This window comes from Gambusia affinis, linkage group LG01 (genome assembly GCF_019740435.1).
Source record: "Gambusia affinis linkage group LG01, SWU_Gaff_1.0, whole genome shotgun sequence".
In the NCBI taxonomy this organism is placed as follows: domain Eukaryota; kingdom Metazoa; phylum Chordata; class Actinopteri; order Cyprinodontiformes; family Poeciliidae; genus Gambusia; species Gambusia affinis.
Window position 1 is genome coordinate 24,309,267 of NC_057868.1, and position 109,511 is coordinate 24,418,777.

Below are 109,511 nucleotides of genomic sequence, written 5' to 3' on the forward strand. Positions count from 1 at the left end.
TAAATAAATAATCAATATTTGCGGGTCTCAAGGTCTGACAGAAGAGTAGAGATACAGAGAATCCCAGCTGTTTGTATCACTAGACCTATACAGTAAGTTACTGCATGGTTCTTTTGCTGCTTTAATAGCTAAACTATATTGCGCTGTGTGCAATAAATCCATCTTTTTGACGACATCCTAATTAAAGGAGATTTACTTGTATTTGTAACATTTTGACACTTTTGAGGCAGCAAATGTTCTGGACCTTCCGTGGCTACAGTTGGGAAAAAAACATCCGACTCGCAGGCTCTGTCCTCTGCAGATATGGTATCATTTCCCTTACTGGAAGTTATACAGCACACAGTGACTCAACAGTACTCCGCCTACGAGCGGTTCTGTGGAAGTCTACAAACCAAACCCTCTTTAAACAGTTTCTGTTTCAACGGGGACATTTATTTAATCCCTACTGCACTTCATGTCCTGTTTACTTTCTTTTTTTTTGTGACTCATTAAATCAGAGGTGAGGTTTGTTGTTTAAAAGAGGCGGCAGGTGGACACCGCTATAAACTAAGCTGTAAGATCTCGAAGTGTCTCTTAACGGATTCTTTACGTTGCTTCACAACAGATGGGATGTTTGTAATGACAAGACGTTCAAGTGAGGGCTTGCTTTGAACGTGAAGGCAGGAAATAACGCACGCAGCCCCGCTCAATGGCACAATGTGCGCAATAGGGAAGTGAACCTCGGCTGCTTTTCTGCACTGCTGAAAGTTCTCTACCCTGTTCTCGAAGTCAACTTTCTCTACGTCAGAAATAAAGAAAGAAGAAAACCCACTTTTTACAGAAGGAAACGACGTCGGATCTTAAAGCGAGTTCTTGATGCAGAAGTACTAGAAAAGGAGGATGGTCGGCGTGTAGGAGATTTTTTGAGAAGGGAGAGAAGGAAAAGGCGACGACGAAAACTGTTTCTACACGTAAGCTTTATAAAAGGTAAGCTCAAATGCGGAGAGGATGTGTTGTACCTGTGGCATTTGTGCGTTAAAACGCGGGGCCTCGTAAGGTGCGGGGGGCTCGTTATGTATGTGTGCTAAGCGTAATGAGGGACGCTGGCTGCGTCCGTGCCATGTTGTGGTTGCAAAACAACTACTTGTTGCAACAAGAACCTAATAAACAAAGTGTCAGCGTGAAATACCTCTTTATCTCCTTCGCATCTAATCAACTTCCCTCCCTTTAAACATGACCAAGTGTTGTCTTTTCACAAATAAGTTCCTATGGCTAATTCAAGTTACGCTTCACTTCCACCCGTGCCTTGCTCCTGGTCGCGTTGGATTCTGCTGCTCCACAGCTTAGCGATGTTTATGTAGCCGTAACACTGACATTAACCAGATTCGCTGCTAATGCACTTCATATCATACCATAGCAGGTCTGTTGTAATCCTGAGTAAACAACCGCTCACTATGAGCGCAGCTGCTCTAAATATGCGGAGTTATGAAACGAAGGCAGCCACCAGCTTGTTAGTCTGTCAAACTTGAATATAGTGTTTGCCTAATAAAACCAAGTCAAGCTGTAAAGCCACGTAAACATGATGGCGGACATTAGCGCCTCTTACTGAGGCACTAAAATGTTTCACAGTCCTGGATGAATCTGGTGGGCTCCCCCCACAGCTGTTCCTGCTCTGCACCGCAGCAAAGAGGAAGACGGAAGTCTCTTGTTTTCTCTTTCAAATTTAATAAAATCACAATTTTTGACTGATCTGGATTATCACTGTTGGCTCTGCTGATATTTAAATTCAGAAAGCACGTCCAAGCGCTATCATTTTTAGTCCCTTATATCTATCTAACAGAAGCCTCTATATAGGCCTATGTAAATGGTGTTTTTATTTATTTATTTGCTTTATTTATCTCAGGAGATAAATAAAGCTTCTGAGATAAATTGTTGTACAACAACAGTGTTGTACAATGAGAACATGTTGTTCATTGTAGGACATTGACTCCCTGCATAAAAATATCACACAATGGGTAATTAGAACCATAATACCCATTTGTAACATGGATCTAATTACCTGTTAGATCATTCATTTTATATTTATGAACAGAGAGTGTGAATAGAAATGTGGAATAAAAACATGATTGGTGCTTATTGGGCTGATTAATGCAACCTTTGTTGTTTAGTCCAATAAAACAACTCAGTTTCTCATATTTGTAAGTGAGATACATCGGAATGTAAAGCAGCCTGCTGACTAGGAGTGTGCAGCAACATGTAAGAGAGAGGACGAACTGTTCTTGTGCTATGCTTCATACATTCAGTGGCAAGTGGTGGTTTGTTAAATGGGCCATATGGCTCTCCACCCAGGGCGCCAGGGTGTCAACTGCATCAAGTTTACTGTTGCCAGATGACCAAAACTGAAAAGGTATAAAAAGCCAAAGAGCCAACCAGTTGAGAGAACAACAAGGGTTGAATCCGTCAGGTTTGTTGACCACATGGCCTTTCAGATTGGCCTATGCATTTTGTGATGGCCAATTCATTCACTTTATTTCCTTAAGTCCACTAGTTTGGTAATATACTCAGGGTTACTACCCATTTGCAACCAAGTTGTAACTTCCTGGCTTATGTCTGGAGATGTTGTGTCAATATATCCGAAGATTGTTATTTTGCTATTTTGTGATTTGCACCAGCTCCTCCTGTATGAAAACCCTCATCCACTCCCTCAGCACCATGCTGTGAGAGTGGATGCTTCTCATACTTTATAGTTGAGAGGGTGTTCTTACAAGCTTCCTTTGTTCTTACCATATGTAAAAATGGTCATCATGACCAAACACTTTTACTTTGTAATTGGACCACAGGATATGTTTTAAGTGTGTTTAAGGTGTTGCCTCAACACACTCCTGAACCTCTACAGTTTGATAATCACAAGTTACAGCAAGCAGTCTTTATTCATATTTATCCATTTCTTAATAGATCTCACACAATGAATTATTATTAAATCTCCTGTTTCAGAGACATGAGAGTTTAAAGAACAGCCTCAGCCCATATGTTACGAAACTGTTAATTTAGTTACAAACGATTTAACTGCAAGTGGAAATTAAATTGTGTTATAGCTTATATTATCTAGGTTTCTTCAGAGTTGCAAAGGATTCTGATGGCTGTGGGCAGGAAGGATCTTTCATGGTGGAGTTACAGCGGCTCTGAGGACGCTTCTGATTAAAGACACTGTTGTTGTATAAAGTCTGATGAAGAGGAAGTACACAGTTCATTTGATGAAGAATCCTTCTGCCAGGGCAGTCCCCAAAACAGAGTCAACCTAATTATTTTCATGTTTACAAAACTCTGGATTTCAATGTGAAAAGTATTTCTAAAACAAAATATAGAAAAACTGTGTGCAATTTGTAGAATAAATGATGTCCTGAGCATCCAACTTTTTGTTTTCAGGAATAGCTGAAGCTACATGTAACTGAATAATGAAAAAAAAAAACAACAACAATAAAATCTGATAAATTACTAAAAGCCCCAAACTAATGTGACATTCATGTCCGTCTTATATAAATGCATGTACATTTGACCTAAAGTGTAATCCAGGAGGAGGAAGAAAAACACGACTGACTTTGTTGTTGCTGTTGAACACCGTGTAGGATGTGGTTTTGTTTTTTTTAAATTGTATAATGAACAATTTTTTTCTTGGCAGAACTTTTCTGAGACGCAAAAACCTGTCTGGGCAGTTTTAGGAGCAGCACTTTTCATGTACTAACCTATTTTTAGTTCAAGTACAGACAGCTCTTTATACATTTAAAGTGATTATATAAGTTCTGCAAAGCAACAGAGACCATTTTTATGTTTGTTTCACCCTTTTAATTTATGTATGCAAAGCTGCATTGGTATGTCTAACACGTTTAACACCTTTGTGGAGAAAGCCGTATGTTTCTGGCAATACATTCTGCTGGTTCAGTTTTACACTTTAGTATATATATATATATATATATATATATATATATATATATATATATATATATATATATATATATATTTGACCTAAAGTGTAATCCACTTTAGGTGGATTACACTAAAGTGGATATATATATATATATATATATATATATATATATATATATATATATATATATATAAATAAGAGAAAGAACAGCTCACAAAATGTACACTTTAGCTTGTTTTAGTTTGCTCATGCATTTACTTTAAAACAACTTTCAGGACACTCAAGGTCGCTGTGCGGTTAAAAACCAACATGCAAGAACAACAACTGGAACAAGAAGTGCAATAAAGACTAGAAAACATAAAATAAGATAGAAAAATAACAAAGCAATATCAGATATCGCATGTCATGTAACAATGTTCAAACTGAGTGATGGAGATAATTTGGCATTATGTACGTCAGCGTGACATATGAGGTGAAATGTGTTTTTTATTCATCAATATGCTTTACCTGAATTTGACAAAATGCAGGTTTGAAATATTTCCTTAAACAGAGGACAGGAAACTGGTATAGAGTAGACTAACATTTTTAAAAGTTATAATACATCAGTAATTTTCTGCACTGCTGTTGCTGTAATTCAAAGTCTTATCAGTCAAAATGCTGAGGTGTCCAGATTCTCCTCCATCTCTACACCGTAGAGCTGCGAGTTAGTCATAATCTAATTCATGCTGATGTTCAAAGTCCAACAGATGACAGTGCAGTTGGCATTGCACTTTTGCTATTTAGTTTTTTTCAGCTGTTAATTCCATAAGAACCTCATTCATTCCCAATACATTTGAAAATATATATATGCCTGAGGTACTGAGGTGTATACGTCTGTTTGCCAGGTAGTTATGAAAGCCGTCTGAGTTATTTGCTCTTTAAGGCAACACCTGTGAGTCTGTTGAATGACGCAGACGCTCATGGAGACATCTGTCAGAACTGAGAACAACAGACAGGACAGGAATGTATTTTTCAGTGAAACAATATCTTAAAACAACTGTATCTTTATTTCTCAAGTGTCACTTTCATCTATCGTCAAAGTGAGTAATTCAAATGCCACCCTTCTTTGATTCTGCTCTCTGCACTGGTGTTTTCAGTGTAACCAGCAAGCTTTCACAACTCACTGGCTTTGTGGGAGATAAGGTGCACCTGGAAAGTATTTAAAACGCTTCTCTTTTTCCACCTATTACGCTACAGCCTTATTCAGTGAACCATCAAAATCAGAAATCCTCTGTGAAAATACTTTATTGAGCCCAAAGGGAAATTAAATAATGCAACTGGCCTGGAGGATACCAGAAAAGTCCCAGGACTTTAAGTCCATAAAAAATCTTCAGCTGGAATTTTATAAAAGGTGTTTGCATCATGGATTATTAAGGAACTTAAGGTATTTGCCCATAAGGAGAGGGACTGAGATTCCTGCGTAATGCTGCTAGTTGCTACCTGTCATGTTTTCAGCAAGTCATGACATCAAAGGAACTTCCTCCTCTTCTACTCTTTCCTCACATCTACTCAGAAGCTTATCTGAAATGGTTTTGACACTCCTGTAAATGCAACATTTTGTGTTTAACATGGGGAAACTATGTTCAAAAGGGAAATTAGTAAAATCTGCCTTTCTAAGCTTTTCTAAGTTCTCTGCGAGTATGGGGTACCCAAGATAGTGCTGAACGGACCATGAGTAAGCAACCAACACAACCCGTCAACAGTGATGAGCTGAGAGATGGTCAAAGCCTCTGTTGTACTTACTATTGTAGCCAAATGCACAAACACAACCCATGTTTACATCTGGTGCTTATTAAAGTTAGGGGGTGAAATTATCTCACTGCATTTTTGTTAATCTGAAGCAACTCTAAACCCCCCTTTGAGTGGGCACTATATTAAAATATGATCTCATTATTACTATTTTTTTAATTTATTTAATGGATCCTGATTCAAAATGTTTGAAACATGTTTTAGAAAGTGATTGTTTTGCACAAGTAGTGTGGTGCGTGTAAATATTTTAGAGCTGGACAATACACCACATTGCAGTTGTCGTCGCAGTTTTTGCTTGGATGCAACTTATAGTAAAATGTTTTATTTTGCATTCACTCTCTGGCTAGGAATAATATACTTGGCCAGTTGGGTGATCTAAGACTGCTTTTGTTGCCCACATCAGATTTATATTTTTTAGTAGCTGAGTTGCTAAGCCTCATTTTGGAAAAAGAGAGATAAATATCCGTAAAATTTAGGTTAAACATTGTGGCTGTAGTGCAGCTAGTGTTGGACAATATGGCTGAAAATCTTATCACAATATAAGCGTTTCATATCAGTCAATATCAATAATTGTCGATAGCTAAATAATTACTGATTAGTTTTTACTTGTCAATATCTGGAATACTGCCAAAATAGTGATGTAATTTTTCCTCTTTTAGTTTTCACTCCATTTCACTGTTGTTTATTTTTAAGGAGTTGCTGTGCAAGTTACTTGGCAACAGATTGTTGCTAGGTAACCAAAGACTGAGGCAGTTAGTTGATGCCACCCACCCTGCCAGAGGCTGAGCAGCAAAAGCCTGCCATCTGCGTATATCTCCCAAAATGCTCCCAAAGTGCAATTCCGCACTGGAGTTAAGTCTATATTCTACATATTGAATTTTGAATATTCTGCTAGATCTATTATTTATTGATCTTGATTACATTCTCTAGCCATATGTGCAATATTCAGCAAAAGAGGCAAAATGTTAAATACTCAGAGATTTGCTTTAATCTATAATTTTCATCCTGTTAGTCTATACACTGTGAGTGGAGAGTCTAATTTAACATAAGGATGTGTGTTTTGTTCAGCTGAAGGGGATTCACCCTATGCAAGATATAAAGCTCATCAGGAAATCTAAGATTTTCATCATTTTTGATAAGGAATTGTTTATAAATAAGTATAACTTGGTCAGACCACCAAAGTATTAATGCTAATATTGGGCTCTGCTGAAGGAGGTTGTTCACATTATATTTACAGAATTCAAACAACTTCCACATCCTGAAAGCGGCGCCACCTGCTTTGTGAACATTTTGTGAGTTATTCTACCTTCCTGCCCCATTTGGATCCACTTTCTCTTTATTTGGCACTTTGCTTAGTGAATATTAGATTATTTTGATGTGACACCTTCAAATTGAGGACACATTGTTTTAGTACCGTAGTGTTGGTGCTGAGTGATATATGGTTGATTCTCTCGGTTTATCTGCCAGACCTATTCACCCCAGTGACACAGAACAATGAAGCATTTTAGTCGGTGAAAAACAAGCAAAAAAAAAAACAAAAACATGGCGCCAGAACTTGATTTGGAGTTGGTCCAGTTAAAACACAAGGACAAAGAAAAAGGTCTACATTCCAACCTGTGGTATTTCTACTCTCCTCGAGATCCGCCTTAACTTTGAACCAGATGTTATGTTGCTGTATTGAGAGTGCAATATGGTACTGGTAGTGGCCCACCTGAAAAGTATCAATCACAACAGAGAACTACACTAAAATGTTGCAGAACTGTAATTTTTGAAGTTGTACTTGTTAACATAGAAGAGGTTACATATCGAGATCTTTTGTAGCAATGCAAATAAATATTTCACCCCTTACGATTCTTCTGCTTTTGAAATTTTAGGGGTTTTTATTCAACTGTAAATTGACGTGTTATGAGGCACTTATTAGTAAGCAGTAAAACTGAGAACTATTTGGCTGGCATTGTCCTGTTGATCTGGTGCTCTCAGCCATTCTTAGCCAGACCGACTTATTGTTGCACAACAACTCGAACTGCAGTTGGCAAATTAGCTCCGACTTCCGCTCTCTACCGCTAATGAGTTTCCTTCTCAGTGGAGCAGTTAACGTGGCATTACTGATGCTTGGGATGATTTTCATTCTGAGTTCAACACAGAAAAACCTATGATGAAACATATAAAGTTAAAGATTTGCATGAGTGATTGGGCTAACTGGATGTATGTTGATAGCCAGATTTTCCTACTGTATGTGGAAAAATATTCTTACACGTCTGAGGATATCCTGAAGTTCCGTATGTAGTTAATTGCGCAACCAACAGGATAATGTTATAAATACTGTCATCACCCTTCATTGTGTTGTGGAACGTTACCCAGAATGTTGTAATACCATGTAATTGAATTATCGTCTACATGGGAAAACGGTCAGAGCAGTTGGAAGATAAAGAAAGCAGTCAGTGCTTTTTATTACGTGTAATAACTCAACCAAATTCTAAACGACCAAGCAACTTACAGCTTCTGCTCTAGTTTAAACTTGCATTATAATGTCACATATGCTTTGCACTTTAAACACCAGCTTACGTCACAATACCAGGCTCTGTTTGGTCGAAAATAACTAATCGTGTTTCATACAGCCAGAAGAGGATGGAGCTTGTTTATTTCTTGTTATTTCGTGTCGTGTGAAACTGACATGCTTAGAAGTGGATAAAGTTAGTCCAAGCATAAAACCTTGCAAAAGCAACAGCGTTCCTGAAAACGTACAACATTTTTTATACATGACACTAATTTGTTTTATTGGGATTTTAAGTCATAGACCAGCACAAAGTAGTTTGCGATTGTAGTAGTTTCCCTTTATATGTATATATATATACATATATAGTTTAAAATCAGCACCTCTCTTTGCCAAAAGATGATTTAGGCAAAAAAGAAAATTGCTTTTGGAAAAATAATTACTTATAAGTCATTATTTTAAGAAGGTGATGATATGAAATCTGAAAAGTGCGTCACTGATTTGTAGTCAGTGAGTACTGAGTCAATACAAAATCACAGGCTTGTCATTTATCATCGCACAAATCTTTTTCCATTCAATGTAAAACAGGTCAACTTAGTCAGACTGGATTCTGTTCAAGTCTTATCACCGATCCTCAATTATTTTAAATACTAAATATTGTCTTTGTACCTGCTGTGTTTCTTGGCTTCATGAGACACTGAAGTCACCCACAGGTTCATTTAAAAATTAGGTGATTTCCAAATGTAATTTGTTACACTGGATGCTATCTACTGGTGTCAGATTGCAGTTATTTGCCAGTGTCTGAAATCAATGCATGCTGGAGTCATATTTCTATGATGTTGTTGCTTGTAAAGGCACTTGATGTGAGAGTATTTCCTCATTTAGCTTAACCAGAAATATACAAACTGAGTAATATTTCATAGAAGACTTAGATTCTCACAACATTCTAAGTTGAAAAGAATGACAATGTGCTTATTCATTTACTCTGACTCAACACAAGCTGCATATCAGATGCCTTGACAGCAGTGTTGGCTTTACTCCTATCCTTAAATCCTAGAATTTTAAGAATAGGAGTTTTAATAATTACTCAGAATCGAGCATGTTTACCTTAAAAATAGAAAGGGATTGTTAATAGGATATTAACAATCCTATCAGAATCATGACTTCACCCTGTGTTATCATAAATGTTTGTTAATAGGACGCCTTAAAGCAAAGAGGTGACAGAGCAGTTCCCCCCTCTTTCTTCAAAGCTGATAAAGCTTACAGGATGTTCTGCACTGACATGTTGCCAGCAACAGATTGGCAACATCAGTGACTACATCTGCAATGGAATGAGCATCATGTTTTTCAGATGTTAGTTTGGGATACATACAAATTCACAGCCCAAAAAATTAGCAAAATACTCATTAAACTAGTTTAATTGTAAAAAATGTTCCACTTTTGTCTGTCTATAGCTAATTTTCCCAAACATTTTGGTGTGCAACAACACGTTTTTGTTTATAGGAAATGTGAATTGAATCTTGGTGCTTTTTTTCCTCAGAGGCTATTTTTCCCCCGGTCTGTTATTTATTGTTGAATGATGAACTCTGATTATAATTTAGGCAAATGAAAGCTGTAATGCTTTGGATTTTGTTCTGCGTTCTTCTTTGGCCTCCTGGTTGAGTTACTGTTGTGCTCTTGGGGTAATTTTTGCAGACAGGCCACTCTGTGGTAGATTTTCCACTGTTTTTTCCGTTAGTGGATAATTGCTCTCACACCCTTAGAAATGTCTCTTCTATCCTTTTCAAGACTGATTTATGACAGTGAATTTGTTTCTTAATTGTTCTTAAATGTATTTAGATCGGAGCAAGATGTCGTGCTATTTGATATATTTTTACTTCATGTTGTCAGATTCTGCTATAGGTTAGATTTGATTTCATGAGCCCAATGGTCTGGCAGTAATTATCCCTGTGTGGTGAAACTAAAGATGACTTTCAGAAATGTGGCTAATCTTTGTTTTGTTTTGAGTCATTTATTGGTGATTTCTTCCCTGTACATCCACCCACAGTTACTTGTCTCAGTTTTTTCTGTAACTTCGGTTCTTTTTATTTATTAAATACCGTTTTGACTCTACCTATTGCTTGTGGCTTGCAGTGGGTCCCTCACAAAACAAAAGAACAAAAAATATGAACAGATCTGTTCATAAGGTGAAAATATTTTCATAGGGAGGTAGTAGAAATAGATTTCTTTGTCTTATCGTCCTTCTAAGGAGGCTTCAAATTGTTTAAGGGAGGAGTGGAAAATGGAGTCATTTAAGTATCTTCTGTGGGTAGCATTTCTGCGTTGCAGCAATTTTATCACCTCTGAAGTTTTTTGTTTATATCTTAAAACTAACTTTTTGCTCCAGGTGAACCATCTAATCACATACTTATATGTGATTAACATTTAAGAGGTGACTAAACATATAACACTTAATTTTGTTATATTCTGTTTTCCAGAACTGCCTAATTATGGCTCAGTGGTTGGAGATGAGTTACGTCCTGACTAACATGGACGATGAGCGAATCAACTCGCTCTATCCGCCAGACACCTTCCCGATTGAAATCAGGCATTATCTTTGCCAATGGATGGAAGAAAAAGATTGGTAAGACACTGATGCAGAGATGCATGCTCATAACAGCATATACAGTATGTACAGTATCTTACAAAAGTACAACCTCTTGGGCTTTCCACATTTAACAGCCATAAAACTTCAATATATTTTTTTAGAGTCAACCTGTGTGTTTATTTTAATCTAAGTGCATCTGTTTTGTGAAGGCTTCAGAAGTTTCTTCAGAGAATATCAATGAAGACCAAGGACAGCACCATACAGATCAGGGATAAAGTTACAGAGACGCTTAAAAAAAAAAAAAACCCAAAAAAAACAGTAATCCAGATCCTGATTTTCTCACTGAGTGCCATAATCTGAGTATAGGAAGAGAGTGGCACCACAGCAAATCGAAAAAGACATGACTATCTACCTTAACTTATTGGCATGGCAAGTAGTTACAGAAATTATAGTGAAGTCCTGTTAAGTTTAAAAAGGGCGTTTACTATGACAACAGGGAAATACGGCAGAAAATAAAAAAACTTGAGTTAGAAAATCTAGAGGGTGATGAAAGAGAAACATTAGCTTCTCCAGAGTTAGCTGATTTTCACTTCATTGTTATGCACTACATTTTGTTGGTGCATCAAAATATCTAAAGAACAAAACACAATGAAATTCATGGTTGACAAAATGTGAAACAGTTACAGGGGAAGGAATGCTTTTACAAGGAGCCGTAGTGCAGTTTGCTTGTTGTCTGTGATAATGGATCCATTAGTGTGTGCTTACATTTTCTATCTGTATGTGTGTGGTTGCGTCCTCACAGGGAAGGCTTCAGCCCAGACCAGCCGGACAAAGAGCCGCTCGCGCAGGCTTTACTGAACGACGCTGTCCTCCTTTTAGAATCGGTTGCTGAGCAGCAGAATATAGTGGAGAGGATGAAGCTGTTGCAGATAACAAAGATTTTGGTGGGTGGATAATCAGATTCTTTCTGTTAAAAAAAACCCCAAAACTGAGCAAAAAAAGTGAAACATTTGATAAAAAAAAACAGTGGTAAGAAAAATATTCTCATGTGATTTTCATACAGAAGGGTTAAATTAGACATTGCTGGATATGTCTGTAAACATTTCAGCAAAATGCTTAAAGACATGCGCCACAAATATCAGGTAGACCTGATACATTGCATATTGAAAATCAGAGCTGCATTTACAGATGACTCGGCCAGCTATGGAGTTTGCTGTGAAGATAAGAAACATTCTCAGGCAGGAGAAGATGATACTCTGTGAGGTAAGAGACCTTTTATATTTCTTGTTTAGAATAGTTGTGATGATCCTTAAGATGATGCAAAATATCCCCCACTTTCCTTACAGTTTTTAATAATTCATTGAACAGTTCTCAACCTAATTTTAGTATTTTCTGTATTCTCATTTTCTTTGGCTAAGCAGTGTATGTTCTCAAGTACAAATCAAATCACCAGAAGCTGCCTGTTATTTGTCAAAGAAATTGACTTGCAAGTTACCGTATTTTCCGGACTATAGAGCGCACCATATTATAAGCCGCAACTACAAATAAAAAAACCCAAAAAAACTGGAAACGTACGTATATATATATATATATATATATATATATATATATATATATATATATATATAGACCATGGTTTCGTTCACGCGGAGCTTACGTGCAGCGGCTCTATTTCCCTCCTGTACTACCAGATCGATAGCCTTCAACTTAAAAGCTGCATCATATGAGTTTGAAGAAATTTATCCATCATGCCTGCTGCTAGCACGTGCTTATTCTAAATTAAAATTAGCGCTTTCTTCTGATTGATTTCCAATTTTGTCTTCCAATGATTCTCTTCCTGCTAAAGAGCCCCCTAGTGGTTAAAGAAAAATCCACAGAAAAGCTGCATGATTCAAAGTGTAGGAAAAAAGGAGTGGCATATAGTCCGAAAAATACAGTGCTTTTGATGCTCTCCAGTTCTCTGCAAGTTAAAATAACAATGTTCTGTGTTAGAGGGTCGGTCAAAAAGGGACAGAATTAAGGACTCCTAACTTTGAGGATTTGAGTTTCATGAAGAATACAGTGCTTCAGCTCCAGGACCGCAGAAAAAAAATTCACAGCTGTAAAGAGGACATCAACTGGGAGATGGTAAACTACGAAGCTATGCAAGGTAAGTACTATTTGCTTTTCAGCTGTGTTGGTGTATAATTCACCGAAGCACTGGGATTTTGTATTTTCAGCAGTTTTCTCAAAAACGTTGTATGAATCACTTTAATATCCTCATTATATCTACATAAAAAGTGTAATTAACAAATTCATGAAGCATATCAAGTATTATAAGCCACATATATTAACAGTTATATTTGTGTGCCTTTCCATTTGCCCCTTTGATCTGCTTGAATCCAGTGTGCCAAAGTTTTCCCACATTCCAGTCAATAATGTTAACGCTAAAAAGCAAAAACAGGAGAAGTGCTCAGGGTCTTGCTTTTATTTTTATCCAAAAATGTTATCTTGACACCTACGTAAAGGGCACTGAAATGTATTTGTCGGAAATGCAGCGGTATTGTGTGTTCAGTGTGTCACACATGCTAATGCTAATTGTTTGCATGCACAGCCATTCATGCAAAGACTCCATCAGAACATTCACTCAGAGAACTACAGAAGATCTCGAAGAAAATCCAGCAGCTCAAGATAACTCAAAGCAGTCAAATCCGGGTGAGACAACATTAACGGTCCTATTGAGTCACTATATATGGTATTTAGTTTAACATTGTTTGACTATCCTTGTGCATTCTGTCCTTCTGTTATGCACATCTTCATAAATTTACAGTACACACAGAGAAGATGTAGCTATCTGGTGGAGACAGCTACAGCTCTCTTATTATAGGGATGGGTTTTACGGTAAAGAGCCCTGCATTTGCAAGGAAGTTCAACAGATCTTTGGTTCATAGAACACTGTCCCAGGAAGGTTTATAACATTTCACCTTTTTCTGTAACTCAGTGATGATTACACACTAAATTATAATCTTTCAATTTAATGAATGATTCAAATTCATATGCCACATTCCATGCAAAGGTTCTCATTTACAAAACACATACTTGATACTTGTATACTCACACCAATTCATATACTCATACTATATGCTCTTGCTTTGGAAACAGGCAAAATGACACATTCATATGACTCTCTTTTAACAGTGGCTTTCTTCTTGCCCCAATAAAGACCAGATTTATTAAAAACATGAATAAAAGTATTTCTGTTGGCAGAGTTTCCCAGCTAAACTGTGGATAATCTCAAATTATTGCTGTTTCTTCTTAGTGTAGGTAGACATCGATGTCCGGTAGGTTTACAGTTGTGATGTACTCTTTCCATTTTCAGGTGACAAACTGAACTGTGCTCTGGTAGATGTTCAAAGTTTTGGATATTTGTTTTACAACACAACCCTTCTCCACAAATGCATCTCTGCTGTGTTTCTTGGTCTTCATGATGCTGTTTGTTTAGTAATGTTTTTTTAACAAACCTTTGAAAAATAGATGGATTTTGTATGCTTAAATATGGCTTGCCTTCCACATCACAATTATACACTACCTGCTGCTGATATATTCATCTATCCATATACAAATTTACTTTTCTGCTGTAAAGTCTGTTAGCATATTTGTCTAGTTTTATGACCTTTCCATGACTGAGCAGTATTTGGATTTTGGGTGTTAGTGTCAATATATTCATTTGGTTGTTTGCAGGAATGTTTGGGGATGTTCACAGAGACTCTGACCAAGCTGAAACAGTGTCAGGATAATTTCATCATAAAGATGAATGTATGGCGGTGGGAGCAGCACAAATCCGTTATAGGATATCCTTTCAATGATGACCTGACCCTTCTGCAGAACTGGTGAGACGTTCCCCTTTCTACTTGTGCCTTTGTGCTTTGCGCTATGCTGACTCTTTCTCTTATCAAAGTGAAAAGCATGACATTACGTAACAATATCAGATTCTAGCTCAATAATGCCATGTATAGTTCCTGGTTTCTAAAAAGGCATTTAGAAACCTCTAAACACCTTTAGAAAAGTGAATGTTTTTTTTCTCCAAAAGCAGACTGACTGGAGTTCGACACCCTATGTGATTGTATTTGTGTTAATGCGAGACTGGTGACCTGAGCTGGATGGATGAACATCTCACACATTGTCATGACCCTTTTTGAGATTAGGATTTAAAAAAAAACAAAAAACATTTTTATTCTATCTTCATCCTGTTTGTAAGGTCCGAACAGCTGTTTGCGGTGAACAACAACCTTAGACAGGAGTGGCTGCTGATCCCGGATCTTCCAAAGGAAATCGGAGAAAAACTGACAGTTCTTCTTCAGGAACTGATTCAAAGGTACACACCTGTCACACTCTCATATTCTCTGATATAGGATCAAGTATTCAGCTCAGCACCCCCTAAACCTAAACCCTAACTCTACAACACCACTTCTTCTTATAGGCCCCACACTTTGGGTCTCATTAGGTCCCACTGCTCCTTATAAAAAACAGGAGGTGGTTTGGTTTAGTTAAAATTGGCTAATCTTTCTTGAGTGGTCTGTTTTTGTGCAGAGTAGAAATATTGTTTAGCGAACCATTGGCAAGTTTGCTGCAGACTAACAGTGACGGTGTGTTGAAAGCATTTTTCATTTTTTCAGTGTAAGTAACCTATACCAGTTCATAAAAATTAACAACAGATTCAATAAAACAACTACAAAACATTCTTATAAAGCTACTGTCCTTAATAAAATTCCTTCATTTCTGTTTAGAGTGCATACATTGGTAAGCTTTCTTGCATATAGTGTCTACACCTGCTTGCTAAAAGCACGTGGACACAGAGGGAGATGGCATTGATTATTTTCCAGTCAAAGTCTGGTGCTGATCCATGATCAGGGTCGTCTGACTTTGAAAGAGACACAATAGCAATAATCCCCAAATGTGAACATATGTGTGGCTTTGACATGTTTGCGTATAAGACAAATAAAGGGAGTAAAGAAAACCCAGCCGTTTGGTGAACCAGTGGAGGAGAGCAGAGCAAAAGATTAAAAACATCATTGGCCCTGGTAGTTAAAAACTTCATCAACCAGCACATAATAGATACATATAGGTTTTAATTTGAGACATAAAGGGCATTATTATTATTATTATTATTATTATTATTATTATTATTATTATTATTATTATTATTATTATTATTATTATTATTATTATTATTATTATTATTTCTAATACCAGAATAAATAAATCAATGAGCAGTAAAGTGCGTATGGCATCATCCACTCCTCTACACACATTTTTGCTAGATACACTTTGTAAAGAAGACATGTTTTGTTTGTTTGGTTTTTTTTGTCATTGATTACATTTCTGTCTTTTAGCTCTTTCGTTGTGGAAAAACAACCCCCTCAGGTCATTAAAACTCAGTCAAAGTTCTCAGCAGTTGTGAGATATCTGCTGGGGGAATCATTGGTGTCTGGGCAGCCTGTGACGATGAAGGCACAAATTATTAATGAACTCCAAGCCAGAAACGTGAACCTTGCATTGTGGTGAGTATCATACAAAGCTGCACTAGATGGTTTTTTTTTTAATTATTGTTTCTCTTCTCTCTAATGTTTTTGTAATGAAGCAAACATATAAAATTGTGTCATTTGGGTTGTATGTCATTAAAACATACACTTAAAATTATGCCAAGAAAACTGAATGTGAATCAGAGCAATAACCTTAAAATCATGCTGTTCCCACTGACACCCAGCTTTCCAGAAAAACCTTCATTTGAGCAGGACATTTAACGGGAGCTATCCCCTGTTCTTCGTTTAAATATTTTAATTTGTTCAAACTATGCAGTAAATAGTGCTTGTTTCTATTGGTGATTTGAAATTAAATGAAAAAAAAAAGAAGGTCTAATTAAAGTTTAGGTCTCCAGATTCATTTGGAAATGGTAATCACCATACGCTGCATTTGGGAGGGAATAACCTGAAATCTGTTATACACAGTGACAATGTCGGAGAACTCATAAACCACACAGCAATCCTGGATAGAAACACAGCCACAAAGACCACAAACGCCAACTTCAGACACATGGTATTTAACATTCCTCATTCAGCGTGTCACGTATTTGTCAGATTTTCCGCCTTAAATGGTTGATCTTTTTCTTCAACAGTCCATTAAAAAAATAAAGCGAGCGGACCGAAAGGGAGCTGAATCTGTGACAGAGGAGAAGTTTGCGCTGATGTTTCTTGCAGAAATTTTCATCACAGGTCATGAGACTCCTTTCAAGATACATGTACGTATAGGTTGTTTCAGCAAACATTCAATCTAATATTGAAGGTGCACTTTTTTTTTTTAATTACTGCAACACAATAATGAAAAAAAAAGGAGTTAAAATTTTTAAAAGCCCACATTTAAGATGACATTTAGGGTCATAAGCAAGTTGTGCAAATCCAGAACTGCAACTGTTTCTATCTTAACTGTTACACTGAAAATGCTTACATGTTAACTAATGAGTCCATTAGAAAACCAGTGTCCTCATGACAGTTAAGGCGTAAACTCTCCCTGAAGTAAAAAACTATACACACTAAACTTCATAAACATTACTGCCATAAACATTACAACTTTGTAACTATACATCATCTATTATCTGTTGTTACAGATAAACTCTCAGCCTGTGGTCGTCATTGTTCACGGCAGTCAGGACATCAACGCAGTGGCCACCATCATCTGGGATTGTGCGTTTGCTGAACCAGTAGGTGTCAAGTTGTGATTGGGTTTCCATTATTCCTTCATGTTTCTATTTCTCAACTCTTCTGGTCCATAAAAATGGTCACTCTGAATGTTCATCATAAGTTGCATGAAACTTAAGCATGTTTGGTGTCTTGCTTCTGACAATTGCCTCAGGGAACGATCCACCCAGAAATGATAATTAGTTACCCAGGAAGGCAAGCAGGAACCAAATATTCAAAATATTAAATTCCGTTTCTGTGCATGTTTTTTTTTATCTCTATGAATGGACTGTAATGTCTACTTTTTAATCTAGTTTTTAACTCTTTTTATGTGATCATCCATGAAAAAATAAAAACACTTTCTTTACAGTATGCTCAGTGAACTCTGTTGGGAGATACTGTAGTTCCATACAATTTACAGTGAACTATAGCATTGTAGTTCTAACCTGTTTGGTTCCCCGGGCAAACAACCTCTCCAAATGCCCCGACCTCACCAATGAGGGGTGCAGACATGCTCCATCGTGACACACCTTTTTAAATCACCTTGAAATCCTTTGAGTCTGATTCAAAAATCTTTTTAATTTTTAATGTGGATAAACATGAAGCAAACTAGAATAATACTACAACCTTCCATTCCCATTCATGGTATATGAAGCCCAATGCTTTATATACCATGAAGCTAAAAGTATACAATACAAATACAAAATAAACAGTGTAGAAAAAACAATTAAAGATTTAACTCATAGTCAACATTTATGAAATTATTTGTACTACCATTGCATTTTGAGGAATTCATACCGCCTAAAAATCTAGGCTGATCTTTGCCCAAATCGTTCATATCAGAAATCACTTCTGCCTTGGCTTGCTGCTCAAAGGGGCAGCAGCCTCCAGAAGGTCTACATACTCTTGTCATATCATGTCTTATTTTCTGTTTCTGTCTTAAGGACCGAGTGCCCTTTGTCGTCCCGGACCGTGTGACTTGGAAGATGATGGTTGAAACGCTGAATGTTAAATTTTGCTCAGAGGTCGGGACAAATCACAACCTGAACCCCTACAACAAGCACTTCTTAGCTCAGAAGATCTTTGACCAGCCTGAATATGCGAGTGACTTAAGTGATTCTGTGGTTACTTGGTGCCAGTTTAATAAAGTAAGCAGTGGTGTGTAACTTTTTTTTCACAGACATCAGCTGGCGTACAAGTCTAAATGCTGTTTTTTACCTTAACAGGAGGTCCTCGCGGGTCGAAATTTCACTTTCTGGCAGTGGTTTGAGGGAGCAATGGATCTAACCAAGAAACATCTGAAGCCCTACTGGAGTGATGGGTGAGAAGATGCTTATTGTCTTTCAGTCAATAATGAAGGAATCCCATAATATTCAGTCACGATGACCATTGTTTGGTCCTCTAGGCTGATTTTTGGTTTCATTGGGAAGCAACATGTCCACCTGATTCTCAAAGAGTCTCCCAGCGGGACTTTCCTCCTTCGCTTCAGTGACTCAGAAATCGGAGGCATCACCATCGCTTATGTAGCTCATGAGAGTAAGTGTTGGCTTGACAGCTTTAATTATGTTTATTTTGAACCATGTGTATCATTTGATTAAACAGTTTACTGACATGTTGTAATTTCAAAAGAAAAAAAAAGTTAATTAGATCACAATTTGGTCTTGAATAGCAAAAGAAATACCTTAATACCAATATACCGTAATATCCAGACAGTATTGGAAATGTCTGTTGATGTTGCATGTTTATGCTTTCAATTTTTTTTTTTTAAAAGCCATAATTGTTTTGCTAAATTATTGAAGCAGAGGCTTGTCCTTCTAATGTGTCAGGCTCTATACGTTGTATCTGAAGCTGTCACTTTTTTAAAAAACATGCAAAAACCGTTGAGCTACTTCAAAACTATTGGTGGATTCACCAACAGCCAGAAATCCAGTTAGATTTCCTCAGCTGGGTCAAAATATTTTATAAAACTTCTGAGTCTAGAGTGTCCATCGTTTTTCAGTCCGGCCCACTAATGATGCGTCCACTGGAACTCATCAATGGCCCCTAAAGGCTTGCAGGTGTAAAATAAAGGTAATTCTACAATGGAGCCGCCTTTCCAGATGCTGAAGACAAAAGCACACCACTCTTTGCTGATGTTTCTTTAGAAACATTAAAATAGACAAACAACACCATAAAATAAAATTCTTCAACTTTAAGGGGACGGACTATTGTGTTGGTTTTAACATGGCAAATGTTTTTAAAAAAATGAACAAATCTGAATACTTAAACATTTTCACTGACAGATCCAATATTTTTTTTCTCTAGATGGGATACCGATGATTCAGAACATTCAGCCTTTCACTAGGAAAGATCTTGAGATACGCTGCCTCGGTGACCGGATTGGAGACATTAATGAAATCTTGTACCTCTATCCAAATGTGCCCAAAAACGATGCTTTCAAAAAGTTCTACACAGGTAAGACTGTACAAAGTGACCAAAGAGTTGTATGTTCATTTAAACTGATTGGTGTGGAGTCACCAGGGGTGACTTGCTTTTCTCTTGATTGAAACAGAGCAACAGCCCACCAATTCGGGCTACATTCCCGTAAGTCTGCAGACCATCGTTGGCACGTAAGTAAAGTCAAGATTTTTCTTCTATTAACACATTTCAGCAAAGGCAGAAGGCAGTTGTAATGGAGATTAATAAATCCTGTTTTAAGTTGAAACACCTAGTCAATCAAGAACAAATCAAAATGCATTTTGATTATTATTGTGTTCAATGGTCAAGCAAAGAAAATGAGACTCCCTGGCTAGTCCAGGAGAGTGAAGAAAAGATAAAGTGGATCGCTTTAGTATTCACCAGTTACGTAATACTGGAAGTTCCCATCAGCTTATCAAAGGAAGCGTATTTTTTCACAGCTTGTCTCTGAAGCTCTATTTTTGGATAAAGCGATAGGTTCAGACGAACAATAACAACTTCCCAGACGATTCCTGTAAACCAAGTTCTGTTTCCCCAGTGAATAAGCTAAAGTTGTATTTCGTCATAACACCGTTCAAAGTGCTTTACATGATCAAAACACAACACTGCCACCAACCATTAGACAAGTAACAAACATTTTGTTTTATTGAATTTGATGTTGAATATCATCATCAAAACCATCAAGAATAACCATCGTCCAACACAAATTAAATATACCAATCAGTGTTCCGGCTGTTTTTAATCACAAGCAACTCTTAAACAGGTAGTGTTTTAGCTTTGATTTAAAGGAAATCGGTGTTTGGCTATTTTTGGAGTTTTCTGAAACTTAAATCGTAACAAGCTTCTGAATTTTTTAAGCTTTTACACAGTAATGGCCGCATTTCTTATAATGTGCAAAAATGCTTCAAACCAGTTAATCTTTCATCATTGAATGGAGATGTAAAATGTCTCATTAGCGTATGCACGCATGCATGGGCAGGATCAGTGTGTAGAGAAGTGATAAATATTAGAAATGTATCAACTAATTCAATTAGATGTTAAACAATGTTTCAATAATGTATCACAAAATAAAATGTATTATGGTGTGCCAGTGTCAAATATATCAAAATCTATCTGTTTGTAGGGTACCAGAGCTTGATGGAAGTCATGTCAGTGGGTAAGTTGTGCCGCCCCCTGATAGTAGGGAACCATATAGGAAACTGATCATGTGACGCACTAAGGCCAGTTGGTACATGTGCAGAGGGTTGATCACAAAAGGATGAAATACCTTCAACATCCTCAAACATTTGACCACACAGCATGCAAATAATTTCTACAAAAGTGAAGCGTTTGCTAGGTTGCTAGGCAACTGCTTAGCAAGTTAATAAAATAAATAAATGCTTTAAAACATCAGTCTGTGGGGATCTAATCTGTATAAACTGTTTAACTTGTAAGCTGAGTTACTGAAATATATGAAATTTTCATTAATATTCTAATTTAGAAGAATAGAATATATTTTATTGATCCCCAAAGGGAATATGCTTATTTGTTGACAAGCTACTCCATCTAAGTTATTAAATATCCATAATACAAATATAACTATATGAGACAAAACTTATTTATTTCTATTTATTTATTGAATATGACTGTAGTTAATGAGGACTGCCAGCGTAAAGCTGGCTCAGAGTAAGCTCTTGCTCTCGTTCAGCTATCCATTCATCAAGACAGGGTGGAGTAAAATGACAGAGGCAAAAATAAATAATAATAAATAATATTTGAGAGAGTGTTTCCATAGATGGATATACCTTAAGTCTTGAACAATCCTTCCTGGAAAGGGAAACATGCAAATTTGTCTGTACAAAAACTGTGTAAAAAGTTGCATTTCATGTTCGTTTGACAAAGGGATTCCTTTTATTATGCCAGTTGTAATTTTGCTTGAATTGAATAAAACATGGCACATATTTTAAGTTAAAAAATTTAAAGAGTTTATTTCCTAACTTGATGAAAACATAGAAAATTGATAAAGAATCTAACCAATAAGTAGGACTCATAATGGCATTGGTATGGCAAAAATTCTTGTCAGTTCCCGTCACTAGAAAGAAAACAAAAAAAATCATTGACACAGCTTTTTACAAACAGGTCATCACTTAGTCCTCTCTCGGGTACACAGAGAAGGATCCAGTACAAACTCATGTTTGTTTACACCGTGGCTAATTCACTGTCACATGCTGTTTTTCAATATGGCTTGGTTTTAATAATCCTGTATCTTAATTTTTCTGCAATTTTTCATATATTTGTTCAGCAAGAAACTTCAGTACAAAGGCTAAAATGATCTTGTTCGTTATGTGTGTCTGTTTCTGTGTGTACAGTGAACTGAACGCGCTGAATGTCGAAGACACCTTTGCATTGTAAGAGTCATTTTATGTGCCAGCTTCTCAGTCTGTTCGCACAGACAGTTGTTGAACTGTGGCCACTTTTTCTGTGTGGAAATTCAAATTTGATTTCCGTTTCTACAATACAGAAAGTTGATCAAATTTACTTCTAGAAGCTAGACTTTAAAAGCATTGAAAATCTCAATTTATTAAACCACCTGTCTTTTAATTAAAAGCTTTATGATTTGCACTTTGCACTGTATTCCTTTCTGGATGCTGCAGTGATAGTGAAATGATTCCTCAGTTTAATGGATTACAGTCTGCTGAGGATTAACTGTAATATATATATTTTTAGGATATTTTCAGGTCTCTATGAAAATAATTTTTAATAATAATAAAAAATTATTTTGTGGCACAGTTGTCAACACTTGCTTTGCAGCAAGAAGATCATGGGTTCTGCATGAAGCTTGCATGTTTCAACATTTTACCCATACATGTGTGAATACTGTATGGGTACTCAGGCTTCCTCCCACAGTCCAAAATCATGACTGTTAATTGGTCTCTCTAAATTATCCTTAAGTATGAGTGTGCGCATGCATTCCTGTTTGTCCAGTGTGTCTCTATGTTGCCCTGTGATGATTTATAAATCTAACTATCTGCCTAACGACCACTGGAGGCCCTTCAAGGATAAGTTCGTATAGATCATGAATAGATGTATTCAGCTGTACATACCGTTTGCTTGTAAACACAGACTGTAACCTGATGCTGCTCCGGTTCCACCAACACAACTTAAACCACATGTGCTAATTAAAAAACGACCAGCTAACAGACACTGAGAAAGGAAAAGTTGTGCTAAGTTTACAATGTTACTGCAGGGTGTAGTTTTATAGTGTCTTAACTAGGATGGATACAAGATGAGTAGAACTACAGATCAGGACTTTAGGCTAAATATCCATCGGCATATAAAGTCATGCACATTTTTATGGAGTTTTATGTCAGAGCAAAATTATTTGTGTATTTGGTTCTTTGTTAATGTTTTACCATTTCTTACTCCACTAACTTTATGTCTCCCTTGGTTTAACATCTGCAGAGATGCATTACCAGACTTGAATGGCCTCTCCATGTAAGTGTTATTTCAGAGTTTTTTTGCCTCTGTCTAACATTACCCGCTAAATAAAACGAAAATCAGACATTTTAAATATCGAAGTCACTCAACAGGAGTTGGCTGTTTGAGTGGTCGCTCAGAGTGACGTCAAAAGGTCTGGAAAGTTGGTGTGATTGATGTTGATTTTTTTTTTCCTGTGGCTTTTTTGCATGTTCAGCAAATACCACACAACCACTGCTTGTGTGGTGTGTGTGTTTCAGTGTTACCTTCTCAAAGTTACAGTAGTTACTGACCTGGTCAAACAAACAGTGCTTAGTTTTTTGGGGAGTTTTTCAGTTTATAATTTTAATGCTGCAGTTGTTGGACTGTGCTACACAGTTTTGTTTCCCTTCTATTGACTATGTATTTAAATTTCTTCCACATTTTGCAGGGACGCACACTGTGAGACCGGGTAAGTGTAACCTTAAGATTGTTCTGTTTACTTGACATCACTGCTGTTGTTGACAATTTCACAACCTTTAAGCTTTTAATAAATTTGTGAAGTAACCTTCAGTCAGCCTTACGGCTAATGTAGCAGTACTGTGCTTTTTACAGTACACTAATTGATGTTTGTAGCAGGCATAGATAATAAAATTCACTTTAAAAAATACAAAAAATAATTTAGATGTTTAAAAAAAATATGTGAAATAATACAAAACAGTTATAAACAACCTTCAAGGCATTAAGGCATGTAATATTGGTATTTTTAAATATTTTAAATACCATTTGGTAAATGAATGGCCTCCCTTTAGTACAGCTTGATGAAGCAGCCTGTCTTTTATGCATGTGGAAAGACAAAAGTTAAATGTCTGAAGACTGGATTTTAAAAACCTAGTAATTTATTTACATATGCTGTAGTGGCGTGTTGTTCAATGTCAAAAGTTGTATTAGACTGCGCAAAACACTAATTATGTACCTTTTTTATCTTCTAGTCACGCAGATGGCATGGATTACGACTTTTATTTCAATGAATTTGCTAAGAGCTCTACTTGATATTAGAGACCAAAGCAGATGCAAAGTCAAGACTCAAGACTAACTCATCTTTTATGACTCAAGTGATTGTGCTGTTTTCTTCATCGGGATCTACAGTTTGATTTGATTGTAAATAGAAACTTTTTAGGGCTAGAATTAGCCTTTTCAGGGCCTTTTAGGCCATTTTAAAATGGCCACACTTCTCAATTGAATATGGCTGCTGCCATATTCAATGCTAAGAAGACATAAGAAGACAATGAGAAGACATAACTATGAGTTCAGTATCGGCGCAACATCCGTTTAAAGTGTCCAACAGCAGGATTTTTAGCCCTACAGAACAGAACAGAACTATGTCGAGGGCTAGAGATTTCCTAAATGTTGAGGTGTAAGCGAATTTAAGCTTTTTAGTCCAAAAAATAGAAATTTTAATAACATGCATTCTTGTCACAAATATTATTCAAGAAATCAACTTAAAAGTGATAGACAAAGGGCGTGCTGTGGTGGCGTAGGGGATAGCGCGACCCACATTTGGAGGCCTAGAGTCCTCGACGCGGCCGACATTTGCCGCATGTCGTCCCCCCTCTCCCTCCCCTTTTCCTGTCAGCCTACTGTCATATAAGGGACACTAGAGCCCACAAAAGACCCCCTGGAGGGGGGTGGGGGGAATGATAGACAAAAGGCTTTTTAAAAAAATTTTCTGGACTGCATTTCTGTGTAGCTCAAGATTTAAGTTCTAAGGCTTTAACCCTGTGCAAATATCATGGCTTGCTAATTGGTTGCTGCTTTTGAAGACAAGATTAGCATCTGAGCTCTGCTGGATTTTCACATAGTCAACAGAGCATTTGGCAACCTGTGATTCACAAACTTGACACCTCAACTGGATTACTATTATGTGCTAGCGCTCATTTTTGACTGCATTAGATCATCTTTGGATCAAAATTCAAAACACTTTTGTAGGCATTTATATTAAATCTCCTCCACATCTAGATTATTTTATGTAAAGTGGAGGGATTTATTTCAATTTGTTTGAGACTTCTTTAAATTCCTCACCAGATCCATCAGCTGCCACAGCCGTCTTTACGATGAACACTGTGTTAACACCACAATTGGCTAACCATTATTACCCTCTGCTGCAGTTAAAATTAGCATCTTATACGAAAAGGCCATTTCACTGTTTCAACGCTGTGCAACATTTGATTTATATTTTTATTCTAAAATACTTTATTTACTAATCTTGAACTAGATTATTCTACACTTGGCATAGATTGTTTTAAAACAGTATTAGTGAATCTTGTCTAATCTCGGTCTTGTGAAGACATTGGCTGTATCTTCCACTCCTGCTTTAAAAGTAACACCTCAAGATAAGAACATAATTTGCTTATGGCAACTATTTTAATGCCTATCTTAATTTTAACCGGTGTATTATGTGGGTAACATGGATTCCTTAATTAGCACCCAAAAATATGTTGCTAGCTTATGGACTCCCACTGACAGGTAAGAGGGAAAAGTAAGCCCTATATGTAAAGAAAAGGAAGTTGTATGATTATTGAATTCTAAAAATGCTAAAAAAAAATAATAATAATTTGCTAAAATCTTCATGGATGCTTTTTACTGGTGCTGTTGCTCTAGTTATTTTTATTTAAATTCAACATTATGTGAGCCACCATTTTCCTTTCCAGTATTTATCTCTGCCACAGCAGCACAACATGACCATTTCACATTGAATACTTTAAATTGGAATTAAAGGGGGGATTAAACCCCTTTATATCCAGAAGGGATTAAAGGGTACATTTGTTAACTCCTCATTAATTTGCTTGTTTGGTTTGATTTAGGCTAAATAAGTGAGTTGTCATCTACTTCAATTTATTGGGTGTTATGTTTTGGTAGTCCTGCTATTTTTTTTTTAGATGTTGGGGGTGGTTTCAGTGACAGTGTATGTTCTCAGTTGTATAAACTGTCCTTACCTAAACACTTCAGTTACTCCGTGTTGAACATTTAACCACACAATATTACACAATATTTATGCTGAATAGTCTGATAGTTAGTGTTCTTTGTTGAACCTGGGTTCAGTCACAAAAGAAAACAATAATAAACAATTTTTCCATTACTGCGGACTGCAGCACTATACCATGGTGATGGACGCTCATAACAGATGGCAGATGCAGTAAAGTTGGCGGGCAAGACTTTAGTTATATCAATGAGCTACATTTTTTTATACTGATTTTATATATGAAACTCTAGTTGACAGTATTTTCAAAAAGCTTTAGCAAACACTGTTACAGTACATTTGTACAGCTCACATTAAAACCCAATAGTAAACATGAGATAAATCATCAGTATATCAGAAAGACACAGAAACTACACCAACACGAGAGTTAGCATGATAGGCTAGTGATAACATTACAAATGTTAAGATTGGTTGTCCTTCTGTTGCTTGTAAATACATAACTGCAAATTGGACTGGTTCTCTTTTATTTTGTATGAAAAGTTGTGTGATTTAAATACTTTATTAGCTTATAAGATAGAATGAAATGTAGCAAATGTTCCAACCACAAATAAAGGGATAGTGCGCAATTTTTAAAAAATTCTGTTGACACTGTACAGCATGTTGCTATTGTCTTACCCACAGTTGATAACTAGTAATCTGTCAGCAAACCCATTTTGCAAACATACAGATTTGTTTTTCCCCAAGACTGACGTTAACTGTTTGTACGAGAGCTCTGCCTTCTCAAAACGACTCATATTTTGAAAATGCAAGATGCTCATGGTTTATTAACATGTTCACATTAGATGATTATTTTTAATCATTTTAATCATTTAATGCCAAGATTTTGGAACAATCTTACAAATGTAGCATTGTGAGAAAATGTGGTTATGTGACTGATAATATTATTACCACTTGTACTGTCTCTGGGTATAACATGGGTTGCAAATTAGTGAAAAGGTGAAATAACGTAATACAGAAACATTCAAACCACAGCAAAATATTGACTGTGAAGTATGTCTGTCTAAAGAAACCATGTGTTGATGAAGTAAGGCGGCATTAAAGATAACGATCGTGTTAATTTGAATTGTTACAATTGCAAAATTTGAATTGCTGTACCTATACATCGCTGTTGTACTTTTTTGACTGTAACAGATTGTTGCTCTGGCTGGAAACCTTTTGCTCATTTACTGCAAAAATGGTATTTTAATAATTTTAACATGGCATAAACCCCTTTCTTAGACTCCAGTCAGAGTGTCTGGTAGCTTCAGCCTTCTGGAAAAACAAATCTGCTTATTAAGAAATATATTAGCTACCTGTAACTGCTTTGAAGAGTACTGAAAATCCTCTTTTAAAAACATATTGTAAAAAAAATATATATAATTTTTTTATAGTTACTCTTTATCTAATTTAAACCTTATGCAAATCAATTCTGTGTAAGCTGAATAAATTCAGTTTTCAATATTACTTCCACTTTAAGCCATTTCTTTTACATATGTCCATGTATGCCAATATCTTTAATGTTCCTTGTCACATGCATTTTTCATGTTTTACACATCAAGCAGGTTTTTGCTATAAGTCCTTGATTGTTGTGATGTTTAAGATTTCAACTGCCATACAATTACAACTGCCAAAATAATTGGGTGAATTTATTTACAAATGCATTCATCTACACATGTTTCAAAAACACTGCAGTTTCCTTACTAGAAGCAGCAGCACATAGATGAGTCACAGAAATGACCTCTGGGTTTTGTTCTTGTAAATAGAGCTGGGACCAGAAACGTTAATCGATCTTATTCTTCCATATGTCTAAGATTTTCCATATGCAAATGTTTTGTCTTGTTATTGATTGTATACACTCCAAATAAACTCGAAAAGAACACAAACAAAAACAGAAATTGCAAACTGATTTTTTTTCTTTTTTTTTTCTTTACATTTAAAGCCAATTATGCCCCAAACTATGCCTGTTACCACAGTGGATGACCAGTTGGATGTTTGTACATAGCAGGATTTGTTTAATCTATGATAACATGAATAGCGAGCATCTTATACTTTCTATCAATCCACTTTTCGTCCATCTTCAACAGCCTTTTTTTTTTTAAGAAAAAAAATCTTACACTGTACATCATAACGTTTCCATTAGAAAACAATCTAATTTTAAATTTTTTTTTTGAAAATTTAAATTCTACTCAGCCACAGCCATGGAAATCACTCTGGGAGTAAAAAAGGAAATTAAGTGAAGGTGTTATGTAAAGGAAGCAGAAAGAGAATCAGTTTACAAAGCTTGGTTCAAGAAATGTTCTAGCAAAACTAGCAAAATGTTAACTTCTCTCTGAGCCACGTCCCAAAGACAGGAAGAAGGGTGAGTGAAGAAGGGAACAAATACAATTTCAAACTTCAATCTTCTTCTTGAAGACTATGAAAATCAAGATCCATTCTGTTAAATTTCACATTTAACAGAATTGAGCCTTTCAACTTGAACAGACTACAGCTGTCCCACCTCACGGATTGTGCCTTTATTAACACAAAATTTAAGTTCTCTGATGTATAATTTAAGTAAAGTAGCATAATGCCAATGCAAAAAACCCCAAAAACACCTGATCTTCAGGACAGCGAGCCGAGTTTGCTCTCCTTGTTTTTCCTTGGTAGGACTAAATAAATACAATGTAATAACTCAAATACGCCTGTACGTGGGTCTTTGGTCAGCTCTGCTCTAAAGCTCTGGGTACAAAATTTTGTCAGAAAGTCAAAGAAAGCATAAACCAACACAATTACTGCATATGATCCAAATGTGGATGTTGCGAACAAATGATTTACTTATAAAGTAATATGCTACGGTTCTGGGTAAAATAATAAAATTTAATATTGGCACTTAAAAAAATCTGCCTGAAAGAAAAAATTTATATTTTAATTGTGGATCTTTATTTTAAAAATAAATAGCATTATATAGGGGCTTTACTACATGAGACACAAATGTCCAAATGGTTGAAAGGGGCTTTAAGCCGTGATTGAAATCCAGATTTATCCCCTTAGGAGAAAGATACAATTTCCCTAAACATTTAAATTTCTTGGAATTTTACAGTAAATTATAGTTTTCCATTTAGGGCAAAAAAAAAAATGGTGACACATCTCTAATGTAATGTGACATTATATAACTCATTATACAAACAATTTTAGTAATGACATTTCAGGGAAAATATTTCGTAAAACAAGCATACACATACACAGACAAGCAGGCGCACTCAATTCGTCTTTCTCACCATCACTCTTATCACACAGGCTTGCATATACACACACATACAGCTAAAAGAAAGAAAAGGCAAAAACAATACCAATACATGTCTTGGCCAAAGTTTGTGAAACAAAACACGGAGCGAGATCACGCTCAATCAAAATTGGAAATGCAGGCGGAGGTCCTTTGTTCTACTGTAGCTTCACTCCTAGCGAAATGAAAGGCAGGGAAAATAAACAGAAAGGGAAGTAAAGATGGAAATAGCACCACTATCCCTGGCAGTTATAGCTGTCTGGTCAGCAAGGAGTAATTGATTCACCCTGCTACAGGGCATGGGGCGCTTCCTTTAGCGGCAAGTCCTCTTCCAACCCTCCAACTTTGGGAACAGGATAAGGAAAAATGGGTGTAGGTGAGATTAAGTAAGTTAATCGGGGCAGTGCATGCCCTTTCTATAGGTCCTGTAGGGAGCACAACAAGGATGACAAGGGGGCTTTTGATCACTCTTTGCAATTGTTGAGGAACAGGAGGAGGCATGCGTGCAAAAACAGTGTGTGGGCTGCGGATGGCCAGGAACCAAGGGTGCAGAATGTGGCGCTACAGGTGGAAGGGGTGTGAGAGATGTTGGGGTTGTCAGAAAGCAAATCTCCAGATTTATAGGGCCTGTGTCTTAAGCTCAATGGCCTCTCCCCTGGTCTCCTGCTGGGCCTCGGCCTCTGGGGGCCGGGTGCCCTTCAGCGTGGCCAGCCTCTCGGAGAGACCACGCATGCGTGGGAACAGCAGGAAGTCATAGAGCAGAGCGCCTATGGCACCGCCGATCATGGGTCCCACCCAGTACACCTGGATAGGATGAAAATCAGCATTGCTGATATAGGAATACCACAGCAATTTGGTTTGGATTTCTCTGTAGAGCAAATGTATTTATACATCTTACCCAGTGGTTGACGAAGTTCCTGACAAGGACAGCAGGGGCGAAGGACCTTGCTGGATTCATTCCTGCTCCTGTGTAGTACATCTAAGCAACAGGCAGAAAAAGTAGTTCAGCATTGTTACTCCTTATCTGCTCATTTAACACGTGGTGGTCACTAAATCTAACATACTAGTCAGTGTTGTTCATTTACAGTCTTGATGTATTTATTTTATGTTGAAAGGGTGTTAGAAGGAGCTGGAGATAGGCACCAGCACCCCGGCCGACCCCACTAGGGACAAGGGTGTTAGAAAATTGATGGATGGATGGATGGATGGGTGTTAGAAGGATATCCTTCATAGTAGAAATTATGTAACACTGGGTATATTCTGCCTGAAATGTTTGCCATGATTTTGACCATAGCATTTAAGAAACTTAGATTACATTGGAAATCTGTTTTTAGGTCTCAGGCTATTCCAATTTAAGTTTGCAAAACAATACCTATGAGGAAGATAGTGGAGCTAAAATTTATGTGAGAGGAAGACAGTCCTAGCAACAGCGATCATGAATATCATGCAGAGAAGGACAGGCCATCGTCCTGCATGTTTTAGATGTGGCTCTGCTTGAACCCTCCCGAGTCAAATAATTTGGTGATTAGAAGGCTTTTGCGAAATTTGTGGTAGGCTGAGGAAACACAGTCGAAGCCAAACATTTTCATAGCCCTGGCACATTTAGATTTGAGGTGTTTTCTTTCAACCACATCATTAAAATGTATGCATGAAGCAGGTCCAATTCTTTGAGGATGAAAGCTCTCCTTGCCATCACCCTAATTTGTACCTAAGATGTACTTAAGTCATCTGTCTAAACCACTCCAAAACATTAATATTACTTTCAGTCAAAAGATTCATGTTGGTAAAATTAATTGATGACTTTAATCTTAAATCTTATAGATGTATGAAGTTTATTGGATTTAATGTATTCCTATATGTAATGCTTTTTGATTGAGGTGAGCGACCTGTAGCCTGACCGTTTCTATGGCACTGCAGGACATCTGCCTTCAACGACAGAAATCATCCATCTCAGTAGGATGTTAATGAAGATCCGGAAGTAGCTACGATGCTGAGAATGCTTGAGGTTTTCCATGTTACAATGCTGCTGATCCAGCAAGTTTAAACCCAAAACGTGGTCTATCTTAGTTCATCTAAGCTTTGTTTTTGTGCTTCTAAAACACCTAATTCATGCATGAAAAGGCTAGAGTTTGCTCTTTGATTAACCTAAAAAATAATTTTGAAAACATTTGCAGTCTGAGTTGGCTTCTTACCCCAAACAGATGCCCAATGAGCACGGAGAAGCCGATGGCAAGAGCAGCAGAGCCCAGGCGTCCGTTGCGCCTCTCATCTGTCACAGCAAAGACGCAGACGACAAGCTGGAGGGTGAGGAAGATCTCGATCGTGGTGGCCATGCCAAGGCTGATGCCTGGCTGCAGCTGTAAGAGACCGTTTAGAAAGATGACAAGGAGAACATTGAAATTAAAGAGAAGGTCTTCTGTATTTGGGACATATGTCAGGTCATTTTCAATCGGCAGATTGGGTGGTCCCGTCTTTCTTCATTACAGTGCAGAAGTAAAAAAATACCATTCCCACTTGACTACTCTGGTCACCTTACCGTATTCAGTGCCAAGTTCCCCCTCATATTGTTGGGCGTGACTCCGTACAGCACAGCAGCACCGGCGAGCGCTCCGAGACACTGGGCTATGATGTAGAAGAAAGCCCGGAACATGGACATCTGGGATCCGATCAGGTAAGCGAAGGTGACAGCTGGGTTGATGTGTCCCCCGCTGATGTGACCGATGGACTGGATGAAGGTGGCAGCTGCCAGTCCAAAGCAAAAGGCAACATGAAGAACATTGTGGGGGCCTGTGGTCCAGCGGAGGGCCGCTCCCAGCCCAAAGAATACAAAGAACATGGTGCCATAGAACTCTGCGAAGACCGCTCGCCAGAAAGACACAGACCTGAACTCCCACATGATCGTACAAAGTCAAAAAGCAGCTTCTAAACAACGGAGAACTAACTAATCTACCTAAAGGAAGAAATGTCAAAAAAAAAATACAGACCAAAAAGCACTCAAACAGAAGCTGTCTCTCTAAAGCTAAATGAAACAACACATAAAGGCCTCAGCATGTAGCTGTGAGTAAAATGCACAAATTCCTTCTTAAATCAGATTTTTGTCATAAAGAGCTCCTGAGTGGAGCAGTAAGCCAGTCTCTGTGCATCTATATGCCAACCCTCACTGGTTGTTAGAAGAGTAACATGGATAGACAAACGTTAAGCATGTTCTGCAGACATTAAGCCTCTTTATCAGAGCGGGGGGACCTCAGAGGCCTTTTTATAACCCACCAACGCAATGACAGACAGACACTGAGCCAAGGGGAGGAGTCAGCGGACAATATCACTAATCAAAACAAGGTTACTTAACCCTTCTTTTGCTAGTTGGTCCTTTGGACATACAGTTTGACACATAGAGGCTGAGGGAAGCTTTCTACTCCAGGAACACTCCTAGGTTTAGTTGTTATAAGAGGTGATTTTAAAATAATGATTGATGACAAAAGTTACACTCAGTAATAAAAATCTTTTGGGAAGAGCGAAAGCATGTCTTCGCCAAACATGAAACTTTTTTATTGGGGATTACGTTTGGATGAAAAAACGTCTAACAACCTGGTGGAAACCATGATGGCAGTAAAGCGCTTTTCTATAGAAAAAAATGTCTTTCTTTCCACACCAGCGTTTCAAATTTAATGTGATGCTGATTCGATTTCGCATTTACCCATTTGTTTGTCGTAATTACAAGGTTGGAAAAAATAAAAAATTTAAGAATGAATAGCACCTGAGTAAAACTTCAAACATAGTATCAATAATCAATTTCCTTTGGTTTTGTACTTACAAACAAAAATTTATTTAGTAACTTATCTGTAGTTATTGCTACCGTAATAACTTATTTTTTATTCTTAGTTGCTAATGAAAATGTGAAGAGAAAAAGAGGTCTTGTAACCACGTCTACAAATGCTGCATGTTCTCCTGGTTTGGACACATACTTTTCAGCACATTTGACTTTATCCAGAACTTTCCATGCATTATTTCACAGCTAGTACTTAAGGTATTCACTGTTATATTTTAGACTATCGTCACAAGTTTCTGTTCTGCTTCAGCTTTAATAGTCTCTCATTTTCCTCCAGCAGCATTGGTAATGTGGTCAGTTCATGTTGGTGAGCTGACCAGTTCCTGGAGCAGTAACGCCTCCCCAAACCATGACACTTCCACCTACCTGCTTCACAGTTGGTGGGCTTCATTTTACAATCATTATTTTTTTTCTGGAGTGCATTTGGTTTTAAGTCTGTTGAGAACAGATGACTGCTTAAGGTGATTGCTGTCACATTAAACAAAACTACTTTCTGGCCTTATTTTCTTCTTACATGCTAAACATGTAAGAATGCCAGACAATAGCACATACAGTATAGAAACAACTGATCTTCCACAGGTTTATGGCCTTATTTTTAAAGCAGAACTCAGATGAACTCTGATCAATGCTGGCATCCCTAAGGCTCCAGTAATTTCCCAGCCTTATGCTCTGATAAAAAACAAAAAACAAAAAAAAAAACAGTTCTGTAACAGAACTGATTAGACAGAGTTATGCATTGTGTGCTGTGGATTGGTTTGTAGGCTCAGGTCGGATAAAGCGGTGGAAAATCCACGTCCACAGAGGAAGAGGGGAGCGCAGCCGTGGTATTGAGCTTCTGCACTGGAGCGTCATGCTGACCAGGACAGCTACAGGGACGGCCGCTGCTCTCTGAAAGGTTTATGCTGACCTTACTGCTTTTTGTGCCTTTCACGCATGGAAACAAAACGCTAGCAGTAACAGTTTCTGCTGGTTTCTATGGTCTGTTTTTCTTGCAGTCATATTCAGATCTGCAAGTTCCCTTCCCTGCACCTGTGAGTGGCTAACTCAGTACTTGTTGTTTCACTTTTGATCTGTATATGTTCCAGAGTTTTATCAGCTTAGTGAAACATGTTTACAAATTCAACTGGCAGATTTTTGCCAAACAGCAAAAAGAATTTGGTCATTTCGATTTTGACAGCTGTCTTGATTTTGGAAAAATTAAATAAATAACTCAGCAAAACACCGATCATTTCAAAAAGTTCATTAGTTAACAGGTTGGGAAGTTTTGTCCCCTCCCCATGTCTCCCTAAGCCAGCTTTTGTACATTTAAGCCTGTAGTTTTGTTTGGAGGCTGTTGGAAAAGATGCTTGCATTGTGTTTTTCTGTTCTCTTGGTCCAGACTGCTGACGCACACACAACCTGCAGCTCCCAAACATCTCACACTAGGGCAGACAAACTCTATAAAAACTGTACAGTAGTAAAGACTTGCCGGAGAAGAAGAAAATTTAGACTACATGATTAAATTACAATGCCTTTGAGAAGCCCTCTGCCGGCATAATTGTGGACTGTATAATTTTGTGTGTGTTTGAAGTTCTATGTTGGGCTTTACACTATATTTGATGAGCATCAACTTGTGTACAGAAGCTAACTAGTTGTATTTCCCTGATGTTGAGGGAAGACTAAAATTGAAGGTCGCAGTTTGAAAATTCAGACAGCAAAACTGAACCACAGCTAATTTACACGTCAAATATTCAGCAGCATAAAAAGAGGAATGAAACTGGGCATTTCCCTTTTTAGTGTGTGTGAAAGTAAAGACGGTAAGTCCCTACCAGTGGCTCTAAGCAAAAGGATGACAGAGCAAAACAGGACAGAGGTCCTTATAAGGCAGCACAGACACATGCAAACTAGAATAGAAAAGAATAGAATTCAACTTTATTGTTATTGTACTGTCACAAGTACAAGCAACAAAATGTAGTTTGCATCTATCCAGAAGTGCTATACAGGATATAAATATTTATTTTAAACTATTCATGTTCCACTGAAGTTCACATAAAGTCATCACCAACACTGCTACCAGGTTAAATTTCAATCTTTTCCTGAAGTTACTCTTAGAACCTTCACACATTTTTAAAGCAAAAAATGAGCATACAGGTTTTAATCTAAGCTTTAAAAGCTCAAACATCCACACACTCCTTCCACTAATATTTAGCAAAGTCTCCTACAATCAGTTGCATCTCTAACATTCACTTTATGCAGCAAATGGGAGCTTCTGTCTCATTTCTGGTTAGATAGTTGATGACTTTAGGTTTCAAAAAAGTCATAAATTAAACATAAGTGTAACTGATTAAACTGGAAGACTTGCGGGAATGGACATGCGTATGAACCGTTGTCCAAGAGGTTTGAATTGGTCTGCGGTTGGGGTCATTCCAGAAGTTTCATTTTTCCCTGCTTTATCCATTCCAAGACCAGTCTGGTGATTGTCATTATGTTTGTGTTCAATTTTGAGTCTTTTAGTTCCTGGGTTATATACAAATCCCAATCTATTCCTTTTCATCTGGAGAGATTTTGTCAGATGAGTGAAACTGGAAATAATTGGGAGTATCAACAGGAAAATTATATCTAAAAATGAATAAAGTTGGCTAATTAAATTTCTGAATTTGACCAAATTAACTCAACTAAAAATGTTTTTAATTCTGCTTAACATCCAGGTCTCAATTTTTTATTTATTTTTTCATGAAACCAGCTGAAAACCAACCAAATGGATGCTTGTACTTATTTCCGTGGTCAAATATTCACAAGAAATTAGTTTGTGAATATTTGAAATAAAAAGCTCGAGGTCAAGCTTAAGTTTGCCAGTAGAAATTTAGTCAAATATTAGTGGGCATATGCATGTTCTTCACTCAGTGAGTATACAACAAATTTCATTATAAATAAACAAACATGTGCAGTGAATTATTGTTTATACAATTTAATTGAAGCTGCATTATAGGTCCACCCTGGTACAGAAACCATATTTGAAGTAAAAATAAAATGTGACTTCCATAGTGTGCGGTGATTAATCCAATAATTTGGATAACGTAGAGCATCTTGAAAAAAACCAAATAGCTAATAATTATTGCCCCCTGTTTGATTTGTGGTCAATGGTACAAGAAAGTTGATTAAAAATGTTTCTTAAAATCCCGCTGCCTACAATGAACACATTTAACACCTAGAATCAAACATGTGCATTCAAAGCATATTTGTTGTTTATGTTATGCATAACTTATGCTTAACTTTTAGAAAAATGCATACAGTTTATCTTCTCACTTCATAAGATAAAAAAAAAACACATACGTTTTATTTGCAACAATGAAAGATCTCTTTAATGGATTGCATAAAGAAAACAATGCCTTTCCAAGATGTCAACACTTAAGATCGTTAACTCAACCGCCATATTTTTAACACAAATCTGTAGTTGCACAAACATGTTTATTTTAAATGCTGCGATATATTAAAAAAAGTGAAATTACTGTTAAATATTTGCATATGACCAAAGACACTGAAAAACCAATTTATAGCAGAACTCTTGCCACTTAAATTAAACATAAGTGCAATTTACAATACAAACATTTAAGAGGGGGAAGTCTGTCATTAGAAAATTTACTTCTTGGAAAATAGGCATTTTCAGTTTCTTTTTTGTCATTAAAAATCACAATGTGTTTACATAACCTGACACCAGAAAAAAAAATAAAGAAACAACAGAAGAGAAACAGGGTATAAGACATCAGCACATCCCAATAGTCATTTAAGCCAGGGAACAACATTTTCATTTGAACAGAATCGTCCATGCAGAACAAAACAGCAAAGCACAGCACTGTATGTTGTTATGGACGTCTGTGCATGTCTGTATCCAACAGTCACTCCCCGTCGCTCTCTGCAGGGATTTCACTTTGAAAACGGGGCATAGAGAGAAGTTCTTCTTCAATGTGGCTGCCAACTCACTGCCTAATTTCATTCTTCAGACTCTCGACTTGTTTTGATCTCTAGTGAGGTGGCAACCATGTTTGCCTACTCGAGGTCTGGCATCTCTGCAAGAGGCAAAAATTCCAATGAGGGGAAACATTGACAACAATGACAAACGCAGAAACAACTTAAAATTAAGCATAAAAAATATCTAAACTCAGTAATTAAAATACAGTAAATGACACTTGATTTAGTATGCGGCACATCCGCAAAGTGTTCGTAGAGCTTCACTTCTTCCTACATTTTGGTATGTTACAGCCTTATTCTGTTTTAAATTAATCTACTTTCCATTAAAGAGTTCAATTTTTGTCTCATCAGACCAGAGAATCTTGTTTTTAATGGTTTGAGTTGTTCAGGTGTTTTCTGGCAAACTCCAGACATTTTGCCATGAGCCTTATGAAGGAGTGGCTTTCATCCAAGTCACTCCATACACTGACTGGTGGATTGCTGCAGAGATGGTTGTCCTTCTAGAAGGTTCTCCTTTCCACAGAGGACCACCGGCGCTTTGACAGTGACCATTGGATTCTCCTTGGTCACCTCTCTCTCTCACCTGATCTCAGTTTAGATGGCCGGCTCTAGGAAAGAGTCCTGCTGGTTCCAAGCTTCCCCCATTTGCAAAGGATTTATCAATAGGAGCTTCAAATCAGCAAAGGTTTTTCTGTATCCTTCCCCAGATTTGTGCCTCAAGACAATCCTCTCCCAGAAGTCTACAAACAATTCCTGTCATTTTATGTTTAGTGTTTGACCTCTGACCTACACTGTCAACTGTGGGACCTAACAGGCGTGAGCCTTAAGTTGTTTTAAAAACATCTCAAGAATGATCGGCGAAAACAGCTCCATTTTGAGCTTCATGCCAAGGCTGTAAATACTTACGTAAAAGTATTTACGCAAGTTTCTACTGTTAATAAATATGCAAAAAAAAAAAAGAAAAAAAAAAAAAAAGAAAAAATGGACGAGTACAGTAAAGAGCTGTGAATACTTTCTGGACTAATTGTGATGTGTTTCTGTTAATTGTGATTGTGGCTTACAGCTAATAATCACATTATTTTTATTCAATTACATAAATAAAAAGATTTGAAAAGAAGGTGGCTCACTGGACACATGTCCAGCAGATAGACATTGCCATCTTCCACAAGGTGGCTAAGTCTTAAGAGGTCACTGCTGTTCAGAGTCCTGTGTGTTAGAGGAATAATGGTTGAGTGGTAAAATGATAAAGTAGCACAAGCACCTGTTACCAGGAGAGTTTAGAGCACTAAATTCTTCCCTCTGCTGATGGGCTTCATGGAGACCCTGATTTAATTTTTCAACAGGACTTGGCATCTGTCCGTAATGTCAAATAGTACCAAATGTTACCGTTTGAAGGCAACAGTGTCAGAGTGTTTGATGAGCCAGCAAACTCCTCTCATCTAAACCCTGCAGAGACTCTATGGATTATCTTCAAGAGTAAGATCAGAGAAACCCTGAAGGTCACAACTACAGCAACCTGGGCTTTCTTAACACCTCAGCAGAATCACAAGCCTTTCTCCTCTACGCCAGACTGCATTGGTGCCACAGTTAATGTTAGGAGTCTCGACCATGTACTGTACAGCACATGGACATGCTTTTTAATTCTTAGTTTGAATTCCATTTAAATTTCCTAAGAAACTGAATTTTCAGCTTTTCACTCCCATGGTAATGACGTTATACGAGTTTCACTTTAACTGAACTTGTTATGTATGTGAACCTTTCAAAGATATTATACTGCTATGTTCTTCTACATATAAAGAATGATATTCCTGTGCTCTCATAAAGAACAAACTACAACTTTACTATTTTTTTTTTTCAAAAGCCATACTTACTTTCATCATCTCCGTCTACAGAATCATGCTGAAACACAAAAACAAAATTATGGGAACTCTGATTTCAACTGGTAAACTTCAAGAAAATCATCAGAAAATAATAAAAGTGACTCACTTCTTCTGCACCATCTAAATCGGGTAAATCATCTCCTCCCATGTTGTTCATCATCTGAAGAAAAAGGGAAAAAGAAAGATGCATGGCATACATCAGCATGTCTTTTCGTAATGTTTGTAAGACGTAATTGTTGGAGTTGATTTGAATTTTGTATTTAATTTATTTTAATTTGTGCCTTAAGGAATACCATTATGTCTTTAATGTAATGTCTGTGAAAGAAGATTTAACTGTAATTTCTGTTGTGGACCCCATTAGTCTCTACTATGGTAAAGGGGATCTTTGAATAAACAAATAAGTGCTGACAGTCTTTCACTCAATTACCTCTGAGAAGTTGTCGAAACTTGACATGTCCTCATCCGAGTCATCTTCCCAGTCTTTCCAGTTGTTGAAATCCACACTCAACCATTTAAACTAGGGGATGGAACAGAATTATACAACTAAAAAATACTATTTACCTGCATGTAAACAGCATATTGTCATATTCTTAAATTTAGATTCACTAAATGAATGAATGACTTTGTTTGTGTAGGGGCTTACATACTGTACAACAAAATTAAGATATTTTAAAAGATCACGTAATGTAGAAAATAAGTGAAAAAACTTAAGAGGAAAGACTTAGAGTGTATTTGATACAACATTTAAAAAGCAATAAAGCTCCATTATCTAACTGTCTCACTCCAATTTAATTGAGTAGCATCAGTTTTCTTGCACATTTGTACAAGAAGATGTCACAATCTTAACACCTGAAGACAGCAGAGTTTATTTCCAAAAGATAATCACTTTTCTTTTTTAAGTTTAAGAAAAGTACTTTTGAACAGCAGTGTAAAGATGTTTATTTGACAATAATCAATTGAGAAAAAAATGCATTAAATTTAAAATTACCTTTGCTTTTTCTTTGGTAAGTCGTGGCCATGATTTCCCAGCTTCTGCTTTTCGTAAACAACACAGCACAGACCTGTCTGTGCGGCTGTGTTTTGATTGCTGTAAATTACATAGATCATCAATTTATTAACAGCCCTTGAGAAGTAAAACTCATCCTGAAACTTTAACTAGTTCTGCAGATGTTAATCTTACTTTGGGATCAATTTCCCCAAAAAGCTCAATTTCATTGTAGTATTTGTCTTTTCCGCTGACACAACTGTAAAATGACAGAAAGGGGGGGATCACCATACAGTACACCCAGTTTTCCTTAAATTTGGTCCACACAGATGACTGGATTTCACAAACGCATCACATTTTTATATAAAAATACAAGGAGACTTACCATCTAGTGCACTTTAAACACAACTTACCTAAACTCAAATTTTGACTTGTCCAACTGGACATGTACATCTTTACTGTCTTCCACGCAGAACTCTACAAAAACAAAGTCTCGTCTGTCATACCATTTAGCTGTGGCACTTAGGGTGGGAAATGGGCCATGCTGTGGCAAGTGGGCCATGCTATTGATGAACAGAAAGAAGGAATTAACAACAACATATTTACTTTTCACATTAGACTGTCAACCTAAGTGGTTATTTTGATCTGCTGGGTCACGTGTGCAGGGTGAAGCCATCTGAGTTATGTTACATTTTATTACAGAGATAAAATATCATACCATCACATCTTTAAACCATTTAACAGGGCAAGACTGAGTGCTTTCGGTTTTATACAGGAACTGTAACCAAGGAATATTTCTCTGCAACCTAACTAGGTGACAAAACAGTTGTGCTTTAACTTACAATTGTTGTAATCTGTGATATTTTGAAAGTCAAATATTTGTTCTGAATTACACGTACTGGTTTTGAACGAGGTTACTTTAACTCAAAGTGAAACCTTCACACCATGACAGCGTTCCTCCTCGGTTCTAACTTTAACCTAGTACTGTTAGTTGACTTTAGCTTGCCAGCTAATGTTAACTTAACTGATATATGGGGCGCACACAACGTAAGCTACAATTAAAAGTTCGGGGCTAGTTGGAAAAGGTTATGTTAAGCTGCCAGGGTATGTAGGTTTAACTATTTGTGTTGGTTTTTAGTCCTGTAACAATAAATGTTAACTGCACAGCTAATGCTAACTCGTGTGCTAGCTCAGTGAGCTAATGTTAGCTAGTTGATCCGCATTACAGCACTTCAAAGACTAAGCGCTTATTAGTAACAACCGACTGCTAGTGCACAAATAAACAAGACTTACATCTTTACAGTATAGCAGGTGAATTTCTTCGTCTGACTACGGGCTATCTAGCGGTGTTAAATAATAAAAATCCGGGCAAATGTGATGACTGAAACCTAAACCTAAACTCTGAGGTTTTCAACCGAAACGTTGAAGTCCCTTAAAGTATCGCGGAGTTTTCTTGATATCTCGAGAGGACGTTACCCGCCTGCCTGGAGCGTGGGGACGCGCTGTGAGATAATTCTAGAAACAGTGTGTGGCTCAACAGCGCCAACTGCTGCTTAGCCACAAGTAGTTCATGATAAATTCAAACGTTCACCGGATAATTTAGAAAAAACAAATCCTAACCCCTGCCATGGACTGGCGACCTGTCCAGGGTGTATCCCGCCTATCGCCCGAAATGTCTCGCTGGAGATAGGCGCTAGCACCCCTCCAAACCCCTCTAGGGACCAGGGTATAAGAAAATGGATGGATGAATGAATTATCCCGACCGGTGTGCATTTACACCGTGAAGAACCCAGAAAGAAACCACAGAAAGGAAAACATGGAAGTCCATGCAGCAATATCCCGGGAGGGGGTGTAAACCCAGACAACAGTTTTATCATCTATTACACTGTTCAGCTCTGACATTGAACAACAAAACTAAAACTTAAAAGCTAACTGTTATTCAATAAATTACAATATGAAGATGGATTTGCTTCAATTGAAAATAAGATTTAAGCAAGTATTACAATAATTTTCATTAAGTCACAGTTCAGTGTGGACTTTCAAATGTATTTTTTATTAATGTAGGGAAATATTCTAATCTTAAGTGTTCCATTTTCATTAGCTGTAAGCAAAATGTTTTATTTATAAATAACACAAATGAAAACATTAGTGTGCAATTGATCTATGTATCATTTCGTTTACTGAATTAAGTTACCGAAATAAATGAGTTTTCTAATAGAATTTATTGAACATGACTTTGTATAAAAGAAAAATTCACAGGGGACCATGCACCGGAGTTTGTGTCTCCAATTCTCTTGCAGGCAAGAATAAATTATAAAACAATAAAAATGCATAACTTTCCAGTCCAATCAGGTCTTCTGGATCTAGTGTACTCTGGCAATCCAGAACTAGAACCAAACACGGGGAAGCAGCATTTATTTTCTAGAACAAACTTCCGAACAACTGCAAAAATGCTGAAACACTGAATTTCTTCAAGTCAAGACTAAAAAACCCACCCGTTTAGAACTGCCTTTGAGTTAGTGAAACATTGATCAACATATTTGAAATACATTTAGTTGATGATGTTGATGATAGCATTTGACAAAATGCAATGCTTACCGCTTCATAACTGGCTTTTATGTTTTCATGGTGTAAAGTGTTGGTGCTCAAATGAATACCCTTTACTTGACTTATAATAAAACTACATGACCTTCTCAGAGTGAATTATCAAGAGGCTAAAATTAAAACATTTTAAAGCTTGAGTACATCTTTTATTGGATGCAATATTTAATTTTATATATTTCTAAAGCAAACTGAAACATAACAGCCCAGTTTTCTAAACGACAGCTGGATCCCATAGAGACTGAATGTAATTCTTGAACATCTTCAAAACTCAAGTGATTTTTGTTCAATAAAACCACTCAGTAGCCCAGAAGTCAAATCATGTAAAATATTATTCACAACTAAAACAACTGCACAATTAATTAAATACCCCCAAGGCATAAAATGTTGTTAAAATTATACAATGGCAATGTTGGTTTCACTTTTAATTATTTATGTTTGATACATTTCTTACAATTATTTATCTAAGAATTGTTTACTCAGAATAATTGTGACCTTGTGAAAAACTCCAATTGCAATATTGCATATTACCACAGCCATTTTGTACGGTGGCCGCCGTAATTTTCATATTTGTTGATTCTTTTTCTGAGTTGCATCTTGTTTTTCTGTCTCTTTCTTTTCAAACATCCCTCTCACTTGTCAAATTCCCTTTTATTGATAAGCAATTCAGACGTCATTGTGGGAAACTACAAAAACGTTAGAGATGGCAGAGAATGCAGCAGAACTGTAATTATTTACTTGCATGAAATTTGAGTTGGTGCTGGGTCAGCATCATTAAAATATTGCTTCACGATGAGACAAAACTTTATGGATTAATTAAAGTATAATGACAAATATTAAAATTACTAGTGTCACCCCATAAAACCACAAAATCAAAACCAAACATATTTTATCCATACAATAAAGGCACTGGGTTCTGTGCATTTACAACCACCTAATCCTTTAAATTAGCCATTACTAAAGAAAAGAAATGCATCAGTTAAATCTAATTTGCCTCCAGGAGCTTTCTGCAGTAGCCCTGTAATTAGAAAGGGGGGATTAGCTGCTGCTCACTGTGGTGCTAAGTCGTTTCTACCATTCTCATTGCACAGTAAGCCATAATGTTGTTGTGATCTTGACACCTAATTACCTTTTCTTTTGTGTGGTCCAGATGAGTGAACGTTACCTACCGCTCTGACTATAATTATGCCATTTGTAGAATTTGAAAAGTACATTGCTGCAAATCTGGCTTTGGCTTAGGTGCCATGAAAACAAACAAACAAAATTGGATTAGTCTCACACAGCAAAGCACTTGATGTCTGCAGAAATCTTTGTGCAATGCAAACAGCATGAGAGGGGCTCAGGTAGTACTTCAAAAGAACTGCCTTTTTGGTCAATTGTTGAGTCACATGTTGCACAAAGGTTTGCAAAAGCAGTTTTTGATATCTATTTTCTCCCGGCCTACCCAAGAAACATGTCATTTTTCCTGGCTAAGAACTCTTTACAGGATTTTCTGTCCAACAGAGAGGAAAGACTGCAATAAAGCCAGGCACAAATCCAATAGCTGCTCCATTTCCAGTGAATAATGGAACAATCTAGCAGACAATGCATGCAGCCACGGGGGTTTTATGACAATAAGTGATCATATTTCATATATTTAAATTTAACAAAATATCCACAGACGACAAAGTGAGTCATTGAATTGGCTTCTGTGAGAAGATTGAAGAAAATTGAACAATTGTTCATATTCTGGTGATCTATTAATGGACTGGAATTGTTTTTTAAAAAAATAGCCAGATATAACAGCTGACCTTTAGAAGGGTTTAAATTCATATGGAGAACAGTTTGACATAGAAGAATAAAATTTCAATGTGAACTCAAATAGTGTCCTTGGTCTTCCTCTGAGAAAAATAAAATTGTTGACAAACCAACAACTAATCTAATTTAGCAAGTTAAAAAAAAGACAAATTAATGTAGGTTGCAACTGCTATTTCCAAAAACTCTAAATAAAACCTAAAAGAGACACAGATTTCATTAATAGTGGCACTTTTTAGTGGCATAGACTTGAATTTGACAGGGAATCTGGGGAGGGAGCTGAAGATCAGTGTGAAGACATGGAGCCCTTCCAATCTCAAATACATGGAAGTTGTTACAAAAGACGAATCATCAACATCAACTGGCCTTATGGTGCTCTGCCTTCCAACACGTGTGAGATTGAATGAATGACCAATAGGGTTTAACATTATGTTGTTTATTGTTCTTCCAGAAGCACATTTATGTGGTCAGACACTGTTGTTGGACAAGAAGGCCTGTACAGTAATTCATTCTTCAGGACTTTGTAGACCACCAAGCTCAAACAAAGATAAAAGAATCATATCAACACTCCAGGGATGTTTTTGATTAGGTATAACACTTTAGTATATTGTAGATATTATTTAAATAAAATAGAATAAAATACAAATATATATAAAAAAAGATTTCAATACTGCCTATTTAATACATGTTAGTGTTGGTTTCATATGTTTCTTGTTGAAATTATGTTTTCTCTGCCTAAATTTGACATTCTGTAATTATGTTTAGTTGTATTAATTTTATTAAATTTTATTTGCATACAACTATATATCTTTTTTGTCTGTTCTGACCTTATTTTCAAATATTAAATAAGGTGTTATGATCAGGTATTTTGTAAAAAGAAATAGCCTTACGAAATATTTCTTTACTCTTACATTAGTAAATTTGGATGAGGAATATACCAGAGCATGTGACTCACTTTGACTTCACGAAGTCCTTGGATTGTCTGGTTGTTAAGGGCTCGTATTTCCAGTGTATTTAAGATCTCCGTTATGATATTAACAGATAAAAGCGGATAAAGGTAATTCCGGTATTGGAGTGGGTATTCCCTGTGGGCTCATGTCTTTTGCGGGGATTTTTTGTGCACTACATCACCGCTTAGAGTGGTAATAAAGGCAACATGAAACCACATAAACTATGTAATCCATCGTTTACTGACCAATCATGTCATCCCAATGACGAACTTCCTGGTTACATTTTCATCATGTAGTTCCCTATCCTCCCCCTTCCTATTCCTCCTCCTCCTCCTCCTCCTCCTCATCCTCCTCCTCCATGAAGTGAAGTCTGTTTGCGCCGCGCAGCTGACAAAAATGACGCGACCACGATTGGATGAAAACAGGTTGGAGTAAAAGAAAAAAGGCAGAGTAAATTATCTGCGAGGACAGCGCAGGCTCACAGCTCAACGTGGCTGAGGCTGATAAACGGACAGCGTCGGTGAATGTTTTTCTACTTTGTGTTGACGCCTACAAGGACATAGGAGCGCAGTCGAGACAGAAAACCAGAGAAAGGAGGTTGTGGATTCAATTGTTTTTAAAAAAATATATATATCTTAATCCGGGAAAGCATTGGGATATCATGGCTTGACCACAGCAGGCTCTTCATCATCCTCCGCCGATAAACTGCAGTGAGAAATAACGACGGCCCTCTCTCTCTTTCTCTCTCTCTCTCTGTCTCTCTCTCTCCCTCTGTCTCTCTCACTTCGTTTCCTTCCACAGATGGAGCTCAGAGCTCTTTAATCCAGCCTCACAGCTCCCTGACAGGCAGCGGAGAACTACTCAGAGGGGTGAGATGTGCAGAGAAGAAAGCGCTTTAGTGATTCATGTTGTAAGAAATTTGACGCTAATGTTGCCACATCGTTGAATTCCTCGTTAGCCGCTGCGTTGCCTCAATATATATATATATATATATATATATATATATATATATATATATATATATATATATATATATATATATATATATATATATATATATATATATATATATGTGTGTGTGTGTGTGTGTGCTCCAGTTCTTCAGTTTCTCTCTTTACTTCTGTTCAACAGGACGCTTTATTCGCACTTGGAGGAATTTATGGGATCACAAGGTAACATTGTTGGATCGATCATGGGTCTGTCCTTTTCGGATGATTCTGTCAGTGCATGCTTTCAGGGTTTGTTTTTCTTTTTTTCCTCTACACATCACAGGCTTTAGTTTCTTTTGTTTATAGCCTGAACATCCTAGCAGCTAATTTGTTGCCATCAGCCTTTATGTTCCCCGAAGCAAATAATTGTTCTTCAAACATTTAAATTGTCCCTCTTTGATGAGCTGCAGACAAATTTCCAGACTTTTCCACTGTTTCTCTCTCAATATCAGCAGATTAAGCAGATATGAATGCAACAAAGCCAGAGAAGTAAATTTGAGCTAAAGCTAAAGTAATCCCCCTAATACATGTGAAAAGCTTCAACCTGGCTTGTGCATCACTGCATCTATCAGTTTAAAGTGCAAAAGTCTGTGAGGAGGACCTAGATTAGGGCCCTAAGCAGAATTCAATGTTGTAACCTACTTGCAGATTTATTATTATTAAACAAATTAGACATGAGGCTTGTTAACATTCTTTTGAACATTTAAGGAGCTATTAATGATGCTTTTCATTTAGCCAACATTTCTGTATTGAACTTTTGTATTGGCGTGATGTAATATTTTAATCTTAATAGTGTTTCCTAGCTTACTAGCAGTAAGCAAAACAAACATAATTACCGGTAACAGAAATAGAGGCTTGAAAACATTAGTTTATACAACTGTAATTAGGCTTTACTGACCCCTGCCCTGCCAGGCTAAGTATCATTTGTAATTTTATTTTAAATAGGTTGTTTTACATACAGTGATAGCACAGAAAGGTTAAGCTAGGTGTATAGTTGACGCACTGAACTGGGCACAAGGGGTCACGCGCCAATCCTGACGTTCCTTCCCCTACACGTTGGCCTTGCGCGCTGTCATGGTGCCTCACCGCCTGCTCAGCTTGCACGTGCTCAATACAAATCTCTAAAAGCGCTATTATAAAGGCTAAGGTATAATTGTGCTTTCAAAAGACTGTGCAGTGTGACTGATGTGAGCGCATATATTTTGTAATCAAAGAATAATGGGTAGTGTGGACGTCTCACACTTGTTCACCTAGCAGGTATTCTGGGATGCGCTTGACTTTCTCTTATATTACTTTTACATGTTACCTCTGTTACATAGCTGGTTTTAAAATCCACTGGCTGATTACGTCTCTAAGATTTAACTATAGTGCAAAAAATATATTTATTCTAATAGCATTTTTTGTGTTTACTCTTATTTAAGATTCTGTAGTTCATGGGCGTCAAACTCATTTTCATTTTGCCATATGTCAAGATCATGGATGTCCTCAGAGAGCCAGTTGAGGCAGAATGTATTGATAAAACTACCCATCAACAAACTGTTGAAAGTATTATTAAATAGCCGTCTCTGAATTCAAGGAGAACGTCTTAAAATTTTAATACTGAACATCTTTTCACACTGATGTAATTTGACACTGTACAGATATAGACTGCTTCGATTGGCCCGGGGGCCATAGTTGTGCTGTAGCTGGATAAAATAACTATCAGCTGATATGTAGATCTTATATAAGATCTATACATCAGGAATAGAGGCTTGAAAAGATATTTATTGCATAATATAAGCAGAAATTCAGGTGTAGTTTTTATTCAACTGGTGAAAGCTTGTAACCTAAAAGCTTCAAAAATTATTATTTTTTTTGTACAGTTTTTTTTTTTTTTTTGTACTGCCACAAATGTTCAACAAAAAAATATGGAATCAATGTTTTGTCTGTTCAGTGGTTAGAATAGATACCAGTTAAATAACTTGTAGCAGCCCCTGTGTTTCAGCAACATTCGCAGTTGTAGCATGTTCACCTTAAGCAGCAGCTTACTTCATTTATCCTTTAAACCGGCTGCGGTCAAGTGAATAAGTTTTATAAGCTGTAATGACTTTTATGTGCTCCTCTGTGCAGTTTCCTCTGATGAGATGAGTGTGCGTGCTGGCCAGGGCAGTGATGAGGTGCTAGTTTCTCAGGCAGTTTGGGATTACCTGGCTGCAGCTGGGCGGCCCTGGCTCATTGACTTCCAGCACAAGCAGGGGATGAGTGCCGGCATCATCAGGCGAGGAGAGAGGGGGGGCTGCTGTGCTGTGCGGCTACAGCCGGTGGAAGGTTCGAGGAGCACCAGATCTGGGATGATGGACGGACCTATCTCCAGCGAGACGCGTAAAGCCTTCATTGACTTATGCCGATGTGCCCGCAAAGAAATGAGCAAACAGGAGGGAGGACCCAAGAGGAAGAGGGCTCTGCTGCCTTGCGTGGGGGTCCTGGATCAGAACGGAGAAGGGAACCTCCAGGCTCCACCTTCCCTGCCGCGGCGCTCCCAGAGACAGCAGCAGAGGTTCAGGAAACCTGCCGATGAGGAGGTGTGTGCCATGCTCCACGAGGCCTCTCTGAGGAAAGACATGGACTCTGGCATTGGGTCCCACAGTGAGGCCGAGGACAGTGGCATTTGCTCAATTTGCATGGGGGACATAGTGGAGAGGACCACCCTGGAGAAATGTGGCCATTCGTTCTGCCGCTCATGTCTGGAACGAGCCTTTAAGGTGAAGCAAGCTTGTCCCGTATGCAGACTGGTTTATGGCCAGCTGGTTGGGAACCAGCCTGCCAATGGTTCAATGATGGTGGAGCGGGACCCGGATATGGAGCTTCCTGGCCATGAGGGCTACGGATGTATCTGCATCATCTACAGCTTCCCTCCTGGAGTACAGACAGTAAGTACCGTCAGGTACGGATAGACATCCTGAGCAATGCAACTTATTCAAAATTATTTATTATTTTTTTGCCCCAATTTTTTTCAGCTCTATGAAATTAGGCTGAATATCTATGCACTCCACACTTTTCAGATTTTTTTTTTTAATCTGTAAAAGATAAAGCAAAACAAGACTCATTCTTTTCATTCACTTCACAATTATGCATTTGTTTTGTCTTTATCTTTCATGTAAAATCCCAACAATATAGACTTTGTGGTTGTAACATGAACAAATTTGAAAGAACTTATCTTGGCAAGACACCGTGCATTAATATTCTCTTGAGTTAGATCTACATCTAGTATATTCAAACAATAGACAGAAAATCCCTAATTAAAAGTTGCAGTCTTCAGTCTTATTGTAACACCTCATGTATAGAAAGAGCTTAAATGACTGAAGATTGCAAACGCAAAAAATATGCATTTATAGTCCTAACATTTTATACGGTGCTGCTGCAAATTAATTTTCAGTACATTTTATTTAAAACAAAAACAAAGTTGTATTTGTGCTCCATTAAATTCATTTTCTCTGACATGACCATGAAACACTGTCAGAAACTAAACACTGAGTTTTCCCTCTGACTTCACTTTCTTCTCCCATTTTTGATCCAAAGCCAAACAACATCTGATGAGGTAGACAGCATTGTTCCCACACTGAAAAATCTGCTTTTGATTTACAGGAAGTGAAACAGGTTTTAAGCTTCCCCATTCAAGATAATGTCTGCAGGTTTACGTCAACATGTAAGCGTGACTGATGTTCACCATGATCCTGGCCTTGTAAATCACCTCTGAGGAAGTGTAAAACCCCCATACCGTGTAACATTTGTTGTTAAGTGAATAAACTTAAAACTACAAAGGAGATGTTATGTTAAATAGGCTTGGAAACAACAAAGTAATCAGCCACTTGCAGATCTTAGTTTTGTGTGAATCTCTCGACTATGAGTTTCACTTTAAGGAGCACTTATTCACATCATCCGTACTATTATCATCATTCTGCTGATCAACATGAAGTTCTTCTCAGATTAGCTGGACACTGGAGGATTGCAGAGTGTTTGAATTGCTACTGCTGCTGTCTGTATTTTGTACCACAGCATTACCTCTCACTTGTTTCATCTCTTCTTTCATCTTCTGACGGCTGTTATGGCAATCAAAATCACTTTCACCTTTTTTGCACTTTGATGCAGCAAACCTCAAACTATTTTGTTTGAATTTTATGTGATAAACCAAAGGAAAGTGGTTTATCCTGGTTTATCCTACTTTTCTGTAACTTTGTGATGTGTCTCTGGTCCAACTCACCTGAATCAAATGGCTGAATCATGTCCTCACAGTGATTCAAGTTTTTCACAGTCCTACTAATGGCCTCATTATTTGAGTCAGTTGTGTTGAAGCAGAGACACATCTAAAAGTTGCAGGACACTGATCCTCGAGGCCTCCATTTGAAGATCCCTAATTTAAATAAAGATCTGTGAAGCACATGTTTGTTTAATGCATAACTAAATCCCAGTATCAGTACAGCTTGTTTGGTCACAAAAAAACCACCAAAAAAATGCTAAAATTTAGGTTCAAGTGAATAACATTATAAAATAAAGTTTAAAGGGTATGAATACTTTTGCCACTCTAGGGGGTTAGATATTTCATGTTGATCCCTTTCAGCTGATCATTGAGGTGTACAGCTCATTGGTAGATCTTTGATTGAAATGGTGACTTAAGATTTTACTCTAGTGGCTGTCTCTTTAAGGCCTGACCATTTAAAACATGGATTGTTTTGCATTTGATTCATGAAATGACTGATTCCATAACAAACGTTCAGCTTTTATTTGACGCTTGCTACTTAGTTGGCATCTTTTAAAATGATGCATGAGGATGTAAAGGGAAAAACACCCCGAACTGATGGTGCAGTTTCACGCAGTTTCTGATTCATTTTACCCACAGCTCGATCACCCAAACCCTGGCGTTCGATACCCAGGAACAGACCGCGTGGCCTACCTCCCTGACAGCCCAGAGGGAAACCGCGTGCTGGGCCTGCTGCGTCGGGCCTTCGAACAGCGCCTTATCTTCACCATTGGTACCTCCATGACTACGGGCCTGCAAAATGTCATCACCTGGAATGACATTCACCACAAGACATCCATATTCGGCGGGCCACCCTGGTACGTATCGGTTGTCTGTTTTTTGGAGAATCCTTGGCAAGGGAGTTCAGCCTATATAGAAAGGCTTCGGTGAAAATGGACAGATTACATGGTACTTTTTGTTGCCAGTTGAGCAAACAAAGGAACTTTAGCCACTTTTCCCTTCTTTTTACAGCTTTGGCTACCCAGACCCCACATACTTGGTGCGCGTGACAGAGGAGCTCCGAGAAAAAGGTATCACCATGAACTGACCACATGAGACCTCCAGGACTTTGTTGGACTTTTCCTTGGACATGTCCTCACTGTGGACCAAGCTGCAGGATTTGCTCTGAGACTGCCTGATGCCTAAAAGATAGCTGAAGATAAAAAAAAAAAAGAAAAAAAGAAAATCACCTCATCAGACACACGTCTATTGCTGCAGAAGAATCCGAATCTTCTCCACTGCTGTTCTACTTTGGTTATTTTTCTCAAGCGTTCAAGTCATTCAGTGCTACATGTGAAAGAGAATACTCTTAAATGCAGTGCAAATCCTCAAACCCTCACTGCTGGCACCAGGCCCAATTTCTGATGCACTTATTTAGGAGCTTGTCAGAATTAATGTTACAAGATGTTATTTAGATAATTTAAGTTTAGTGACATTTAAGTTACATTCTATTAATGTTCATTTCCCTCCTCTGGGAGTACTTTTAAGTCTTAAAAGCACATGTTTGGTTGTGTCTCCCTGAAATGTTTGTTGAACAAGTTTGATTGTTATTAATTACCTATTGTAATGATTGTACTTGGTTCGTACAGCAGAAGAGCACTGCTTTTAGCAACAGATTTACAGTTCTGATGTTATTGCAATCTTAAGCACTCACAGGCACTTTGGTAACTATTATATTTGTTTTAGTGAAGTAGAAGTAATGGAAATCTGCTTCCTCTGAATGAAGGATGCTCAAAGCAAACAGGTTTATGCAGCCATCAGCCATTAGCTGGCAACACGTTCATGTCAGTTGCTCAGAAAACGCTACGCGTGACCTTTATCTCGGGATGTACTTTGATTTTTAAAATAGGAGGAACGTTAAATGATGTCTCATGGCAGCACCTTTCAGCAAGTGTTGGAACTTCCCACTGTGTTTTTTCCTGTTGTCACTCCTGTTCTTTCCAAGATGTCTTCGAGGGGTTCGGCCCATTACCTCACTTAGATAGGAACACACTGGTCCGAATTAGCAGATTTATGACGATGTCAACTTTGAAGGGCATATAGATCACTTGAACCAAATCAGAGGCACAAAAGCTCTTTAAATATCTATGCTTCAGGTCCTTTCAAACTAGGAAATTTCCTATTAGATCACTTTATTCGAAATGAGCTAACTGCTGTAAATCTATCAACGTGTAACAAACGATAGGAGAGTTTAGTGATTGATTTGATTAGAGGTGAGTCACTGATCTCATTTTCTTGTGCCTTCCTTATATTAATTTATGATTAAATAATCAGCCATGATGACTTTGGCGAATGTTGAGGATTTTGAGTGCTTTTGCAGTGCTGTTTGATTGTATAGAAGCCTCCAGTGTCTATCAGACAAACACTCCACAGGATTAAATGTAAAACCTAATCTGGTCCAAAAAATATCACCCCCCCTTCTGTCCAAAACGTTTACCTACAGTAATTTTAGAAATAGATCCTAGTCTTTTAGTGTGAGAGTGCTTGGCAAATCCAGCAGCCTTTATGTTTTTGGTTGAAAATAATTACGGATTTAAATGGTCATAACGGCACATCAAATGCTTTTGTTATGTTCTTGCCCCCTTTGTATTTTAGTTAAGGGACCAATCGATACATTTTTGAGACACAGGATTGTAGTTAATCAAAGCTACTCTGCACACCTTTCTATGCATACTGAACCTGAAGAAGGGGAAAAAGAAGAAGCAGATGGCTGGATTCCATATTTTGCAAATCGAATGTTAAGTAAAACAAAAAATTTGTTCTGCTTTTATAATTGTGTTGATTTGTACTTTGTTGGTATTCAGAATGACGTGGCTACATTTTAATACTTGAATAAAAGTTCTGTTTGGGTTTGTCCACAATGTTCAATGTGGGTCCTGAATAAACGGTATGAATGTTTTATGCTGCCGAGTCCCAAGTAGCTGATGATTCACTGGGAAATATGGCAGCGGAGGTTATTACTTTCTACATTAACAAAGTCACAGATGCATTATTACAAATTTTCTAGGCTTTCTATGACTACAGGTTCCTATAATATTTCAATATCTTACATGTAAATTAGTAATTTTACACACAAAGTATTTAGTGTTTTATGACCAAAGCTGTTAATGCTCTATCCTAGGGTGACCAGACGTCCTCTTTTTCCCGGACATGTCCTACTTTTCAGACCTAAAAAAATGTCCGGGGGGAATTTCAAAATCGTCCGGGATTTTGGTGAACTCCACAGAGTTAATAATGGTGCAAACTGCTAAAGATGGCGGGGAATCTGTGATGCTGTGGGCTTGTTTGTTTTCCAAAGAATCTGAGTATCTTATATTAGAGAACATGGCATTATTACATCTGAAATATCAGGTGATTTTGAATTAAATGGGGTGATGTTGTAGCAGGACAATAATAAAACCTAAGTGCTGTCCAGTTGGTAGAATGAAATTCATAAAGTAGAGGGAAGTAGTTACCTCTTAAAGAGCCCAAGGTCAGATTTTCATAGGCATGTTCTTTAAGAATAAAACCTTGTTAATTTTTTTTGTTTATTTACGTTATAGAAAACAGAATAACACAACAAAGCTGGTGCGAAACGCACAAATGTGTAAATCTGAAGTAAAACGTGAATGATTTAAATGTCAACAGAATGCAGGCTTTACTTTACCAGCTTTCATCGAAGCTGTTAAAACATAACCTGGCCAGGACAAATAATAATAAAACGACATACAACCAATCAGAGATGAGTTGTTTACCACTTCCTGGCACATGGGATGTTTCTCATCCAGTAGAGATGAACTAGACGCCCTTTTCCCTTCGTCACAGGTCTGAAGTATCCAACCCCTAAGGAGTCAGACCCAGAGAGGAAGCAGAAGGCTGCTAAATGTCTGACATTTCGTGGAAATCATGGAAAACCCGGCAAACAACAGCAAGCACGCTGATAGCACGGGAGACTGCGCCATCTGCTTGGAGAGGATTCAGAGGAAGAAAACGCTTAAGTGTCAGCACTCTTTCTGCTCGGAGTGCATCGACTCAGTTTTCAGACTGAAGCCCGCATGTCCGATATGCAACACATTCTACGGAGTGTACACGGGGACCCAGCCGCAGGGCACGATGACGGTGACCCACAGCTTTCTGAAGCTACCGGGCTTCGAGAACTGCGGCTCAATAGTTATCCAGTACAATTTCCCAGGGGGGATACAAGGGGTGAGTCTGGCAGCTTCCTCACGCTGCTGCTATGTTGTTACTTGTTTGAAACTTAATTATCCAACAGGGGGTGCTGTGTTTCCTTCTTTAATTACAGGAGGGAAGATCCTTTTAAGGTATCCGAGTAAACTCTTCAGATTGACGTCATTACGTTGTTGAAAACAGAGTGTGGACGTCATGATGTGAAAAGAACCGTCCTTTCTGCTTGATTTAACATCAATACAGTGTAGAGCTGATCTGTTGATTATTTTTTTTGGACTAACCGATTAATAATTGACAGTAAAAGCTGATAAATAAGTGGATGTACCATTAGTTGTTGAAACCATTTTTAAACTGTATGCTTCTGGGATAAAGTTGGAGAGCAACGATGTCAAATGTATTGTTTACTAATGTGCACAATGCATTGTGGCAACCCATAAAGAATGTCTTTTATACATGGCAACAGTAGATGTCAACATGATAACAAGACTGTGGAAAAGCTGTTTTTATCAAAGTACCTGTATTCATGCAGACTGAGCATTTACCTTTATCAAGCCATTTATTTAACTCATGAGCTTTTTTCAATCATTTTCCAGTCAGGCAATATTAATCAATGCAAAACAAAAAACGAGAAACTTTGCAGCCAAATTGCTCAACGTTCTGCATATTAAGTAATTAGTAATATGCTAAGTAATTGTTAGTAAGAGGAAAGGTTCAGGTATTCTTTGTGTAAAGGCCAGTGCTGTACACTGTTAAACATAGATGACCTTCAAGCACTCTGGCAGCACACCATGAAAAACTGGGATCAATGTGGCTACATTTACTCAAGAGCATTTAGGAAGATGATTCAGTCTACTGCACCAGAAATGTAACCTGAAACTGGATAATGTGAAAGGTACCAGTATATCAACTCTGCACCAAGATGCAATGCAGTGATTAATAACAAATATTGTTATTGTTAAAAAAACACAAGATTTCTTCTGTTACTTTGAAATGCTGTTGAAGAAATGTGCAGTTGATGAATTTTTCAGAAAAGTGAAAATGTTTTGGGGGTTTTTTGTCATTGGTGGTGAATATATTATAAAACAAACATTCAATGCAAATGTAAAAATCTGATTTATAATTTGTGGCAGTTTGTTACCAGAAAAAAAAATCCCTTCCCTTAACACCAAATTAATTATTGTTTATAAAACGTAAGCTCTTTTGAAATACTGCTTATCTGCTTAGACACAGGCAATTTACAGTTGGTAAATTTTGCAAAAGTAAAAATGAAATGTTTACTTCATGGCACGGGGTTACCAGAAAACGCACTCATCTCTCAGCAACAAATTAACAACAATTATTGTTATTGTTCAAAACTGCAAGGCATTTCAATGCTCTATGCTCTGTAATGGCAGGCTTCAGTAATGCTTGTTACTAATTAGTTCATGACTAATAATGAGATTTCAGAACTGATGTCTAATTTCATTGGAGAGAACATCAAAGCAATCATGGCTCAGAAAGTTCCAAATTGGCAAAATTAATGTTTGTTTTTTTGTATTTTTATGATGAAACGTTTTGGTGCTCAGCTAAAACAAGGTTGTCTTTTTTCCAGGCTGAGCACCCAAATCCCGGTGTGAGGTACAGCAGCACCTCTCGTACTGCCTACTTGCCAGATTGTGCAGAGGGACAGAAGGTCTTGAGGCTGCTAAGGAAAGCATTCAACAGAAGACTTACTTTTACCGTCGGACGATCGGCCACCACAGGCCTCAACAATGTCATTACCTGGAACGACATTCACCACAAGACCAGCATAAATGGCGGTCCAGAGAGGTAGGCGATCCATTTTTTTTGGTTGACATCTGAAACAATTCCATTATGAAATGATCATACTAGAATCACATTGAATAAAAAAACAACAACCTAAAAATCAGTATAAATAGGAGAACTGTCTCTTGATATGAAAATCTATTTCCAAAAGACTGCAGTTATTCTTTCCTCAGGAAAGCGTCATTTCAATGCTTTGTCCAGGCTCGACAACGATGCCTGGTATCCTTCTCTCATTAGAAAAGCACAAAAGTTATTTCAAAACAGAGAGGTGCTTGAAGTCAGTCTTCTTTGTCTTTGTGTTTTGTAAGGTAGCTTAGAAAATTTCTAAAGTCTGAAAGCTTCCTTTTTGCAGAAGTGTCATAAAGGCTGTTCTTAGACTCTTCTTAAGAGTTTTTGGCCACTGGACAATTGATAATCCAGCATTTAACAGAGGTAATAACAAATTAGTGGCAAAGAGCTTCTTAAAAAGACAAGACTTGTTTCTAAAACATAGATGAAGGACTGCAAAGACCTATCTTGCTGCGCTGTTATTTCCTGTCTACAAAAAGTTAAAAAACATCACACGCAAATCAACTTGAGTCTTAAATTATACATCTCCTTAGGCCTCCAACTCTCATAAACCCTCATTTTCTGCTTTGCTTAGCAAGCTTGGTCCCACTTCAGGGTCTTTTTTAATGCACTCCACTATTTTTATCTAACTGGTTATTTATTTATGTTGCTGCCTACTTTTTCAAACGTATTTCTATAGTTGTGTATCATGCTTTGCACAGTCTGTGTGAGCACCAAACCAGTCTTAATTCATTAATTCTTAGTATCACATCGGCACCAGATTGCTTGACTCCACATTATTAACTCAACTGAAACACTTGCTGTCATTATGGCTTTTCATCAAAACTGCTTCATAATTAAGGATACTGCTGCTACTTAGATTTACCCAGATCAGGGGCGCTGCCAGGAAACTTGGGCCCCATGACAAAAAATTTAATTGGACCCCCCTGCTGTTACAATTTCTTGAGTCTATTTGACCCATAAAAAGCGGCACAATTTTAAAGGCATGCAACTCCTTGTTTTTTTGTCATGACAGTTTGTTATGAGACAGGTAATCTGTGAAAAGATGACTCTCCTGTACCTCCTCCCTAACCTACCACTGACGGCTACAGATTGTGATCGACAGCGCAAAAACCCACCTCATGTCTCTGATTGGTTGTTTCCAGAGAGCACTGGGAGAAGGCAGAGGAATTAAATTATTGTCAGATAATCTCTCAACATATTGACATACTTAACAAATATGTACTTTTTGTTCATAAAAGTTAAATACTGCAGCTTTAATTTCACTGAGGGGGGGACGGGTCAGGAGGGATGTGGCAACAGATATCTATAATCTAAATGCAAGCTAAGGCAGGACTATCTGGACTGACAAGAGGCTGTTTTTTTAAAATAATTTTATAAATATTGTTTGAATTTCTGTCACTAATAAATATATTGTTTTGTTGTGTAATGGTAAAAAGAGCAGTGAGACAGGAAAAATCTACATAGACTCCCTGGAATGATGCTGACTAGCTTGTCACTGAACACAGTATTGCTCACTGTTTTCACTGGGACAGAGAGGAGGGATTATTCTGATATGGTGGTTAGAGCTGCTGCTGACTGACTCATCTGTTGTTAAGTGTGGTAAAAGGTGCAGGGACAACTTAAATATATGATTAAGTTGGAAGATTTTTTTTTCCTTCATTCTTTAATGCTAGTGAAATGGAGACATGGCCTGCGACAGACTGGCGACCTGTCCAGGGTAAACCCGCCTCTCGCCCGGAACGTAGCTGGAGATTGGCATCAACAACCCTCCCTTCTCCATTAGGGACAAGGGTGAACAGAAAATGGATGAATGGATGGATGAAATGGAGGCAAATAGTCTGTAGCTAAGCTAACTATGCTATGCTAAATGGTTGCAGCTAATCTCACAAAGTGAACCCCCCTCTCTTGGAGAAAAAACTGACACTCTTGTCCTTTTTCTCCTTTTGAAAATCTGACTTTATTATTTTTCATAGCAGCATAGAAACCGCCACAGTTGTTCTTGTCTTGTACTGTCTGCTGCTGAACACCATTGCTTTTTCATGTAGATTGGGGGAGCAAAAGGGGTTCAGTGTAAATTTGGATGTGTGCATTTTGGTCTGGGTGTAGCAACATTTATTTTTTACTGATAAAAACAATTTGAAAAACATGATATTATTAATTTTGTAATTGACAAGGCCCCAATTTTGTTTTCTATTTCTATGAAGAAAAAAACAAAACTAATTTGTGAGTCCCAATGCTTGACCACACCTCAACAAGAAAGCCGGGTTTTCCAGGTTCACCAGGAAAACTAGGATTACCTTAGTTATTTGGGCTGTTTTATAGGCAACACTGGCTGCTCGAGGTAAAGAATAAAACAATGAAGTTCAGATTATTTATGTTGCATTAACTGTTGGATGGTTTTGCAGCAGTCCTAGAACTCACAAAACCAATGAGATCTTTTTCTCTGCTCTCTTTCTTTTACAGTTTTGGTTATCCAGATCCAGCGTACCTGTTCAGGGTTCAAGAGGAGCTTCGCCTTAAAGGTGTAACAGAGGATGACTGATTGTTCGAAAACATTTTTTAGACAGAGTTAGTGCTGCTCTTAATAAAGTTCCCAGTTGCAAATCTGCACTTTTCAACAGTAATGTTCACCACGGATACTTGAAGATATGTTTTTGTTTTTTTGTATAGGACCTAGGCTAAACTGAGGGAGAAGTTTAGCTTTTCCAAAGACTTTTTCTGCTTTATTCCTGTTATGTAGCTGATTTACTTTAAGCCAATAAGCAAAGTGAGTTTGGTATTGATTTCATTAGTGTACACAGCACCGTTCACATTTTTTAGTAGTCTTGGTAAAAAAGTGTGGAAAGTAGAAAAACTAAGTTAATCTTTTGTCACCTTATTCTGATCACACACTGAAAAACATCCTGTTTACCTCACTGAGTTCGAAGTGTTTCAAGCATCATTCAGGATGTAGTGGAAAAGAGGCTTTCCTGGAACCTATGCCTTGGTGGAATTGCATGTATCCATTTTGAAGAGTGACTAGGAGAAATGGACTTGCATTTATTTACCTGTTTATTTATAACTCCAACAAGCAGGAAAATGTGGATTAGACTTTGAACAATACAAAAAAGTAAAATAGTCATTCAAAAAAGCAAAAATACACTTAGGAGTTGAACATAATTTTTAGGTGAAGGTTGAATTTTTTTTGTGGCAGAGGGGAATTAAAGATTAGTTTATTTAAAGGACTTTAACACATTTCTTTTTTCTTTTTCTTTCTTCAGGGATGCCATTAAAATTAGAGTGTTATGTTTGTAACAATTTATTTGCACTGGATGGAAACATAATATGATTGAAAAGTGAATGTTTTCTAGGGTCAATGGCAGAGTCAGATAAATGATCCTGTATATTATTTTGTTGACAATCAGTCCTGTTTATTGAAAATGCTTAAAATATTTTGTAATTTTTGTTCTTTTCCAGCTTCCTTCTTTAAAAAAAAGCGTGAAAACATGCAAACATTTTTTGTGAAAATATATTTGAACATAACATTTCCCATAAAATATATTTAACTAAATTTAAATTTTATTTTTAAATAGGTGTACCAAAAAACCCCTAAAGAATGACCGTGCCTGGCTAACAACTAATTAAAGTAAATTACATTGGGTTTTTTTTTAAGTAGGTTTATTAGCCTTTCTACAAAAACAGAATTTTGTGTAATATTTTTTATTTTTGCAATAATGCACCTTAATTGATTTCGTGCCTTATGCAGTATCAGATAAGTTTGTGCCTTAAGAACAATGAGTGAAATATGATTTTATGCCCTGACGTCACCTCGCTTGTACACTAGATGGCGGTGTTCTCCTAGTAGAAGGACTGTTACATTTCGTCGTCATTCTGTTCCCAGCTTTCTCTCTCCCCTCAAAGTTTCCGACCTGATGTGTTTGGGTCAGTTTTCACTGCAACAGTTAGAGAGGAGGTTGCTTTGTCTTTCGCTAAAATTTGATGTTATATTTTGGAGGAAAGTGTACTGCTGTGTGGTGATGACTAAAAGCTGAAAGGGAAGTTGTTCTTTGTTAATTGTGTGAAGACCGACCAAATCAATGCTGGACCAAATATATCCTATTTAAAACTCGCTCTGAATGTTTTGGTCTAGCATTACAATGCATGGCATACTAAGCTGATTTTTCACTGTGTTTCAGTGTGTTTTTTACCACGATTTTATGGGATAGACCAATGCAAACTAGCACATTGGTCTATCTCATAATGATTGATGGTTTAAAGCATTTTTCCCCCCACAAAAACAAATTTGGAAAGAATAGTATAACATTCAACTTTTCCCTTACATGTTTGGTGTTTCTTGGTCTTTATGATTGTTTTTGTTCCCTAACAAACCTCTGAGGCCTTCAAATCAGCTGGATTGATATAGAGGTTAATTTACACAGCACTATTGTGTAAACTATAGTTTGGTAAATTTACACATTTACTATTGTGTAAATGCTTTCTGAAGTGACTTCAGATTTTGCTCACTTTTATTTAGGGATATCAGAATGAATCCAGCTGAATAAAAATGCACACTGCAGTTTGAAGATTTTATTCAGCTTTTTTCAACTCCTCATACATGATCCTCTCCTCCCTCACTCTCGTTTGTGTCTGTAATGTGACAAAATGTAAACAAAACAAAAAAAAATTAAATTTTGGTTTTGGTCCAAAAAGAAAAGAATAGTCAGGAAGCACGTTTAACTTTTATTTAGTTCGAAAGTGTGCACATGTGATGCAACAGTCAGATAGTGGACTGTTTTCCACTCTGACGTCAGTGTCTGGGGGCATTTCTGTGGCCTGTAGGATCTCAGGGCATCTGCTAACCTCTAATCAGAGTAGGACCCATCTGCCACCCCACCCTGTGTTCCCCCTCTTTCTGCAGTATTTCATCAGTAATATTCATCCATATGTCATCATCTGTCCATTCATTAAAAATAACAATAAAAAAGGTTTATTTGAATTGTTTTTTTTTTTGTTTTTTTTTTAAGTTCTGCAACATTTTGGTTCTCTAAAGTAGAAAGATCGGCTCATAATGCAACTTACATTTTAATAGTAATCCTAGAAACCCTAAACGCTCTGAGTAGTAAGGCAGGATTGTGTGTGATATAAAGCAGAATCTAGTGAAAGTAGCACAAAGTAGAAGCATGTCTGAAATTACTTCTGTTTCATTGAATCTAACCTAGATTTACACATGAAATACTTCATCTGAATTTGTCTGGTTTGTTACTATATGAGGATGTCTCTCTGGGGTTAAAGCACAAATGCTTTTTGTTCTTGCTAAAAATTCAAACAGAGAAAGGTTGATTTTGTGTGTGTGTGTGTGTGTGTTCTTTTTATTTTATTAGATAAGTTTTTTTGTGTGAAATTTTGTCTCAGATTTTCCGCCATATATTCTTCTGCACGTAGGCTCAAAAGTTCAGTTCTGGTCTCATCTGTGCAGAGCAACATCTTCCATAAGTATTCTGTATCCACTATGTTTGGGAAAAACTACAGAGGGGATTTTTTTCCAGACTTTTTTTTCAACCGTTTTGCTGCCTTAAGGACCAGATCTGTGGAGAGCATGAATAATAGTTGGAAACAGATTTTTCCTCCTGAGCTGTGGATCTCTGCAGGTCCTCCAGAGTTACCATGGAGGACCTGGAGAGGTCCTCCATGGTAACTCTGATTAATCGTAGTCTTTTTTTATTACCAGATAATTGATTGAACAAGGCTCTTTCAGATGTTTAAAGCATTGGATTGTATTATAAAATTGTTCCTTGCTTTAAAGGTCTACACAACAGCTTATGTTGCATATTACTGACATGTTTTGTGTTTATTGAATATTGTATTTTGCTTTTCTGCTTTAAAGCGTTTGTGAGTTAGTCTCTCTGTAAGCAGAATGTTTTAATCTCTGTGACTTATACTTGAATAAAAAAAGACCATAATGACAATAAACTCTAGCATTTCTGCTGCATTCCTTGATCTTCATGATGGTGTTTGTTCACTAATGTTCTCTAAGGCCTTCAGAAACGAGTTCATACTCTGCTGAAATTACACACCAGTGGACTTTATTTACCAATTGGGAGACTTCACTGGGTTTTATTTGCAACCTTCCGGAAAGATTTTATAAAAAGATATTCTTAGAATGGAAAATGTTACACACAACACCATGATATTGTCTTTTATCAACTACTTTTTGCTTACTTTCATAATGTTGCCAGTAAACAGAACAACTCAAAAGCGTACCACCCACGCAGACGGTTTGACTAAATATAAGAAGTGTTTACAAAGAATGACTCTGCTCTTCTTTATAATAACCCTAAACAATTACTTTTCCAGTCTGAGAAAGGAAAAATAAATTGTAACAAAAAATAAAAAGAAGTATATACACTTTTAAGAAAAGGCAAGATCCGTTTTTGTTTTCAGATTAATAATCAAGTTTTAATTGACTTTATGCAAAAGTTAGATTTGCTACGAAAAATATTTCATATTTAGTTAATTACCAAACAAGTAGAAATAAGTTGTTACCAAATTTAACTTTACTTTTAAAGTTAAAATTATTTTTTTAACTTTAAAAACATGTTTCATTCTTCCATGACCGGTGAGTAAAAAGTGTGGACACCACTGATTTAAGGGTGGTCCAGTAGAGGGGAGGGTCAACTACCCACTACACAATTTTTTTAGATTGTAATTTATTGAAAAATCTAACACCACAACTTCTTTTCGCAATTATGCAAAACTTTGTGTTGGTCCATCACAAAAAAAAATCCCAATAACATGCTTTGAAGCTATTTTGAAGGAAAATGGTGCAGAGGATTCCTAAGAAAATTAAAATAATTTTGGACAGGTACTTTCCGTCGCCATCATGCCATCTGGTCCATCTGGATAACAGGGCAAAAAATGACAACAATGCAGGCAGCTCCATAAATATGCACGTAATTAAAATTTTGCAGAACAGTAAGGTTTCAAACATCCAGCAATGTAAATTTCCGTGAAAAACCTCCCACTAAACGTTAATAAACACCTGAGCTCTCGGCATACGTTTTAATATGGGTGGTAGCTTAGTTGCCTTTCATCGATTGTTGCTCTCTGCTGTTTTTTTGCTGTTACATCCTGCTGCTGCAGAGCAGTAAAAAATAGCACTGAGACTGTTGCTTGCATGGTTCTTGGTGCTACTAGACGTCTCCTTCTGAGACGCTCCCTGGAAGCACACAGATGCATGCGTACATCCATCAGATGAGAGGCACGCTGCGTTTTCTGTGCTGCGGTTGATAAGAAAATCGTTATGTGACAATGCAGAGCTGTTGTTCTCCGTTCCGTGCTCCTTAATTAGAGGGTTTCTGGGTGTGAGGAGGGAGAACCTTGGCACACCGCTTTCCTCCCTCCCTCTTTCCTTGTCTGCCTACTCATCATGCTAAAGGTGCCCAACTACAGACAGACTACCTGTGAATTGTACACTTTTACTTTTATTTACTCTTCTCTGTAATGAGAATCAGCTCCAGCAGATGTAACCTACTTCTAGCATGGCTTTGAAGATATTTTTTATATCTTCACCCATTTTTTTTTTCTACCCCTGTAATGTCAAAGTTGACAGAAAAAAAAGAAATGGTTTGAGGAGTCCAAAAAAATGTCTATCTGTGCACCACAAAGATGAAGTAATGAGGCACGAGGCGGTGCTGGCGTGTAAGGCGAAACGCACAGGGGGTTGCTGAAGAGGCATGTGTCTCCATCCGCTCTCTTTGTGTGACAGAATGTCAGCCCACACCATTGACATGCTCATCCTCTGAGCCTGAGGCTGTTTGCTTAAGAACAGCAAAGTGAAGGTGGGTGTGTGGGTGCTTGCTTGCGCTTCTGCCACTTTTTGTCTTCCCTGCATCTGTGCATGCACTGTGTACGGAGATGCAATACATGAATGTGCAAGTCTGTGTTTGTGTGTGGCGGTCAAGGATGAGTCTAGCATTCTGCTCTCTGATTCATAGCCGGGGTTACGTGGCTTTTTGCCTGCCTGATTTAGCCTAACAGACCCTCGGCTTTTCTTAGTAACGCTGACAGATTTACTGACTTGCTTTCCTGACAGTACACAGCAGCAGAGACGTTATGCATCAAGGTTTTTGGGCCAGGCTGTTGCAGATTGAGGTCTTGCACTTAAGCTGTTGCTCGTGAGCAAAAACCACAGTTCCTGCATGACATCAAAACAACAGCTCCAATAATAATTTTCTGTAAAAACGTCCTTTTTCTTCTAACATCATGCAAAACCCGTTCTACTTTAGCATGCGACGAGAATAACAATATAAAGCAAAGCTGCAGGCTTTGCCGGGTAACATTTTGTTGTCCTTCCTGTCTGCAGCTCGTCCATGGCCGTCCATTGTCAGACATCGTTGTGTTAGAGCAATTAGCTTCGGCTGCCATGACAACTAGCATGACCTTTTATGCCGTTTTACAAACTGGAGTCTTCTTTACCGAGGCCTTTCTTTTCAACGACCACAACAACAGCCGTCTGTAGCACATCGGGGGACAATAAATGGGCTTTGTTGATGAAAGAAGCTGGCAGAAGCTGGCTGAAATGTGCCTCTGTTAAGAGACTGCATCCATCACATTTCCATTGGTAAAACAATTTGTATCTTACTAAACACAGGTTTGAAGCTGCGTCTCAGTGTGAAAGAGTCACACTTGGGACACAGTTATTGTTTAGATTTTGACGGACATTTTCTTTGTTTTGCTTCTGGTTTTCCACTTGGTGGGATGCAAATATTGAGGAGTTTTAATTTTTCTTTATGTTCTGAAATTGTCATTGAAGAAAGCCATCACATACAACCTCATTTGTTATCTCTTTTACAAATATTTTCATGATTGGTCTCTGAAAGTGAATGGATTTGTCGGTCTAAGAATATTTCACTCTCCGTAAATTGTTTGTCCTTTATAAAGATCCACTTTAACATAAAACTATTCCTGTACATCATGAATATTTGACAGGATTGAGAAGTGTGTGTCGGTCATTCATTGCGGATTCCTGTTTAGCTTACCACTGCCTTAAATGAATGAATTGCACAGCCAATTGAGACAAACTCTAAATATGGATGGAAACGGCATCTGAGCACGGATTTCATCACATTTGTGGGTTGGTGTTGAGGGATTAAGAGAATTAACCTGTTTGTTTATTTTAATTAAGCCGCCAGAGTGTAACATCATGATGTAGGCTTAAGCACAATCCTGTGCACAAGCTGCTCAGGAGCCGCAAATTGAACAGAAACGCTAAATATAGACCTGCTCAAGGAATGCTTTGTGTTTGCACAACTGCTTATTTTGTGTTGAGATGCCAAAGTGTGGGCTGCGTCTGCCGGCTCAGTTCTTGGCCCAATAACCATGGGCCATGCAGTGGGGTTATCTAACAGAACGGGATGTACTGTAACCCTCTTACACCACCATGCCGTGTGTTACATCTTTGTAAATACCTCACAGACAATCAGGCAGTGATCGGGGATTTTAAAATGCACTGAAAGTTAAGGTTGAAGAGATGAAAAAAAAGAAACCCTTATGGTAAATAAAATGCGCCTTACGTCCCTTGTGGTTTGAGAACGTGTGTACGTCACACTTCCAGAGGGTCTCAGTGTGAGCTCTGATGATTAGCAAATGAAAACAGTTGCACCTTATAGCAACAAACAGCTCACGCAGCAGTGCAGACGGTGAATCATGACCGCAAACACAAAGCTTAATCACATCAGATAAATATAGAAAGAGTTGTGACTTTTGTAGGCTCTGCTATACAGTATGCTGCATAAATCAAAATGAGTCATAACATGCATATTAATACATACTGGTTTTAGTAGTAAAATTAAGTTTATTGCAGCTATAGGACACCAATCACACACACACACACACACACACACACACACACGCCCCTCTCTCACCCCCTGACATACACTGAGGCCTTTTGTAAAACTGTGCAGCTCTTACACGGACAATACAAGTGCTTAGAAGATGCTTAAGCTCTTAATTTACCCTAAACATAGCAAAATGAGTGTGAAATGAAAACACAGCACTGTAGTCAAATGACATGAAAACATTGTCACTTCCTAGTTGTTCTTTCTGACAATACAGACCATGTCACTAATTAGAAGGGATTCTGATAGAGTCGGCATTTGAAGAGCAGGAGACTGATTCCTGCCACAGAGGCGCCTCTAAGCCTTTTACAGTCAACATATCAAGGCAGGCAGGATGGCAAACTAGGAGAGAACACATATTTACCTTTCCTGAAAAGCACCTCACCATTTCCCAACTGCTCAGTATCAAAAGCTTGGGAATATGTGAGCCAAACAGAGGGGGAAGAAGAAGAAAGAGAAGAGAAGAAGAAGAAAGAGAGGAGACGAAGAGAGAGAGGAGAAGAAGAAGAGAGAGAGGAGAAGAAGAAGCACATAGATTTTCAGAGAGAGTGGGGGGGGGAATGCGGGCAGATGGCAGATGAAAATTCTCTACGGGAATATCTTTGCAGCTGATATGTTGCGTAGTAACACACTGCTTTCCGCCATGTAGAAAACACATTCATTAAGCCCTGTTCCTTTATTTTCAGAGCAGTCGTTCTCATCAAAAACAGAAACTAATGGAGGAGGGAAGGTCAGAGTAAGGTAGAGGAGAACAATGAGTTCTGTGGCAGGTGTTTGAAATATTCAATCCACCTCCATCTCTCGCAACAAGAGATCTTATACAAACTCACCTGCGGTGTTATTAATGCATGATTGCTCTGTCTTTATTAAATTCGATCTGTTGGTCTTGTAAAGTCTTGTAAGTTATTTGTTGTCAGCTTGCGCTGCATAAATAAACTGAATTACATTTTAATTGAATTGATCATCACTTTTATAGCTGCCTTAATTTGCAGTTAAAATTAGTTTTATGACGTTTTCTCCTTTAATGGCTCTGTCTGTCACCAAACTGTGTCTGGTTGGTGGCCATCAGTTCAAAGTACAGAAGTATACTTGACAATTAAAACTGCTGTGTGACTTAGTGACTGGTAATACTGCAAAACTATCACATTATTTATTGTTTCCTTTTATAGTTTTATGCTAAAATGAATATTATTCTGTTCATTTTCACACTTTAATCTGTCTTTTTTCTTTTGCTTCTTTTGGATTAATGGCTTCTTCTGGGTGGACCATCCTTCTAGTTTCAACTGTATAATCACACTTGCTAATGCTATCTGCCTCTTTTCTGCATTTGGTTCCTTCATCCTCACCATTTATGAAAATGTCTCCAAAAATAAGAATGGTGCTCTCATTTGTCCATAAGACTTACCTCCTAATTGTGTTTCTGATCTAAGACATAAAATTGCTGTTGTTTACATCTTCAAAAGGTTTTAAAGGACAGCTATTTGTCTCGGAAATCCTTTGATCATCTTCTCTTCACTGCATCTGGGATCCCTGCAGATATTGCCAGACAGTAAATACTTTCCCCCAGTGCATGACTTATGCAATCTGCACTTGCATGCTCCATTTCCCCCTCAGAGCCTGTACATGTCAGGGTATCCTTTCTCAAGATAGTATTCTTGGAAATTTTTCAGCTCACTGGTCATTAACAGGCCATCATTACTCAGGCCAGTATTATCCCTCAGATCCAACGTGTTTCTGCAACACTGTAGTTTCCTTAATGGCGCAGAAGGAAATGAACACATCAGTTCTCTCTTCATGTCTTCTGGTCAGATCTTAGTAAAATTCAGAGGAGACAGTGAGCTGGTGAAGATGTTTTCAGATTTATGCGCTCTCTGTCTCTCCCAGACCTCGGTAACTCCTCATCCATCTTTTTGCCCAACCCACCTCTATGGCACCCTTTCAAGTAAGAGCAGGGGAATTAAAGCTCAGTGGGAGGGCTCTTTAGTCCCAGAATAAGCTGCACATACACATAAGTCTCTCTTGGACCACTGAAAGCACATAGTTTTGCCTGTAGCCATGGATGTTCCCTTAAGAGAAGTGGCGGAGATAAAAATGAGCAGAGTGCAGCTTGGAGGAAAGGCTCGCCGTTCTTTTGTCCGCCTCCCATCTTTCACTTGCACCGATATTTCTAGCTGCAGGGAACTTTAGGGTAACGCATGGACTCTCACAAAATGCACACACACCGATCTCTCGTGGACGTGCTCCCTTTTTTGAGGAACGCTCATTCCTGTTAATTGCTGCTTTCTTTAAGTTATGCAATAAAACTTTCTGCCAAATTTGTACTTAAGGTTGTACTTTTGCAGCTGACCGTGGAATACAAAGTAGAAATGTGGCAGTAAAACACGGCAGACACATTGTGGTGCAATTACAGAGTAATTTTTACTGCTGTGCACTTAGTCTGCTACAGCTGACCTAATCTGGCATTTTAATCAGCATGAAAGACACAGAGTTGAACCGAGCTTATTTCTCCGCTGGTGCTGCTGAGGGAAGATGCTTCTAACCACTGCATGGGATCTCTCATGTTATTTTGGCTTGTGCAGACACATGCTGGACATGGCCTGTAGCCAGATCCACCGTGCGTGTGTGTGTGTGTGTGTGCGTGCGCGATCAGGGTACAGCTCAGTCCTCCTCGCTAACCCACTCATGCACAAAACACTCTCACATTGGGTGCAGCAGAGCAAGCAGAGCAAACTCTGGGTATTGTGTGTGGTTGCCCCAGTGAACGGAAGCAGGGGCATAAAACATGTTCCTGGTGCATTTGTGTGGGTGTGTGTGTTTCGCTACACGTGTTAATGAAAAAAAAAGTATTACTCAGAAATGTTATTTGAACCTTTTTTTATTTTACATTAAATTTAATGGACATTGGAATACTATTTTACACCCCTCCCTGAGAATTCACATGTAAAACATTAATTTAACTTTAAGATAGTTTTGAAAAGTCTCATAATTCCTTTTTTTTGTTTCAGGGTGTTACGTTTGGATTTAGAAACTAAAGAAAAGATTTTATGAAGATGCTAAAAAGAAATCCTAAGATAAAGAAAACTATTTTAAAATGATCTACTTTCAGTAGAACATGTTATTGCAACATTTCTATTTTTGCCAGCTTTATGATGACAATTATTTTTGGTTTTAATTTTTATTTTGTTTGGGTTCTGTGTTACTTTGGTTTTACACAAGAGTTTACGGTTGACCGAATGGAAACGAACCCAGCCCATCTCATCATGCCCCCACCATTATGCTTGACAGTCAGTGTCAAGTGTTCATATATGATTAGTTTTTACCAGGTAATTAATGCATTTCGGTGCTTTAATCTAACGACCAAAACAACCCAAGTAAGGCATGCGTCTTCGGCTTTTCTGATTGCATCGTCATAAACTTTATAGATGGAGATGCTCTGAGCATCGCACAGTTTGACCTTGGAGTTACATTTGAGGATGACTGTAGGGAAAGAAATCCCAAATGAAAACAGGAGCGCGGTATTTGGTGGAGAATGGAACCAAAACTGAGGAGCATCGCTGTGGCGCCTGCTAGCGCTGAACCTGTCTGATTGATTTAGCAGTTGGTCTACGTTCCTCCCCTCATCTATGATGGATGGTGTTGACCTCTGGAGATAGGGACCAGCCCCCCTTGACTCTGCACGGAAACAGCAGGTATAACAATGGATGGAAGGGGTGCATAAGGCTGGAATCCAGCTAATCTAATGATTAAATTCTTTGCTGACGGCTGGAACCTCAGGCAAACCCTGGTGGACTTTTTCAGAGTATTTGAGAAGATGAGGAGAACAACCCCTTGGCATAATTCTAGAACATGAGGCGGACCCCCCATGGCAAGGCTGGACCCTCCTGGCCGCTTTGGAGAACTTGGAAAGCGGAGATGGACCCTTCAGGTCCTGTTGCATATGCAGCTTGAAGTGGACACTGAGAGCCCCTTGGAGAACACAGGAACATGAGGAAGATCATGTCTAATTCTCACAGCATGAACCGGAACCACCAGTGAAACCCTGCGACTACAAAATGCTAAAGGAGAAGATGAAGTACTGTCCTTCCAGTGGCGCCAATACTTTTAAAAGCATATTTTGCAAGGTGGGTTTGCTTCTCACTGAATAATTGAAGGCTGAATTTCTCTGGTTTTAGTTAATCAGAGTCACGATATAGGGAAGAGATTATTTCTGCTTTGACATTCATGATGATCTTTCAGATTGAGTCGAAGCAGTGAGCAATACAAGAACCAGATTTAAAACAACATGCTATGTTGACATTAAAGATAATCTGTTTCAATGCTTAAAAGGATCTTATTCTGTTAAATTGTAAGCATGCTGAGCAGGAAGTTGGTGTGTTTGGTTATTCTGTCCATTTCCCTGCACTGCGGCAGAGGCAGATGATCTGGTGTTGGTGTGTCTGTAAGCAACAGAGAGGGAGACACAGAGATGGGGCGCTTGCTGCAGGATCTGACACCTCATCACACCTCATCAGTAATCAAAGATTAGCACATAACTGCGCAGATGGCTGTGCATGGCTAATGTGTGCAGATTATGTTTTTGTGCTGTTAACAGTTTTTTTGTTTTTTCTAAGCAATATGGCAGATTTTTTTTTTTTATCTCCATGTGTACAAACAGGAAATCTAGAGTGACAGGTTACAGCTGAGCAACATTTGGAGACCCAGAACATGAAGGTTGGCACACTGAAAGCTGTCAGTCCTGTATTATTCCCTGTAGATGACCTTTGGCAGCCCAAACCTGCAGTGCAACTCTTCCATCTTAATGTGAAGCTGTTGATTCTGTTGGATGTACATTGTGACAGCTTGTTTGTGCATCGTTTTCTTCTTCTTCTTCTTCATAGTACTTTTCTGAAACTTAATTTAAATATCCAGATTTGGGAATGAGTGCTACTGTTGTGGATTTGGTGTCTGATAAAATGAAATAGAGTGGAGTTGGGATTAATCCAGTGTGTTGTACATCCCCATGAATCCTGACTTTTTGTCTTCAAGGTGGCTGTGGATGGCGAAGTGATAACACAACGGTAGGAGAGGTGCTTAAACAAGGCTGAACTATGTCTTGACACCACTTTTCCTTAGCTGAACCCTCCAGGTACAAACTGCAGCTGAGTGGGTAACTACACTCTCAGCTCCAGTCCAGATGTTGGCCTAATTTACAAAGGCGAGTAGCGTATGTGGCCCAGTTGTGTGTCCTCATGGCCATTGTTTGTGTGTACATGCGTGGATGTCAACAATGTTAGCATCTACAGAAATAGTTCTACATTTCCCTGACGGTAAGCTCTAGATACCTTTTTAAACCTCGCTTTCTGCTCACTGTGTAGATAAAAGAGAAAATATTAATCTTTTAGTCAATGCTCCGTCTATGAATATGTCCAGGTTTATGCGTGTAATTATTTTTCTACAGCCATTTTTCTGATTCATGAAGATCAACACACACCTTTGTCCGTCCGTCAGCTATTTACCCAGCTTTTATTTCAGTTAACTATGAGGATTTTCTGCTCACATTTAGCAAAAACATCTAAGATTGGAACATACCGTCAGATTAAAAACATGCTTGTTCATAAATGTGGGCTTCATGTAAAGTATGTTTAAAAATGGCTTTAAGGTTGCTGTTTTCAAGATGTACTGAAAATTGTAATTACTTGAATGTGGAATATGACTCCATAGAATATATTTTATTTTTAAACCAACATTTTCCAATATTTTGAATAATTTAGGGCTTAGTTGTAAATGAGGAAGAGACCACATAAATATTATTCTGCAAATAATATTTCATGATTGTCATCATCTTCATTATCGTACTTAGGAGATGCTACGAGATGCACTTCTGCAATTTTACCAAATGGAGCGCTGGCGAAAATTCAAACTGGGAGACTTGACCAACTTCTCCACATCATCCAATCACCACGCCCGGCCGCAGCCAATCCGGAACGGAGCTCCACGCCGCTCCAGCCAATCGTCGTCCAAGGGCAACTTCAAAAGTTCAAGCTACCCTGGGGGCTTCCTGCTGGTCAGCCGTGCTTCGACCCACCTCCTCCACATCTCCACCTTCACCATGAGGGACGTCCTCCAGGATCCTCCGTGCTCTCCCGTCTCCGCTCCACCACCAGTTTCGGTCCCGAGGGAAAGACAATCCCGAGCTCGCCGAGCAGACCTGCTCACGGCGATCCTCAGCTCACGGTCTTCTCCCGGGTCCGAGCGCCAAAGAAATGGTACCATTAAATCTTTTTAATTGCTATTTTCTTCTCTGTGTGAGTCTCTCCAGATTGAATTAAAAATGCAGAAGTTTTTTAATTTCTGCATTTTCTTTTCTTTTCTTTTATAAATCTAAATATTTTGGTCACATGGACAAATTAGAAATTCTTATGCCTTTAATTAACAAAATTAAAAAGAAAATCTTAATTAAGACTAAAAACAATGTCTGCACAATAGGCAAGTCTTATTTTTGAGGATTAATCTAAAATCTTAATAAACCTCAAACGTGAATGTTTAGGAAATTAAAAGTGAGATTTTTGCTTTATTAACCGAGTGTATCTACATATACACGCTCATTGGGAGCTAACTTCTGAGCCAACAATTTTCTGTGATGCATCACTGCTATGTGAATGCTTCAGAGTCAGAAACAGACCTTTGGGTAAGTTAAAAGGTCATTTTTGGACATGTTCAAATGTGTGCATTTGCGGAAAACCAGTTGGATTGAAAACAGTGAAAGAGACCCATCTGCCAGTCACCTCTCTGCACAGTCTCAGTGCAGTGAGCATATACATGTGCTGGTTGGCCTGCTGGCACCACAGCTGTATTCACGTGGCAACAGGCCAGTCTTATTACACATCTGCAGCATAGTGGATGTGAAGCGTTTGACGGCAGATAAGAGATGTAGCCCTTTGAAATATGGATGTCTAAACAGTCAAAAGAAAACTTTTTACTCCCATCTTTCTTAGTAGTGTTATCAAAAAGAAGAAAGAAAAAAGGTCAGTAATGAATCTGTGATTAAAGCTCCTTGAACAGCAGCTATGATCTGATATCACGGTTGATGTAATGGAAAGTGACACTAATCCCCTCATGCATGCTCATTTAAATTTGCTTTAAAATCAGACAAGGTCCTCTCACATGTTTGATTATTTATAAAGACTAAGAGTGATAAAGACAAGCAGCTGCCTTACTGCAGGGAATTTAATTTCACTGAATTTATTTGAAAAAAAAAAAAAAAAGACAGAGGCAAACATGTTCCAGGACAAGCTTTATTTAACACAGCGGTAAACACAAACAAAAATAACAAAAAAGGGAAGGATTTCAAAAACAGAATTTAAACAAATGTCACTGAAAGAAAAGGCAAAAATAGCCACCAAATAAATACTAACATCAAGAACAATAATTTCATAACTATAAAACAAGAGACAGTATATATAACCATATAATAGGACATGCGTAGAAGTTTGATTGCACCATTTGTACCACACATTGACTACGAGACAAAGGGTGCATAATAACTGACATGGTCACTGAGCCGCCTGAACAACCCATCATAGAAAGGCTTTGCATCAGGCAAAAAATATCAGCCAATACTTAATTTTTTTATTTTTATTTGAGAGCTTGGTCATAAACTGTTAAATAATGGTATAGTAATAAATGTGGCGGTGTCTGCCCGTTGACTGAACTGATCTGTCTTCACAACAGAGAGCCGCAGTCTGAATTGTAGCGAGGCGCTGAATATTTGAAGCTTTTGTGGAAATGACCGCTTCAAGCTTTTCTAAGCCCGAGGGGGAAATCCACAGCACTGTTAAGACACAACAGCCATGTCAGGAAGATATTTCCAAGATAACAAGAACTCACATCATGCGTTAAATAGTGAAAAATACACATAAAAGAAGAATGGAAAAATAGCTTTCTTTGGACAGGGCCAGCCTGTGCAGTTTGATTATTTGTTCCCTTAAGTCCCACTTTATGTTTTTTTTTTATTTTTTAATCTTTATCACACACTAGCCCTTAATTAAAAATTGTTCACTTTTGAAGTTTATCTCTAATTTGAAAAGTGTGTAATTGCCAACTCACTCAAGAAACGCAGTCATAAAGCCCTGCAAAAGCATTCATAGCCATTCAGCCTTTGTTCCCCCCACATTTTGACAAATACAGTGTTTCATGTGATAGACCAACGCAGAGCAGTGCTTTAATATGAAGTGGAGTGGAAAGGATGCGTATTTTTTATTTTAAAATCTGAAAACGATTATCAGCAGTTGGATTAAATGTCAGTTTAAACAACAACCCTCAGAAATAATCTAATTCTTAAAACAAATAAAGTCCCATTGTGACTAATTTAATCCCAGGATAAATCCAGCTGTTCTGTGAAGGCCTCATAGATTTGCTAGCAAAGATAAAATTTAAAATAGAGTTTGGTTATAAAACTATGTCAAGATTTAAAACTGCCAGCGCACTGTTTAACCTACCATCTGAATTTATAGCAGAGTAACCAAGACATGAACTTCAGCAGAGCTACAGATGAAAACTGCTCCATTCATATTGATTTGGATGCAAATTACTCTCTTTTGGCAGATCTGGATCCAGCAAACATGGAGAGGAACATATTCTGGTAAAACAGGATGCTAATTAAACTATTATCTGCGGCTAACTAAACTAACGCTGCACATCACCCTGAACACACCATGTCCATGGTGAAACAGAGAGGTGGCAGCATCATACAGCACAGAGATGAAAGATTTAAGATCAGGGAACAAGTTCATCCTCAAGCAGGACAGTCACCTTGCACGTAGATCCAGAGGTTGCAGACTGGAACTGGTGAAAGTATTTTGCACTGTCAGAATGCGAAAAAGTTTTGGCGATATGAATACTTTTGCAAGACGCTGCAGTTCCTACTTCATCAAAAAACCTAACGTTTTCAGCTAACAGGAGCATGTTCCCTTCTCCTCCCTTTTTTTTTTTTTCCTTATTTGTTTTTGTCACCGGTTCTTCCAAAAACCAGCGACTGCACAGAAGAACGGACAGACATGAGCTCAGCAGCCGGTTTGTACAGCAGAAATGTTTTCAATCAATGACATGTCTGTCCACCGACCACGTCAGTAACCACGAAGCTGCATCTTTTATTGCCACACCTTGTATCACGAGCACTTCAATTGTTATTGCTTTACGGTCAGAAGCGCAGAACTCACAGCTGCACAGACACATAACCATGAAGCCAAAGATTTAAGCCGATGACGAAAAAAGCATTCAATTTTTGCTCCGTCGTTGTTCTCGCCAGCAGTGAGCGGCGCTTGTTGGAGGTCAAGAGATTCAAGTGTGCGCAAAAACATAAGCTGTAATTTGTCTTGGAAGAATAGAGTTGCATTTGGAGTGCTACATTAGATCAATGCAAATCCACAAGCATTTTACAGTGTTGGTAAATCTCACTGACCTTCTGGGAACATGAAATAAAAAGGCATTATTTTTCAAACTGCAAACAGTTAAAGAAAAACAAAAAACTGTGATCATTGCAATGCTACAACTCTTTTCTGAAGAATATTTGATGAAACAAACAATATTTTTTTTAGCATTAATTGTCAAGCTGATCCCAACGGCAGGCGATCTTACATTTTAAAATCTGCCTTGAACCCTTGAAGCCTCGTAAATAAGACCGACACAGCTTGAAGCTTGAGTGTTTATGATGCTGATTTCAACAAAAGCCTCTTTGCCTTTCTATTTCTGATGCATTAGCAGAAGAAGTAGGGGCTCCTGCAGTGAATGGAGCACATTTCAAACCTCCACACATATTTCCTGGTCTTGCGTCTGCTGCTATTTTTACAAATACAGAGCCTCGCCAGCCTTCGCTACTTGCTCGACTGGCAGCTGGTCGTTCACAGCCACGCAGCCACGGCTCTCCAGCCCATCCAGGTGGATGAAGGCTGCGCTCTGAACGCACAGCAGCGCTGCCTTCTGCCGCTCACATTGCCACTGAGAGGGCAAGAAAAGCTTTCTGTGGATTCTGCCTCTGTTCTCCCTCTATATAATGCTCTTTCATCAGAAAAGGGAAAAAACAGGTGACGCCTCACACACCAGACTTAAGGAAGGGATTTTTGCTAATTCCCCAACAGTTTCATGCTAGATTTATTTAAGTACTTAGAAAAATATCTATTCAGTTTTTCTGAGAGGCATTGACGTAACAAGGTTTGAAAATCGCACACTTCCATATCGGATTAAATCAAGATGTGCCTGCAGATACGCAAAATCAGACAGATGGAGCACTGTTGTAGTTTGTTTATAGGTGGGAAAATATAGAAAGTTCAATGGACCCAAACGTTTACTGTTTTAAGTTTTGTTTCAAAAGCGAAATAAGAGTACTACTAATGAAAAAAAAATATGGATGTGCGCTCGAAGGTTCAGGAGAGAGCGGACAGCTGAGTGTCCGCCTCTTCTGAGGGTTTGTTTGGTTTTCGGGGGGGTGAGGGAAGGATTCAGCAGGAGAGCCCTGATAAAACCATCATGCCCACCCCCCTTCCCCGAGACCAAATAGGCTGGGGCTGGGAGTCGCGTACGAGGACCTGGAGCCCCTCCTGCCCTCCTTCACATCACAGAGCAGCTCTTGGTCTTTTCCTTCTTGAAGGAGGAGGAGAGCAGGTCCGACTTGCTGGGCAGGTGGAGGAGTCTTTTGGAGAGGCGGCGGGTGGGGCTGGACTTTGGGAGGGGCTGCAGCTTGTTGATGCAGGCCATCGCTGCGGTACGAAATACGCTGTGAATGCTTTTCTCCGAGGTGAAGGCTGAGCACTCCAGATAAGCTTCAGCACCAAGCTGCTTAGCCATAGCAGAGCCCTGTAGCAAATGATGTCAGGAAATATACTGAATTAGCATCTTGCACCAAAATACAAGATGCAAAGTTACATTTTCCCCCCCTGCATACAGTACAGTGGAAAAAAATTTTATCTGAAAAGTTTATTCTCTTTTTGCTGTGCTGTCACACTTTAATATGTCAAAAATATCCGTTCTCTAACCAGTGAATAAACACAACATGCAGTTTTCGAATGATGATTTAGTTTGCAAAGAGAAAAGAATACAACCCGAACCTCATGTCAAAAGTGATCGCCCTCTCGTTAAAAACTGAATCAACTGTGACAAAACATTTTTTGTTTTGGATAGTTCAGATCAATTGATGAATGTCTCAACACACCCAAGACAAAAGTGAAAAGTTTTGGACAGTGTAAGTCTTACTACATCTGCTGTGAAACTAACTCGGCATTTGAGGAAAAGAACTGACAGTTAAACACGGTGGTGGTAGTGTGCTTGTCTGGATCACTTGCTATAATTGATAGAACCAATCAGAAACTTCATCAGAAACTTCATCTGACTTGTCAACAGAATGTCTGACTATCAGTTACTTTTAGCTTGAGAACATTTAGATTACCCAGTAGGAGAATGAGCCACATCCACCTCAGACAGGGTACAAAAATAAACAAGCAAACAAAAACAACTGAGGTTTTGGAGTGGCCTAGTCAAAGTAGGGACTTAAATTTGATTGAGATGGTCTGGGGTGGCCATTTAGGCTCAAAATCCCTCAAATATCACTAAACTGAAACATTTCTTCAAATAAGAGTGAGCCAAAATAATCTACCGCACTTACAAGTTGATGGCAGCACAAGCACTTCTCTGGTTTACCACACAGAGTCAGGTTGCTTTGAAAACTGCATTTAATATTTACTCTTGGAGTCTTTCATTTTAAAACGGGTTTGATATTTGATATTTAAATTTAAGTATAAGTTAACATTTAAAATTAGAGAGAACAATTACTCTAGAGAGGACAAAATGCAACATTTTCATTTTAATATGTGTTTGTTTGACATTTAAGCACTAGTTAACATTTTAAATTAGAGAGGACAAATACTTTTTCACAACACTGTGTAGTAAAGCAACAGCATAAAACCTTAAGAAACGTATAACAAAGGCATTAAAATTAAAGCATGTTCTAACAGATTGGTTAGTTTATTCTGAAAACCATTTCCCACTCATAATTATGTCTCCTTGAGGTGGAATTAACATTTTTCAACCTCTCTTACTGGAAACTACAGACATAAAACTAATTGCTTGCAAAATGAAAAACATAAAAAGTCATTTTGTTTTTCAAACAAATCCCCCCTCACTGGGATAATTTTAACAAATGTAAAACTAGGTGGATGAAGACGATAGCGACTATTACGCCTCATCACTGACGCCCAGAGCTTTATGATTGTATTTTTAAAATTCTTTGTGACAGGACAACTGATGAGTCAACTGCCAGCTTTGAGCTTGCTCTCTTTACATACGAAATGTTAACAGTATTTCATCCGATGGGAGAAATACTGCATTTGTGAGAGAATGCAAGCAGCAAAGGTTTCATTTAAAACATAGAACTAGTTTATCTCTTGAGTTTAGGACTTGGATGAAGTCACTTAAGTTGCTTTGCCAAAATAAATAAAGACAACCATAACATTTTAACTTAAAACAAATTACTGTGTGAATAAGAAAATATAAAATAACTCCATGTATTGATTAGAGATGCATCAATCAGATTTCCAATCTATTTTTTCCTAAAGCTTTCATCTTTTGTGTCTGAGTGCTGTTTCTTTATGCAACATAAAAAACAGCAAAATATTTCTTCAGATTTAAATTACGAGCTGTGTGTTTAAAAGAGGATCTGCTGTAAAGCAGGGTTCATATTTTAAAATGGGCAAAGTTATTACAGAGTCGACACTTTAATTTTATTTTTTGCATCTTATACTAGTGATCAATGTGATCGGCACATTAAGAGCAACCAGCATTGCTAAAACGGCAGAACCTAACTATATTCCCAATAAAAAAAATACATCCTTACCTCTAAGATTTCCAAACAACTTACAACATTTTAAATCCAACATTTCCCATCATAGATTCACTTTTTCCATTTTTCCTCCATAGTAGCAGATCCTATACCAAACAGATCTGTTACAAGCTGGTAGTGTGTACATATGGGGCTTTCTCTGACCTAAAACAAAATTCTTGATTACGAGCTCCTGACCTGTCGGGACTGATTAGGTTGAAAATCGTCTGGTTCTGGTCAACAGGCCAGTCTTTGTGCATCTCTAAAACTTATTTTAATGTCTTTCATGAGCAAAGCTCACATTACAAAAAGGAAAATACCTGGTCCTTCCAGTTTTAGTTTAGCCTTACTGACAAATAAGCTTCTTGTAGTTCTCACCTGCTCGTAGGTAATTGGAGTCTGTTTTAGGTTGGACAGCTCCATGAGTGTGCACACATCGGTGCGGAGGTCTATCTTACAACCAATCAGCAAGATTCGAGTGCTTGGACAGAAGTCCAGGATTTCACTTTTCCACTGTGGACACAAATATATAATTGTTAAGCTCTCGTTTGAGAGAGTATTTAACATGACAGTAATAATAAAAACAAGACATTACCTTTTTGAGACTGCTGTCCATTGTGTCTGGGCGGCTGATGTCAAAGCACAACAAGACTGCGTCAGAATCACTGTAGCACAAGGGTCTCACGTTGTCATAGTATGGAGAACCTTAGAGGGCAGAGAGGCAAAACACTATTAATGACGTTAAAAGCAAAAATGAGCAATTTCTAAAGAGACATACTTCTCTTTAGATGTTCACCAGTGTCACATGACATAAGTATTTAGAAATAAAAAAAGTCACATGGCAATACCAGATGTTTTAGATTTCATATTGTACCTTAGTTTCATTCTTTTAGATCCTGAACTCCTAATTAACTATTTGACTTTCATCAGTTATGAAACATTAAAACCTCGATGAAACAAAAGGTAAATCTGACCAACATCCAGTAGATAGAAATAAATATTTCCTACCAAAATGGATATTTTTATTGTCAATGAAAGGAGAATACAGTTGACAGAATGCAATTCCTTTGTGAAGCTTTTCCAAGAACAAATATTTTCTTGTCTGAAAAAAAGTTAGGTACAAAAGATCCAAAATGGCAAAAATTTTAAATTTGGCAGATCAACCTGACCAGCATCCTTCTGGAAAACAAGAGCATTTATATCCGTACATGTTTACCACTTGGCAAACAATAAAAAATACAAAACAACTGAAAGCATTTGAAGATCTGGCTTACAGGAGTTTCAAACTGCAGCTTTTCTTTATTTATTTCTCCTACATCTAGCTGAACTGCAGGGCTTACGCTAGTTTCTGTTTAAACAGGAACAAGTGAAGACTCATTTCAGCTCTTTTTATAACATTCCTGTTCTACAGCAGCACTACTTTGCCACTGACTTATTACCTATTGCATTGTTTCAGTTAAATCACTATACTTTATAGTCGCCACAAGGGAGTGCAGCCGCCCCCATTCCAGTATAACGATTGGAGATATTTCTTATCATTACCGGTACTCTCACAGTTGCTTTATAACATGTATAGATATTTGCCTAGTGAGCCAGTAATTTTTGTATAGCAAGAAAATAAATAAATATCAGCATGCAGCAGTCGGGTTTATTTGTAACCACAATCGCTTCCTCTTGATTAGCTTCACTTTTCTGTTCTTGAAGCTGCTGTTTGCTTTGCCTCTGTACCCTCTGCTGGCATTTCAGACGCAGGAGAAGATGACAGTCGGTCACTAAAATCCTCATTGATCTTCCCTTGCACTAGATTATGCAAGTGGAACGATGGGGTTTGAGGCAGGCAGACGCTCCCACTCATGCTCAGACTCTTTAAGTAATCCACCCCCCCACCCAAAAAAAAAAATAAATAAATAAATAAATCCTATGCTCGGCAGCAGTACCTCCAGTCCCTCTGTTTCCACAGCAACAACCTCGGAATCCACCGTCTACATCAGCCATTCCTCCTCTTCCTCCTCCTCCCACCTCTCCATAAAGGCTTGCCCTTGCTGCCAGTCAATCACTTCAGACCAGAAAAACCAACCCACCCACCTACTGTTGGGGACATTCCTTCTCTGCAGTAGAGACTGAGACACACATCCAGTACATATATATATATATATATATATATATATATATATATATATATATATATATATATACACACACCTGATTTTGGCTCCATCCAGAGGTGAGCCCAATCCGCTATCTGATGAAACAGAATAAGAGTTCTGCTCAGGGGGATTAAAATGTTTACTTCAGTCTCCGCACGGATCCCAACGGGGATTCGGAGCTCCTTTTATAGCCGCAGATAAGGGAAGAAGCGTGTGTAATCACTCATTAGACATTACACAACTATCCTGATTGTTTTCTGCGGAGGAACAGCGGAAGAAAACATACAAAAGCACATGCAAACATGGATGAGTGCATGTGAAGCTGTTTCATGAATATTTAATGATCCTTCACATTATCAAAGGTTGAAAGTGAATTTGCCAGCTGCTGGGTGCTGTGAGTGGAATAATGACAAGCTGTGATGAAATTCCTGTCCTGAAGAAGAATGTGAACACGGTTGGAAAAGAAAAGAACACACTCGTTTCATTCTGACTCCGGTTCTGTGCTTTAAGAAATAAACATGCTTTCAATGCTGTCACTTGAGACCTTATTTAAATTTTTTTTGCAAAAGAAATGCTTACACATAAATCTCTGAGCTTTTTAAAAAAATCTACCTCAAGTAAAGAAAGTTATCTATACATAAAAGCCAGACAGCATTGTTTTAGTGATTACACAAAATAAATAAAGTGTATTCTGGCTGAGGAAAAAGTTAGGCCACACTCCTCACCTTCAGCTGAAAAATATTTAATGGGTTTCTTTTGTTGTGCAGCATCTCAATGACATCAGTGGCTAAAGCTTTGGCCAGGCTCTGGAACCATTATTGAATGTTTTTTGGTTATTGTCATGTTTCAACATCCAGTTCTGCTTCATCACTATGTTTTTTTCTCTTCTTTTTTTACAGCTCTTCTCATATTTTTCCTCCAGGTCTCTTTAATACACGGCAGATTTCATAGAATTATGAGCTGACCAGGTTCTGCTGCAGGAAAATATTCTAAAACCATGACACCTCCACCACCATGCTTCACAATTGACATCAGGCATTTTGCCATTTGATGGATACTGTTTATGCCAACTAACCCGAAAACTCTGTTCGGGATAATTCTAATTAAGACTAACCTGACCAAAGAACAATACTCCAGAGGTCCTGGTCTGTATTTTGCTTAGAATGCCAACAATTCCTATGTGCATATCTTCCATGAAAGTAAAGCTGATTTTAGACGCATGCTTTTACATCTAAGGCCTGTTGTGGGTTCCTTCGATGGTTGATTTTAAATTCTCTCTCTCAGGCAACCCAAACTGCCACCACACACTGAACCTGCTTTGGCTTTTGCCAGCCACAGGGCAATCGTTTAATGGCACTTCTGGTGGTATAGACATGAGGAACATGCTAGCAGTTTCATTTAGAAATTCCTGGAGCCACATGGAGTGAAAGGGAGCAGGAAGCTCCCATGTGAGCCAACACAGAGGAGGGAGCATCCACCCCAAGAGGATATTATTGCTTCTGTTGTCAAAATATGCAAAAGACATGAATCCCTTCCACACCGCCACCCTCACCCAATCCTGCAGCCCGTATAGTCATCTTTTACTTCACTTGACTATAACCAAGATTAAACACTCAGCCTGGGACAAAAAGTTACCGTGACTGCATTTTAGTAAATACAACAAGCATCAACAGTATCCATTTAAACCAAGAGTCACAAATGGTCTGAAAGAAAGTTTGCATTCAATGGCTTTTAAATCAGCACACATTTGAATCAGAACAATCAGCCACAGAGGACGAGGATGTGCTTCAGTGTTTCTTATCTGTCATGCAGGAGAGTCTACAGGGTGCTCTAAAGATCTCCTCCTCCAGTAAGAGGTTATCTCACAGCCAGGAAACAGGATGTGATTCTGCATTAAACAACCCCTGATCTAAATGCAGCAATCAATAGAGGGCTGCACCACGGGGGCCCCTGGAGCCCTTGCATCTAAAGCTGACAAATAAGTTATCCTGCCAGCATAGAGGGAGAGAGAGATAAAAGATTAAGTAGGATGTTCCAACCTCCCCATTTTAGATCTCTGCTGGTACAAACCGAGGGATGATTTGGGCCATCAGATCGATGCCCATGCAGCGATAAGCAAGGCCAAACGTTTCCTCTCCCCTCCTTTCTTTACAACAGATGGAGAGTTTGAGGCATGAAACATGCGGAGTGAAGCTGACTAACTGGGGGATGGCAGATGAAGAAAAGATTGCAAGTCTTGTTGCTGAGATCAACTTCGTATGTGTTTAATGGTGCAGCGCCCAGGGCTCAAAACCCACAGAGGAGAGAGAGGTGGAGATGGGAGGCTGAGCTTTACGGGCTGGGAAGATGATTGTCAGAGCACGCAGGTGGGGGAAGGGAGTACCTCGTCTCCTCTGTGTGCATGGGTGACTGAGAGAGAGCTTGTGCGTTCAATCAAGTGAGCGAGTGAGTCCATTTTCATCATTAGCACTCCCCTCGCTATCAGAATGCACAGGTCAGACAGACTAATGATCGAGGGATGGGATGACTCAGATTGTTTTTTTGTTGTTTTTTTTTGGGTGGGGGGAGGTTCAAGTGCTGCCCCAGCTCCATCACTCACACTCAGCCGACTGAAGCTGTGGCGCTTCTTCAGCTGATAACTACAGACATTAGTTTACAGTCGAAAAAAGAAACACACAAAGCTGCCTCAGACTGTTATTTTACAATTTTGTATCTGCCAGGGTTTCTGTTTTTAGAGAGGGGAAGTAATTTAGTCCCCGAAATACTGTCAAAACCCAACTCATTCTGGATTAAAAAAAAACAACAACATTAAACTGGGTTTACTGTTGGAATGAGGGAAATAATTAAGACTAACCCACTTTTGTTGATACTTTAGTTTCTTTATCATTACACAGTATCCCGACCAACCCTGTTAGCCTCAGCGCCTCTCTTTTGTCCTGACTTTGTTTTTTACTAAAAATCATCTATCAAAGAGGTTATAACAGAGAGCAAATGTCAACATTACATCATAAAATAAATATTGTTGTTATGTCTATGATTTAGTCTAACACTGTTTAGCTTTGCTGAGGACTTTCTTCTTTTAAATCTTGATATTTTTAACATCTGCATCATAGCCCCCTCCAGGCCTGGAATAGCATTGCATCTCCTTTAGCTGCAATTCACACAGTAAAGTTAGCTAGTTTTTTTTTTATCTAAAATTCCTGAGATTTACACAACTCTGGATATTTTTGACAGCCTGAGACCTGAGTCACAGAAGAATTACATGAGCTGTTTTAAGGTGATGAGAAATCAGAAGAACAGTCAGATCACTCTAAGGGGATAAGGTAGCTCTAACATTAAAATAAATAAAAAAACAAAAACCTTTTTCAAGTGAATGAACACATTCACTACACCAAAGTGAAACCTGGTTGTGCTAACCACAAAACCTTTAAGAGTGTAAGTTGTTACTGACAGAAGAAAGTTCAAAGTAGCCATTTTCAGCATCCATTTCCAAATAAACCAACAGAAAACTGTCGTCTTTTTTACTAATTTAAACTGACAATTGAGAAGAATCGTCTTCACAATATCAGGCTGAAGACAGAAGCTAAAACTGAGTGTTGAGCTGCAATATAGCAATATCAACTATTTCTAAAATGCTAAGTAATTTTTATTCAATTATTTGAATAAGTAAAATAAAACCCATCTATTTTATGTTTTCTAAATAAACTGTCAGATGTTTTTGAAGAGAGGAGGATGTCTTGTTTGGGAACCCTGTGGTCTTGTAGTGATATGGGTCTTTTTTCACAAGAAGGTTTTATATGGACTGTGGCAGGGGTCACATCCACCTTTAGTGGCTGGAATAATTTTTACACTAAGTTTGAGGTGGACTGGGAGGCAGCAGTCTCGTTGGACTGAAAGGAGAACCAGAACCAACCAAAAGGATTATATTATCCCCTCTGGCCTGGGAACACCTCAGGATCATCCAAAAGGAGCTGGAAATTGTGAATATCTGGGATTCTGACAATCAGATGACACTGAACAGATGAGTGAAGCTCTAAAGAAGAGATGGCACTACAAGCTGAGCAGCATACTGTTAAATGTTCAATAATATGCGCTCTCATTTTGAGTTAAACTGGAAATAATAGTAGCTAAATCGATGGCATCAATCTCAATTGTACACAATACAGTAACCAATTGGATTACGCTAAATTCTCCCAAACTCAAAGGCCTAATCAACAAGATCACTGACCCTGAAATAAATTAGTTACTAACACCAACAATAATGAGATTCGTTATTAAGTATTCATGAGTCACGGCCAGGGGACAGTGTTTGCTTTCCCCTCCTCCTCTCGCCGCCCTGTACGTCCGATCAGATCAGCCTGATTAAAACCGGAGGATTGATTTTAGCCTGTAAATCCATGGCGGAGCTGAGAGAAGGAGCTGCTTGCCGTGTGGAGCCGGTGATGAGGTCGGCCTAATCGATGAGGGGGAGCTGGGATAATGAGGAAACACTCTCACTGTGGACGGGCCACAGCAGCACAACTCCACATAATTAGAGGATATTACAGTAAAAAAAAAAAAACACAGAGAGACTAACACGTATTGCTTTAGTCTGTCATCTATCGTCAGCAGTCAGAGAGGGACTGACGTTCTGATCTCAGTGGAACACAAAATATGCGTACAGAGGCAAATGATTTGTATTAGATCCATCCATCCATCCATCCATCATACCAGATGACTGCCTCTCACCTGGATATGGACAGCTCTTGTTAAGGTTACATCGTGTTAATTTGTTAAAGGTCTTGTAGGAATTTTATCCTGGAATGTGCAGTTTTGGATAAGTAGGGGGGGAAAAAATGGCTCCGTATGGAAAAATGTTTGAGTTTTCAGACTGTATTCTCGAAAATTTTAAAATCAAAATTTTCACATATATTAATATTTTATTTACATAATTTGTCTTTTATTGATTTGATTGCAAACGGAGTTCAACATGTTAGTCATCAATATGTAATTTTTTTATTTAATGACTGAGAAACTCAAAGCTAAATACATTCTCCAAAATTAAAAAAAGACCAATTTCACAACCTTTTCTGGTTCAAGACAACCAGACTTTTTGTTTTTAAACCAGTCAGGTTCAGATGATAGCCACCAAAATATACAAAATATTATTAAAAAATACAGTAGAAAGTACTAAAAGACGGAACATGGTGCAATACAGAACCTCTTTAGTCCCAATTTGACAAGTCTAAGAGACTGGAAAAAGTGCTTTAAGTTGATTCATAGTTTTTAAAATATATAGATAGTACCATCTGACAACTATAAAAGCTTTGCGAGTATAAATGAAACCCTGCTTTGCAGGTCTAGATGGATGGTGGATATATTTATGTATGTTTGGGTCAGTTATGTCCACTGGTCCTATTCAGAGTCTTAATCCCCTGGATGTTCTTGTTTGAGTGGGTGACCCGAGCAGCATATGGAGGTAAATGCAGGTCACCACATTTTCTCCACTCCCTCCTCTCTGTCTGCTCTAGAAAACCTTTCTGCTCAATAGGAAAGCACTCAGCAGCCACATCATCCCCGGGCAGCAGGCCCACTCCCACTGGCCAGACCAAAGGTCCACAGTCTGGGATTAAAAGATGACATTTGGTCTGGGGCAGGAATTATACTGCTCCAGACCAATTACATTTTTTATCCATTTATTTTCTGTTTACTCTGCGAGAGAGTAAAAACATTAGCTCGTACATGTGGGTCTGTTATATAAAGGATTTGTCCTACGCCGATGCACATGAAACGCGAAAACACACGTAAACACACTTGCAGCCGTGGGATTTGCTCCGTCATGCTGACCCAGTAACTCTGGAGATGTGAGCACGGAGGGCGAGCGATGAACACTGAGCAGAGAACGTGCAGCGCGGTGAGCAGAAGGGGAGTCTGACTCTAACAGGTGCTGCAGACCCATGTTGGCAGGATTCAGGTCAACGCAACTCCAGGGATATCTACAAAGACACATTGACCCTATTTTCAAGCTTGTGGTGTCAGCAAACACATGATGCCCAAAGTCTCCATTGAAAGCAATTGACCCGGAATAATAAGTGTTTTTTTTTCATTCTGTACATAAAAAGTATTTGCAAATGTGTCATTCCTTTACCAAGCCACAAAGAATAAAAGGTCAATGAGGCATCCAGTGTCCTTTCACACCAAGGCAAAACACGAAGCACGGCAAAAGGATTCAGGCCCCTTTCACTTTTTTTCCCCCACATTTCTTCATGAATCAAACAAAAACATCAGGGCTTCAATGTATTTCTTAGAGTTGTGTGACACAGCAACACAAACCAGTGAATGCCCATGGTTTGGAATAAAGATTTCGTATAGTATATATTGCAGTTTCCAGGATTTCTTTTTAAATAGAAATCTTTAAATTTTGGCTCATGTTTGTATTCAGCATCTCCTGTATTAACACGTCGCTGCAGCTGAACGGTTTCTCTTATTTCGTAATAATCATTAGCTCTGGCTGTATAACTTCAAGTAATGCTTCTGAAAGGTTTCCTTCCAGGTTAAAGGTTCCTTTACCTTGGTGCTTCTGCAAAAATACAAAGTAAAACATACAGCAAAGTGGGGGGATAAGTGCTCTACTAACCTTCTGCAAGTTTAAGGTCGGATTTAATGAAAAAAAAAAAGAAAACGAGAAAAATCTCAACACGTTTTGCAAAAACAAAACACGAATTTAACAGCAGAGGAATAAAGACAGATTGCCGTGTCTAACCCTATTTTCCATTCTCACCATAGTGAAAGAAAGCAACCTCAGTATGAGTATAGTGTATTCAGGATGATGTGCAGTCTTTTGCCACACACAGCACTGAGCATGTGTCGTCAGACTAGAGTACTGTCTTCCTCTCCTTACTTGCTGCATGTTCTTGCCACTATTACATAAAGGCCAGCCAGAAATAGTGCATCAACCTAATAGTTGTTCTGTCATCAGAATAATTAGATAAATATGTCTTCAAGTGCCTTCACTAGATTTTATTCAAGTATATGTAAGTAAAGGGGGGTGAATACTTATGTATAAAAGACTTTTTAGATTTTTAGTTGTAAGAATTTTGAAAATCTGGCAGGAATACTTAAGCGAGGAACTGTATCTTGTAGCGTTTAACTCTGATAAGAACACTTGCTTCAAATATCTGTCCAGGTAGCAAGATCTGTCTAAGAAGCTCATTAAACGCATCGGTCATTGCCATGTTATCCCTCTGCGCTGCAGGCAGAACTGGAGGTCTTAGTCCACATGGGAGGAGGCGATAAGTTACCTGAGGTGTCCCACAGACTCAGCTCCACTCGCTGCTCCTCCAGCTCCAGACAGGCTGTGTAGTTTTCAAACACCGTGGGTACGTAGGTCTAGGGAGTAATAAGCAACAGGATGCAATTAGCAGGAAGGTGTCAGTCACTCACTGTGGAAGTTTATTGAGTGCAACTAACATGAGAAGGGGGGAAAAAACAAAAACAAACAGAAAAAAAACTGCATTTTTTTTTTTGCTTTGATCAGTCGCTAGGGTGCAATATATATATATATATATATATATATATATATATATATATATATATATATATATATATATATATATATATATATATATATATATATATATATATATATATATAAAATGGCTCATAAAAAGAGACACTGTAATAATCTTCATTTGGAATACAATATAAAGCTTGTGCAAAGTGTATAAATAAGTCAGTGAGCACAAAACAAACCAAAATAGCCAAATCCCAGTAAATGCGCATGCAACAGCGCACTCGGTTTTATTTTCCCTCTCTCATTTTCTGCTTTCTGATTATATTTCACAAGCGATGATGTTTCATAAAATCATAAAGTAGCTTCTTGTGGATGAATCCCAGTCATATTTTTTTACAATTATGAGTCACATTGTATATACCTCCGGGTAGCAGTCCTTCGCCAGCACTTGCAACATCGCCGTTTTTCCGCATTGAACATCTCCCACAAGAACCAGTTTACATCTCACCACCAGCGGTTGCGTATTTCTCCTTTCCTTCATGATGACGAACACGCTCCAGAGTTTTCTCCAGGAAAAAAAATGCGATAGACAAAATCAAATAATAATAGTAATAATTTTTTTTTTTAAAACCAAGCTATAGAACAGCTCAGACACAGTCCCAGTAAGATAAAGCGTTCCAGCTTCTGTCTGTTGGAAGATGCCCGCAGTTGATCTGATTGAATTTGCCACTGCAGCTCTTTATACGGGCGAGGAGCAGCCAATAGGAGCTCACAGTCCACAGACTCTGTAACATCGCTTCACTGCGCTCAGAAATAATACGAGCGGAACTACAAACATGCGCATTATTCAGTCAGGGATCATCAATCAATTTTTTTTTTTCATGTATTAAGAATTTTCTTCGGGAATTTCATTATAGTGCTCTATTAGCCACAAGGGAAACATTTTTTATACATTGTAAAAATAAATTTTGGATTGTATTAAATTTCAGTCATTAAAACCTATTATAAAGCTAATAAACTATAATTGTGAATGTAAATATAATGTGCAATAATATTTTGATCCAAGGCAGACTTTCACCGTCTGAAAATAACTCCGATCTCAAGAAGCAATCAGGAAAATGTGAAACACCTGTAGCTACCAGGTTAAAGGTAGAGAAGAAAGAGATGATGAACACTGACAGGGAAATTCCTGAAACTACCATAAACAGAATAGAAACTGCTTAACTAAGGAAACTATAGACTCAAGTACACAAATAACAGATAAGAATAAACTAAACACACAAAGGAATAAACAATACACAATCTCAAAAGAATAAACAACAGGGAAATAATCAAAACAAAACAAAAAAAAAACCCACACTGTACCCAAAGTTCAAACACACATAGATCATAAGATGAAGTGGCAAAAATGTGCTTTAGTATTTACCTAACTCATTCTAGGTGTTGTTTCTAACTTCTCAGACCAACTAATCTGGATTTATGATAAGTGAAGGCACCAAGACTATTAACTTCTAAGATGCTTATAACGATTCAACAGAGCTTTATTTCAAAAATACCCAAAAATCTCTTTCATATATTTGACCATCACCAACGGACATACTTTATTAATTTGAACTGTTTTGACAAAAAAAAAATTCCTTCCTTTTCATAATGCACCCTTTCTTTACTTTGAATTGAATGCTATTCTGGGAAAAATGTCAGGTAAAAAATGTTTTTGATAAACTTCATGATGAATTAATGATTGTTCCCTTTGAAAACAATGCATTTTAGGAAACATTAAAGAAATTACCATATGCATGCAAAACCACTTGTCCCGTTCCAAATCGATCGATTTAAATGACTTAATGGCAGGATGGATTACCAATCAGCATAGAAATAATTGGTTTAATTTTCTCTTGACCTCAAAATAGTCTTCTTATTAAAAGCAACAACTTTCCATCTACAATAGCTCTGTATTTTGGGCAGTATCAATGAAGATCAGTCGATTTTTGAATTTAAAATAATCCCACATAGTTTTATAAACGGTTGGAAGTTCCTGTGTGTCCTGTCGACCTCAGGTCCTCTCACACCCTATGGACTGAGATGGTGACTGTTATCACTGGGTCAAAAGGCACCTGGTGGTGTGAGCCCCGTCCTTTGATATCAGTCAGAGGTCAAACGCTTTCACACAGGAGCACCAGAGATGTAGTTTGACACCCTGGTTTTAATTGTGTTGAAACAATGAGATAGACTGAAAGATAAAATCAATTAGCTGCCCTCACTGATGTCTGACGGTCCACCAGATCATTTACATGCTGACGTCGGTGATAATTATTGGCAATTTGTCCCAGTGGGAAGAAGCAATTTGCTTTTGTTTGCAAACAGCCCCCTTCTTCAGATCTCCAGTGCTAAAACCTGTTTCTGTTCCTGCTGTTGATCCTCAGACTGTGGGAAACTACGGATGATGCAGCAAATCATTGCTAAGAAGAGAAAGTAAAGCTTAAACATTTTCTGTTTGCCTCTCAGATTTTGTGACACACTGAAATAACCCTAATCCTAATCCTAAAATCGTAATTTAATTAATTTTATCAAAAAAAAGTGAAGGGTGCTCTACTCATTACTGATATAGCAAACAATTGATTCTTTTATTTTTTACTGCTTAGAGAGTTGGAAAGAGTTGAAAAAAATGCAATCACTGAACTCTGTCTGACCCTTGTTTACTTACTGCAGCATAAATGCATGTGGGATCACCAGATCCCCTCTGATGGGGGACAAAGAGACAGGTGGCTGTGAATAAAAATCAGGCATAAAGTGACACCTTCCAGAGTGACCTGGCCAGATTGCAAGTCCTCCATGGAGACACACAACCCTGCACATACACATGATTAGTCACAAGGTCAGTTCTGACATCTCCAATTAACCTGACCGGCTTGTTTTTATAAGCGAGAAAACCGGCGCAGTCCGAAAGCAGAAGCTCCAGAAAGACACAACTCAGATTTGAAATTCAGACCTTGCTGTGAGCTTTCTAATCCACCTTATTCACACACCTCAAAACATTTTCAGTGGAAATAAAGAAGCACACGGATATTAACTTCTACTGATTGAATCCAGAATCTCTTTCAGTCACGATGTCTCATAACAGACTGAAAAATTAAAAGCTTTGATGTTCTTTTTTTTTTTGGCTCGGCTCTTTATTCCCCACAACAGTCTGGAGGAGCACCCGCATTACTATTTACAAACCCTAATTCTGTCTCTCTATATCTCACTCCACCTAAACATCACTCATGAGCAGAATACTTAAGAAGGTATTTATTTATGTTAACGAACTTTGAGGCAAAGACTTCACCCCCAACCTGAGGAAACCGCCATCTTTTTCCTGTTGAGACCCACGGCCTCGGACTACCATCAACATTTAAAACCATGTTACATCAGGAAACCCGACCCGGGACAAGAGTATGGCTTCACTTCACTTCGTTTTCCTGCCTTCATAACTGCACATGCACGCCCTCTGCTGGGGGATATGTGAGTCTCTTTAAATAAATGCACACCACTCAAGAATGTCATTGCAACATTTTTATTTGCCCCCTCGTTCTCGTGTGGCGTTTACAGATACACACCAAGCACATTTCATCGTCAGACGATGTCGGACGGCTTTAGTCCTGTTGTCTGAATCCAGCAGCGTTGTTGGGATCACAGCTGGAGGTACATACGGCAGACATTGAGTGCATTTATTGCATCAAAAAAAAAAAAAAAGGAGAGAAAAAGAAAGCATCCATATAAACAATAGTAGTGCAATTATACCCCACCCCAACCGAGGAGATATCTTGATAGTCTCAGCTTGTATCTGATCAATACCAAACTTTATATTGCATCCAGAATTAAGGTAAGTGAAATAAATAATAGTACAAACATTGTGCTTTGGATATGGGAAAAAAAATTAGTTTAGTTACAATAGAATTGTTTTGCAATACAACTAAAAAAAAAAAAAAACAAGGATCTTGTTAATCTAAGGTTTTATCCTAAGAAGGTCCTGTGCTCTTGGTGTTTTGTCAGGTGGAAGGTATTAATTTCCAACCTGATCTATTAGAAGTGTTTGCCAGTCCCAGTGGAAGACGCCTCTGGTCCTGGATAAAAAGTGCATCATCTTAAAAACAGAGGATATCACAAATAAACACATGCTTACTGAGCCGTGTACTGTGAAAAACAAAACAAAACAACACAAAACAAAGAACAAAATACTTTTTGTTGGTCAGAGTTAGCAACGTTTGCATGGAATTTAATACTAATCATTTACAGTATTTACAGCTTATCTTTTTTAATGCATATGTAAGTGGTTATGTAGGTTATGTTGATTTGCTCATGTGAGGATGATCCTTGCAGCCCTTCTGATGCAACAGGAGCACAATATGCCATGCACATACAATAGGTTATTTACATGAGTTTAGATGGACATTGTTTCCTAATTATTTCGAAGCAGTTGTATTGAGATGGAAGTTAAGAACCGTAAGGTGGCAAACAAACAAATGAGGCAAATTGGAGGCAGACTGTACCACTGCATGGCTTGCAATACAGCTAAACATCCTCAGTAGTCACCTGTTTAAGATCTGCCATGCTTATTTTACATAAACATGTCAAAAATGAACAAAAGTATCCCTTCAGGAACTTTAAAATCTCACGTGTACAAAAGTAAGCAGTCATTGGGTGAGTTTAGAGTTTGCTGTTTTTCAGTCACAGTTATTGGACTCGCTTGAATAACAGGATAATTAATGATATTTCAAGATTATTTATTTTTTGTTAACATACAAGTGCCCAGTGGGTGAGTATTAAAGTGTTATTTCTTTTAGAGTTTAATTTAAAAATGATTGAAGATTAAGGTACGATAAAATCTTGGAGATTTTTTTTAAATGTCCGAAGCCGTAGTTAAATGTTCTCACAATATTTAAGAGGAGGAACAGAGTTTAAGTAAAAACAAACAATGTAGGGGAGTTTAAGGGGAGTTTAATGCCCCTTAAACTTTGTCTTACATTAATTTTGAAAAGGAGATCGCAATGCCTTGGATTTCTTGTCTGTGTTGTAAGCAGTTTTGCTTCATATGTCTGAGCCATAGAACGACTTTGATGACCCATGAGCCAAAATGCTTAGTGATGTGGCTCAGAGGCTGAAACAAGCAGTGAGGACGACAGCAATGGTCTTCAATGCAATTGGTGTGCATAAAAATATCATCAGCAGCAGCAGAATGAGTTCGATGAAGACTGTGGCTGTGTGTTTTAAGTCTTCAAAAGTGCAAAGCTGAACTAAAAACACACAAGTTGGGACAAATTGTCTGTTGCTGTCAACTAAAAAAATGAAGACATGAACAAAGTTTGGAGCTCAGTAGGTATCGGCTAGAGGTTCTTCCTCAAAGACTCAGATTGGTATCAGGGACAAAAACATCCTGCCTGAAAATATCGACTTTCTAATCGTCACGGACGACTGTTTTATTTGCAGATCTTCACTGTTCAGTCCTAAATCCTATAAATGTCTTGTCACATTCAGATTTGATTTTATTCCTATTTAATTAATGCATTCAGCAACAAATTACATTTTCATGAGTAGTGGTTAAATTTGCAAGAATTTGATTCTGTGTATCTCTCTTTTGGACTTGTGTCATAGGTTTAATTCATGCCAAAATATAAGATATTCACAAACTTAATCAATAACTTAACAATATAATTCTGTGAATAAAATTACATAAAATCCTTAATAAATATGAATAAATGTGTTGGTAACATGTTGGGCTTCAGCTAGTGGAAATCAGAAATGACAGACGCTACTCTGGGAGATTGAGCCAGAGTAGCTCAATCTCCCAGAGATTGAGCTACTCAATCTCTGGGAGATTGAGTAGTCCAGAACCACGGACAGTCCAGTCCGTGGTTCTGGACTGTAGCCAGTCCAGAACCACGACTGGCTACAGCTTCCCACGCATCGTAAGACCATTTAATATGTGACTAAGATCAGTGGATACATTTATTTTAGACTTAAAACTAAATTTGACCAATTTCCATCTGGTTTTATTAGTTTAAGAAAAAAAATTGCAATCATAGGGCTTGACTTCAACTGTCTGCACATTTTATCTTTCCTCGACCAACACGCCAGATTTAACTCACATTCGCCAGCAGTGGCAAAGACGTAGAAAATGTGTGCTATCAGTGTTTGTTATATGTTATTTTCATAAAAGCTACATGTAGAGATATGCATTTGGTACACTGAGAGCCAATATATGAGCAACAGATAGTTGTATAAACTATTTTAGTACAAGAGCAGACAGAAAGAAGAATACTGGATAAATCAGGAGTGGAAAGTAAGAGGATAAAGGAGGACAAAATCGTTATTTTTCCCATGTGTCTCCATGCAAAAGTGATACTGCAATGACTCTGACAGGAGCCAACGTACTTTTAAGAAAGCATTTCAGTTAAACATTTAAAATGGCAGCTCACTTAAAGCTACAAACATGGAAGACATACATAATAGATTTTCTGTCACTTCTTGCACCCGCAAGGAAGCAAGGTGAATCAGATATTAAACCTTAAGAGCCCTGCACTGGAAACCTGGTGATGTGCTAACAGCTTTTCTGTGCCAGTGGTATCGTGGACTAACATACCTCAGCCCCTTAGATGTGTGATGCATCTCCTGTGAGAAATGAATCAGCCTTTGTGTGCTTCAGACAGCTACAGACACTCATGGGCTGGCTCATCTTTCATGGATATTAGGAATCTTTTTTTTTTTTTCTTTCTACCCGTCTGGATTGGAGAAAGTATGACATGGGAGGTTTGGTGGTAAGGAGGTGAAGAGTGACTGCGCTGTTTCTCCGGTTTCTGTAAACCGGTGCTTGTGCAGCGGCAGACAGCGGCCCTGAGTTATCAGATGACGTCGGGAGCAGGGATGTCTGGCCCCTGGGGCAGCAGTGAGGCTGCAGGTGGGTGCATCTTCCTCCCTATGTGGAAAATTTCTCCTCCTATCCCAGCTCACCACACTTCTGCTCCTTCACCCTTTGCATGGACCCAGCTCTTCTCTCTGCTCCACATGTGGAGAAGGTGATGGCTGGCTTTGATGAGAGGAGGAACGCTGCTGCCCCCTGGTGGTCCCTGTTCTCCGTGTCCTGACTGTTCTGACCCCAGCCGACAGCACAGGCTGCTCCTGCAGAAAAGGAAACGCACACAAATGTGCGTGTTTAGAGAAACTCTTTAACCTTTCTTCTAGCTTTGTTGAGATGACTACTCTCATCTGTACCCATTTGCTTTACGCAGGTTTTTGTTAAGTAATGTTTTCGTAACTAAAAATGTTACTAAGGAATTTCTGAGGAGGAAAACAAATTACTTGATGAAAAATCTTTTTAAGTAGGGTTCTGTGGAGAGGCAATTGATATTTAGTATCTTACATACAGCGAATAATAATCTTGATTTAGATAGGAAATCATAGGGATCCAGTTGCAAAACAGTTTTCTGCCACCCTAAAACCACTCCTGTCTAAAGTGTCAGGATCCTGGGATGTGTTGGGATTTTTCTGGGTTGGAGAAAGTATGACATGGGAGGTTTGGTGGTAAATTTTTGATTATTTCTTGCCTGTGTTTGACTTTAGTTATTCTTTGTTTTAATCAAATCAACCTCCATCCCATCTTACTTTAAGTCACTCTGTTCTCAGTTATTTTAGTGAGATAATGTTTATAGTTCCTGTCTCCCTACCTACTCCCTGGCTCCCCGTGTGTTCACCTCTGTATTTTTGTAAGTTGTTTTGAAACTATTAAAACTTATTTTATTATTTGTCTCCTGGATTCTGGCTTGCGTTTTGGTCTCCCACAAACACAGTAGCAGAAAGTTTTATTTCGGTTCAATTAAACTGTTACTTTGCATTTGTTATAAATTCGTAGCCTGACAGTTTTTGTGCAGCATAGACATTTATTCTGAATTTTGGACATTTAGAGTGAAACCACTTTTCTTTCCCCATGAAGACCGATGTCTAACAGTCTGGACCCATTATAAAAACAAGATGCAACAATTTCCTTCCTCTTGAAACATTGCAGTCTTTCCAGGATCCAATATGTCCCCTGTTTTCTGTGCCGTCAGAGAGAACATGCTCTTTCATGCAACACCTGGAGATTTTCTCCACAGTCTTATTTTCTATGTTCTAATCACAGCTGCCATCTTGACCAGTTATCAGATTTCAGATTGCAACTCCACAGGACCCTATCTAATAAAAAAACAAAATTTTTTTGTTTGGATGAATGAAGTTTCTAAAATATAAATAAATGACACAGGGTTTATGTCATTAAAAACAAACAAACATTCAAACAAACAAAAACATTATTTTCTGCTCACCTGCATCTGAGGCTGGAATCATTCTATCAACTCTTGAGTCTCTGAAAACTGTTTTGGACAAAAAAGGAGAGAAGGTGAAGCTAATTAATGGAACTTCAATGTAAGTAACATTTTAGTTGGCTGTGTGTTTGTACCTGCTGGCTGGAGTTGGCTGAAGGTGGTGTGACCATATTTTGGTCCTGTAAGGGATTAACTGGGGCAGAACAAGGGAGATGTGTAGCTCGCCAGTAAATTTCCAGGTACTCCGCGAGGTGGTCGCAGGCTTCTTCCAGCTGATTCTCATCCAGGATTACGTCAAACATCTCCTGAAGGACCAAAAGCACAAAAAAATACTTTAAAGACTCTCTTTAGTTTTTGTTTTCCAATCAGAACTTTCTCTGTCTTTTCTCACATCAGAAACTGGAACTAGTGACGAAAACTAATCTGTTGGATTGCTCACGTACATTTTGCTATTTGCTTATTAATGTGTGCTCTACCATTTAAAATAAAACAGATGGGCTTAAATTGAAAGTAAAACAGAGGAACATACAGGAGGACACTGAGCCAGTTTGTCCCCGGCCATCATCTGGACATTGAGGTGCTTGCTTTGGGACTTCCCTCGAGACTTTATCAGCCTCTGAAGAACCTGTAGGATGAATCAAAGACAATGATTGTTTTTTTTGTTGTTTTTTTGTTTTAAGAAACATTACTATCACTAAATCAGTTCCTTTAGTTTATTTCCTCTCCTTCACTTGATATTTAGACTCAAAATCCCGAAATATTTTACTTGCAGAGCTGTGATGTGAGCAAACCCCCATGTATTAATAAACTGTCGAAGTGTAAAAGTAAAAAAAATAAAAAATTTCTTCAGGAAAATAATTTTTAATTTAAAAGATTGAACGACTGAAGTCTAAGTTAATAGACGTGGTAAAAGAAGCAAACAAAAAAAAAAAAACTCATTTAATATAATACTGGAAATGAGAGCCTGAACTATTTGACCTGATAAAATCAAATCATCTGACTTCCACATTAAAACAGACTGGTTCGCTGTTGCGCTTTTTGAAAAAAGACCATTGATCCTTTTTCAAAGCATAATGCAGGCTTTACTGTACTTTGGGTGATGAAACTTTAACATAGACGATGATGGGAGCCAGAGATGTTTTGAGGAGCTGGGCTGGATGGTTGATGGTATCTGCATCCAGGACGACCAGCTGAAGAGACTTTGCCAACTCAAAGATCCTCTCTATCTCACTCTGGACTTCAGCTGAGAGCAAACCAGAAAAAAAACAACATTTACTGGAATCTATTTTTAACTCAAGAGTCAGTGGAGGTATTTATTCTTAGCGCTTATTGATCTTCATTCACCACCAAAAGATTGAAGGCAGCTTTTCTCGTTATTTACCCAGACTAGAGCGAGTGTTGGATCTCTCCATTATGGCCTTCTTGTTCAGCACCGAGCGCTTTGCCAGGGACAGATCAGCAGTCACCCGTGTAATAGTGATCCTGAGGAAGGAGCGTCTTATCACATCTTATCTACTACTGTTCCATTTCAAAGGAGTGAAACTGTACTCTCAGGGAGCTAAAAATAATTCCTCATCAGGCTGTATCCTACCCACCATGAAACGTGAGAGGCAGAACACCACAATGAACTCAGACACAGTGTTTGTGCAGCAGAGACAGCCGTGCTCACCTGTCGACAAATCTGTGCTTTAGGAAGTCAAACAAGGCTTTCTGCATCATGTCAGTCACCTACGTGAAAGAAAGTGCAAAGAAGTCAGAAAACAATTGCTATAATAACACAATGAAGACACAATTTATCATGTCGTCATCTGGTTTGTAAGGCTTTGTTAGCTTTCTCATTACAATCACGTTCCAGATCATTGGACCCTGGTACAAGTATTGGTTTCACTGGACTATAAATATATTCCTTGATTTTGTCTTTTAATTTTTAGGCTAGTAGGCCTGCTCAAGTAAAAATAACAATTGTCAATAAATGCAGTTATTTTCTGAAGCTGTGAGAAATGGACCACTTGAGGCCCTGGGGCTGTTCTCAGTGGCATTTAGAAAAAAAAAAAAAGACATTTAACCCCAAAAAACCCCAATAACATCTACCCAACTAAAATGTGTTTTAGCTGGAAAAAAAAGTTTATGTAGTTAGTTACCATGGTAAGCTAATGTTAACAATGTGTGCTTATAAATAACTAAGCGTGAGCTATATGTATTTATCTGCATTTTATATAACTAAATAATGTTAATACAATACATGCTTGAAAAACTTAATGAGATACAAATAGCCTAAAGCGTAAATGAACAGATTTTATTGTACTTACTAGAAAGTTTTGGATGTTAAGTGGCCACATTCACTTCAGCAATGAGTTTCACTGTCATTACCTTGAAGCTCCACAAGCTTTCGCGTTGATATGTTATGGATAATTAATGAACATTTCAACTAAAGGAGGGACGACCCTAAAACTGTAGTTCTAAAACTAAATGTTTCAACACGATTTCATTCTGGATTTTTCTAAGGCGGCATCATGACGTTTGCACCGTCTGATTTCCAGCAGTTGGAGAAAATATAAGTTTAACATATATTTTAAATAACATTGCTCTTCCACTCTGACGCAGAGAAACAAAGTGACCACAAGAGGGGGTTCAGAGAGGAGAGAAAGGAGTTAATGTGGAAGAGCATCAAGGAGTGGCAGAATGCAATATGTACAAGTGAGACAAAGTGGAGAGAATGAGAACAAGAGGGAGAGGGAGGCAAGCTGGTGTTCACCACCGGAGCATCCCTGAAGCACATCGCACCACTGCAATGCATAAATATTTCACACACATGCACACAAACACAGACGGTTTGGCATGCAGTGTGCGAGATCACAGCGGAGAGATCAGGGCAGAGAGAAAACACAGAGGCTTAGACACACACCACTCGCCTTGCATTTCAACATACTAAGACACAGACTCATTGCATGCTGAAGGATTCAGAGGAGAGACCGCAATGTGTTTTTGTAGGTTTAATACACAGTGCGACTGTGATGTAATTTTCTAATATGAGCTGAGTTAGGATATATGAGGAGACATATTGGTTTAGCTGATCCAAGAGGCGGCAGTCTTTGAAGAATGTGACTGCAATGTTCAGTATCGTTGTTCATTGGATAATTCTGGAAAAACAACCAAAAAATAAAAAATAAATAAAGAAATCCCACTGGATCTGAAAATCCAGTCCATTTTTGGCTGAAGCAACATTCCAGAAGCACAATTGAATGTGTCTGGTACATTTCTAGGGTTACAGTTATATTGGTGTTCTGCAGACGATTTATGAACCTTTGCATACATTTACATAGAAGAGTATTTATTTTTTGGTACCCCAAACAATGCCTCTTCTTTAAATTTAACATGACAAATTATAAATCTATTCTAGGTTGATTTTAGAAAAGATTTTTTTTTTTTCTCTACAAAATAGGAAAGACAACAGAACATGCTACTTAAATTGTGCAGATTGTCTGTGTCATTCTTTAGGTCGACAATGACTACAAGAAAAGAGTCACTCTCAAAGTAAGTCAGTCGAGGGATTTGTTCTTTTATGGCAAATGGCAATGAATGGTTTCATAGTTGACAACTTCAAGAACTTGAAAACCTGAGCTCTGAAAGATGGAGTCGTTAACCTCACTTGTATCTAGGTTAACAATACAAGTAAACCTGTACTAGATACAAGAAATAGAGAAACTATTTCTCTATTTCCAAAACTTGTTTCTAGGTCTGTGACAGCAAAACCTCACAGGTTGATCCCATAAGTGTTTAAATCAATGCTACAGGGCTGTTTCTCTAATTTAATAAGTATGCTTCACCTCCTATCTAAATGGAACATTTCTGAGACGCAAAGTTACAAATGCCTGCCTACTTTTGTTTTGCTCACCGTTTGTTTTAATCTGAATAAAGCATTTTGTAATAAAGGGAACAATGTGAACTGTAAAGTCAGTGTTGTAAAAACTTCCCAACAGGGAGTCATTGACGTTGTAGTTTTGAAGTCTCAAGATGTCTGCCCTATTTCTCTTCAACAGCTTTTGCATAACGAAAGCAGATGACTCAGTGGGTAATCAACTCACTTCATAGCCTTTCAGTGAAGGGCCCACCAGCACCACGGGCCTCATGGAGGGAACCACGTCATAGGGAGGAACATGTTCTGTCTGCAGAGGTCACAAGCGCAGGCAGGGGGTGGAGGACAGAAGAGCACATAAACGCTGAAGTGAATGGAAACACACTCCAGGAGATAATTTGTTAAAAATTGGATGGCCGTGCACTTAGCAGCAGAGTATGAACTGTGAAGTTAAAATAAAAATAGAAAGAGACAAGGAAGGAAAAGGACAAACACACCTGTTTCTGCTTCTGTTTGGCTTTTAGGACAAATACAATTAACATTAAACATGGTTTATGAGAAAAAAAGCAGAAGATACAAAACTGTAAGTAAATAAAACACCCAGAGGATCCAGAGTTGAGTCAATAGGTTATCATGCATTTTTCAACATTCAAATTCTCGACTGACTGACTGACTGACTGGATGGATGGATGGATGGATGGATGGATTTTACAGCCAGGCAAAAATATATAGGGTCCATGTGTATTCCTAACTCTTTTTTACATACAATTATTAACATAAATGATAAAACAATATTGTAATGTAACCAAACCAACAAAAACAGCAGAAAAGAAATATTCTGACCCAACAATTGTTCCCTGCTAAATTGCCTAAATTCATGCAAGGTCACATATGAGAACAACAGAGGATGGGAACATTGTTACTCAGCATTGTAAGGAGTTTGTCCTGTTTAAACCTCAGAAATGCAGTTTAATAGTCCTAGCTTAGACAAAATATTGGATTACGATACAAGTCTAGTAATGGATTCAAAGCGGTTTCAAATGAACATGGACTTGTGATTGTGTCACATAATAGTTTAGAAGCTCTGAACATGTTGTCAAAATGGCTGCCAACATGGTCAGGTTTAATGCTAAGGAAGTTTATCTTAAAAGCAGATCACAAGGTGCTAAAAGAAGTCTCCAAAGGCTCTAAAATGTCATCATGGGACCAGCAGGCTCTTCATACTGTTGATATGAAGGAGAAACAATCAGCAAAAGATGGTCCTTTTACAGAACTATAAGGTAAATATTGAGTCCTGTAGTTTTCTGTGAAGTTGCTGAGCGTAATTAAGCTGATCATTGGTCACAATTAGAAAATGGTTCTTAAACAACAACAACCACAACAAAAAGACTTTTTACTAGTTTTTGTGAAATCTTTGTTTCACACAAACAAAGACTTTATCAAGTCCAGTGGACCCCAAAGCGCTTCACGCTAGATTCAGTCATTCACATGAAAGTTATTCCAAATGTTATTTCCTTTCTTTGGCATTACTTTAAAATGAGCCTTTCACTACTGCATTTATAAATCTGACCTGTGGGGATGACCAAGTTCCAGCAGACAAAAAACGAAACCCAGCTCTTCCAGTCCTCCTTACCTGCAGATGGAGGGGTGGACCTCCAGCCTCCCGATGATGCGTTCCCTCCTTTCCTGCAGAGCGACATAATGCAAAACTTTATTATGCGTGATGAATCCCCTCAGGAGGCAATTTGGAGAGCTCCAAAAAAAGCTCAACACATGAGCAAGAGCTATTTGTAGCTTTAGAAAGTTTTCCGTGTGTACTGCAGAGGAAGCTGGTAAAAATCAGGGCAGAGAAACTCAGAAATACAGAGTGGCAGCAAACAAATCCACGAGGGCTGTGTGTGTTTTGACCTGGCAGCTGCTTTTTGTTCTTGTTTTATCCTCATGGCCTCCAGCTTCACTGGGCTCGGGATGAATGTAATGTCTGCCCCTTCTTTCACTAGCCGACCAATCCACCAGTCATTGTTATATTTCTGCAGGGAAGGAAATTGCACAATGGCTTAACATTATATCTAAAGATTCATTTACCGTGGATTGTTGTCATGTTGAGTTTTAATGTTTCCTACCTCTTTTATGTGCAGAAAGTCTTTGGTTTCAAAGTTGATAGCAGCACCTTGGACTGGACAATCTTCATCAAGGGCCCCACAGTAACTCACATTGGTTTTCACTGCAAATGCTACCGGCTTGGACTGTTGAGGACAAGTATATAAAGCAGTTTCCAGCAACCCTTTAGGGTCCATAGACGTAGAAGACTTAACATCAAAGTAGAGTTCTCGTACTACTGATTTTAAGGGATTAACATAAATTTTAGCCTCTTACCTTGGCTCTTTCCAGCTGAAGCTGAGCCTGGCGCTCGGCTTCACGCCGAGACGCCTCCTGGTCTTCCTCCAGGGACAGGTCGGAATCAGAGGGTCGACTAGCGTAGGAATCGGCTGAACCCTTCAGACAGGCAAAAGGTCAGGGAGAAAGAAAATGTTAAAAAACAAAACCCTCAGAGGTGACCTGACGGAAGAGATGAACCCATTTCAAAAGAACATCTGGAAGGAATTGCTTAGAATTTTTATTAGAAAAAAAGGAAAATAACAAATGTACCGCTTCACACAGATAATCCGTGTCCTCCATGCCTGTCCCATCGAATACCTGCCCCTGCACCTGCTTGTCCTTTCCTGTAGCTTTCCAAAGCAGCTGTTCCCGTGGGAGCATGATGTTCATGAGTACCGCAACACTAACAACAGGCACAACCTTCCCTGTTTATCCGCTTCAACATGTGTTGGAAGAAAGCCAGCCTGTGCCCAAAAAGGTTGATTGTAAAAAACATTATTTGGCATTTTGTAATTTTACTGTTAAAAAAAAAAATGGTTTCAGTACAGAAATTCTTTTTGAGCCAATAAACAACCTCTGCAACAATAGAAAGTGCTGGAGAGATCCTGAGATCTGTCCCTTTATATTGATTTAAAATGAAAAAACAAACCTCACCTTACTCATCCTCTCACACCAACATCATATTTAGAAGTTAGAAACCTCATAAAAAAAGCCAAATAAAGTATCTTAAAAGGTTTATTTGACCCTTTTCCTCATGTCTGGCTCACGTTGTGCCTCTTCCCTCCTCCTGTTCAGCTGCAGCTCTTTGATATTGCCAAGTTCCCCAAAACAGGTTGAGTAAAAATCTAAAGCAAAGGATTTTGGAATTATTTATATATGAAAGCCATTTTTAGATGGCACAGAGTCCATGAGAAGAGGAAAAAAGGGACTTTATTCAAGAAAAAAATGTTCTGTTTTTTTTTTTTTGGCATGGTTCAAATCCTGAAGACCTGAAGGAAATCACCTCACCGTGCCTCAATTTTACCCTGCATAAAAATGATGCATGAGTAAATCTCCTAAAACGCTTCACCTTGACCACTCTGTTAGTATCCATTAAAAGGATTTCCAACATAGTTCTCCTTGAAGGTTTGACCACTTCCATCAGAAATGATTGATTTAGTTAAAACTAATAGCTTTCCCTGCATTAAGACATATTCCTCAAACACTTATTTGAGGAGATGCCAAGGTTTTGAATAGGCCATTGCAGAACTCTGCCTGGTCCATCCCAAAGCTGCTTTAGACGTATGTTTGAAATCATTGTTCAAGTGAAACAATCACGTTGTTTGTAGCACTCCTTTGTTACTCCACAAATATTGAATCATTACAGCCAGCAGAGAAACAGCCCCACAGCATGATTCTGCTGCCACCATGCTTGTCAGTTGGTACTGTGTTCTTAGTTTTAAAAGTATTTGTTTGTTTATTAATATTTATTGCCATTGTGGTCAGATGGTTCAATCTTTATCTCAGCTGAAAATTTCAGATCAGCTTTAGGGATTTAATTCTGAAACAAGGACTTCTTTGTTGGTTGGCAACCTCTGCATCCACAGACGAGAGAAATTTGTGTCACATTAGACATGGTTGCACATCTGGAAAACCTTTTGTCTGAACTGATGGCCGTTGACTCTGTAATTGGTTAAAACTTCCCCAAGTTGTGGAAATGTACAAATATAGTTTCTAGATCTGTAATGAGTTCTTTGGATTTTCCATTTTTCTGAGGATTGCAGATGTGTGTTGATGAGTTCGCTTCAACAAACCCCCCACCTACCCCCACTCACTCAAAACAGTCAGGTCCTTGTTGACTAGTTAAAAGTCTAGAGGATTCACAAAAACGTAGCTGAAAGTGTGAGCCTGAATTTTGAAATTTGACCTTGTAAATTAAAAAACAAACAAACAAAATGTTAAGAATAAACCCCCAATTATTTCATGAAGAGGAAAATTAACTAAAGTATAAAGGGTCATTGCTGGTGAATGATGTGTGTGTTTGTGTTTGTGTGTGTGGTGTATGTGTTTCACAGACACACATGTTCAAGTGAAAATGGTTGATGAAATTACTTATTAAATTGAAAGGAGAGAATTTGTCACACTAACTCTAAACTTTGAACCTTAAAATGTGTCTTTTTCTGGTGTTTCAGCTCAGGGAATCAGGTGAGTTTTGCCTCAAAATCTAATTTCTATTTTCTTTGGCTTTGATATTCATGAGTATTTATTTATTTAGGAGTGCTGTATCCGTGGTTACTGAAAACGTAGGTAAAAATGAGTTAGAAGTTTTTAAATAATTTTATTTTTGACTGTAGTAGTGTACTTCCAAAATCATACAGCATTAAATTCTGAGTATATGATAATTTTTTTTTTTTTTTTCAGAATTTCATTGGTTCCAAAAGAATTCAGCTTTTTTACAGTGTTTTGTTGATTATGCGTGAAAACGTAAGTGTGTACATGTGCAAACAACACACAATGAATCTGGTTATACTAATATTCCTGCATTCAGGTGCATAGAGTATGCAAAGCCATGTGTATCAAAAACACATTGTGCATGTGTTGTTTGGCTGACAAATATCCATCTAGTATTCATATGTAAACAAAGCAAAAGCAACTCATCAACATTGTCTTGTTTATGTGCAAACAATGCGTCAACAATGCATCCAAGTTTCTAGTGATCTGGTTTAATCACTTTTGGTCTTCCATATAAAGTGAAATTCAGATGCAGGGAGACTTAATACAGTCTGTTTCTGCAGCAAATAGACTTTAAATGATGTGTAAAAGCAACATCACACATCGCATTAGGTATTCAAAGCTTCAGCATATAGTCCACACAGGTAGAAATAAACACAATCGTTAGACTATTAAATGTTTTACACAAAATTTTGCATATACCAAGATGCTGCATATGTTCAAGGGTTTTGGGACTATATTAATCATTCAGTCCACAGATATGTTACATCCTGAGCTGAGTTTTGTGGAAATATACTGATAATGAGAAAGCCCTCACATGGCGGAAAGTCCCATCAGAGACTGAAACACGAGACGATGACACCGCAGCAGTTATAGATCTCCACCAGCAGACGGCAGCACATTCATATCTCTAACAAGTAAGGTAGACAGCAATGCATGTTTATTTTCACAACACTGGCTGAGTTTGTGTTTAATCTAACGGGTCTTACTAAGACTTTGTGATGCAACTAGTAAAAATGGTGGTCAGACATATAAGTAGAATATATGTACTGACACCTTGTGGTTGTTGAGTATCTATCCTAATTTTATAAAACACGTGCATAGCCACAGGTATAGGCTTAGCTGAAACACTGACAGAAACTGGAGCTTTAATAGAGTAAAAAAAAAAAAAAAAAAAAGCTACAGATAGTAAATTAAAACATGAGCTGAAAAATTACAATACTGGCACATAAAGAAGACAAAAATTAGCAAAGCGATACAGATGGTACGGTCTTGAACAACCCCAGTAAATTTAGAATAATTATTAAGGCAATACATTAAAATAGCACTCACAAAAAACATAGAAAAGGAAAAATAAGGTTAAGGATACACAAAATTACTAAAACATAACACAAGCATTATAAAGGTTAGCTTTATGCCCCTTGTGACATCCAATGAGTGTTCAAAAACAAAACAGTATAAATAATAATTTAAAAAAATAACCGAAAACATTATAATAAATAATTAAATACAAAGACACTTATTTATCCCAAGGATGTTGTCAGCAAGCTGTACAACAGTGGTATGTGCAATTTTATGCCTGTAATCTCTTTGAGTCTGGATGTACTGATCCTCAGTGGGATAGGAACCACACTGCTCTCTGTCGACTCAAAACACATTCCTAGCTGAGAGATGGACTTTTAAAACTAACTATTGATCCAAATTGATGATGTTCAACAGATGGGCCGCCCAGTGAGTCGCAATCCCAGTGAAATGCTACATTTTAAGCTGAACACAGTAAGCATGACTAAACCAATCGCATGTGTTCAGTGCAGCATGTCAACATTGGGTGAAGAAAAGGAGGGAGGCGAAAGAGAGACACAAGAAGGGGGGAGATACAGGCAAAGTGACTGAACCCGTGCACACTTCTGTCGAAACAACGGTGAAGTCCCCTGAATGTCTCTGAGCAGCCATTTAGAAGACTCGTGGACGAAAAAGCTGAGTTTGCATGCAGGGAGATTTTTCCTCTACAAAAACGGAGGCAGCGTTAGGAGCGTACCTTGTTGATCAGTCCTGTAGCACTCGAGTCGGAGGCAGACATGATTCTGCTGCCAGTGCTCTCCTCTCCCCATGGCACAGAAAAACAGCGGAAACCTCCTCCCCTCCGGCCGTGGTTACAGTGAGGGGAGCACAGGGAGAGAGGGAGGCAGAGGGAGGGAGGCGCGCTCAGGATAAGTGCTTCACAGCCATCGCTGTGCTGCCTCAATACTCATTTCCCATAGAAAATTGATGCTCTGACTGCAGCACTGTTTGGTGTACAACCATGCACACTGTTGGAAATCTCTACATCCGAGACATGTCAGAAAAATAAAGTCTCCTCATATTTCTATTGCACAAGTTACTCCATCATACCTTAGATTTTACAAAAGCGCCAAAACCCTTAAGCTTCATATGGATTTGAATCACTGCTACACCAGAAGGTCAAGAGATGCTAAGTACTTGCATGAAGAAAAGGCAGGTTTGCATCTGCATTATACCATTGAAATACAAGGTACTTCAAAATATTTTGTGTGGGAAAAACAATGAAACTACCTCAAAATTAGAAAATAAAACAAAAGTAAAGTAGAAGAGTAAAGTTCAACATAATGAGAAAACTAATTTTTTCCATCCTGATACAATGGAACCAACTGTTTCTGCATTCCTCAGGGTTTCAAGAAGTTTTTTCCAGAGTTTTAGTGCATAGAAACTAAATGCTTTGTCTCCTTCTTTAGTTTTAGTTTTAAAATTGTATTTAAAGACCTGAAGGACCTACATGGTTCATACTTGACAAGCAGATCTGAAAGGCTTTTAGACTTGAGGACAGTCACTGCTTTATAAACCAAAAGCAAGATTTATGTTTCACCACTGACTCCAGGTAGACAGCTCTAAGTGAGTCAAGGCAGTGGCTGAAAGACTGAACTGACATCATTCATTTTCCTGGTTTGGGTGGTGATCCAGGCAGCCATATTTTGGATGAGCTGCAGCTGCCTGATTGATTTTTCAGAATGATCTTTCATTGAGATCTGTGATACAACAAACTTACCCACAGAACATGGTAACCAGTAATAAGTGTAAAGGTCATATGTTTTAGTGTGGGTTCACATGACACCTACAGGTGTTTTTCCTGATTTGTGGTTTTTAGTCTCATTGAGTCAAATCAATGATTTTAGTTTTTTCTTCATTAATTTGGAGAAATTTTGCACACAATACATGTGTTGAAATAGAAACATGAAGTCATGTCATCAGAATTCATATGTAAACTATAATTTTTATCCAATATAATTATTGGATAAAAAACACAGAGCCCTGCTCAGCAAGATAAACTGGGCCATTCTCGTAAAATTATTCCCAATCGATCAGTCAGTGTGTACTTACTAATATCCACTAATACTGTCTAAAG

At 38.1% G+C, this 109,511-nt stretch overlaps 7 protein-coding genes across 10 annotated transcripts; 3 read left to right on the top strand and 4 right to left on the bottom strand.

Annotated features, from left to right (window-relative positions):
• Positions 1 to 410: 410 nt before the first annotated feature.
• stat6 (signal transducer and activator of transcription 6, interleukin-4 induced) lies at positions 411 to 28,292 on the top strand. Of its 3 annotated transcripts, XM_044127918.1 has the most exons (23): positions 411 to 499; positions 605 to 966; positions 10,664 to 10,809; positions 11,576 to 11,717; positions 11,962 to 12,036; positions 12,766 to 12,922; positions 13,367 to 13,467; positions 14,494 to 14,642; positions 15,011 to 15,127; positions 16,146 to 16,313; positions 16,761 to 16,848; positions 16,928 to 17,050; positions 17,417 to 17,509; positions 18,431 to 18,634; positions 18,713 to 18,807; positions 18,892 to 19,022; positions 19,791 to 19,940; positions 20,038 to 20,095; positions 21,067 to 21,099; positions 22,292 to 22,330; positions 23,385 to 23,417; positions 23,830 to 23,850; positions 24,371 to 28,292. In XM_044127918.1, exons 3-23 carry the CDS (start codon positions 10,676 to 10,678, stop codon positions 24,429 to 24,431), a joined length of 2,172 nt encoding a protein of 723 aa, XP_043983853.1. In that variant the 5' UTR covers positions 411 to 499; positions 605 to 966; positions 10,664 to 10,675; the 3' UTR covers positions 24,432 to 28,292. The 3 variants fall into 3 exon arrangements, with proteins under 3 accessions (XP_043983853.1, XP_043983859.1, XP_043983868.1); XM_044127924.1 differs by lacking the exon at positions 22,292 to 22,330 and having other exon boundaries at positions 412 to 966; XM_044127933.1 differs by lacking the exons at positions 22,292 to 22,330; positions 23,385 to 23,417 and having other exon boundaries at positions 412 to 966.
• Positions 26,991 to 32,831, bottom strand: mipa (major intrinsic protein of lens fiber a). The gene is made up of 4 exons (XM_044127943.1): positions 32,196 to 32,831; positions 31,852 to 32,016; positions 30,558 to 30,638; positions 26,991 to 30,463 (listed from the first exon to the last, which is right to left on the bottom strand). The coding sequence occupies exons 1-4, from the start codon at positions 32,553 to 32,555 to the stop codon at positions 30,278 to 30,280; spliced, it is 792 nt and encodes a 263-aa protein (XP_043983878.1). The 5' UTR covers positions 32,556 to 32,831; the 3' UTR covers positions 26,991 to 30,277.
• A 3,585-nt stretch (positions 32,832 to 36,416) lies between these two features.
• On the bottom strand, positions 36,417 to 41,784 carry ptges3a (prostaglandin E synthase 3a (cytosolic)). Its single transcript, XM_044127955.1, has 8 exons — positions 41,592 to 41,784; positions 40,712 to 40,861; positions 40,494 to 40,557; positions 40,302 to 40,400; positions 39,741 to 39,830; positions 39,420 to 39,473; positions 39,305 to 39,332; positions 36,417 to 37,531 (listed from the first exon to the last, which is right to left on the bottom strand). Exons 2-8 carry the CDS (start codon positions 40,858 to 40,860, stop codon positions 37,512 to 37,514), a joined length of 504 nt encoding a protein of 167 aa, XP_043983890.1. The 5' UTR covers position 40,861; positions 41,592 to 41,784; the 3' UTR covers positions 36,417 to 37,511.
• Positions 41,785 to 46,002: 4,218 nt separating this feature from the next.
• Positions 46,003 to 53,764, top strand: dtx3 (deltex E3 ubiquitin ligase 3). Of its 2 annotated transcripts, none has more exons than XM_044127966.1 (6): positions 46,003 to 46,240; positions 46,445 to 46,512; positions 46,775 to 46,881; positions 48,742 to 49,541; positions 51,509 to 51,726; positions 51,881 to 53,764. In XM_044127966.1, the coding sequence occupies exons 3-6, from the start codon at positions 46,803 to 46,805 to the stop codon at positions 51,954 to 51,956; spliced, it is 1,173 nt and encodes a 390-aa protein (XP_043983901.1). In that variant the 5' UTR covers positions 46,003 to 46,240; positions 46,445 to 46,512; positions 46,775 to 46,802; the 3' UTR covers positions 51,957 to 53,764. The 2 variants fall into 2 exon arrangements, with proteins under 2 accessions (XP_043983901.1, XP_043983910.1); XM_044127975.1 differs by having other exon boundaries at positions 46,775 to 46,815; positions 51,881 to 52,095.
• A 942-nt stretch (positions 53,765 to 54,706) lies between these two features.
• Positions 54,707 to 62,461, top strand: LOC122837557 (probable E3 ubiquitin-protein ligase DTX3). Its single transcript, XM_044127989.1, has 3 exons — positions 54,707 to 55,093; positions 56,667 to 56,884; positions 59,417 to 62,461. Exons 1-3 carry the CDS (start codon positions 54,794 to 54,796, stop codon positions 59,493 to 59,495), a joined length of 597 nt encoding a protein of 198 aa, XP_043983924.1. The 5' UTR covers positions 54,707 to 54,793; the 3' UTR covers positions 59,496 to 62,461.
• An 11,627-nt stretch (positions 62,462 to 74,088) lies between these two features.
• On the bottom strand, positions 74,089 to 90,119 carry rnd1b (Rho family GTPase 1b). Its single transcript, XM_044128002.1, has 5 exons — positions 89,736 to 90,119; positions 89,103 to 89,190; positions 80,271 to 80,380; positions 80,054 to 80,188; positions 74,089 to 77,658 (listed from the first exon to the last, which is right to left on the bottom strand). The coding sequence occupies exons 1-5, from the start codon at positions 89,853 to 89,855 to the stop codon at positions 77,413 to 77,415; spliced, it is 699 nt and encodes a 232-aa protein (XP_043983937.1). The 5' UTR covers positions 89,856 to 90,119; the 3' UTR covers positions 74,089 to 77,412.
• Positions 90,120 to 92,857: 2,738 nt separating this feature from the next.
• On the bottom strand, positions 92,858 to 108,253 carry cacnb3b (calcium channel, voltage-dependent, beta 3b). The gene is made up of 14 exons (XM_044128014.1): positions 108,132 to 108,253; positions 103,880 to 103,999; positions 103,627 to 103,749; positions 103,412 to 103,533; positions 103,137 to 103,189; positions 102,001 to 102,020; positions 101,733 to 101,813; positions 99,317 to 99,375; positions 99,029 to 99,129; positions 98,739 to 98,890; positions 98,177 to 98,272; positions 97,782 to 97,952; positions 97,648 to 97,695; positions 92,858 to 96,469 (listed from the first exon to the last, which is right to left on the bottom strand). Exons 1-13 carry the CDS (start codon positions 108,171 to 108,173, stop codon positions 97,666 to 97,668), a joined length of 1,170 nt encoding a protein of 389 aa, XP_043983949.1. The 5' UTR covers positions 108,174 to 108,253; the 3' UTR covers positions 92,858 to 96,469; positions 97,648 to 97,665.
• Positions 108,254 to 109,511: the final 1,258 nt, after the last annotated feature.

Bases quoted from the DNA above. Each gene is read 5' to 3' on its own strand.
- stat6 (XM_044127918.1), top strand. From the start codon at position 10,676: ATGGCTCAGTGGTTGGAGATGAGTTACGTCCTGACTAACATGGACGAT. The intron at 16,849-16,927 runs GTATTTAACATT...TTTCTTCAACAG, and splicing joins ACGCCAACTTCAGACACATG to TCCATTAAAAAAATAAAGCG. The intron at 18,635-18,712 runs GTAAGCAGTGGT...TTACCTTAACAG, and splicing joins CTTGGTGCCAGTTTAATAAA to GAGGTCCTCGCGGGTCGAAA.
- mipa (XM_044127943.1), bottom strand. From the start codon at position 32,555: ATGTGGGAGTTCAGGTCTGTGTCTTTCTGGCGAGCGGTCTTCGCAGAG. The intron at 30,639-31,851 runs GTAAGAAGCCAA...CCTGTTGCTTAG, and splicing joins TCATTGGGCATCTGTTTGGG to ATGTACTACACAGGAGCAGG. The intron at 30,464-30,557 runs GTAAGATGTATA...CATCCTATCCAG, and splicing joins GGAACTTCGTCAACCACTGG to GTGTACTGGGTGGGACCCAT.
- ptges3a (XM_044127955.1), bottom strand. From the start codon at position 40,860: ATGGCCCACTTGCCACAGCATGGCCCATTTCCCACCCTAAGTGCCACA. The intron at 40,558-40,711 runs GTAAGTTGTGTT...GTCATTTTACAG, and splicing joins AAGTCAAAATTTGAGTTTAG to TTGTGTCAGCGGAAAAGACA. The intron at 39,831-40,301 runs GTAATTTTAAAT...TCCATCCCCTAG, and splicing joins TTACCAAAGAAAAAGCAAAG to TTTAAATGGTTGAGTGTGGA.
- dtx3 (XM_044127966.1), top strand. From the start codon at position 46,803: ATGGGATCACAAGGTAACATTGTTGGATCGATCATGGGTCTGTCCTTT. The intron at 46,882-48,741 runs GTTTGTTTTTCT...TCCTCTGTGCAG, and splicing joins TGTCAGTGCATGCTTTCAGG to TTTCCTCTGATGAGATGAGT. The intron at 51,727-51,880 runs GTACGTATCGGT...TTCTTTTTACAG, and splicing joins ATATTCGGCGGGCCACCCTG to CTTTGGCTACCCAGACCCCA.
- LOC122837557 (XM_044127989.1), top strand. From the start codon at position 54,794: ATGGAAAACCCGGCAAACAACAGCAAGCACGCTGATAGCACGGGAGAC. The intron at 55,094-56,666 runs GTGAGTCTGGCA...TCTTTTTTCCAG, and splicing joins TCCCAGGGGGGATACAAGGG to GCTGAGCACCCAAATCCCGG. The intron at 56,885-59,416 runs GTAGGCGATCCA...TTTCTTTTACAG, and splicing joins ATAAATGGCGGTCCAGAGAG to TTTTGGTTATCCAGATCCAG.
- rnd1b (XM_044128002.1), bottom strand. From the start codon at position 89,855: ATGAAGGAAAGGAGAAATACGCAACCGCTGGTGGTGAGATGTAAACTG. The intron at 80,189-80,270 runs GTAATGTCTTGT...TTGTGTCCACAG, and splicing joins TGGACAGCAGTCTCAAAAAG to TGGAAAAGTGAAATCCTGGA. The intron at 77,659-80,053 runs GTGAGAACTACA...CATTTGCTACAG, and splicing joins CTCCAATTACCTACGAGCAG to GGCTCTGCTATGGCTAAGCA.
- cacnb3b (XM_044128014.1), bottom strand. From the start codon at position 108,173: ATGTCTGCCTCCGACTCGAGTGCTACAGGACTGATCAACAAG. The intron at 101,814-102,000 runs GTGTGTTTGTCC...TGACCTCTGCAG, and splicing joins CCAAACAGAAGCAGAAACAG to ACAGAACATGTTCCTCCCTA. The intron at 98,891-99,028 runs GTAAATAACGAG...GTTTGCTCTCAG, and splicing joins CAACACTCGCTCTAGTCTGG to CTGAAGTCCAGAGTGAGATA.